Here is a 144,179-nt window from a genome sequence, read left to right on the forward strand (position 1 = left end):
GGGAAGCAGGTCCGTGGAAGGGAAATCAAGAGTTTGTTTTGGACACATTAAGTTTAGACATCCAAGTGGAGATGTCACTCAGTATTGGATATAAAAGTCAGGAGTGCAGAAGCAAGATCGGGGTTATAGCTATAGATTTGGGAGTCACTGGCACATTGGTGGTCCTGGATGAGAGCACCTAGTGGAAGAGCAGGATGGAGGAGAAGAGAGGAGAGTCATGTCCTGGCCTGTATTCTGGGGAGCTGGAAGAGGAGACCCCTGCAGGGAAGCCTGAGAAAGCCATGGGGGTCAGGAGGAAAACTGGAAGAGAAGATGATGTTCAAGTAGGAGGGAGTAGTTGTATCAAGTGCTGCTGAGGGCTGAACAAGATAAGAGCAGAGACCTAATGAATGGATTGGGCAAAGTGGGGGAAGTTTCACTGGGCTGGTTGGACAGAAAGCCCAAATGGAGTGAGAAGGGGAGGTGAGAAGGTGGAGACAGGAAATAGAGACAACTTTGGAGGGATTTTGCAGAAAAAGAAGCAGAAAAAAAAAAAGTAGAGTCTGGAAGGGGCTATGGGCTCTAGGAAGCATGTTTATTTTTTTAAGCTGTGCCAGGTCTTAGTTGCGGCATGCAAGCTTCTTAGTTGCGGCATGAGGACTTCTTAGTTGCGGCATGTGGACTCTTAGCTGTGAACTCTTAGTTGCAGCATGCATGTGAGATCTAGTTCTCTGACAAGGGAACAAACCTGGGCCCTCTGCATTGGCAGCACAGAGTCTTACCCACTGGACCACCAGGGAAGTCCCCAGCATATTATTTTTAAGAACTGCAACATTAAGTCTTGTTTGTATGCAGATGGGTATGATCCAGTATGGAGAAGAAACTGACAAAGCAAGAGAATGAGAGGATCATTTCAGTAGCCAAGTTTTTAAGTACTTGAAGGGATTGAAAAACTCAGTACGAAGTGGAGGGATAGTCTGCAGCCGCAAGCAGGGCCACTCCTTCCATTACAATAAAAGGAGGAGCTCTGGATACAAATGCAATAGGTCAATGGATCTAGGGCTGGGAAGGCAAGGGAGGACTCACCTTCAAGCATCTGTTTCCTTAATGAATACGCAGTGAGGTGAAGAGGTGAAATTGCTGTCTTGAAAGAGAGATTTACTAGGGAAGTGCGCTAGGATTAGCTGGTAGCATTGGCTGCTCATTTAAGATTTGAGGTCTTCGATTTACACTAAGACTGATCAGCACAATGGGATTTTCTCCATCCATGCTTAGCTGCTCAGGTGCAAGCACAGAGCAGATGGATTATTGGGTGTAATTAGGGCTGCAGTTCTGCCACCTGAGTGTGATGGAGGGAGGGGGGCAGGCACGAGTAAGGGTGTTTGCAGGGAAATGTTTGAAGTCCTGAACCTTGGCCCGTATTTGAGTGCTAAACACTATCCAATAGGCCCTCATCTCATCTAACGGCCTTAGTTAGTATCATGGCTCAAATCTTAAATCTCAAACCTTAAACAAAAACATAATGAAAAATCTGTGTATGTATATATGGCTCCTCCCACCCTCCCTCCTTCGGAAGCTTTGCTGTTTAATGTGGAGAAAGAGACAAGAGAGTGTTAGCCTGTAACATTTTAAAATTATGTTAAAGAGATAGTCACAATAGAGGCCAGAAGACATTGGAAAGTCATCTTTAAAATGCTGAAAGAAAAAACCTATCAACCCAGAATGCCATATCCAGCATAAATATCTTTTTTTTTTTCCTGTTGTGTTTACTTTTTTAAAAGAATTTATTTTATTTATTTTTGACTGTGTTGGGTCTTTGTTGCTGTGCGTGGGCTTTCTCTAGTTGCAGCGAGCGGGGGCTACTCTTCCTTGTGATGTGCAGGCATCTCATTGCGGTGGCTTCTCTTGTTGTGGAGCACGGGCTCTAGGCGAGCAGGCTTCAGTAGTTGTGGCATGCAGGCTCAGTAGTTGTGGCTCGCGGGCTGTAGAGCACAGGCTCAGTAGTTGTGGTACACGGGCTTAGTTGCTCTGCGGCATGTGGGATCTTCCTGGACCAGGGCTCGAACCCGTGTCCCCTGCATTGGCAGGCGGATTATTAACCACTGTACCACCAGGGAGGCCTTTTTGTTTTTGTTTTTTGATGGAACAATGCTTTACTTCAGATGAATATCTTTTAAGGCTAAAGACAAAAATGAGAATGTGGGAATTCCCTGGATGTCCAGTTGTTAGGACTTGACGATTTCACTGCCGGGCTTGGGTTTGATCCTTGGTCGGAGAATTAAGATCCCGCAAGCCATGCGTCGGGGCCAAAAAACAAACAAAACAAAAACAAAAACAAAAACCTAAGAGAGTTTATTGTCAGCCAACTGCACCGCAAGGGAATTCTTCAGGCTGAAGGGCAGTACTACCAGACAGAAAGTCAAGTCTTTAGGTGAATGGAGAACACTGGGGATGGTGACTGTGAATAAGTATAAAAGGCTATCCTTTTCCCTCAGTTTATTTAAAACACATTTAACTGTTTAAAGCAAAGGAATTTTGCAATTGTATCATTTTTTTAAATTGCTCCTGTCCTTTATGTTATGTAATATATATGACTAAGAATTATACAGTTGCAAAGTTCTTATATTTTACATGAGGTGGTATAATATTTACTCTAGGTAGATTCTGGAAAGTTAAGGATATATGTCATAATGCCTAGAGTAGTGGTTCTTAAAGTGTGGTACAAAGACTTTGGGGGTCCCCAAAACACATTCAGGAGGTTGTCAAGGTCCTCCTTTTCCCAACTACGTATGTTTGTAAGGTGTATTTTCTTCATATATGCCAACCCAAACAACATATCCCAGCAGATTGAATACAGAAGTAGATTTGAGCATTCGTCTTTTATTAAGCCAGATGATAAAGAGTTGCAAAAATGTAAAACATTGCTTCTCTTCTCAATATATTTTTGAAAATAAATTTTTCATAAAAATATGTTGTTTGGGCTTCCCTGGTGGTGCAGTGGTTGAGAGTCCGCCAGCCGATGCAGGGGAAGTGGGTTCGTGCCCCGGTCCGGGAGGATCCCACATGCAGCGGAGCAGCTAGGCCTGTGAGCCATGGCCACTGAGCCTGCGCGTCCGGAGCCTGTGCTCTGCAACGGGAGAGGCCACAACAGTGAGAGGCCTGCGTACCGGGAAAAAAAAAAAAAAAAAGTTGTTTATGCAAACATGTAATGGTTTTCATGTTAATTTTAATTAAAAATAAATACAATTTTTAGTTTAATTTTATCTATCTATTTCTCCCACATAAAAGGCCCCTCTTTGGGGGGGTCTTCAATATTTTTTAGGAGTGTAAAGGGGTCCTAAAACCAAAACACTTGAAAATAGCTGCTGTAGAGCAAACACTCAAAAATAATGCAGTGAGAAGCACTATTCACAATAGCCCAAAAGTGAAAACAACCCAAATGTCCATCAACAGAAGAATGGATAAAGAAAATGTGGTCTATACATCCAATGGAATATTACTCAGGCTTAAAAATGAATGAAGTACTGATACATGCTACAATGTGGATGAACCTCGAAAACATTCTGTTAACCGAAAGAAGCTAAACCAAAAGGCCACATGTTGTATGATTCCATTTACATACAATGTCCAGAATAGGTAAATCCATAGAGGTAGTGTAGATTGGCAGTAGCAAGGCACTGAGGGAAGGGAGAATAGGTCGTGACTGCTTAATGAGTCTGGAGTTTTATTTTGGGCTGATGGAAATGTTTTAGAAGTAGACAGAGATGATGATTGCACAACATTGTGAATGTACTAAATGCCACCAAGTTGAACATTTTAAAACAGTTAATTTTGTTGTGCAAATTTTACCTCAAAACAAAAGGGGACAAAGTATAGTTAAAAAGCCAATAGAGAAGTTAAAATGGGAAAAGAAGATAAGAAAAGAGGAATAGAGGAACAAAAAACATATGAGACAGAGAGAAGACAAATAGCAGAATGGTAGACCTAAATCCAACCTTATCAAGAGTTACATCATCGGGACTTCTCTGGTGGCACAGTGGTTAAGACTCCACGCTCCCAATGCAGGGGGCCCGGTTTTGATCCCTGGTCAGGGAACTAGATCCCACATGCATGCTGCAACTTCGTGTTCACTTGCCACAACTAATGAGCCTGCCTGCCGCAACTAAGACCCAGTGCAACCAAATAAATAAATAAATATTTTTAAAGAAATCACATCATCCCATGACCTAGCAATTCCTCTTCTAGATATTTAACCAAAAGAAATGAAAACATGTATTTTCAAAAAGACTTGTACATAGATGTTCATAACAACTTTACTTGGATTAGCCAAGAACTTGAAACCGTTTGGGTGTCCATCAACAGGAGAATTGTGGTATGGTCACGTGATGAAATACAACTTAGCACAGTAAAAGAACAAACTACTGATACATGCAACATGGATAAATCTCAAAAACATGCTGAATGAAAGAAGCCTCCCACAGGGCTTCCCTGGTGGCGCGGTGGTTAAGAATCCGCTTGTCAAGGCAGGGGACACGGGTTCGAGCCCTGGTCCGGGAAGATCCCACATGCTGCAGAGCAACTAAGCCCGTGCGCCACAACTCCTGAGCCTGTGCTCTAGAGCCCGTGAGCCACAACTACCGAAGCCTGCGTGCCTAGAGCCCGTGCTCCTCAACAAGAGAAGCCACCACAATGAGAAGCCCACGCACCGCAACGAAGAGCAGCCCCTGCTCACTGCAACTAGAGAAAGCCTGCACGCAGCAACGAAGACCCAAAGCAGCCAAAAATAAATAAATAAAATAAATAAAAATGAAAAATAAAATAAATTAGATCAAGATATTTTTAAAAAAGAAAAAAAAGACAACTTCCACAGAATATATACTTCGTGATTCCATTTCTACAAAGTTTTAGAACAGGGAAAATAATTTTTTAACCTGATTTTTTTTTTTTTTTTTTGGTGGTGCTATGAGGCTTGTGGGACCTTAGTTCCCTGACCAGGGATGGAACCCGGCCCCTGGCATTGAAAGCACCGAGTCCTGACCACTGGACCACCAGGTAATTCCCTAATCTGATTTTTTTAATCTGATTATTAAAAAAGTGGTTGCCTCTGAGGGTAGGGGCAGACATAGACTTAGGAAGGACTTGAGGGAACTTTCTGGCATGATGGAAATGTTCTTTCCTTATAGGAGTTGGGTTATGCTATTATATGCATTTGTCAAAATTCATGTCAAAACATTTCCCAGTATGTAATTTTTCCAGTTTTTTTTTTTTTTTTTTTTTTTTTGGTACGCGGGCCTCTCACTGTTGTGGCCTCTCCCGTTGTGGAGCACAGGCTCCGGACGCGCAGGTCAGTGGCCATGGCTCACGGGCCCAGCCGCTCCGCGGCATGTGGGATCCTCCCAGACCGGGGCATGAACCGGTGTCCCCTGCATCAGCAGGCGGACTCTCAACCACTGCGCCACCAGGGAAGCCCTCCAGTTTTTTTTAATGTGGTTAAACAATACGTAAAAATTACCATCTTAACCATTTTTACATGTACGGTTCAGTGGTATTAAGTACATTCATGTTGTGCAACCATCACCACCATCCATATTCAAAACTCTTCCTCTTACAAAACTGAAACTCTGTACCTGTTAAGCAATAATTCCCCGTTCCCCCATTCCCTCCAGCCCCTGGCAACCACCATTCTATTTTCCATCTCTATGAGTCTGGCTTCTCTAAGTAGCACATATAAGTAGAATCATACAGTATTTGTCTTTTTGTGATTGGTTGATTTCATTTAGCATAATGTCCTCAAGGTTCATCCACGTTGTAGCATATGTCAGGATTTCCTTCCTTTTAAGGGGTGAATAATGTTACATTGTACGTAGAGACCACATTTTGCTTCTCCATTCATTTGTTGATGGATGCTTGGGTTGCTTCCATGTTTTAATTATTGTGAATAATGCTGCTATGAACATGGGCATACAAATATCTCTTTGTGACCCTGTTTTCACTTCTTTTGGGTATATACCCAGAAGTGGAATTGCTGGGTCATATGGTAGTTCTATTTTTAATTTTTTGAGGAATAACCATACTGTTCTCCACAGTATGGCTGTACCATTTTACATACCCACCAGAGTCCCAATATCCTTGTCAATACCTGTTATTTTCCGTTTTTCTGATAGTAGCCATCCTAGTGGGTGTGAGGTGTTATCACAGTATTTTTTTTTTTAACATGGAGCATTTCACAGAATTTGCATGTTGTCCTAGTGCAGTGGCTATGCTAATTTTCTGTTTCATCCCAGTTTTAGTATATGTGCTGCCAAAGATATATTTTACAAACAACAACAACAACTAAACATGCAAGGCGAGTTGAACTATTTTTGTTAACAAGAGTAAGGGTGGAAAATGCTAGGAAAAAAAAAACCCTAAACAAATACAGTCTAGTTGATGATATGCATACTGAAATATTTAGGGGTGAAGTGTCCTGATATTTGTACCTTACTTTGAAATGCACCAAAAATTGGATGGATTGGATTGATGGATGGGATAGATATGTGATAAGGTGATAAGGCAAATATAGGAAAATGTTAACAATTGTAGAATCTAAGTGATGTGTTTATGAGTGCTTACTGTAAAATTCTTTCAACTTTTCTTTATGTTTGAAATTTTTGTAATAAATCTTTTTGGGGGGATGAAATTTTCTTTGTCTTAGAGAAGTTTTGTTCTGAAGGACTGAGATTCCTTTAGTGAATGTGGGACGCAGAAGGGCTGAAAGGACTCCCTTCAGTAATGCTGAGGCCTCAAGGGGAAACTGTAGAACCAACTGGCCTGGAATTCAGACCCTGGAGGTATATATGTGTTTTGGGGTGGGAGGGGGAGAGAGTAAAAGGATCAAGGGTACCAGGTATGGAGAGTGGGAAAGAGGGAGGGCAATTAGAATCCACCTTTGAATTTCCATCTGGACAAGGAGATTACATATATTACTGGTTTTCCTATTGTTTTAGGCACTTAAAGCTATAGAGAGTCAAGATAGCAATGTGAGCTAGCGGAAGTCAGCTGGCCGATTGGGCAGGATTTCCAAAGGACATGATAGTACCAGGGCTTACAGTTTGGTTCTCAGGATTGCAAATGCAGAAACTAAAATATCTGGGTAGTTCCCTGGTGGCCTAGTGGTTAGGATTCCAGGCTTCCACTGTGGAGGCCCGGGTTCAGTCCCTGGTTGGGGAACTCAGATTCTGCAAGGCATGTGGCACGGCCAAAAAAATAAAAATAAAACTGAGTGCCCCAGTGTGCCCGGATCATGCTAGCCCACTTCACAGGCAATTACTACACGAGCCAGAATGAGGAGACATGGAACTGCCAAGTGGATCAGACACTTGAGGCAGATGGCCATTGCATTCTGTCTCCCATGGGCATGAGAACAAATGTCTTAGAAGCATCCTTGGTGAGCAAAACAAGGTAGCAAGGGTATTGAGTAGGATGATGGCTTAGTGGCTGACATCACTGACCTAGGGTGGCCAGATGCATGCCTGCAAATCCAACTGGAATGTTCACCTGGGCCAAACTTAGCATATACTATCCCCTGGACAGGGCTGGAGACACACTCTTGCATTCTTTTTTCATTAGGTTTTTTTTTTTTTTTTTTTTAATGTGGACCATATTTAAAGTCTTTATTGAATTTGTTACAATACTGCTTCTGTTTTATGTTTTTGGTTTCTTGGCTGCGAGGCATGTGGGATCTTAGCTCCCTGACCAGAGATCAAACCCACACTCCCTGCAGTGGAACGTGAAATCTTAACTACTGGACCACCAGGGAAGTCCCAACTCTTGCGTTCTTGACCCTTGGTCTTCTCCTTTCTAGACCCTATGCCTCTAGACTCCGTGTATCTTCTATTAACAGATCTTCATATGACACAATGGACTAGGTTGTGACATCTCAAGTCAATTATCCCATGGCTATTTTCCATGACTTTTTTTAAAATTTAAATTTATTTGTTTATTTTATTTTTGGCTGCGTTGGGTCTTTGTTGCTGCATGCAGGCTATCTCTAGTTGCAGCGAGCTGGGACTACTCTTCGTTGCGGTGCGCGGGCTTCTCATTGTGGTGGCTTCTCTTGTTGTGGAGCACAGGCTTTAGGCACGTGGGCTTCAGTAGTTGTGACGCACAGGCTTAGTTGCTCCGTGGCATGTGGGATCTTCTTGGACCAGGGCTCGAACCCGTGTCCCCTGCATTGGCAGATGGATGCTTAACCACTGCGCCACCAGGGAAGTCCTTCCATGACTTCTTAACCACACCTGTGCATGCCACCTGTAGCAAGAGTCAGAGGTACATAAAATAACCTGTGGTTGGGGGGCAGGAGGTGCTAAGAAAGTAGAAAAGGTGATGGTAGAGATAAATAACCTGTTAAGTACCCCAGCATATTTAAGTCAGACCCTTTTCAGGGTTCCTGAGCTCTATGGGTTCTGTTTGGATTTTAATCCTATGAGTTTTTCATGCCTCTCACTTACCCTTCCCATCTGGTACATGGAACCTTTTTTTTTTTTAAAAGAACGCTTCCTCCTCCTTCCCCTTCATTTTATTTTTTAATTTTTAAAATAAATTTATTTATTTATTTGGCTGCATTGGGTCTTTGTTGCTGGCTTTTCTCTAGTTGCGTTAAGTGGGGGCTACTCTGTTGCGGTGCGCAGGCTTCTCATTGCTGTGGCTTCTCTTGTCGCAGAGCATGGGCTCTAGGCACGTGGGCTTCAGGAGTTGTGGCATGTGGGCTCAGCAGTTGTGACTCTCGAGCTCTAGAGCGCAGGCTCAGTAGTTGTGGTGCACGGGCTTAGTTGCTCCGCAGCATGTGGGATCTTCCCGGACCAGGGCTCGAACCCGTGTCTCCTGCATTGGCAGGTGGATTCTTAACCACTGTGCCACCAGGGAAGTCCTGGAACCATTTTTGATACCTTGGAGAGTGGCATTTTTCTGTGCACTCTGTTCCTGCAAATGCATTTTTGGTTTCAGCTAAAGCAAGACTCTACTTACCATTAATGTTGAATCTGATGGGATCTTCTCTCATCATCTCGGCTGCAGCCTCTAGCAGAGCATTCTTTACCTGATTGGCAGATAGAAAAGTGTACAACATCACTACCTTGGCTAACCGAGGTATTGTAGGTGTTTGTCAAAACTCATGTCAAAACATTTCATGGTGAACAGAAACAGACGCACAGACATAGAAAACAGACTTGTGGTTGCCAAGGGGGAGGGGAGTGATAGATTGGGAGTTTGGGATTAGCAGATGCAAACTAGTATATGTAGAATGGATAAACAACAAGGTCCTACTATATAGTACAGGGAACTATATTCAATATCCTGTAATAAATAATACAACATTGTAAATCAACTATACTTCAATTAAAAACATTTTATGGTGTATAATTTTATTTTATTTTATTTTATTATTTTTTATTTTTTTGTGGTACGCAGACCTCTCACTGTTGTGGCCTCTCCCATTGCAGAGCACAGGCTCCGGACACGCAGGCTCAGTGGCCATGGCTCACGGGCCTAGCCGCTCTGCGGCATGTGGGATCTTCCTGGACCGGGGCACGAACCCGTGTTCCCTGCATCGGCAGGCGGACTCTCAACCACTGCGCCACCAGGAAAGCCCGTATGGTGTATAATTTTAAAAAACTAAGTCAATATTGAATCTAGTTGATGATATGCATGCTGAACTGTTTAGGGGTAAAGCGTTCTGATATTTGCAACTCGCTGTGAAATGCATCAGAAATAGGATGAATTTAGAGGTATTCATTTTAGACAGTGGGGAAAAGGACTCAAAACTTGCAGGCCATGTATAACAGAGCACCATCATTTAGATACTGATTTTTTTAAAAAGTAGTATTTATTACATATTTTCGAATTTCAGAAGAAGAGCATGTGTATTGTAGAAAAGCTGAAGATTAAGTAGTTTCATTTAAGCGCGGTTGTGAGTGATGGGGTTGTGTCGTGGGCCTGAGATGATTTGGTGCCGTGAGGGGAGGGAAGGGCAGGTAAGACATATGGAGAGTGTGTCAAAGAGCCCAGCCCTGTGGCTCGGCAGTGCGCTTGACTAGCCAACAGTGCTCACTGGGGGAAGTGTCTGGGTAGCTTTCCCAGGGGCTGCACAATTAAGAATCCATTCTCAAGCCAATCATCTGTTGATGGGCACTTGGGTTGCTTCCGTGTCTTGGCTATTGTAAATACTGCTGCTATGAACGTTGGGGTGCATGTATCTTTTTGAATTAGAGTTTTTGTCTTTTAGAAGATGTGGTATGTAGACAATGGAATATTACTCAGCCATAAAAAAGAATGAAACATTGCCATTTGCAGCAACATGGATGGACCTAGAGAATACTATACTTGGTGAAGTAAGTCAGACAGAGAAAGACAAGTATTATATGATACCACTTATATGTGGAATCCAAAAAATAATACAAATTAGTCTATATACAAAACAGAAACAAGACTCACAGATACAGAAAACAAACTTATGGTACCAAAGGGTGGCGGGAGGGATAAATTAGGAGTATGGGATTAACAAACTGTTATACCTAAAATAGATAAGCAACAAGGATTTATTGTATAGCACAGGGAACTCTATTCAATATCTTGTAATAATCTATAATGGAAAATAATCTGAAAAAATATATGTATAACTGAAGCACTTTGCTGTATACCTGAAACTAACACAGTATAGTAGGTCAACTATACTTCAATTAAAAAGAAAAAGAATCCATTCTCCTATCAGAGTTGACCAAGGGCAGTGGTTCCTGTGGTGTTTTTTCCTTCCTTGAGAGAGTCTGGACTAAAGAAATTCTGTATGTAATGCTATGAAGACATCTCCAAAAGTGAAAAGAATAGTGTGATTGTATGCTACTACTGTGTACAAAGGATGGAAAAAACCCACACATCCATATTTGCTTGTAGTGCACTGGAAGGGATATATGTAAGGAAGAACAGTGGTTTCTGCCAGGAGTGGCTGGAGGTGGGGTCTGTCCCAACCAGGGATGCAGTGGGAGGGAGGCTTTCCTTGTATACTTTTTTAGAGTTTTTGATTTTGCAAGCTATGTAAATGCATTTCCTATTGAAAAATGAATAAATAAAATGTAAAAAGAGAGGATATAGGGTAACATGAGACAATGCTCTCTAGTGCCTTAGAACACATCAAAATGGGAAATGTTAATTTGGCATTCCCTGATTAATCAGAATTTCAGTTACAAAGACCAGCACTACACTGTGAGAATCAGGGACTCTGTGTCTTACTAAGTATTGTGCACATGGCTCTGCCATCAAGGTGCATTATTTTGATATTGGTTTTACTTCTCTTTGCTTTTTAATTTATTTTTATTTTTTCATTTTGGCCACGCCACGTGGCTTGCAGCATCTCAGTTCCCCGACCAGGGATTGAGCAGAGGCCTCGGCAGTGAAAGCACTGAGTCCTAGACACTAGATCACCAGGAAACTCCCCTCTTTGCTTTGTTTTGTATTTTGTGCATGTATTCTACATGTAAGTTTGTCATCACCCCCTTTCCCTTCTGCAGAGGTATATGGGCAGACCCCTGCCTATATGTGCGATTTGGAGATGCAGAAGTGTGTTGGCTTCTAGAACACATGCTGCAAAGGCCGGCATCCTGTGATGGCTGTGCCTCCTGGGAATCAAATCAGCTTACTCATGAGAGCATCAGAATTCCCTGCGGCTTCCTTCTTTCTTGTCGTTTGGGCTTTTAGGGATGGAGATAGTCACTTTGGCTTTGGTCTAGAGACATGATGAGAAGCCCTTTCCGGAATAAGTATTTAATAAATTAACACAGATTCCCATTATCCCTTCCTGAAATGGAGCCACTGTCTGTCTGTAAGGATGTCTGGAGAGTGGAAAAGTAAACACAGAATTAGGAATCCCAACATTAATGCAGTTTGCACTTGCTATCAGCTTACTGCCCTCGTCTTTGAGATGCCATTAAAAATGCATGCAGGGGACTTCCCTGGTGGCACAGTGGTTAAGAATCTGCCTGCGAATGCAGGGGACACGGGTTCGAGCCCTGGTCCAGGAAGATCCCACATGCCACGAAGCAACTAAGCCCGTGCGCCACAACTACTGAGCCTGCACTCAAGAACCTGTGAGCCACAACTACTGAGCCCATGGGCGCAACTACTGAAGCCTGTGCGCCTAGAGCCCGTGCTCCACAACAAGAGAAGCCCCCGCACTGCAACGAAGAGTAGCCCCCGCTCGCCGCAACTAGAGAAAGCCTGCGCACAGCAACGAAGACCCAGAGCAGTCAAAAATAAATAAATAAAATAAATAAATTTATTTTAAAAAATGCATGCAGGATGTGAGTGAGATAAAACATATCAAAAGTCAAGCTGATTCCAATTCACACTGACACTCCATTTCTCTGGTCCTCTGGCTTCAAGTGGCTTTAGCCATCTGGACACAGGCTGGAGCCTGGGAGTGAGGGAAGAGAGCCTCTGGGCAGTAAAGGTGCTGCCATAAAGCTCAAAAGGCTCAATTCAAAGGAGGGTCTTTGCCACACTCACCTGGTTTGTGGAATCAGTAACTTATTTTATATTAATAATGGTAGCTCTCCCTTACTGGGCATTTACTGTATGCCAGGTAACATGCTTTCTATGTAGTAACTTATTTAATCCTCATAACAACCCAGCAAAATAAGTAACTATTAGTATTCCCATTTTACAGATGAAGAAACTGAGAGAAGTTAAGTGACTTGGTTAAGGTCACACAGACAGTGAGTGGTAGAGCAGGAATTTGAACCCACTCAACCAGGCTCCAGGGCTTAGCTTATTAACCACCTCTACTCACCTCCCATCTGAGTGTGTGTGTGTGTTTAGCACATATAATTCTAAAAAGCTCTGATATTTGATTTTCTAATTCTCTGCAGATTAGGGAGTGGGGCCACTAGAAGCAAGCACATGCATAACCTCAGGAGGCAGACTGGTGGGCTGGTGGTGACTGATGAACAGAACCAGTAACCTCAAGAGGTCTGGTCCTTACTAGGAGTCAGTCCTGCACATTTCAGCTATCCTTGCAGGAACCACCAAACACAGTAGAGTAGCATGATTCAATTTATAAAGATGACTGTGGCAGACACTGTAAGCTGATCCTGCTATTCAATTTCCCCTTCTCTATCTTAGTAACAGAACCCTCAGCTTTTCCATGGACCATGCTGCTGGGTCTTATACTGCTAGGTGTGGCCGTGTAGCCCTTGGACCAGGAGCAGAAGTGAGATGTACCAGGTCATACAAGCTCTGCCCTTCTTCCTTTCCTCTCCATGGGCTGGGATGCGGTCTCAGGGGACAGGGAAACACCCAGGGATTATAGCAAAAGATGTAAAGAGCTTGGGTCTCCAACTCTGTGGAGTCGCCACGGGTGCCCTGGACCGTTCATTCCTGCATTGTTACATGCGAGAGAAACTAGCTCTCTTGTTGAAGCTGTTTTAAATCTCTCTTAGAGCAGCCAAACTCAAAAGCCGATGGTTACACCCAGGGCATCAAGGAAAGGTTACGTTACGTTTGCTGTAGTTTGTTAACAAGTCAAGGAATTATTCAAAGCATTTTAGAAAGTGTTACGATAATGTTTTGAGGCCTAATGGGAGCAACTTTAATTATTTGGAAACATCCCCAGAAACTTTCGAATGCTGGCAAAAAAAGAGCGTACTCTACTTGGTTGATGTGATAAGGAGAATATGTAAATTCAGTTCAGTTCCACAGATATTTATGGAACAGCTACTTCATGCCAGGCAAGGCCAATAGAGTCCTTGTCCTCAGGGAGCTGACAGTCGGGGTTGGGGGTTGGGGGGTGCAGGAACACAGACAGATGATCACATGGATATAAAAAGTGATCAGCGCTGCTGGGCACACACCCTGCCCTGAGGTGGGACATCAAGGAAGACTCTTCATTCGGAAGCTTTGCTGGCCGCTGCTCCACCTCTTGGTAGGGTTAGGTTTTCCTGAAAGAGACAAGTACTTGCGTTTTATGGAAGTTAGGGCCGAAAAGCTCATCCAGAGGCCTTGAGAAATGTGACCCATGAAACTGACACCTTGAGTTTCGCCCTTTCTTCTTTCCTTCTTCCACGCTCCCCCCATCCGTAGGACAGATTCCAGCAAACTTTTTAATTCTACTTTATTATTTATTAAAGTATAGTTGATTTACAATGTTTCAGGTGTGCAACAAAATGATTCAGTTATATATGTACATATATCTATCCTTTTTCAGATTCTTTTCCATTATAGGTTATCACAAGATATTGAATATAAAAAAATAAAAATTTTAAAAAAAAAGATATTGAATATAGTTCCCTGTGCTAGACGGTAGGTCCTTGTTTACTTTATATATAGTAGTGTGTATCTGTTAATCCCAAATTTCTAATTTATCCCTCCCAGATTCTAGCAAACTTTAGGGTGTTATAGTGCCCTCTTGGGATGTGGGTTAAAAGATACTCCCTAGAATATACCTTCCAGGAATCAGAAGGGTCTTCAGCTGAGTATCTTTTCTTTCATCTTTAAATAGTGGTAAAAGTGGAAGGAGCAGCCAGGAGCCTGAGGAATTAAAACAGTGTCCATAGAAGCATGGTCCGTGCGCTCACTCGCTCTCTCTCTCTCTCTCTCTCTCTCTCTCTCTCTCTCTCCCTGTCTCTCCTTCTTGTCCTCAATGACAGGCTGATAGACGATGGACCAATCAGTCTGGCTGTCAGTTCTGTGGATGATGATGTTACCCTTCCCCGAGCAGGGGACTTTGGGGATGATAATTTAAAGGTATTGGAAGGCACTTGGCAGACTGAAAGAAAGACAGTAATTAATGACTTCAGAGCAGTCTTGTAGAAATATCGATGCCTGAGAGACACTTGATGTTTTCTTTTCCCCAGACAGTATTAACTCCGGAAAAGAGTCCAGATTATGATAGTTAGGGCAGAGGGGTGAGTTGTAGAACACAGAGGAGAAGCAAGGAAACTTGGAGTAGGGTGGTCATGAGAACTGTCTTTCCCTGTGTGGTGGTTCAAGGCTGCCTTCCTTTGGGTCTCACTCCAAACTTTTTGCTGACCTTACCAGTCCCCAAAGTTAAGACCTGGGCCTGATTTTAGCTGAGCCCTAAGTCAAAGCCAAAATCCAGCAGTTTATGCTCATGAACTAAAAAAAAATTGCCTATAATTTTATTTTAAGGGAAATTGTTTTCTTTCACACACACACACGTACATACACATACATAGACATGTATAAATGTATATATACACATCTGTAGACACATATATATATATCAACATTTTATTTAACTTTTAACAAAGATTGATCACATTTGTTTTTCATGCAAAACTTTGTGACCAGATTTTTTAGGGAATTCCCTCCCTGGCAGACCAGTAGTTAGGACTCAGCACTTTCACTGCCAAGGGCCTGGGGGGAACTAGGATCCTGCGAGCCAAGTGGTGTGGCCAAACTGTCCCCTGCAAAAAACAGACAAACAAAAAACCCCAGATTTTTAAAAAAGATACTAATAATGGAATAAATAAAATACCTAAGCAAAAAGCCCGTGAATTTTTCTGAAATGGAATTTCAATTATAAATGAGAAGGCTTTGATTTATCCTGGATGAGTTAATATTGTCCTCTTTGATATAATAGATAAATATATTGAGCGGTAACTGTTTGGCATGCTGCACTAAGTACTTGAATTTTAATCTAATTTCTCCCAGAAAAAAAAAAAAAGTATAAAATTGCTTCCTGATGTTCTTAGGAGAGAGAATGAAATCCATTGCATAGCCTTAGCAAGCCCTGTGTCCTGAGCCCTGCCTCTCTCTCCTTCATTCCCTGTTGTTTTACCTCATTTCATGGTCTTCACTGCGCTTATTTCTATCTCTCGTTCTCGTATTTCTCTGCTGTTTAAAAAAGTCATTGAAGGGAATTCCCTGGTGGTCCGGTGGTTAGGACTTGGTGTTTTCACTGCCGTGGCTCGGGTTCGATCCCGGGTCAGGGAACTAAGATCCCACAAGCCGGGCGGTGCGGCCAAAATTAAAAAATAAATAAATAAATAAATATATATATATATACACACATATACACACACACACAAACACATATACATATATATAAAAGTCATTGAAGATATAGAGCATAAACTAGTGGTTAGCAGTGGGGAGGTGGGGGAGCAATATAGGGGTGGGGCAGTGGAAGGTACAAACTATTGGGTATAAGATAGGCTCAAGGATGCACTGTACAACACGGAGAACATAGCCAATATTTTGTGGTAACTATAAAGTAACCTTTAAAAATTGTGTGGGCTTCCCTGGTGGCGCAGTGGTTGAGAATCTGCCTGCCGATGCAGGGGACACGGGTTCGTGCCCCGGTCCGGGAAGATCCCACGTGCCGCGGAGCGGGTGGGCCCGTGAGCCATGGCCGCTGAGCCTGCGCGTCGGGAGCCTGTGCTCCGCAACGGGAGAGGCCACAGCAGTGAGGCCCACGTACCACACACACAAAAATAAATAAATAAAATAAAATAAAAAAATAAAAATTGTGTAAAAAATTTAAAAAAATTTAAAAGTCACTGAAGTATAACATAGGTGCAGAAAGGTGCACTTAGGTGAACTGCCAGATGGATTTTCCAGTGGTCATGGGCTTTAAAAACATTTATTTTTATTGTAAAATATACATTACATAACATCTACCATTTTAACCATTCTCAAGTACAGTTACATTGTTGTGCAACCATCACCACCATCTGTCTCCAGAACTTTTTCACCATCCCACGCTGAAACTCTATACCCATTAAAGAACAGCACCCCATCCCCCGACCCCCAGCCCCCATTACCACCATTCTACTTTCTGTCTCTATAAATTTGACCACTCCAGGGACCTCCTATATGTCCGTGGACTTTCAATATGAAGTGGACTGGCTGTGGCCCTGAGACCAGACACCATGTGTCTCCCATTTCTTTTCATTTGGTGTAAGTTTATTAATGTCCACCTGTGTGATGACAGTCCCCAGCCAGCAATGGTGCCTCGAAGACTGTTCTCATGGATTTTTCTCTGATTTTCTGTTGTCACCGTGAGAAACTGCTATGTAGCTGATGTCTCAGTGTCAGATCACGGCCTCCAGTATAACAGGAGCTGCCAACTTCACGGTTAATTTCCCTTGCCCGCCTCAGTAATAAGTGGATTTGGTTACGTGCTCATCGGTGATATGAACGCCAACATCTTTTAGAATCAATCTAAGTCATGTTTGAAGGTTGCTGCCTTCCAATAATGATGATTTCTGAATGTTTCTCCCTCTGCTCTGAAAGACTTGCTTTCTGAATCTGAGGGCATTGTATGCAAGAGTAGTGTCTGTTTAAAAGAAAAATGTGTTAAGTATGCAGCTCTACCTCTTTCCTGCCCTGACCCCTTCCCTAAATCTGAATCCTGTTTAGCCGAGGAAGGAACATCTGGAACTCTTCAAGGCTTGTTTCATCCGGGAGAAAGGCACATCTGGTTTAGAATGTTTCTGGAAAACAAAAAAGCAGAATAGGAATTTGAAAAGATGGAAGTGTGATGAGAGGACATGTCCATTCCTTACTTCAGACATGAGCATCACGAGCACGCTGGTTTGGAGGAAGGGGGCAGTCCTGCAGCCAAGGACTTACTCTTTCCAAAGCCCCATAGAGTGAACCAGTGAGCAGTACAGGTGTCAGAAAAGTGGACCACAGTTTGTTACAGGCGTTGGAGATGACTGGAGAGGAAGATGTTTTTCCCTTCACTTGTACGGTAACAAGGACCAACAGCCTCCTAACCCCATGGCTGTTTTGGTGGAACTCTTGAGGATGGATGTGAAATTCACTGGATGAAATGATCATTCTCAATTCATCAGACCCTCCCTGTACTTGAATTATACATCCACACCCTGTACCATGGGACTTTGCATTATCCCCCCACTGGTGTGGTTGGAGTACATGTTCCCCACTTCAATGGTTTTGAGTTTTCCCATGTATTATAGTTTGCTTTGGCCAACAGAATATGGGTGGAAGGGACGGTGTGCCAATTCACTCAACCCCTCTGGTGCTTATGCCATTTGACATGAGAAGAACATGCTTTGGGGATGTTCAGCAGGATGCCTCCTGCTGATTTCAGGAGAATGAGACAAATCCTGTGGAGTGAAGCTGAATCTAAGGGACACCTTGGAGCCAGGCTGACCTGAACCTGAAGTAGATTGATCTTAGCTGACTTCTAGACCCATGAGTGATAAGAATATAGGCTTATTGTAGGTTACTGAGTTTGGGGGAAGTTTGTTACAGAGCATTATTGTGGCAATAGCTGACTCATACAAAGACCAAAATGCAGAAGCAGAGAGAAAAAAGGTAAGTGAAGTAGGTGGCTGACATATGAGTAAGGAAGGAAGTGGTGGTGGGATCTGAGGATAGAGCAAGTAGAGAAAAGGCCTCCAAGAAGAAGAATGAGGTGGACGAGAGGAAAGGAATATTGCAGCTGCAGCTCCCTTAGACAGGTGGTGGGAAAGGAGCAGTACGCACACGCGTGCTCACACACGCACTCACACACACACACACACACACACACACACACACATATCCCCTATGCCTCTGGTGAGCACTGGGCCTTTCTGCTGTCTTTGTTCAGTGTTGCCCATGTCTGAGAGATTTCCAGCGAGTATAAGTTTGATCCTAACAGGGTCTAGATGTCCAGTTTTGGGGTCTACCTGGGCTTATGGTCACATTGTGTCAATGGAGCAATAAAATAATCTAAAAAATATGACAATAGTGAATACAACAAAAAAGAAGCAGACTCACAGATACAGAGAACAAACTAGTGGTTGTCAGTGTGCGGGGGCAATATAGGGATAGGGGAGTGAGAGGTACAAACTATTGGGTGGTAAGACAGGTTACAAGGACATATTGTACAACATGGGGAATATAGCCAATATTTTGTAATAACTGTAAATGGAGTGTAACCTTTAAAAATTGTACAAAAAATAAAAATAAAACCAGCAAAAAAAAAATGAGTAAGAAAAAAATGAATGCTCTAAGGACAGAACTCTGCTGAGTGCGTCTTGGCTCCATTAGCTGGGATGCTCCCTAACTCTAACCAGTTATTAACACAGGGAACCAGCCCTCCAAAACGCAGATGCCTGGTGTGAGCTGGGTTCTGTAAGGTCTTATGACCTTGAGGAAGTTAATTAACTTCTCTGGGCTGAGATTTGGAGATAATGGAAAGAAGAATCTTACCCATCCCACAGGACTGTCATGTGGGTAAGCGAGATTGAACATCTGACACAATGCCTGGCCCAGAGTAAGCCCTCCATAAATCAATGCCAATAACCGTACTGCCATTTTGAAAGGAGAATGGATATCAGGTGTTGAGTAAGAAATGGACATATCTTGTTTTCCTTGAGCCCAGATATTTAGTAAAGGTAGGAGTCCCACCAAATGGACTATGATAGCTGACCAAGCCCTGGATTCTCCCTGACAATCCTCTAAGCAGAAAGCAACCCTCCCACCTTTGGTTACCTTCATCCTCAGACCACGTCAGCCCATCTCCCAGCTTTTGTTTTCATTTTTTTTCTTTTTCTCGGGGAAGTCTGTGTATTCTTACGCTTGTAGGGGGAAAAAAGCATGGAGGTGGACCTGAAGGAGCAGAGGGCAGAGCTGAGCAGGACACCCCATCTCACCACCAGCTTGGGCTGTGGCTGTACTGTTTTCTAGATGGCTTTTCCACCATGAGCTAGGTGACCTCTCTGTCACACCTATGTTTTATAAAATGGATCACATGACCTTTATCACAACATCAGCTGGGGTATTTTTCCTCACACTGGTCTCTGAACACTAACTTTTTAAAAAAAGATTTTTCTCTTCTAAATTCTTTTTAAAAATATTTATTTTCTTTATGTTTATTTTGTTTTTGGCTGTGTCGGGTCTTAGTTGTGGCACGCGGTCTCTTTGTTGCCGCGCGCGGGCTTCTCTCTAATTGTGGCGTGCAGGTTTTCTCTCTCTAGTTGTGGCGCGTGGGCTCTGTAGTTTGCGGCACGCGGGCTCTCATTGAGGTGCGCAAGCTCAGTAGTTGTGGTACGCAGGCTTGGTTGCCCCGCAGCATGTGGGATCATAGTTCCCCAACCAGGGATTGAATCTGCGTCCCCTGCATTGGAAGGTGGATTCTTTTTTTTTTTTTAAACCCCACATTTGTTTATTTGTTTTATTTTTGGCTGTGTTGGGTCTTCATTTCTGTGTGAGGGCTTTCTTTAGTTGTGGCAAGCGGGGGCCACTCTTCATCGTGGTGCGCAGGCCTCTCACTGTTGCGGCCTCTCTTGCTGCGGAGCACAGGCTCCAGACGCGCAGGCTCAGTAGTTGTGGCTCACGGGCCAGGTTGCTCCGCAGCATGTGGGATCCTCCCAGACCAGTGCTCGAACCCGTGTCCTCTGAATTAGCAGGCAGATTCTCAACCACTGCTCCACCAGGGAAGCCCTGGAAGGTGGATTCTTTACCACTGGACCACCAGGGAAGTCCCTCTGAACACTAACTTGAATTTATTTTCCGACTTTACTGTGTACATTTGCTCCAGTTCTGTCTTGCACCCTCCTTCTCCTCGGGAGAATTTCCTAGATTTGCCTGGATTCCCTAACCCAGCTATTTTTACATTTTTCTTTGAGTTTGTGTGGCGGATCCCATCCACCCCAGGAGGAAGTCTTCCCCATTTGCTTCCTAAAGCTGGTCCTTCAGAAGGCTCTTTGTCCCTGGTCCTGGTTCAATACCTGAGTGGGGGTGGGGCATGAGGGGGTTTAGCAGCCCCCCTCACAGAGTGAAGGGTGAGTAGGGTAGGGGGATAACCTGACCCCTTCCCAAAGGCCTCTGGCTCTTCAACAACTTGCAGAAGTGAACATTGCATCTACTGTTTTCTCTCCTCACCCCTTCCCCAACAGAACAGGCCAGATGCTGTTCAGCTCCTCTTGCATCAGAGCTGAGCTGGTACTTTATAGTTAGAGAAAACAGTTATAGAAGGAAATGCTCTTAACAAAAGTGCATACCTACTGGCTTCTTAACATGTGCACGTCATGCTAAGCGCTTTACATGTGTTTATTCATTAATCCTCTCAATAACCTTGTAAGAGCACATACTAAGAAGGCTCACAGTAGTGAGGGCCCTGGCTCTGAATCTAGAGAGAGCTGGTTTAAACTCCATCTTTGCCAGTTACTAATGGGACTAGTACTTTACCCCTCTGAGTCTGTTTTTCATCATCTGTAAAATGGGGATGATTCTTAACAACACTTTACCATTGTAAGAGTTAAATGGGATAATGAATGTAAGGAGACTGCCACATCATAGGTGCTCACTGGGGAAGGGACTGGGTTTTACTCACCTTTGAATCCCTGCCCCTAGCACAGCTCCTGGCACATAGGAGGTGCTTGGTAACTGTTTCCTGACCTGAACTGATGGTGCGGCCCTTTGAGCATTTGGGAACTGGTGGGGGTAACAGGTTCTGAGGTACTAATGCTCCCTCTCGTCCATCTTTGCCAGGCCCGCTCCGTCTACCACTGAAGGCTTTCAAAGACGATGGTGCATCAGTAATCCACTCAACACCCATTTCCCCAGCGCCCGCTTTGTAGGAGGCTTGTGATGCCTCTGCCTGAAGGCATCAGCAGAGAATCTCCCATCACATTTTATTTCCCATGTCCTGGATTACACTGCCCTCTGGTGTGTGCTTATGGGACAGCATGTCAAATGAGGGTTTGTGGTGACTCTTGACTTTGGGGAAGAGAGGCTCCCATACTTGAGCTGTTTGCAGTGCAGCTGGGGGGAGAGGTAATGTTTAAGACCCTCCCCCCCCAATTTAGGTTGAAACTCTTGAGGTTTACCAGACACAAGAGGCTTTTTACCGGTGTCCCTGACTGCCGGCTATCAAACAATGCCATCCTTCTAGGCTCAAAGTTTCTCGCCGCTGTTCCGCTAAGACCCGAAAGGAACAGGAGCGGAGTTTATTTGATATCACTCTCCCTCTGCTGCCTGGTTTCCTCTAATCCCCGGACACATAGTTCTTACAGCTGCCTCACCCTGTGCTCTAAAGGGTCTGGGATCGCAGCAGGCCAAGCAAGAACGAGAACGGACCCTCCTGATTCGGTGCCTGCAACACCCGCGGGGTCCAACTGCTTCCACCACCTGCCTCTCTCTGCTGTCCCTCCTCAGAGCTGAGCCCCCAATCAGTAAACGCGAAGGGGGGGTTCCGCAGGGCAGAGGGGTCGGTGGGGCTAAGGTCCAGCTCACCTTCCTCGCACCTCGCCATGGAACCTGCTAGAAGCGTTTGCCTCTTACGATTAGGTTGGATCCTGAAACTGCCGATATGCAACCACTTGTGACCCTCAAAAACAGCAATTTCAAAACAAAAACAAAAACAACAGAAAAACATCATACTTAGACACGTAAACCCTACTTGTGCTAGTGGTGGCCGCGGAGGCCCAAGTTCCCCCGGCTCATTCAGACCCAGCTCATGGCACGGAAGGATCCCAGATTGCAGAGCAGCAAGAAGGACCCTACAGCCCGAAAGAAGGTCGAGTTGATTTCGGGGGCCCGGGGTCGGCCCCACTTCCTGCGTCAACCTTCTGTTCCCACGCGGGTCCCACGGTGACCTCCACGCCGTGCTTGGTTTGGGGGGTGCAGCCAGAAGAGGAGACGCCAGTGGGAGACCCTGGAGAAGCCCGTCTTGCCGGATGGTGCTCGCCCTCCAGGCTGTACCAGCAGGCTTTTCCGGGAGCTTCAGGAGGTCTCGAGCTTCTGGACGCATCGAGCACCCCAAACCCTCACCTCTGCTGCCGAACCGGAGCAGCCCAGCTGCGCACGTGGGAGGCTTCCGGGGCTCCGCCGCCCGGAGAACCCCTTAGGTGACTCCCGTGCCCTGCCAGACCTCGGCCAGGCGCAGGAAGCATCTAAAACTTGCCCAAGGGATGAATGCCTAGTGGCCCGGGAGGCTTTAAATCTGCAGAGTAACGGAAGGTTTACGAGCCCGCAGTACGCAGGACACCTAGGATGAGAGAGAGTTTCGGCTCTGCGATCTACCCGCCTGCCCCACAATCCCTGGACCAACAGGTCTTGATGTTTAGAAACCTGGCGATGCAGGTTAGAGGCGTAGTCTCTTTCCAAGAGGATGCAAAAGGAGAGGGGCTCAGCTCAGGCCATTTAAATCAACAATCCATCCACCTATTTATACATTCTTTAAACAAATGGTTATTGAGTGTCTATATGTGCTAGGCACTGTGCTAGGAGCTTGGTATGTAGCAGTGAACAAAACAGACAAAAATCTCTGCCTTCTTGGCATTACAGCATTTTAATAACTACGCTGTTGCCCAGCTAACACTTCTATTAGAAATGTTACCTCTTCTACCATGGGATAATTAAACATAAAATGTGGTTTTTAAAAAAACTTTAATAAGAGGAAATGATCAGGATATAATGTGAAATTTTAAAAAGTATTTTAGAAAGTTGTATATGTAGTTAAATTCCACTTATGTTAACATATATGTTGGGAATTCCCTGGCAGTCCGGTAGGACTCTGAGCTTTCACTGCCCCAGCCCGGGTTCCCACGCAGGTCGGGGAATTAAGATCCTGCAAGCCACACGTCGTAGCCAAAAACAAACAAAAAACCCCAATGAAAACAGAAACAAAAACAGGAACACTTATGTGCATAAGAAAAAGGACAGGGAGAAAATAACTCCTAAATTTTCGTAGTGGTGTGGCAGGTTGTATTTTCTAAGATGGTTACAACAAGGTCCCCCACCCCCTAGGCTCTTCATACAATGTGACCTGGATTCTTCCAGTGAGAGTTGTAGTCAAAGTTCCCTCTCCTTACATCCATGGCTATGGATGCTTCTGCCTGATTCTCCTGGGATGCTCCTATTTGGAACCCAGACGCCATGCTGTGAAGAAGTACATGGAAAAGCCATGCGTAGGTGGTATGGCTAAAGCTCCAGCTGAGGTCCCAGTTTATGGTCAACACAAGTCACCAGACATATGAGTGAGAAAGGTCCAGCCACCTTCTGACTGCAGCCACATGACCCCAAATGGAAATAGCCTAGCTTAGCCTAGCCAACCCCCAGAATCAGGAGATAATAATGATTGTTGTTGTCTAAAGCAATTTGGGGGCAATTTTTTATACAGAAATAGATATCCAGAAAAAAGTGTTTTATCTAGATTGTGGGATTATGAGTATTAACAATATTTTAAAATATTTTTCAAGATTTCTACAATGACCACTTTTTTGTAATAATCCGTAAAAAAAAATTTCTTATAGTCACTAAAAAGATTATTAAAAATAAAAACACAGTCTAATTTTTTTTTTTTTTCACTTCACCAAGGGAGAAATTAGGCCAGAATTTGAATTGAGGGACTTAAACCAGACTTGGAGAAAAGCTTTGCCTGCACGATTGATTACATGCTGTTAAGTATTAGTAAGGTAAGTTTAAATTGGTAACATGGAGAGAGTGGTAGATTTGGAATAAGAAAACTTGGAAATGAATCTCAGTTTTCTGGGTGACCTTGAGCAAGCCCTTGCTCAAATTCAGCTTTCTATTTTGAAAAATGCAGCTGGCTGCTTAAGGAAGATAACATCCACCAGGGAGCCTGGCCCAGAAAAGGCGCTCTGAAGTGGCAGGTGATCTTGTCTAATCCATGCCAATTATAAGCGGGCATCTGCAAGCTCTGTGGAGGGCTTATCCTTTACTGCCACCAGGGGCTACAGTCCCGATAATGAAAATTGCCTGGAGAAGAACCACAACTCTTGAAAAGAAAAGAAAAAAAATCCAGAAACATTAAGACACTTTTCCAGCGGTCCTTGCTCACGACGCCCCACCAAGGCTGGAGACTCTAGTTCTGCCCCTTCAAATGACTCCATCACGTGCGGAGGCCCGAAGAGCCCCGGGATACAGAGGGAGGAGGACCGGGAAGCCCAGCCTGGCCGGAGGCGGCGGCCTCGCGTTGCTGAGCAGGTGTCCTGGCAACCCCAGAACGCGCCGCCGCTGGATGAGTAGGTGGTGGCGGCGTCCCTCTTGTCCTTGGCTCTTGGTTCCTCGGCCTGGCGTTCGACAGTTCGGCTGCCGGTTGGGGTTGGTGCGTTGATGTCGGCTGCATCGTCCTTGGAGGTCTCTGAGCGTACAGCCAGGCCTCCCCTGGGGAAAGGGGTGGAAGGCCCATCTCGGTGGGCGGGGCGAGAGCCCAGGGAAGCTCGGCGGGCATCCAACCCGGGAAACGCCCAATCAGGGGGAAGGAGAGAAGCTCTTATTAAGAGGCCAACCCTGCCCTCTTGACTTTCAATGGCCCGTGGAGTTTCTGTTTGTTTTGACTGATGCCTTTCTTACAAAGGTCTTTTCTTTGTCTCCAGGTTGCTTTTAATATTTAAAACCGACACATGCATAGGTGCGTCCATGGACACTGGAAACTGTCCATGGGGCTGTCAACTCCCCCGCATCTACACAGCGATCTGCAGCAGTGAGCTGGAGAAGGTTCAAGAGAAAGGAGACTCTGGCATGACCACAGGAGAGAGGAGATACAGTTGAGTTTAAGAGATCAGGAGGGTTGGGTGGGATTTCGTTGCCCTATCCAAGTACACTAGAGTGAGAAGGCATTTTTAAAGAATTAATTAATTTATTTTACTTATTGAGTTTTGGTTGTGTTGGGTCTTCGTTGCTGCGTGGGCTTTCTCTAGTTGTGGTGAGCGGGGCCTCCTCTTCATTAAGGTGCGCGGGCTTCTCATTGCGGTGGCTTCTCTTGTTGCGGAGCACAGGCTCTAGGCCCGTGGCTAGAGTAGTTGTGGCTCGCGGGCTCTAGAGGCTCAGTAGTTGTGGCGCACAGGTTTAGTTGCTCTGCGGCATGTGGGATCTTCCTGGACCAGGGCTTGAACCCATGTCCCCTGCATTGGCAGGTGGATTCTTAACCACTGCGCCACCGGGGAAGCCCAAGAAGGCATTGTTGAAGTTTAAAAGGAGGCTAGTTTGGGAGCATGTAAAAAGAACTACTTGTATTAATACTGTCTGTATTAACCCAAGATCTGATAAGGCAGAGAGCAGCATCAAAGCAGAGCTTTCATAAGTGACCTCCCCGGATCTCCTAACAGCCAAGAGGTATATTACAAAGTGTGACGGGGGCCAGAGGTTTGACCTGCCCGGTGCTTCAGTCAATAAACGATGAAACGGGGATTTGACATGAGTCTTGCGGTCTACAAAGCCCGGGCCCTTTCTTCTTCTTCTTCTTCTTTTTTTTTTTTTGTTTGCTCATATATTAGATTAGTGGCATTGTTTATTGGATGGGACAACTCAGGTGGAAATTATGAACACTTTAACGAAAGGTTTAAATTAAATAATGGATGGCATGACTGGTTCTTAAGGCTGAGGAGGATGTTTGGGAGCACATTTGCCTTCAGAGAACAGTGCCATGGAGCAGAACAGCCACAGTCTCTCAGAAAACCTCTGAGTGAGTACATACAGGTGGGTGGCCTTCATGCTGCAAAAAGGGATTGTAGAATGCTCTGTCTCTGCCCCATCAGATCTGAGCTTGGTCTCTGGTCTCCTGTATTCCAGGTCTGTACTCTCTTAATTTGTAAGTTCTGGGGAGAGGATGGAGGTATGATTTACTACCCACCTGCAAGCGGGCGCCAGTAGACCAGTAGGAGTTTGAGCCATTCATTGCCCGACGTGGCTAGTTCAGCAAGGAGAAAAAGGTTCTGGGATTCTAGCTTTAATCTCCAGACCTTTCTGCAGTTTTCAGGTTGACCAGGGGTAAAGGAGGGACCTGCTGTTTTAAGGGTGGGTGGAGGGGCTTCAGGTTTCTGAGTTAGGGGTACTGGAAGAGCACCAGCATCTGAGATCTCCAGACCACATTAAGCAAAGATCCATGGCTTCTTTTTCTGCTGGGTAGGTGTGTCTACTCAGGAGACCACATCTGAACTCAGCTTCACATGGAGCCCATGGGTTTCAGGAAGGAAAGGGGCTCCATGAACCAGCTGAGAATGAATGCGTAACTGTGGGGATATATGCATTTTTCCAGCGGAGAGGGCCCACTGCTTTCATTAATTCTTGGGGGAGTCTGTGATCCAAAAAAGGGTTAAAAACCACCATCCTAGATCTTTAGTTTGTTTGTTGAGCAGGTAAGCAGGGATGGGAAACTGAGTGTTTGGTTAAAGAGTATCCTATCCACATTAAGCTAACTTGGCTTGCTGTATTATTTTCTCCCCACCAGACAGTGCTATGGGATAAATCTGCTGAGATGACAATTGTGTGAAAGAGCCTTGGTTATGTAAGGTGTTATTCCTGCCTAAGGAAATGGAAATAATCATTGTGAATACCACAGATGTTACCGAAGAAACAGACTTTCTATCTTTTTTAAAAAAATTAATTAATTTTTGGCTGTGTTGGGTCTTCGTTGCTGCGCGCGGGCTTTCTCTAGTTGCAGTGAGCGGGGGCTACTCTTCGTTGCGGTGCGCGGGCTTGTCATTGCAGTGGCTTCTCTTGTTGCGGAGCACGGGCTCTAGGCACGCGGGCTTCAGTAGATGTGGCACACAGGCTTAGTTGCTCCACGGCATGTGGGATCTTCCCAGAGCAGGGCTCGAACCTGTGTCCCCTGCATTGGCAGGCAGATTCTTAACCACTTCACCACCAGGGAAGTCCCAGAAACAGGCTCTCTTCTAAGCTTCTTCTTTTTCTTTTCTGATTCCTTCCTAGTCATCAGAACCTTCTCTTGGTCCTTAGGGTTGGACCATCTTTTTGTATTTCATAGAGTTTTAGCGACTTGTTAGGATTTTCTATCTTATGGCTCACTGGATTTTTATTGCATTTGAGTAACAATTATCAAGATGAACGGTGACCCTTTCAAGAAGGATGTTCCTTAGCTTACAGTGCCTCACCCCAGCCTACAGTGCTAGATAGAGAGGTGGGATACACACTGGCAGCTGGGCACGACAGGTCACTGACTTGCTGAAAGTAACTCAATGTTACTCTACACAGTGGGAACATCAGTATCAGAATGGTTGGGTTCAGACTTGCATTTCCAGTCCTCTTCTCCTACCTGAGGAGATGTGGAGGGGCAGCCTGAGGTCATGCTTAAGTGTCTCTAGGTCATGTTTGAGGCTGAATCACTACTAGGAAGACCCGGAAGTCAGCTGGGTCTGGAGAATGTATCATTTGAGCAGAGAGACTGCTCTTCCTGCCCTGGCAGGTCAGACAAGCCTGCTCTTATAGCAACCACAGGCCACTTTCTAGAGTGTTGCCAGCACAAAACTTCTTAAGCAAACAAAGAAATAGGCTACATTTGTGATGTGATTTCACTGCGTGCTACTCAAGGTTGCATAATACATTTACATCTTGCCCCTCAAATTAAAAAAAAAACAACCAAAAACCTTGTGAGGGGCCCTCTCTGATACCATCCCTAGCAGCCAATCCCTGCTTTGATGAGCTCTCCTGTCCTCTAGGGTCCGATACAATATACAATGTAAAATATTTCCAGGCTATGAAAAGGCAGCCCCTGTTAAAACCTCTGGGCATATACTATCATAAGTAAATGCTATGATAAGTAACTCAGGACTGACATACGGGTCTCAACCTAGAAGACATCTCTGCCCTTGATCTTATTTTTTCTCTACATGTGTGGGTCCCTTCTGCATCCTTATACATACGTTTCACACCTTTTTCATAGATGTGTTTCTAGAAGTAGAACCTTGAATGAAAAGGGCACTTCTCATAGGCTTTGGAGGACATAAATGGCCAAATTGCTCTTCAGTGAGATGGAGATATTTTCAGCAGCAATGTACAAGAATGCCATTTCTCCAAGCTGTGCCAGCTGTGGGTATTTGCAAAGTGATAGTGAATAATGGTATCTCATTTTAAGTTCAGCTCTTTTAGTAATGTAAGGATGAACTTCTTTTCCAAGTGTACATAGGCTATTTGGGTGTGTGTGTTTAATGAATTACCTAATAATTAATGTCTTTTGCCCATTTTTTTCTCTTGGGTATTTATTTTCATCTTACAAATTTTAAAAAACTCATATACTTTGTCATGATTATTAACTCTTTTTCTTATCATGTGTGTTATAAATTTCCTCCCAGTTTAGAGTTTGCTATGGAAGTTTTAAATGTATATGTATTTAAATCTATGCATCTTTCTTTTATTTTGCCTGTATTTGATATCTTTCTTAGGAACAGCTTCCCTGGGCTTCCCTGGTGGCGCAGTGGTTGAGAGCCCGCCTGCCAATGCAGGGGACACGGGTTCGTGCCCTGGTCTGGCAAGATCCCACATGCCGCGGAGCAGCTAGGCCCGTGAGCCATGGCCACTGAGCCTGCACGTCCGGAGCCTGTGCTCCACAACAGGAGAGGCCTGCGTACTGCAAAAAAAAAAAAAAAAAAACAAACCAAACTAACTTCCCCACTCTGACATTATGTAAACATTCACTTATCATTTTTCAGGTATATCTTTTAATTTTTACATTCAAATTTATAATTCATTTGGAATTTATTTTGGGATAAGAGAGATTTAATTTTATTTTCATGCCAAATGATTAATTAGTTGTTCCAGCAATCTTTTTTTTTTTTTTTTAAAGAAGATGTTGGGGGTAGGAGTTTATTAATTAATTTATTTATTTTTGCTGTGTTGGGTCTTCGTTTCTGTGTGAGGGCTTTCTCTAGTTGTGGCAAGTAGGGGCCACTCTTCATTGCGGTGCGCGGGCCTCTCACTATCGCAGCCTATCTTGCTGCAGAGCACAGGCTCCAGACGCGCAGGCTCAGTAGTTGTGGCTCACGTGCCAGGTTGCTCCGCAGCATGTGGGATCCTCCCAGACCAGTGCTCGAACCCGTGTCCCCTGCATTAGCAGGCAGATTCTCAACCGCTGCGCCACCAGAGAAGCCCAGCAATCTTTTTTGAATCATCTATCCTTTCTTCACTGAGATAAGATGCCACTGTTATCACATAAAATTTTATTCTATCTACATTTGCTATTTGTTCTATTGATTTATCTGTCAGGATTTGTGTCAGTAACATTAAACTACATTTTATAAATTATACTCCATTGCTCTGTAACCTTGAGCAAGTTATTTGATATTTCTGGTACTCAATTTCTTTATGGGTAAAGTTATTTCTATTTGATTTGTAATTATGGCTTCTCTTTCATTTCTTATACTGTTTACTTGTATTAAGATTTTTTTCTTGAACTTTATCTACATTATTAGTTTTTCCATGAAGCCATAATTCTGATAATCTTCTTTATTTCATTCATTTCTGTTTTTATTTTATGATTTCTTTCCTTATCATTTTGAGATGTTTGCCTTTTCCCCCCTTTATTCCTTGAATTGAAAGCTTAGGTCATTAATTTTGGAATCTTTGTTTTTTAACACTATAACCGGTTACTTGTAAGATGGATATTTTTCAGAGTTTGTGTCTCTGAAATTGGATTGGTCTTACCAGTGCTGTGGGCCCAGTAGCCCATGTGAAGTAGTTGTCATAAACTTTGCTGGATGAGCACTGAATGATGCAAGTGTGCGGTCAATTTAGGTGGAAAATGTGACCATTAGGGGTTGAGTTGAAATCAGTAATCAGGCTTTTGAATGTAAGGTTTAAGAATGCCTCAACCAATTTATTTTGCATATATTTTCCTTCTTTAAATATGCACATGAGTGATATGTGATTAAAATCCATATCTAAGTAAGTCTGAAATGGTGTTTCAATAAGTATTAAATAAAAGTCCTCAGTGATAAAGCATGTGTCATAAATTAATTGGCAGCCTCTGTTCTTTGTGGCAGATAGAATAGTAATATTATTACAATGTCTTACATTCAGTAAAATACAGTTTATGCACTTAAGGCTCTAGGTTCTGATTAGTGCTTTAGTTGAATCCCACAGTTTTGATATATTGTACATATGTCATTGATCATTAAGTACCTCATGAGTTCCATTATGTTTTCTTCTACATGTGAATATTTAGAGGTGTGGTTTGAGTTTCCAAGCTTATGGATGTTTTTTGGCTGTCTTTTTTGTTTGTTTGTTTTTGTTTTTGCGTTACATGGGCCTCTCACTGTTGTGGCCTCTCTGGTTGCAGAGCACAGGCTCCGGACGCGCAGGCTCAGTGGCCATGGCTCACGGGCCTAGCGGCTCCGCGGCATGTGGGATCTTCCCGGACCGGGGCACGAACCTGTGTCCCCTGCATCGGCAGGCAGACTCCCAACCACTGCGCCACCAGGGAAGCCCCATGGCTGTCTTTTTATTATGGATTTCTAACAGTATTGCATTGTGGTCAGAGAGTGTGGTCTGTGTTATATTCGTTGACACCACATTTTTGGTTCCGTGTCCGGGGCTGCTGCGGACTTGTGCTCTCTCTTCACAGCTTTGCCCTCCACTGGGCTCCACTGCATCCCAGCTACTCACCCCTCAAGCAACCAGTTGGCCCTCATGTACCAAGGGCTGCTCTAGGCTGTGTGCCATGTTCCAGAGCAGCTCTTCCCACCCTTGGCTGGCTCTGAGAATCACCTGAAGTGCTTCTTTTTATTTTTTAAATATTTATTTATTTATTTGGTTGCACTGGGTCTTGGTTGGGCCATGCAGTCTCCTTAGTTGTGGCATGCGAACTCTTAGTTGTGGGACGCATGTGGGATCTAGTTCCCTGACCAGGGATTGAACCTGGACCCCCTGCATTGGGAGTGCAGAGTCTTATCCACTGTGCCACCAAGGAAGTCCCCTGAGGTGCTTCTTAAACATACTGATTCTCGGGTTGTCCCATGTAGATCTGGGTCAGAGCCCTGGAATCTGCATGTTGAACAAGTGCCTCAAGGTGATTTTCATGACTGGACACATATAGGGAGTCAGGAAGATGGACAGGATAGAATGCAGGGCAGTGATGGAACTGGGCTTGAAGAGGAGGAAGTTCACTGCCAAGCATGAGCCTAAGAGGTAGAGGGAGACTTATTAAAAATGTGGGTTCCCAGGCTTCACCACGCGAGATTCCAGTTTGATGGATCTGTAATGGGATTTGGGAATCTGTATTTAAAAATTATTTATTATATTTTTTGTTATTTTGTTTTTGTTTTTATCTTCCTTCCCCCACCCCCCTCTTTTTTTTTTTTTTGTTAACTCTGTATGCAACAGTCCTTACCCTGAGAAACCCCAGGATGGGGGTATTGTGAGGGGAGGAAGTAGCTCAGCTGGCCTTTAAACTTTGTAGAGTCACAGGCAAATCATCTTAAGAGTAAAGAGTTTGGTGGTAGTGTTGGGACTTGACAAAGGTGGAAAAAATATGATTCACTTGATAGATGAATTTGAGAGGGCGTTGAAAGGTAGAATAAAGAATTGGCTAAGGGTCAGTTCCTCTGACAGATGGTGGGAATCTGCCCAGGTGCCTGGCATATGCCACATACATGTGAATCATGATACTGTGTAGGTGGAACAGCAGTCAGTCTAAAAATGTACTCCAGAGTCAGAGAAGTCTGACTCTTGTTTCTTAAAATTTTCCTATAACCGAGAGCTTACATTTTATCTATGGAGCATCTGTGCTCCCTGAAGGTGTGCATAAAGAAATGCAATATCCAGTCATCTAATTTTTGTTTAAGTGACTGGACAACGCACATACCTATATAAAATGATGAGAGAACAGATTGACTTTTGCATAGGAGTCATTGTACAGCAGAGTGAAGACAGTGGGTGTGCTTCTCTATCTGACTGTCCTTGGGTTTCAGGACTTGTAATCGTGGGTGGTTGGGGAGTTATAATGCTTTGCCATTTATTCACTCAAACATTTATTGAATATCTATTTGTGCCAAGCACTGCTCCGAGTGCTTCTAAGATGAATAAGACACAGTCTGGTGGGGAAGATGTGATATAAAAGAATGATGACACTGCAGTGGGAGGGGAACCCATAGAAGTTCTGAAGACAGTTCTTTGGATTGTGATCACCAGCTATACTTGCTAGTCTTTCTATGAATAAATCCTTTGGGGAATTTTCTTGAGATGCTCAATGCAATGTACAGTGATATATAGCTCAATTCAGACCTTCTTTCTTCCAGTTAGTTTAGAGTAGGTGAACTATGTGGCCAGGGGGCAAGAAATCTAACACAGAAGTTAGCATTTTTAGACTTTAGTGTTACAGGAGCTGTGATCCAACCTGGGCCAACATGTTTATTTTCTATGTGGTCTTGGTTGCTCAACATTCTGAGCCTCAGTTTTCTTATCTGTAAAATGGAAGGATAAGTAATACTGCTGTCTGTGCGTGGTTATGAGAATTAAATGAGATAATGTGTGAAGATGTTAACACAATCTCAAGTATATAGTAAATGCTCAAACTTTTTTTTTTTTTTTGGCTACGCCATGCAGCCTGTGGGATCTTAGTTCCCTGACCAGGGATTGACCCCAGGCCATGGTGGTAAAAGTGCTGAGTCCTAACCACTGGACTGCCAGGGAACTCCCTCAAATGTTATTTTTTTAAAAAGAAATTATTTATCATCTAGGGAACAAGATAAAGTGGGAGGTATTTTCATGAATGTAATCAAGTGGTGATATCTATGTGTTGCAGGTACTAAACTCAATGATTTTGTGGAATCTAAGGGATGCTTTTTCAACATAATGTCCTCTGGCAGAAGTGTCAGCCCCTCATCTTCTATTGAAACAGGTCTAAGCGTCAGTGGGCCTTTCAGCCCCGGCAGAGGGTTTGTTCACCCAGAGTAAGTAAGGGTCCAGGGAAGAGCTGTAAACGTTGGGGTCAATTCTGACCAGGGGGCCAACAGTCTGAGAGGTAGTGTGACATAGTTGGCAAGAGCATGGATTCTGGAGCCAGACTGGGTTCAAATCTTACTCTGTCACTTGGCATCTGAGGGGATTTGGGCAAATTACTTCACCTCTCTGGTGAAGCTTTCTTATTTGCAAAATGGGGGTAATACTTCACAGATGTGAGGATTAAATGAGGTAATACATATATTGTAAAGAGATTAGAAGACTCCCTGGCATACAATACAGGCTGTGCAAGTGCTGGCTATTATGAAGGTGAAATTAAACTACATATTTTTTGGGAATACATACATACATACACAGGTGGTAAATCTTAAAGAAAATCAAAAAATGATTACCATAACAGTCAGAGTCAGGATAGTGGTTACCTCTCTGGGAAAGGAACACACAGATGGTTTTGGGGGAGTGGGAGGAAAGGGCTGGCCATGCTTTATTTCTTCTCCTGGATGTTGGCCTTAAAATTATTTGTAAAACAGTATTTAGAAAAAAAGTATTCTGTACTTTGCTCTGTTTATATTTCTTTTTTGGTCAAATGTTTTGAAAAACTTTTTATAACAATTTTTGTTATAAAGAAAGTAATTTAAGTTCATTGTAGAAATTTTGAAAATATAAAAAACAGTATTAAAAATAATCACAATAATCTTATCTCTTAGAGAATCAATGTTAACATTTTATTTTTTATATGCATGAGAAAAAATCTATTTCTTTCTTGTGCATAGAAATATGTATTTATTTTTCATAATTTATATCATATTATACTACTTTTTTGCAAAACCTGCTTTCTCCAACTCTGCATTTACCCACTCTTCCACAATCGTCTGTTTATCTGTCCATGTCCTCTTCCCCTTGATCCTAAGCTCCTGAGAGTAGGGACTGTTTGTATCCCCAGTGTCTAGAGCAATGCCTGCCACAAAATGTACTCAGATAAATGTTTGTTGAGTAAAACAAAGTAGGTGGACATTTCTAAAGTTCTTTTGGAAAGTTTCCTTTATCCTTGAAATCTTTTCTACACAGTTTGTTCGGCAAACACAAATATATAAAAAATATTTAGAAGAGACATATTTCACCCCAGTGTCAAAATTATCATACGTTTTGAACTGGGAGGGGGATTCTGAGTTGTTGCATTTTTGCTCTATCTGCACACTACAGCAGTTCAAAGTTATTAGTGTAGATATGTTTATTAAAAACTAGAGATCGAGGACTTCCCTGGTGGCGCAGTGGTTAAGAATCCGCCTGCAGGGACTTAAATATACTACCAAATGTAAAATAGATAGCTAGTGGAAAGCAGCCACATAGCACAGGGAGATCAGCTCGGGGCTTTGTGACCACCTAGAGGGGTGGGATAGGGAGGGTGGGAGGGAGATGCAAGAGGGAAGAGATATGGGGATATACGTATATGTATTGCTGATTCACTTTGTTATACAGCAGAAACTAACACACCATTGTAAAGCAATTATACTCCAATAAAGATGTTAAAAAAAAAAAGAATCCGCCTGCCAGTACAGGAGACACGGGTTCAAGTCCTGATCCGGGAAGATCCCACATGCCGCGGAGCAGCTAAGCCCGTGTGCCACAACTACTGAGCCTGCACTCTAGAGCCGGGGAGCTGCAACTACTGAGCCCGCGTGCCACAACTACTGAAGCCGGTGTGCCTAGAGCCCATGCTTTGCAACAAGAGAAGCTACCGCAATGAGAAGCCTGTGCACCACAACTAAGAGTAGCCCCCGCTCGCTGCAACTACAGAAAGCCTATGTGCAGCAATGAAGACCCAATGCAGCCAAAAATAAATTAAAAATAATAATGATAATAATATAATAAATAAATTTTTTTAAAAAACTAGAGATCGAGCTATACAAGACTTGTGAGTTATGGAACTCGGGTTCTTTATGACTTTTAGGCAACATAGTCTAGAGTTAACCTGGAGATCCAGCTCTGCCTCTGTCTAGTGCGTGTTTTATGTTAGCTGCCTTGAGGGCCCATTTCCCTTGCAAATGGAAATGATTCTATTGGCCCCACCTATATCACAGGATGTTTGTAGGGAGCAAACAAAACTATCAGTATGAAGTTGGTTTGAAATGATTTAAATATCAGGGTGATGTAATATTATGAAAAAAAATCCTATGATTGATAACTACATCTGAAAGCATTGTCCAAGGCCATCTATCAAATGCAAGGCCACTTAGACCAGAATGATTGCTTTTTCTGTTGACACTCACAATAGTTTGCTGTAGGCCTTTTTTTTTGGGGGGGGGGTGGTACGCGGGCCTCTCACTGTTGTGGCCTCTCTGGTTACAGAGCACAGGCTCAGCAGCCTTGGCTCACGGGCCTAGCCACTCCACTGCATATGGGATCTTCCCGGACCGGGGCATGAACCCATGTCTCATGCATCAGCAGGCGGATTCTCAACCACTGCGCCACCAGGGAAGCCCAGCTGTAGGCCTTTTTAACTGCCAAGAAGTTAGGCACTAAACATGCTCTGTTATTACAGCCATTTCAGTCTAGGTTTGTTTTTGATTATTCCTGCCTCTTCTCTTTATACTGACTGATTTTTTTTCTTTCCAGTCAATGGCTTAATTGAACATGTATTTTCTTTGGTAACAGTTTTATTTGAAGCATAATTCACATACCATATAATTTACCGGTTTAAAGTGTACAAGTCGATGGTTTTTAGTGTATTCACAGAGTTGTGCAATCGTTACCACAGTCAATTTTAGAACATTTTTGTCACCCCCAAAAGAATCCTGTACCCTTTAGCAGTCACCTCCGTGTCCTCTATCCCCCCAGCCCTGGAAACCACTAATCTATATTTTATCTCTATGGATTTACCTGTTCTGGATGTTTCATATAAATGGAATCACCAGTATCTGTTCTTTGGTGTCTGGCTTCTTTTATTCAGCCTAATGTTTTCAAGGTTCATTCATGTTGTAACATGTATCAGTATATCACACATTTTTAATTTTAATTTTTTTTTTTTTTTTTTTTTTTTTGTGGTACACGGGCCTCTCACTGTTGTGGCCTCTCCCACTGTGGAGCACAGGCTCTGAACACGGAGGCTCAGCGGCCATGGCTCACGGGCCCGGCTGCTCCGCGGCATGTGGGATCTTCCCGGACCAGGGCAAGAACCTGTGTCCCCTGCATCGGCAGGCAGATTCTCAACCACTGCACCACCAGGGAAGCCCTTAATTTTAATTTTTGTATTTATTTATTTGGCCACACCGCATGGCTTGTGGGATCTTAGTTCCCTGACCAGAGATCGAACCTGGGCCCTCGGCAGTGAGAGCACAGAGTCCGAACCACTGGACTGCCAGGGAATTCGCATCATTCATTTTTTAAAAAATTGTGGTAAAAAATATGTAACAGAACGTTTGCCACTTTGTCCACTTTAAGTGTACAATTCAGTGGCATTAAGTTATAGTGACACTGTTGTGCAGCTATCACTACTAACTATTTTCAAAACATTTTCATTACCGCAAACAGAAAACTCTGTGCCCATTAAGCAATGATTCTCCATTCTCCCCTCTCCCCATTTCCTGGTACTCTACTCTAGTAATCTAATCTAATCTACTTTCTGTCTCTATGAATTTACCTATTCTAGATATTTCATGTAAGTGGAATAATACAATATTTGTCCTTTTGTGTTTGGCTTATTTCACTTAGCATAATGTTTTCAAGATTCTTCCATGTCATAGAATATATCAGAACTTCATTCCTTTTTAGGTCTGAATAATATTCCATTGCATGTATATGCTACATTTTATTTATCCATTCATCTATCAATGGACATTTGGGTTATTTCCACCTTTTGGCTATTATGAGTAATGGTGAGGTGGACATTCTTTTATAAGTATCTGTTTGAGGGTCTGTTTTCAGTTCTTTTGGGTATATGCCAGGAGTGGAATTGCTGGGTTATGATAATTTTTAAAAAATATTTATTTATTTGGCTGCATTGGGTCTTAGTTGCAGCACGTGGGATCTTTGTTGCAGCATGCAGGATCTTTTTTTTCGTTGCAGTGCACGGGCTCTTTGTTGTGGCGCATGCGCTTCCCTAGTTGCGTCGTGGGGGCTTAGTTGCCCCACAGCATGTGGGATCTTAGTTCCCTCATCAGGGATTGAACCCACGTCCTCTGCATTGGAAGGTGGATTTTAAACCACTGGACCACCAGGGAAGTTCCCCAATAATTCTATATTTAACTTTTGGACACTAAACTTTTTAAGCATGCACCTTTTGAATATATTTCAGTCCCCTCAAATTGTGAATATATAAATTATATGCTCATGGACTTTTATCGAGGAGTAGTCTTAGTTCTCGTACACGAGGGGAATTGTAGTGTAAGATCAGCTTCTAACTTCCAATTTAAGCACATTGAAGAATCTAAGCCTTCTGCTTCCTTTCCAGCCCTGCTGCAGATTTGGATCTGAAATCCTCCTCCTCACATTCTGATCACTCCTCTGAAACCTCACCGCCTGAAGCCCGAAAGGATAAATATCCCCAGGAATTCAGCCTGCTTAAGTTGCAGACAAGTGAGTAAGTCATAGGTCCTCCTCCACTCCCAGGGTCTTCGCAGAAGGCTGCCATACTGTTGGGTGCCATTCACTGAAGGCCCGTTAGGTGCCAGGCATTCAACACACTTCATCTCTAATACTCACAACAACTCTGCTGAGCAACTATTTTTATGTGTTTTGCAAAAATAAAATGCTTTTGGGGGCTTCCCCGGTGGCGCAGTGGTTGAGAGTCTGCCTGCCGATGCAGGGGACACGGGTTCCTGCCCCGGTCCGGGAGGATCCCACATGCCGCGGAGCGGCTGGGCCCGTGAGCCATGGCCGCTGCGCCTGCGTGTCCAGAGACTGTGCTCCGCAGCGGGAGAGGCCACAACAGTGAGAGGCCCGCATAACGCAAAAAAAAAAAAAAAAAAAAAAAAAGCTTTTATGTAAAAACCATAAATGTACTGCAGCAAAATACTAAAACAATAAATAAGTATGTAGAGTATAAAAACCCATACCCCAATATTCTCCAATAATCTTCCCATTCTGCCCCATAGCAGTGAAGAGTTTGATATATATTCTTCGAGAATTTTGAAATGTATATGTATGTATACGTTTATATATATGTATGTTTGTATATATATATTTATTGCTTGTAATATACCACCATATTTTCACTAGTAGAAAATAGTACACAAATTATTTTCACTCAAAGTAAATACATCATGGACCTCTTTCTTTGTCAATACCTATAGACCTATGTGGCTAATACAGACCTACCCATTTTACACAGAAGGAAACTGAGGCTTGGAGAGATTCAGTCACCCATATGAGTACACGAACCTAGGAAATGGAGGGATGGGATTAGAACCCAGACTTGCTTGCCTCCAAAACCTGTGTTCCTTCTTGGCCACCAAAGAGCACAAGAGTTTCTTAAGCAACCCTAGAGCTGTCAGGAGATCTTTCACTGTTTGAAATCACTTTAGCCATTTTACAGCAAAAGGGTCAAATGAGGAAACAGAGACACTGAGAGGTCCAGTAACTAGCCTAAGGTCTCACAGCAGCCTTTCTCCTTGGTCATAATCGTATGTACACATTTCCCTGTGTCACTGTAGTGCATGCATGTGCCACCGTTGCTGCCAACACCATGTATCATCCAGTTAAGATACCATGGGTGTTCCAGCCCTTCCCTGGTTGATGGGCCTTCTGTTCTTCCTACACACTTATTAGAGAAAAGTTGGATTGTAGGTGGTTGTAAAGCTTTCTCTGAGCTTCCTAACCCATACATCACTTCCAACCATAAAACTGGCTTTATTTTTGAAGGGGAGGGTGAAAAGGGAAAAAAAGAGAGCCCTCTTAGATAGCTTTCTTCCTACTTCCCTGCCTTTTGTGCCTAGTTCCACAGAGTCTGACACTGCCCTCGATGTAGAAGCCAGGAATTATACACGTAAATAAAGGCTGTATAGCCAGATAGTGCCTGGGGGGGTTTTCACAGTGTTTTGTCATCCAACTACATTGTGACGCTGGGAGCAGTGCTGATGGAAGGATTTCTGATGTCTTGCAGAAGATGGGCAGCGTCCTGAGTGGACATTTTACCCAAGGCTTAGCAGCAACATCCACACCTACCATGTTGGAAAGCAGTGTTTCTTTAACGGGGTCTTCCTCGGCAACAGGAGGTCTCTATCAGAGAGGACGACGGACAAGTGCTTTCGGAGGAAGAAATATGGTAACGTTTTCCTCCTGGACCTTAACTGTGCAATGTTCAAAAATACTCCTGAGTCATGATTCTGCGGGCCCAGCATCACGTGGCTGGGGGCAGCCCTGCGGGGTCACCAGGTCACCCAAATGCAGCCAGGAAGATAGGAAAGTGAAGGGGATGGTTGGCAGACTGCACTTTTTGGCATAGAACTCACAACATATGCTGATCTACATTTTTGTTTTTCTCTGGATTTCATAAAATGCTAATGTGACATTTAAGTCATCAGATAAGTTCTCTCAGATACTTATTAATAGAAACCTCCACTGAAGTCCGAGGAAAATAATTCATGTTTTAATTAAATGCTGCCTGTCATATGCATTTAAATCGTACTTTAGATTCTCTTTTTTTTTAAAGTGCATTCTTTTTCAAAAAAATTAGTTAGTTAATTTATATTTCGGCTGCGTTGGGTCTTCGTTGCGGTGCGTGGGCTTCTCATTGCGGTGGTATCTCTTGTTGCCGAGCATGAGTGCCAGGCGCCCAGGCTTCAGTAGTTGCGGCACGTGGGCTCAGTAGTTGTGGCATGTGGGCTCAGTAGTTGTAGCTTGCAGGCTTTAGAGTGCAGGCTCAGTAGTTGTGGCACACGGGCTTAGTTGCTCCGTGGCATGTGGGATCTTCCCGGACCAGGGCTTGAACCCGTGTCCCTTGCATTGGCAGGCGGATTCTTCACCACTGTGCCACCAGGGAAGTCCCTGTACTTTAGATTCTTTACAAGGAAAACATCCTGTAAACCTTAGCCTGAAGTGCATGTTGTTATTTTGCAGCTGATTTAATAAAAGGTAGTTGAGATGAGGAGTTATATACATCTCTCCTCAGCTGTAACTTGGTGAGTCCTCTGTCCCAACCTAGCCATCATGGATTTACTGAAAGACCCTAAAGAGTTTCTGAATACTAAGGGACCATTTATGGCACACGCTTCTACAGAAATACCCCTACAGGATTCAGCCATTGCTTCAGGGAAGAATAAGATTGCTGTAGTAGGAATACAAAGAGAAAGAAATGGAAAGCTCTCATTTTTGAGTTTTAAAGTAGACTTTTAAACTCGTAGCAGAGACAAAAGACCAAGGCTTCTGTTTGGATAGAGAATACACCAAAAGCCAGACTAAAGTAGTCACTGATATGGGGACTTCGAGGAGTTCTGTGTCCTACCCAACTCCTGAGATCAAAAGCTAGTGGGTGATCGGATGTGAATCTAGCTGGGGCTTCTGCCTCACGGGGTGGCTACGGGAAGACCTCGAGCTTCAAGGTGAAGTGGCATCTGGCCTGACTCTCAGCAGGAGAGTGGAGATAGCTGTGGGCAATGTTTGGGTGGAAAGCCAGCCTCAGGATCTTATCCAGCCAGGAGATGTGGAAGAATAGCGGCATTTCTGTGCCGTGTAAATAAAGACTGTGGAGGTTAGGACAGAGACAGAGAGAGAGAGAGAGAGAGCGAGAGAGAGAGAGAGAGCGAGTGAGCAAGCCAGGAGAGCTGGTCTTATAGCTGGAATGCCGGGAGGCCGCTGCACGGTGCACTTTCGACCATCAAGCCAGGGGTCATCTGAGAATAAATGTGTGCCTCACCTGATGCATTGTGGAGGGGGATGGCTTCTGAAGGATCAGACTAGGTGATCCATTATAGCAGACAACAGAAATAGATGCCAACTCTCAGAGAGTAGCAGATACCCATGTGGTTTGCAGACAGTGACCCAGGACCCAAAGCCTTCCACGAAAGCCTTGATGTCATGTAAGCCTGTTGTGCACACCCCGACTTCCCACTCCTAATTGAGATGCAGCCATAGGGTAGAACAGGAAGTATTTATTTTTAAATTTAAATTTAAATTTATTTATTTATTTTGGCCATGCTGCGCGGCTTGTGGGATCTTAGTTCCCCAGCTAGGGATTGAACCCGGGCCACAGCAGTGAAAGCGCAGAGTCCTAACTACCGGACCACTAGGGAATTCCCAGGAAGGATTTATTTAACTGGTTTATGTCTGAAAACAACTGAGAAAAATCAAGAAGGGATTAAGTTTAGCTTTCTATTGCTTAGGCATGCTCTTGGCCACAAGTAAGAGAAAAATCAAATTATCAGAGACTTAAATCATAAGGTATTTATTATGTAATTAACAAGAAGCTTTGACATCTAGGTGACCTATATAGTCTGGTTGCCCAGTGATGTCATCAAAGATGTAGGCTCGTTTCGGTTTTTTTTTTGTGTGTGTTACCATTCTTCGTAGTGTTGGATTTTCTTGTCTTGATGCTTGTCACCTTATGGTCACAAGATAACTGTTGCAGTTCCAAGAATCATTTTTATATTCAAGACATGAAAAAGAGGAAAATCTCTTGTTGCCTTCCCCTTTTGGAAGGAAGGAAAAGTTTTCCCATATGGTCCTTGGGAGACTTCCTTCCACTCGTGTCTCACTGGCCAGAACTGGTCCAACTGCAAGTACGTATCAAAAGTAAATGAGATTATCATGATGATCCAAATCCTAACCCTAACCCATCACTTCCCTCCTAACTCAAAAGTAAACATTGTCCTGAATTTTGTGTTTATTATTCCTTTTCCTTCCTCCCTCCCTCCCTCCCTCTCTTCCTTCCCTTTACTGTTTTTATTGTCTTGTCTCCCCAACTAGATAAGATTCCCTATTCTCTAGCCTTGAATTTTCCAGATTAAAAAAAAAATTGGGATGTGGGTGGTATTAGCCTAGTCCTGATTTCAAATTATAATAACAACTGCTACCATTTCTTTTTTTATTTTGGCCACGCCGTGTGGCATGTGGGATCTTAGTTACCTGACCAGGGATCAAACCCGAGCCCCCTGCAGTGGAAACGCAGAGTCTTAACTAACCACTGGACCGCCAGGGGAGTCCCCATTTCTTTTTTTAAAGCATTATTTGGGTATACTATTTTTATTTATTGACGTTTAAATTTCACCATTAAACATGGAACAGAAGTATATGCGGGCCCTATGTTCAGACTTTTGAAATAAAGATAAATGGACAGATAGCTTTAAGGGTGCAACATACTAAACATTGCACAATATATATTAAACAACTTAGATTATACCTTTATACATTTAGTAGCACAAGTATAGGGATAAGCCATGCAATTGAAGGAAAAACCTGTTCAGGACTGAACAGAGAGGTCTTTTGTTGCTGACAGAATCTCCCCTTGACTTCAGACTTGAGACAAACCAAGGAGTCTGTCAATATACAAAAACCACTGAATTCAGGACAAACAGTAGCAACTGGGTAGATATTAAGGAATTGGCTCTTGCTAATTCGGATTGTGGGGACCAGTCTGAAGGGTTGGCTGGATGCTGGAAATGCTGCAGCTCAAGTCCAGTATCTGTAGATTAGAAGAGCAGTCTAGAGACAGAATGGTTAGTGCATTCTTCAAAAAGCCCCGGTTTTCCAAACAAGTTCCTAGGAAACTTTCCCCAAACAGGGTGCTACCATTTCTTGAGTGCTGATTATGTGTCCAGATTATCCTCATTCAGTGCTCATGATAGCTATGCAAAGTAGACATTTGAAATAAACAGTTTATAAATGAGGATTCTAAGGCTTAGGGAAGTCAAACTGCTTAAAGGCACAGAACTAGAAATTGCAGAACTTAATTTGGACTCAGGCGTGACTGATTTCACAGTTCAAGCCCTTGTCACCACTTCTTGCTGTCACTTGACCTTTACTTGTCAGTACCCTGGTTTAGGTTTCAAAAGATAGGGTCACTCCACTCCCCTTGCTTTGAATCCTCAACATTTCATCCTCAGGAAGCACTCAATGCACAGATGTAGTTGATGTTATTTCCCTGCACTTAAGAGCTAATAAAAAGTTTAGCTGAAGAGTCTTAGCTATTGAAAAGGGTTTTGAAAGAATAAAAAATAGAAAATTAAAAAATCAAGTACTCCAGTAACTCAAGTACTTCCACCAATTGTGCAGATGGCTTTTCTGAGTTAGCTAGAGAAATTTGGGCAGGTAGGAAACAGCTTATTAAAAATCTTCCTAGGGCTTCCCTGGTGGCACAGTGGTTGAGAGTCCGCCTGCCGATGCATGGGACACGGGTTCGTGCCCCGGTCTGGGAAGATCCCACATGCCGCGGAGCGGCTGGGCCCATGAGCCATGGCCGCTGAGCCTGCACGTCCGGAGCCTGTGCTCCGCAGTGGGAGAGGCCACAGCAGTGAGAGGCCTGCGTACCGCAAAAAAAAAAAAAATCTTCCTCAGCTCTCCCTTTGGCTTGCATCTTGTGGGTACAGGTGAATGGAGCAATATCAAAACAAGCATTTAAAAATTAAAAAGAGGGTCCTGTTCATTGGGTGTGTGAGCAAAGAAGGAGGTTGTGCTTCCAGCCATGTATCCTTGCTTCTGATCCCAAGATGGTTAGTCTTGCAGTCCAGGATTATTCCCTTAGGAGATGCATCTGGTGTAAGAGGTGCAGTTTTAAATGACCATCCTGTACCAGGCTGACTCCATGTGGTTAGTTACTTATTCCTGGGGCGTTAGAAGCAGCTGGGTTGGGTGTCAGAGCATGGGCTGAGGAAGCAGCGTTTGCTCAGCATCAGTAGACTTTTTCGTGACTCCTCTTCACCAGGAAGGCCACCTCCTACTGCTACACTACCCTAGTCTTTGAGTCAGAAGGAGTAGCGGAACCCTTATTAGTTGATTTCCTCCTGAGACCCAGTCGGAGAGGCAGAGCCCCAATTAGAGCTGCCTCTAATCCCGGAGGGATTCAGGGATTCAAAGTGCACTAATGTTCAGGAATGAAAAGATTTCAAGTCAGAGATCATGCTAATCATTTCAGATACTTTTGATCCACCATTCATTTTAAACCAAAACATCCCATCCAAACCTAAGCTATTCTTCCTTCCCAGGGTAAGGTAATCATAACAACACCTTTTTAAAAATGTCTCAAACATAAGCTCCCACTTTATTTGTTTATTTTAATCTATTTTATTAAAATTTATTTTTATTTTTAATTTTATTTTAGGCTCAACACTTTTCATCTCCTCAAGGCGAGACAATCACAGACAGAACATTAAGATACCTATATGTACCTCATAATACAACACTAAATTATCCTGTTTCCATTGTCATGTCAATTCTTACAGCAAATCTGTGGATAATTTTCAGCCCTTTTTATGATTTTGTTTTCAAACACCACTCACAGTTATTGACCCCAGGAATGGAATCCCAATGGTAACTCCAGGAGATAATCCATATATGCATCCAGAACAGAGTAAAGGCTTCCACAAAGCAGGATCAACTCTCCCACCAGGGAATTTTTCAATGTAAGTGTCTGTTAATACTAGGGTTATTTAGTTAACTTTAAAGGAATTGTATTTCTTTCTACTACATATAAATTATATTTTACAAGGGGTGAATCTCAGCAAGACATATTTGGTGAGAATTTCTAAAAAAATCTGTACCTAGTTCCTTAGTGTATGCACATGTACCTGTGTGTAATTGAAATCATACACAGAATCTTGATTACAAAAAGGTGGTTGTTAATTTTGTTCTTGTTATTATCAACAAATATGAAGACTTCAATTTTCATACTGAATCAGATTGTTGGTTAGTGACTACTATTTGGATTGACTTGTACTTGCAACTAAGATTGAGGAGAAAGGGAAGGTCATTAAATTAAAAGAAAAAACAGTTGGTATAGTACATTAAAAATATTTTAAAAAATCAATCATGTTCCAAAGGAAACAAAACCACTAATTTGAAAAGATATGTGCACCCCAATGTTCATAGCAGCATTATTTACAATAGCCAAGATATGGAAGCAACCTAAGTGCCCATCAGCAGATGAATGGATAAAGAAGATTTGGTGTATGTATACAAGGGAATATTACTCGGCCATAAAAAAGAACGAAATTTTTGCCATTTGCAACAACATGGATGAACTTAGAGGGTATTATGCTTAGTGAAATAAGTCAGACAGAGACAGACAAATACTGTATGATATCACTTATATGTGGAATATAAAAAGTAAAACAAACTAGTAAATATAACAAAACAGAAACAGACTCACAGATATAGAGAAAAAACTAGTAGTTACTAGTGGGAGGGGGAGGGGCAAGACAGAGGTGGGGGTTAAGAGGTACAAACTACTATGTATAAAATAAATAAGCTACAAGGACATATTGTACAGTACAGGGAATATAACTGATATTTAATAAGAACTACAAATGGAGTATAACCCTTAAAAATTGTGAATCACTATGTATATACCTTAAACATATTGTAAATCAACTATACCTCAATAAAAATTAATCATGTTTGTTTTAATGATGTTTACTAAAAATGGTAAAAAAAATAATAAGAATTATGGCCCTTAACAGTTTTGAAGCCCATATGTAACAATTAAAACCAGAAAATAAGACATTTTATGGAACACAATGATGTATTGATCTCTTTGCCGTAGGAACCCTACCAATCGTATGGTTGCCTTTTCTGTTTTTCAGAATGCCTTATGAAAAGAAATTTGATACATTTATTCCACTTGAGCCTCTTCCACAAATTCCCAAGTGAGTTCTCTCAGCATGTTTCATATTTTCCTATCTTTATGAAAATATCAATTGTTTATTTTCTCTTATGGAGGAGCTCATAGACACCTAACACATAGGGACCTTTTGAATCCCAGCAGGTGGGTGAGGCAGTTTGAATGGAGGGGTTTTGTTTTCGAAGGTCAAGTGTCTGTGGAGTCTGGCAGCTGGGCTGCTCACATCTTCAACGGATATGATTGACAAATACCAAATGCCATGTGTAGTCCTAGGTGTGCACTGTGAGGGGTCTGATGTGGAGCAAAACGTCAGGGTCCCTGCTTTCCAAAACATAAGAGTTTGTTAGAAAGGACAGGGCTTTCCCTGGTGGGGCAGTGGTTGAGAGTCCGCCTGCCCATGCAGGGGACACAGGTTCGAGTTCTGGTCCGGGAAGATCCCACATGCCACAGAGCAACTAAGCCCGTGAGCCACAACTACTGAAGCCCGCGCACCTACAGCCCGTGCTCTACAACAAGAGAAGCCTCCACAATGAGAAGCCCGGGCACCGTGATGAAGAGTAGCCCCTTCTCACTGCAATTAGAGAAAGCCCGCGCACAGCAATGAAGACCTAATGCAGCCAAAAATAAATAAATAAATAAATTTATTTTTAAAAAAAAGAAGAAAAGAAAGGCATATGCTTAAATGAGTGCAGTCAGGGAGGACGGTTAGAGTTTGAAGAGGCAGAGAGCAAGCTATTGGAGTATTTCTGTATTTGAGGGAAGTATCATTCCTCTGATCTTATATGTTAGCTCAGCTCCATTCTGAACCTTATACATTTTGATATGTAGGTTATCCTTATTTTTTGAAGACTTCTGCAGTTCGCATTGGTACTTTCCTTTTGACTAAAGAATTCCTTAATAGAGAGATTTTGAATTTCCAGAGAGGAGAGCTTTTTGGTTTTTACTTTGTAATTCATTTTTACTTTTATCACCTTGTGAGCAGAAAATATTGTTTTTATTATTTTTATTTTATGGAACTTATCAAAATTTTCCCTGTGATCTAATATATGTTCGATTTTGGGACTCTCTCCACATGCATTTGAAAGTACATTCTATTTCATCAGGATGCGAAGTTAGATACATACCCAGAAGATTTATCTTATTGATTATTCTGTTTAGTCCCTATATTTTCTTACTCATTTTTGTCCACTCATTTTGTCCACTCGGACCAAGAGTTGTTGTGTTATACTGTCCCAGTATTAGTGTGTTTCTATCTTTATTTTTTTAATAGATTAAAAAAAAATAAATTTATTTATTTATGGCTGCGCTGGGTCTTTGTTGCTGCATGCAGGCTTTAGTTGCAGAGAGCGGGGGCTAATCTTTGTTGCAGTGCGCAGGCTTCTTGTTGCGGTGGCTTCTCTTGTTGCGGAGCACGGGCTCTAGGCGCGCGGGCTTCAGTAGTTGTGGCTCACGGGCTCGAGAGCGCAGACTCACTAGTTGTGGTGCACCGGCTTAGCTGCTCCGCGGCATGTGGGATCTTCCCAGAACAGGGCTCGAACCTGTGTCCCCTGCATTGGCAGGTGGACTCCCAAACACTGTGCCACCAGGGAAGCCCCATCTTTATTGTTAATTGTAGCCATTAGCATTATAAAAAATCTTTCTTTTTCTCATTTAATGCATTTGTTCTATGTTATACCTAGCCAGATATTAAGATTACAACTCTTACTTTGTTTTGTTTGCATTTGACTAATATGCCTTTGCCCATTCTTAGACTTTTGAATCACTTTGTTTTAGGTCTTTCTCTCAGACAAAGAATTGGATTTTGCTTTGTGAGCCAATTTGAAAATATTTTTCTTTAAGAGGTGAATTAGGGCCATTTGCATTTATTGATTTGACAGATTTGATTTCAATTCTATCATAATAGTTTATGTTACATGTATTATGTGTATTATATTTACCCGGAGTCTTTCACTGTTTTCTTTGATTATTTCAACAAAAGTTAAAAAATTATTTCTTCTGATGTTTAGGAATGCTTGTGTTCTTATCCTGCTGGTTCTTTATGCTAATATCTTTCTATATTGCTCTTTGTCCTGCTTTTCTTTTTTTTCTTTTTGGCCACTGCCTCACGTCATGCGGGATCCTTAGTTCCCTGACCAGGGATTGAACCTGTGCCCACTGCAGTAAAAGCACAGTCTTAATCACTAGACCACCAGGGAAGTCTGTCGTCCTGCTTTTCTTACTTGGGCTTCTACTATTGGGTTGTCAGCTTTAAATGATAACTATTACTCCCACCTATTACTATGTGTGGTAATCCTCCTCTTCCTCCTTACAGGAAACTCCAGCAGGTTTATCAGGGTATTTTCTCAATCATGATGCATTTCTCCCTAAAAATATGAAAATTTTAGCTGCCAAAAGATGAAAACATTCTTTGTCTTCCTGCTCTGACTCATCCCAGGAACCTCACTTCCTGGTACCTCTCGGAACCCACACACTGCAGCCCAGCATATACCCTTTCAAATCTCAACAGACCTGGGAGGACACTGGGTGTCTGTATTAGCTGAGGTCCCAGCAGAAAGCAGAAGGCACACTCAGGTGGGATTCTGAAGACGGTTTAATGAAAGGACTGTTTACCAGTGTGTGGGCAGGTTGAGGAAACTCACATGGGAGGGTGAAGCACCCAGGGGCTCCCACCAGTGGGAAGCTCTTACTACTCCTAGGTCTGAACAGCAGGAAGAGGGCCCATGGTTCACAGAGCAGCAGGAGATGGAGAAGGGCTGTTGAAAGGACCTGCGGCAGAGGAGAATACAGCGGCTCCAGAACTGGGGTACCTCAGGAGATAGGGCAGGAGCCGAGGAGCTCAATAAGACATACCCCAACCTCTGTCTTTCCACCTTCTGATCTCCTGTTGGTGCCTCCCATTAGCCAAGCCCAGCTCAAAGGTGGGGGCAGGGAGGAGTCAAGGTGATGCAGGCTACTGGGGTCAACTTCTTGGGTAGAGAGGGACACAAAGGAGATCTGGGTTTGGAGCAGGGGCAAATGGTGAAGACTAACACGGTGTTTGATTTTGATACTTTGTCTCCAACATGGGAGGCCTTCTTACTTTTGCAGGATGTAGTGCCTTGTCTGCTGAAGGTGTTTGTAAATTTTGCATCAGACAAACTCAACTCAGGGTATTGTTTGCTTCCCACAGCTTGCCTTTCTGGGTGAAGGAGAAGGCCAACGAGCTGAAGAATGAGATAAGAGAAGTTGAAGAGCTTGACAGTTGGCAGCCAGCGGTCCCCTTGCTACAGAGTTTGCTACCTGTTGGTGGGTCAAAGAACCTTCAAAAAGTAGCATAAAAACTGGAGGCAAGCCCAGAAGAGCAGGCTTTTGAGAGGTTTCACAATGGAGACAAGAGAGAGGCAGAGAGCCACTCCCAGAGTGGATGGTGCCCTTTGTCCCGAGATGGCCCTTGGGCAGATGTCATGGCCATGTGTCACCGTGTGTGGTTGAGAACTGTTAGTCTTGTAATGGCGCACAGCCTTTAACTCCGTGCCTCTATCCACAGGTTCTTTGGACTTTCCAAGACGATCTTGAGCAGGAACAGGTCCAGGAAGCAGGCACTGACTGTCCTCTGGAGAGCCTTTTCCTGTTAATTGCTTCTGTCAGTGCGACTGTTCTAAATCAAATGTTTGACTTGGATGCAGAATCACTGTGTTTTGCCTCTTTTAACTTTTTGTTTTGGCTGCGCTGCACGGCTTGTGGGACCTTAGTTCCCCGACCATGGATTGAACCCGGGCCCTCCGCAGTGAAAGTGCAGAGTCCTAACCACTGGACCGCCAGGGAATTCCCTTAAGTTTATATTTTGAAAACTTTCAAACTGATAGAAAAGTTGCGAGAATCGTACAACAAACAGACACCTACGTAGTCTTCACCTAGAGTCTACAATTAACATTTGTCCAGAGTTGTACACATTCTCTTTTTCTCATATTATTACTATTGTTATTTTGCTCAATTATTACTATCATTTTTGATAAATATATATATTTATTTATTTTTGGCTGCGTTGGGTCTTCGTTGCTGCACGCGGGCTTTCTCTAGTTGTGTGGAGCGGGGGCTACTCTTCATCGTGGCGCCCGGGCTTCTCATCGCGGTGGCTTCTCTTGTTGAGGAGCGTGGGCTCTAGGCGCACGGGCTTCAGTAGTTGTGGCACGTGGGCTCAGTAATTGTGGCTCATGGGCTCTAGAGTGCAGGCTCAGTAGTTGTGGTGCACGGGCTTAGTTGCTGTGCGGCATGTGGGATCTTCCCAGACCAGGGCTCAAACCCATGTCCCCTGCATTGGCAGGCAGATTCTTAACCACTGCGCCACCAGGAAAGTCCCTTCTCAATTATTTGAGAGTGAGTGGCAGACATCGTAACCCTTTACTCCTACATACCTATATACTTCAGTAGGTATCTCCTAAGGTCAAGGGTAATCTTGTGGTTCACTGAGAACCTGATAGATATGCGGGGCTGACATTTGGGACATCTAGGAGTGCCCATCTGAGTGCAGGGCACCACTTGGTCCTGCCCAGCCCCTGATGAGACCAGGGCTGCCGCCTCCACGGGGTCTTTGGACTCATTCCCTCTCCCTTGACCAACCTCTGGCTGGTTTGGCCACACATTGCCCCCTGCCTTGGCCCCTCTCATATCTTTATGCCCTGCGACTTTTCTTCCCATCTGGGCCTGAAATGCACTGAAGAGGCCCCATGCCTTGCAGTAAGGAGCTCTGACCCTGATTTAGCACATCTACTGGCCAAGTTCCCAGCGGACTCTGGGGAAGGACTGGGAGCCCATTTGAGATGCCTTCTGTCCTTCCAACGCTGGGGAACTCCAGGAGGGGTTGTGGCCTGAGCTTCCCTCGGGGGTGGGGCGGCAACTACTGACTTGAAGAGTCAACACTGAGGCTCCCAAACCTGGACTTTGTAAGAAATACATGCAAATTAAACATTTCTTGGTGCACATGGAGGGACCCTGCCTCATATCAAAAAAGAAGTCAAAAATCCCAATGGCTTGTTTTCCGAGGAAATGTGTATGTTTCTACCAAGTACGGAGAGCGTGTGAGGGCACCCTCCAGTGGTGATGGTGTGAGTACGGGAGTGATCATCTGGCTATAAATGTGTTCTATTGGCTGAGCGCAGAGTGGGCTGGAGGAAAATCCAGGGTTCTCTAGGAAAGGGAGGACAGAAGGAATGCATAAGTCACAATTATACTAAAATCCACTTGCTGTTTATTTGAAATTCAAATTTAACTGGGATTTAACTGGTATTTTAATTTGCTAGATCTGGAAACTTACAGCAGAGGTGGACAAAGGAGATGGATTGGAGGGCTGCCTAGGAGATAAAATTGGCAAGACTCTGGAATGACTTGGATGTGGGTGGGAGGAAGGTATGGGGGAAGGAAAAGTGGCAATAGGTGGATGGTGTTGCTGTTGCCAGGGCAACATGTAGTGTCTAGCCCATGTGGTGGCTTCATACACCTAGAGAAAGATGCTTTCTTGGTGGACATAGTCCCGTGGACGCATCGCATGGTGAGCAGTGTGCAAGCTAGATTTCAGCCCCCACTTTTCCCTTATGCAATGAACCCTTTACACAACCATACATGCCAGTCCTGTGCTATCCCTTGAAATAAGGAATGCTGGAGAAGTATAGGTTTTCTAGGGGGAGCTCTTTTGTTTTTTCTTTTTTTTTTTGGCAGCACTGCGAGGCTTGTGGAATCTTAGTTCCCCAACCAAGGACTGAACCCGGGCCCTGGGCAGTGAAAGCGTGGAGTCCTAACCACTGGACAGCCAGGGCATTCCTGGGGGCTCAACTTTTGGAAGATGAATTTGAGAAACCTGTGACACACCCAGGTGGAACTGTCCAGAATGCAACTGGGCTTATGAGTCTGGGGTCTGGTATATGAGTGTGGAAAAAAAAAGTCTCCCGTGAGAAATGTAAATCCCAAGCCTGTGCCCTGTGGATGCAGGGTTAGTTGTAAATTACCTGATTGGAATATTGATCCTAAACTGAGAAATGAGCTCACAAAGACTCTTGAATCTCTGGGGCCTGAGGATAAGCAGAGTCTCTTTGGGAACACTTCCCCACCCCAGGGCACAGGGGACTCCCCAGAAATAACAACCATGAAGATGATACCTGAGAAAAAAATTACAAGTTACAACTGGACTCACCACAAGGGAGTATCAGTAGGTGAAACTCAAGCCAATTTAGATGATTAACCATGGTTAGCATTACGTTATGAATTACCAGCACTTAGGGTGCATGGAATTCCATTTTGTAGTAACTGGACACCCTGATATAAGTTTTTTCCAACACTAGCTGAGGAGTTTCTAAATGGGAGAGGGCCTTAAGGGTGGCAATCTGGTGGATGAGGGCAGGGCTGGAGGACCTGTCTTGAAATTGTATTTGCAAAGCAGCGAAATATTTCTACTTAAATTCCATATCCTTATTTGGGGAGATGATGAAGATGATGAGGGTGGCTAGCCCCAGCTCCTCGCCATCCCTTGGTGTTGTCACAGGCTTTTGACCCTAATTTTAGCCCTTCCTTGCACAGTTTCTTTTTATTTATTTATTTATTTGGCCGTGTCAGGTCTTAGTTGCAGCACAAGGGCTTCTCTCTAGTTGTGGCACACGGGCTTTAGAGTGCGTGGGCTCAGTAGTTGTAGTGCATTCCCTGCATTGGAAGGCGGATTCTTAACCACTGGACCACCAGGGAAGTCCCCTGCACAGTTTCTTGACGGTAAAAAACTGGACAAGATGGAAACTAGAATTTCGATTAGACATGCAGTCTGCGTGTTCAAGGGTGCCTTGCGGGACTTTTGACAGGGCTGCTCTGTCCCAATGGGCAAGTTGTAAAACGCATGCCCCTAAGGGGGTGCAATTTGTATCATAGGCATGGGAGATCTAATTTTCTTGTAGTAAGTGTCTTGTTCTCAAAACATCAGTATTTTGTGACAATTTTCCAGCAGGTGTCAATAAAGTGTCTTGAGGAAGGGGCACTTTTTCTATTTGGTGAAAAGGTGACATGGAGGGGGTGTAAAGGTGGTGCTGAGTGGGAAGGAGAAGCCATCATCATGGGCTCTTGGAATGTTAGATCTGAAATGGCTCTTGAGAGAGGACCAGTTCAACTCTGGATGTGTTAGGAATCTGGCTTACAAATAACAGATACCCAATTCCAACTGACTAAAGCCAAAAGGGGAACTAATCATTGGAACTCAAGGACAGGGGGCTTCCCTGGTGGCACAGTGGTTAAGAATCCGCCTGCCAATGCAGGGAACACAGGTTCAAGCCCTGGTCCAGGAAGATCCCACATGCCACAGAGCAACTAAGCCCGTGCGCCACAACTACTGAGCCTGCACTCTAGAGCCCATGCTCTGCAACGAGAGAAGCCACCGCAATGAGAAGCCTGCGCACCGCGACGAAGAGTAGCCCCTGCTCCCCGCAACTAGAGAAAGCCCATGAGCAGCAATGAAGACCCAACGCAGCCAAAAAAAAAAAAAGTAGCTCCCACTCGTCATAACTAGAGAAAACCTGCGTGCATCAACAAAGACCCAATGCAGCCAAAAATAAATAAATTTTAAAAATTAAAAAAACAGTAGATTGTAAAATAATATTAAAAAAAAAAAACAACTCAAGGACAGGGATGCACCAAGGACAGAGGAACATATTGGATCCAGGGAAAGTGGTGCAGCCAAGACCTACCTCTGTCTTTCTGTACTCTCCTCTCTGCTCCTCTCAATGCACCTGGGACCTGCTTTCTTCCCTTCTTAGTCTACGTTGTACAAAACATGATGGCAGGCAACTCCTGGGTGTCACATATTAGAGATTCATTGGCCAGCAGAGACTGGCTTCTTCTAGGTTTCAGTGTCAGAATTCCTGGGGAGGAGACTTAACTGGTTCAACTTTGATCAGATCAATCAAATGGCCAGTGTGTGTGTGTGTGTGTGTGTGTGTGTGTGTGTGTGTGTGTGTGAGAGAGAGAGAGAGAGAGAGAGAGAGAGAGAGAGAGAGAGAGAGATACTTGTAACCACTGCAGCTGAGTGCATGTTGGGGGTGGGGTTGGCAGGAAGTAATGGTCACACATCCTACAGAGAAGCATTATCTCTGGACCTCCGTCCAGAGACAGAAAATGGCTTGTCACCAGAACACACACATCTGTGTGTTCTTCATAATCTAACACTGTCCTCTCAACAAACTAGTGATTTTATTGCTACAATTTCCCATTTCTGTAGCTCTCTCAGAAGAGGCAAATGGAGAAATGCAGAACTATAAAGAGAAAGGCATTATTTAAATTCTTAGGGTGTTTCCCAGTCCACTAAACATTTTCATGCCTTCCAGGGCTGGCTCCAAAGAGTATTTTTGAATGGTGAAGGAGACCAAGTGAGTAATGGGGAGGTGGAATGGCAGTTTGGCAATCCCTACCTCACTGGGTTTTAGGTATCTTTCAACTAATTTGTCCCGCAAATTTATGAGGTATGAATTGTTAACTTCACTTTTCAGATGAGGATACTGAGATTCAGCAAGGTTATTACCCAAGCTTATGAGAGAGCCAAGATTTCAACCCAGACCGAGTCTGTCTAATACCAGTACCTATGGATGGTAACCCTCTACTATTAATCCACACAGACTGAATAGCAATGAATGAAAAACTCTGACATGACATTTCTGTGGATTTCTGGGACAACCACTGATCACTTGGGGTTGCGCTTCTTGTAATAACAGTTGCCACTTTTGTGATCACCTTATTATGTATCAGATACTATGCTAGGTTTACGATCTCATTTAATCCTTAGGACGACTCTACGAAGTTGGTACTATTATTTCCTCCAGGTTAGGAAATTTAGGCTTAAATAAGCTATTGCCTTTTCCTGAGTATTCTGTGAATAAATTCCTATCAGTTAAATGCCTAATAAAGTGCTAAATTAATAAATTAACAAAGTTCTTTTTAGACCAGCTGGGCTTAAACTCTACACGCGTCACGTTCCGATTCTCTGCCACCAGTTGACGTCACAACCAACCCCCGCACTACATCCTTTGCCAAGAGCCACCGCCGATATCTCGCGAGAGCCATGGCTTCTTCCAATCTATTTTGGGCATGCGTGCGGCGTAGGGCGCTTTGGCTTAGAGTGGTTTGATGATTTTCTGTCAGTCTTCCTAGAGTAGAGCTTTAACAACAAAGCACTTATTTCCCTTCAGTCACTCGAGTTCTCGCGAGACTTGCTACTCATGCTTCTCTCCCCCACCCTCGCCCCGCCTTGCGCCTGCGCAGAGCTCTTCAAAGCAGAAGGTTGCGCTTGGAGGAAGTGACGGCCTTGGGTTCTGTGGCCGCAGCGCCGTTACTACTTCTCAGAAGCTCCACTCGGCCGCTTGCCGAGACACCCCGCCGCCAAGATGCCTCGAATTATGATCAAGGGGGGCGTGTGGAGGAATACTGAGGTAAGTCCCCTTTTCCCGCCGTCCGCTGCCCTCCGCCCCGCCGGCTGCTGGTGCGCAGGCGCGGGGAGGTCGGGGAGGCGGGGAGGTTACCTGCGGGGTCTGCGTCGGGGGCGGTGCGGGGCCGACCCTCGCGGTCTTTACCTTGTGCCGGGTCCTGTGTTATCTGAGCACCTCAAGGACGGGGACTGTGATTTAACCACTTGATTACCTGCCGGGCACTCGTTAGACCCTCAGTGAACATTTGTTGAATTGAGGACGCGCCCTCTGCCCTGGTGGAACTCACAGTGTGGAGGGAGAGCTAGGATAACCGCTAGAGTCGGTCTTTGGGGCACCCCCGTTCCTCAGCCCAGGCATCGTGCCTTTCTCTGATATTCAAAAATGAAGAAGTGCTATGGCGACAACTTTGTTTTTTTTCTTGACTTCCTTGCAGATGGGAAGCAGTTTGAGTGGCAGGTTCAAAGTGCCCGTTTATGCCCGCATCACTGCGGTTATCTGTTATCAAGGCATAACTTGTCCGCCCTCCCGTCAGAGCCCAAGGCCTGTGTCTTCCTGTCATTCCGCTTCAGCTTGGATAGAAGCCAGATAGGCCTACAGTAGTCTCTTTGCTTCCAGAAATGTAGCGGATCATGCCATTGGTGAGGCAGAGAACAGTAGAGAATGAGTAAAAAAGAAACGAGGTTTTAGTGGAGTTGGTGTTCATAGTGCACTGAATTTGTCAGTTTCCCGAGAATACCATATTTTTTCATGCTCTGTGTCTTTTTACATCTTATTCCTTCTTGGACTATCCTCCTACTGCTTGGCATCTTTCTGACCTCCCTTCAAAAACCAGTCCAGAAACTCTTCTGGAATTTTTGCCTATTCATCCTGTAAAAAGTAGTTGCACCTCCAGTGATCCCATGACAACTCTTTCATCCACTTGTTATAGTTTGCTTTGTCTTTTTGCAAGCATCCCATCCTTCTGTGTGATGCTGGGAGGGTTTCTTAACCTCTCAGAGCCTCAGTTTTCTAATGGGGATGATAATAATACCTACCTGTCTTGGGGACTAGATGAGTCACTACATTTGGAACATTTAGAACAGGGTCTGTCACATAGTAATCTTGCAGTAAGTGCTAGTTGCTATTTCTTTTCCCCAGTAGACAGCACTGCAAGAGGGCAGGACCAGATCTTGGTATCTTTAGAACCTAGGACAGTACCCAACAAAATTTGCTTGGGAAATTTTGCTGAATGGCTCTAGTAGGGTAGATAACTGTTGTATATATTTCCTTGAAGATGTGATTAAGTATAGCAGTACTGCAACAAAGTTACACATAAAGTCAGTGAGAACCTTGCCTCAGCTTGCACAGAGGGAACCAGGCTGTTTAAGTTGGAGAAGAGACGACTTCTGTGGGAGAGACAGATGTACAAAAATCAAGTAACAGCAGGATTCCTATGATATGGCCCAAGCCCTGCAGTCTTTGAGTCTCTGATGATAGGGGTGTGGAGGAGTGTGGAGTGGCTCATGTATGAGGCATGTAGCTCAAGTTCAATGTGGAAAAAAGCCTAAAAGTAAAATGCCCCAAGTGCATTCATCTATGGCTCTAATATCCCGGTGTCTGTGATTTAGCTTCCCGGGCTCTCCTGGGATTGGTGAATTCCATATTGGAATGGGTGCCCTGGTGAAATAGTGTCTAGAGACTGGGGGAGTCTGGAGACAGAGTTGACTGGTGAGTTAGGGGGAAATACTTAATTCTTAGATTAGACCTGAGATGTGGATTCTTGGGTCAGAGTTGGGGTTATGGGACTGAAGAGAAAATGCTATTCGTAAGCTGGAGGCAGGAAGCCTGGGTTAGAGATTCGATTCACCTGAGTCTTGACTTGCTTCTTGAGGGCTGGATGTGTCCTATTTGATTCTCTTTCCCTAAGTACACAAGACCTGGTACAAGGATGGTGTTCAGGGAATGTTTTTTGAATGAACGAATAAATGAATGAGCCATATTCTTTTGAAGAGAATAACAGCCACACACTGTACCCACTCCCAATTATTGGACGGGATAGGGAAGGGGTTGTGTGTAAGGGAGGGTAGACTGTCCTTCTAAGGGAGTTCTTTTTTTAAAAATTAATTAAATTCGTTTATTTATTTTGGCTACATTGGGTCTTTGTTGCTGCGCGCGGGCTTTCTCTAGCTGTGGCGAGTGGGGGCTACTCTTCATTGCATTGCGTGGGCTTCTCATTGCAGTGGCTTCTCTTGTTGTGGAGCACGGGCTCTAGGCACATGGGCTTCAGTAGTTGCGGCACATGGGCTCAGTAGTTGTGGCTCGCAGGCTCAGTAGTTGTGGTGCATGGGCTTAGTTGCTCCATGGCATGTGGGATCTTCCCAGACCAGGGCTCGAACCCGTGTCCCCTGCATTGGCAGGCGGATTCCTAACCGCTGCGCCCCTGGGGAAGTCCCTCTAAGGGAGTTCTTAATTTCTTGCATTTCACTGATTCTGGCTTGCTGTTTTTTTATTATTGTAATGAATTTTTATACTTTCTTTTTACATCTAGGATATATGTGTGTGTTGATATCTCTCTTTCTCCATAGCACAACTCTGTTAGAGTTAATTTTAATTTTATCTTTTCTCACTTGGAGTTTTGTGATTGAATGCACTGTTTCTCGTCAACAATTTTTAGGATGAAATTCTGAAGGCAGCGGTAATGAAATATGGGAAAAACCAGTGGTCTAGGATTGCCTCACTGCTGCATAGAAAATCAGCAAAGCAGTGCAAAGCGAGATGGTATGTACCAGTTAATGAGTGGAAAACACAAAACGACCTTAATTATGATGAGGAAAATGTCATTTCTTTGAATCTTACCAAAGAAAGCAGGCATTGTGATATAACAGAAAGTATGGAGTGGGAGATGGGAATTTAGATTTAAGAATTAGCTGTCATTTGCTTCCTATTGTGATCTTAGGCAAGCCATTTTCTAGCCCCTCTTTCCTGCCACTATTTTCTCCCAACTGGGGATAATACTTGGCCCTAACTGATGGAGATGTGAGGCTCAAATGAGTTAATGTTTGAGAGTGCTTTGTGAAGCATGAAATAAAACTACTTTTAGGTACAGATGGACCCTAGCTTATAAATGGATTGTATTCCAAAAGTTTATAAGTGGATTGTTTTAGAACTTACTTTCCCAAAGAAATAAATGATAAATAATGGTTAATTTTCTAGGCTAGCTTACAGTAGTTGAGTTTCCTCATGAATGGTTGAAACATTGTATATTTGCTTCCCCAGAATATAACATAACCCAACATTACATCTGTGGTGTCCCCTTTTAAGTCACAGGGTAGTGGACATATTAAGTTCTTTACATGTGTTTTTGGCATGAGTGATCTGGCCCTAGCCCTGACCCATGTGGTACTAGGATCATATTTTGGATTGTGTAAGAGTGACCTAATTTCCTGGGCACCTGGGGAGGGGAAAGGATCAGAATGTAGAGATTGGCCCACAAAGAGGAAGATGGTCCTCAGCCTGCATAAGTGGTTCTGATTTCTGCTTCTGTTAGTGGAGCTAAGCTCCTACCGCTGTGTTTGGTAAGGCTTATATATTGTTTGCAGGCCTCTCATCCAGCTAAGTAGACTGGATGGGAAAGGTGGGTCAGGTGGAGCATGAGCAAAGACAGAGATGACATAGTAGTTTTACTTAAATTAAAAAACTCACCAAACAAATACAGTTTTGAAAAGCATTTAGTGAGTGTAAGTCAAATGCTTAAAGAAGTAAGCCAAGGTGTTGTAAGAATCAAATCGAAGCACCAGAAAGTACTATGAAAATATGAGGTGTTTTTGTCTTATTTATAAATGCAAAACCTCTAATATAAAGTGTAAGATGAATGAAAACAATTGGTAGTTGAGAAGGAAGGCATATGATCATGTTTCAGTCATGTTACCTTTCTTAAGCATTACTAACCTTGCATAATTAAAATACAGTAGAATTTAGTGAGATAGGGTATTTGGAATGGATGGGGTAAGTTTAACCAAATAGGGAATATTCTGTTGTAGAAAAAAAAATCTTTTGTGATTGAAGGATGAGAGTTAGCTTGCATTATTCAGATACTAGAAGCCAGTATATCTAATACCTAAGGAGGATATTCATGCTGGGTGACTGATTAAGGTATAAAATGATGTCTTTTTAATAGGTATGAGTGGCTGGATCCCAGCATTAAGAAAACAGAATGGTCCAGAGAAGAAGAGGAAAAACTCTTGCACTTGGCCAAGTTGATGCCAACTCAGTGGAGGACCATTGCTCCAATCATTGGAAGAACAGCTGCCCAGTGTTTGGAACACTATGAATTTCTTCTGTAAGTGAATCTCCAAAAGCAGTATTAAAATGTGTGTATATCTTCTGAATGAGGCTGAATACACTTTTAGCATTTTCTGTCCTTAAACATTAGTTACAGATCTGAATAAAGGCAGAGGAGCTAAAGCTATTGGATTGTATATTCCAACTCTCGTGTAGTTGATCAAGATTATGTCTCCTGTTACATACTTTTTAAAGGAATAATTAAAAAATATACAGGGACTTCCCTGGTGGTCCAGTGGTTAAAACTCCACGCTCCCAGTGTAGGGGACCTGGGTTTGATCCCTGGTCAGTGAACTAGATCCCACATGTTGCAATTGAGAGCCCACATGCTGCAACTGAAAGATCCTGCATGTTGCAACGAAGATCCTGCATGCCCCAACTAAGACCCAGCGCAGTCAAATAAATAAATAAATATTTTTTAAAAAGTATACAAATCATACATGTTCATCATAGAAAATCTGGGAAAAATATAGTGAAAAAGCAAATAAAAGTCACCCATAGTCATACTGCTGAGAGTTAACCATTGGAACATCTTGGTTCTTCACTAAAAGCTTTCTTGTGTGACTCTTCTGCATTTGTGATTTAGGGAGCTGCTTGCATCCTGTTTCATGGTGAATGGAAACACTGAAATTAGAAATTTAAAACCATCTTTTTCAGGTGAAGCAATAGTAGAAATGCTTTATTTTTGTTAATGCCCATCAGTTGGGTTTTTCAAAGAAAATGGTGCCAGCACTAGGGAACCTGGTATTTCTAAGACTAAACGGGTGGTAGTGTGACTGATTACTCTGGGCTCATTCCTAGGGATAAAGCTGCCCAGAGAGACAATGAAGAGGAAACAACAGATGATCCACGAAAACTTAAACCTGGAGAAATAGATCCAAATCCAGAAACAAAACCAGCACGGCCTGATCCGATTGATATGGATGAGGGTAAGTGTATTTTTGTGAGGAATTTATTTCTTTGGTAACCATAGACTTCTCAGGCCTTCTTTTAACTCTCTTAGTTCTTTTCTAAACTCCTCTGACTTTTTTGAATTGCGGTTCTGCCTGTAGTTTTTACTCTTAAGTATCTTTCCAAGTGTGTCCAACCTTCTATCGTAGAGTAATTTCTCTTTTTGGGTAATGTCCCTTTATCTTTGATGTTTCAATTCATTTAGTACGTTAAGCAGTGTGATATTACTGGACATTTCCTCGTGGCTAGAGGTAAGCTCTTTAGGATTCTGTGTTCTCATTCCTATTTCGAGGAGAGAGGCAACAAGTCAGGATTTGGGGATCCAGTGCTCCTATTAACTACTTTTTTGACTTCAGGCAGGAAGTTTGATCTTCTTGAAAGGGCAACATTACAATACCATGAGGGAGACTACGATGCCTTTTTGAGACATTGAATCAGGAATCAGAGGAACTAGATTTTAATCTAGTTTAGTGCCATATCTGCCACTTATTAGCTATTTGACTTTAGGTGAGTCATATAATCTCTCTGAACTTTGGTTCTCTTTCCTGTCAGATGGAGAGTAATAATATCAATTGTACTTCACAGGGTTGTCGTGAAGCATTCAGTGAATATTTGTTGAGTTTTTAATTTAAAAGTTTGAAGGTAGTGGTTCCCAAAGGCAGACTGTGGCTAGGCTGGCTGCATCACTGTCACATGGCAAACTTTAAAAAATAAAGGTACCAGGGCTTCCCCAGGAGGTCTGCGTCAGTAAATTGGGGTTGGGGAATGGAGGGTAATCCTGGAATCTGAGGGTTTTTTTGTTTTTTAAAGTTCCCTTGTGATTTCATTGGACACCTTTGTGTAGGAATTGCTCTAAGGTATCAGTAATGAAATTTGTTCTACTCTGGGGAGCTATGCAAAATGTACTGGAGGAGAGAAATAGTTCTGAGGAAAAAAATGAAGGAGAAATGATAATGAAGATTGTCAGTCCCCTAATAATTAAACAGTAGTTTTTACAATATTTCACAATTTGTGCTGTGTCAGATAGTTGATGATAATGAAGGATATGATAATTATAGCCACTGTTTAATGAGTATTTGCTAGATGCTTTACCTATTTCTTTTTCCTTAGTTCTCCTCAGCATCCCTGTGAGGTAGGAATTGTTATTCCCATTTTATAAATGGTGAAACGTTATTATCCAGAGTCACATAACTATCCAGTGGTGGGCATGATTTTTTTTTTTTTTTTTTTTTTTGCGGTACGCGGGCCTCTCACAGTTGTGGCCTTTCCCGTTGCAGAGCACAGGCTCTGGACGTGCAGGCTCAGCGGCCATGGCTCACGGGCCTAGCCACTCTGCAGCATGTGGGATCTTCCCGGACCAGGGCACGAACCCATGTCCCCTGCATCGGCAGGCGGATTCTCAACCACTGCGCCACCAGGGAAGCCCGGGCATGATTTTTAACTTAGGTTTCTCTGACTTCAAAACCCAAGCTATTTCCTTTATGCTGCACCATATAATGATAATATTGATGGGTTTTCTCATCTTAAGCACTAGGGTATGTCTCTCACCTTGCTTCTGTTGGATAAGTTAGTTTTTGTTCTCTTTATTTTTGCAGATGAGTTGGAGATGCTTTCTGAAGCTAGAGCCCGCCTGGCTAATACTCAGGGAAAGAAAGCCAAGAGGAAAGCGAGGGAGAAACAGTTGGAAGAAGCACGGTATGGTTGTTTTCCATCTATAGTTGAACAAATTAGTCTATGCATCCTTAGGCCCAATAAAACTGTGTGATTTATCAACCCTGTTGAGTGAATGATAACTAGAGTTGTCTAATTCCAATTTTGCTAATAGTCCTTAGTTTCTTTATTACTTTGGAAAAGTCTTATATATCTCTTCCTAACCATTTCAGAGTATTTATAGGAAAAATACATATTTAAAAAAAGTTTTGTAAGACATGGCAGAAGTAATGCCCGGGTATAGACATACATGTATGTCTTGATGTGTTGGATTTGTTCTGTTAGCATGGGGGAGCTTCATTTGTTGTAGCCATCTTGGCGTCTGATGGCTGGAGGACACACGGGGCTCTGGGACTGTGGTGTGACTGCCAGTTAGTTACTCTCCTTGATTAGTGTTGGGCAGGCAACGGCTGTGAAACAGGAGACTCAGCTGAACATGGAGGGAGCTACTGAGCCTTGAACCACATTTTAGGCTGTCACAGACATTTGTATTTAAAAAGTGAGTGGAATTAAGTATTGCCCTCTACTCAAGGTTTTCTCCACTTTCCCCTCCCTTTTGGTTAGATCCATGGTTGACATCATTTCTAATGGCCTAGAAACCCAGATGAAGTGGATAAAGGGAAAACTTGAACTTTATAAGAGCTTATTAGCTTTTGGAATTGCCTCCCCAGCTTCCACAACTACCTTTTTTGGTCCCTAAGCTGGGAAGTATTGATACTTCCTGACCTAATAACTAGCATTGTGTTGATGGTTTCCCCAGTAGTGGCTGTGAAGTGCCAGATCCTGGGATGGAGGATTCTTTTATGCCAGAGGATGCTTTTTGGCATAGCTGGCCAACCACTAGCCCAGAATAGTTACTTATGATGGGAGTATGATTGGCCTGGGACAGTAAACAGAAGCTAAGAGGAGGTTCTAAATTTTCTGCTGGGTCTTAGTCACCTTTCTGTTCTGTATACTATATAGGGTTAAGTAATGTGAGTAAGGTAAAAAAAATTCACTTTTCCATTTTTGTCCATGGTTGTTTGGGGACCAAATTGTTTGAGCCTTTTAACCATGTGGATTGGCCCAGGGATACGACAGGTATATATATGAAAATCTCCAAGTATGGTTGGTATTGCTTGCTTTAACAAATACATTTTTCCAGATTTAAATTTACCCTACACTTTCTTGTAGATTTTCTTGTAGAACATCTTTATAACTTGTGCATATATCTTGTAATTAACTAGGTTGGTATGTATGCAGAATGTACTGCAGGATTATTTACTTTAAATGTTAAGTTACAGATCTGTTTTATAACTCAAAGCTTTTTATTGATTATAAAAGTAATAACACTTTTCCTACAAAATACTAGTATTGTACTATTTTCTTTTGGGGGCATGGTTGATACAGTGCTATATAATGTGGTTATATTCACTTAGCATTATATTGTAAAGGTTTTCTAATGTTTGAAGTCTTTATTTTCTTTATTTAAAGAATAAAATTACTTACGAAATGTACCCCCTTCAAACCTTTCTCTTCTCAATATAGACATACATTTATGTGTACTACACATACAGTAACATTTGTGTAAAATTAGATCATACTGTATAGACTGTTTCGATGAGAAGTTAGCTCTTAATCTTACTGGGGTTCCCTTGTAAGTGATGAATCGTTTTTCTCTCTCTGTTTTCAAGATTTTCTCCTTGTCTTTGGATTTCAGCATTTTTAATATAATGTTTGTTTGTGCATTTCTTAATATTTATCTTACTTGCAGTTCGTTGAGCTTCCTGGATGTGTAGGTTAATGGTTTTCAATAAATTTGGGAAAATTTCAGCCAATGTTGTATTCTCCTTTTTCTAATGTTTTATTCTCCTTTTTCTCTTTCCTTTTGATATTCCTACTGTGCATATGTTGGTGCACTTAATGGTGTTCCACCTTTCTGTGAGGCTCTGTTCGTGTTTCTTCATTCTTTTTTTTTCCCCTTTTCTTTGGATTGCATAATCTTTATCCATCTGTCTTCATCTTGGCTAATTCTTTACTTTGAATCTGTTCTAGTGAAGTTTTCGTTTCAGCTTTACACTTTTCAGTTCCAGAATTTCCATTTGGTTCTTTTTTTAATTTTTTCTTTTTGTGAATTTTCTCTATTTGATGAACATTTTCATCCTACCTTCTTTAATCGTGCTTACCTTTTGTTCTTTGAACATATTTGTAATGTCTCCTTTGAAGTCTGTCAAAGCTGACATCTGGTTGCTCTCACAGGCAGTTTCTGTTGCCTGCTTATTTTCTGGTGTGGGTCATGCTTTCCTCTTTCTTTGCATGTCTCACTTTTTTTTGTTAAGAACTGGACACTTTGGATGATATATTGTAGCAGTTCTGGGTACTGTGTTGCCCCCATTCACTCCTTGTTACTGTTACTTGCTTGCTTACTCCTTTAGTGACTAGCTGGATTATTTTAGTGAAATCTGTTCTCCCCATTCCTCGCCCAGAAATGTGAAGCTTCTGATGTTGCTCCTCATGGGGACACAGTCTTGGGTGTGCCCATTGTTGCTTTGTGATGAGGTGGTTTTGAGGGGACTTTCTTTGACATCTTCTTCCCTGGCTACACCCAGCTGTTAAACTCTACCAATTGCCTGCTTATTGCTCTATTGTTTTCAACCATGGCTTGAGGCATAAATTGCTCCACAAAGTGTTCCATTCCAACTTCGGCTCCTTTGAAGGGGTAGTTTCTGAGGTCAGTGTTTGGTAGTTGTTCTCATCCCAGGAGGGCTTCTCCCAGTTTTCGGAAAAGATTGATTCTCTCTGGCAAACTAGTGGGCCTGCAGTTTAGCTGCAACTCCAGAGAATCTGTCAGTTTCTTCACAGTTGCCTTTCCCCAGTACCTCCGGGTTTTTGAGAGTGCCCTGAGGCCTGAACGTCTCCATTTCTTGTTGCAAATGAAGTCAGTTTCTTTGGGGAAAGTTTGGAATTCTCTGTTCTATCCAGGAGCGCTGATGTACTTGTCTTTGAGTGACACACCCACTTTAGGAGTGTTCAGTGTCGGGGGTGGGGGTAGGCAGCAGCCCCAGGTCCCCTAACCCTGACCCTCACCCAGACCTTCATCCCACAGGCCCAGGCAAGGATTGCTGGGCTCCAGTATTCTCAGTAGCGCTGTGCCCAAGGTAGAGCCCCTGGGCAGAAGAAGGAAGCCCCTCCTTCTCAGTCACTCTTGTCTGAACTTAGCCTCTGCAGTGGCTTCCTGGAGGCAGGATGAGAAATGCTGCTGTCCTGCCCCTCCTGGAATGAAAGCCAGGGAGCTGGAGGGGAGAGAGAACCCTGTATTCTTGGCTGCACCAAGTGTGGAGTGGAGTTTCTGTCTCCCTGAGCTGGGGCGGGGGAAGAGAAGGAGTGGGTCTTGATTTGAATGCTACAGGCTCTCACTTTTCTTAACGAATTTTTGTAGATTTTCTTGAATAAACGTTTCTTCATTTTCTGTATCTCCTTTAGGATCCCTTCCAGAGACTTAACTTTTTTTAAAAATAATTTCTGTCAGTTTTGCTGGGGAGTGGGTTTGTGAAATTGCTCCTTTATACTGTTTTATAATTTGATTTTTCCCCTCTTTAATACTCTGAATAGCTTTTCTAATCGTTGAATCATTAACATTATAGCATCTTGGGAAAGTACAAAGGAAAAAGTAAAAAATGAAATTCCAACCTCCTCTGATTATCACTGTTACTCTTCAGGTGAACATCCTTCACATCTCCCCATGCACGTATTCACTGATAGAAATGCATATAATTTTACATGTTGCCCCATAACATGTAAACTTTGTAACATTGTTTTAAACAGCAGTGTGTCTTGAGCATCTTTCCATGTCAGAGTAGATTTACAGATTTCTTTCTAACTATTTATCCATCTATCTATAGATTTCTTTCTATTTATCTATCTATCTATCTATTTATTTATTATTTTTGGCTGCGTTGGGTCTTCGTTGCTGCACGTGGGCTTTCTGTAGTTGCAGCGAGCGGGGGCTACTCTTTGTTGCGGTGCGCGGGCTTCTCATTGCAGTGGCGTCTCTTGTTGCAGAGCACGGGCTGTAGGTGTGTGGGCTTCAGTAGTTGTGGCACGTGGGCTCAGTAGTTGTGGCTCGCGGGCTCTAGAGCGCAGGCTCAGTAGTTGTGCTTGGTTGCTCCGCAGCATGTGGGATCTTCCCGGGCCAGGGCTCTAACCCGTGTCCCCTGCATTGGCAGGCAGATTCTTAACCACTGTGCCACAAGGTAAGGCCCTACAGATTTCTTAAAGGTTATTTAGATGGCTGTATAATATCCTGTCTTATAGGTATGTTATAAATTATTTTAACTAATTTGTTATTGGATGTTTAGGTTGTGTCTATTTATCTGCTTTTCTGAATAGTGCTTGGTAACCAGTCTTGTAGCTAAGGCCTTGTACATGTCCCTATTTATTTCCTTAGGCTAAAGACTGAAGAGTGAAATTGCTGGGTTAAAAATGTAAAAAAGTTAGGGGTATTAATGTGTATTTCCAAATTCTCTTTGGGGAAAGCTATACCACTGTACTTTCTCATTACCATTGTGAGAGGCTGTCCACTTTTTGCATCCTTGCCATTAAAACAAAGGAAAAATTGAATGCTGTTGATTAGATATGTAAAGATGGTACTTGATTTAATTTGTGATTCTTTAATTATTAAAGTACACTCTGCCATTTTAGCTATTTGCATTTTTTTCCTTAGTGAACTGTTTATTTCCTTTTGTTCATCCTTTCCCTTGGTACATTTTTTAAAAACTTGCTTAGATTCTTTATATCTAACCATTCCTAATACTAAGTGCAAAATTTTTTCCTATTATTTGCCTTTTAATATTGTTTTATGATTTTTAAAAAATGGTGCTACAGGGATATAAATTTTAAAATTCAAAGCTGTTGATCATTTTTTTCACCTGTATTTAATTTATATTAAGTGAGTATATTCCCATCCGGAGATTGGATACATATTTACTTATAGTTCCTTGTGGCTTTTCTCTTTGCTCTAGTGTATGTGTGTACCTTTAAATCAAAACTGGAATTGATTTTGGTGAACGGTGTGAGGTGAGGATTTAAATAAATATTTCTTCTGCAAGTGACCGGGTAGTTTACTTAACTCTGATGGATGATCCATCCTTTCCCAATAGTGTATGATTTTGAAAGTGATTTGCATTCTCTTTCTTCAGGCGTCTTGCTGCCCTCCAAAAGAGAAGAGAACTTCGAGCAGCTGGCATAGAAATTCAGAAGAAAAGAAAAAAGAAGAGAGGAGTTGATTATAACGCTGAAATCCCATTTGAAAAAAAGCCTGCTCTTGGTTTCTATGATACTTCTGAGGAAAACTACCAGGCTCTTGATGCTGATTTCAGAAAGTTAAGACAACAGGATCTTGATGGGGAGCTGAGATCGTAAGTTGCCTGTCTGTTTTTATAAATTGAAAAGTATAGTAGTAATTTTATTGAGGGCCAAGTATTATCCTGTTTTTTAAAATTTAATTTTATTTTTTAACATCTTTATTGGAGTATAATTGCTTTACAGTGGTGTGTTAGTTTCTGCTTTATAACAAAGTGAATCAGTTATACATATACACAAGTATTATCCTTGTCAGAGCCAGATATTTCTTAGTTAGCACAATGTGGTTTACATAATGCTTTTACTTATTTAATGGATTCACCTTTCTGAGAAAACCAGTGACCCTGGCTGTAACGTTTTTAGCACAGAACACTGTTCGAAGCTCTTGAAATGTCAGCGCTTGGCTGTTAGTGAACTGTCTACTCAGAATCACAGTCTTAACATTTACATACCTTTGGGAAGAGGTTAGTTATTTTACTAATGGCCTGAAGGACTCTGTCAAAATCTGTTCTGCTTCTTCTTAGGTTTTTTTTTTTTTAGTTTTTTTTTTCTAGTGAAAAGTTTATCTTGTTTTTCTGGGTGTTTTTGGCCGTGCCATGAGGCTTTGCGGGATCTTAGTTCCCTGACCAGGGATCACACCTGGGCCCCGGCAGTGAAAGTGCCGAGTTCTAACCACTGGACTGCCAGGGAATTCCCTCTTGTTTTTCTTAAAATGAAATTAAAAGGAAAGACATTACCAATGCATTTTAAAATCTTTTCACTTAATGGCAATTAGTAGGTGTATTTATAAAATGTCTTAGAATACACAGGATTTTGTTTATTTCTAGGGATTTTTAGAGTTTTAATTTTATTTATTTATTTATTTTTTGTGGTGCGCGGGCCTCTCACTGTTGTGGCCTCTCCCGTTGCGGAGCACAGGCTCCGGACGCGCAGGCTCAGCAGCCATGGCTCACGGGCCCAGCTGCTCTGCTGCATGTGGGATCTTCCCAGACCGGGGCACAAACCCGTGTCCCCTGCATCGGCAGGCGGACTCTCAACCACTGCGCCACCAGGAAAGCCCTAGAGTTTTTAAATTGTTATATCTGAATGTTGTGGGGAGAACCTTTTAGGATTGTCAAAGCTTTTTAGTTTTCTACTTCCCCAGTGGCCTTCCATTTCTGTTGACATGAATTGTTAGTAAACAACAGATGTCAGTCACTGTGAAACAGGATTTTCTTGGATGTACTCCATTGTATTTATTTTTCAAATTAGGACCTTGCTTTAGGTAGCCACTACAAATAAAGAGATTGAAGAAAAAATAGTCGTTTGGAAGGAGTAGACTAGATGGAAGAAGCGGATGACATGCAGAGGGGAGAAGGCATTCCTGGTCCTTTAAAAGATGGCCTTAAGCCTGGCTTTAGACCCTAACAACTTTCTGGTGTCATTTGTCAGGACTTAAATATCCTTTGAAAAATTTTATGAATTAAAAAAAATCATAGCAAACAACTGAAGAATAGTTTTAAAGGAAAATTTTAAAATTCACGTTTTAATTCTGTTCCCTTCATTTAATTGTTTCTGTTTTTGTATACTTCATCATTTTCCTATGTGCACACATATTTTTACATGAACATAGTCACAATATAGGAGTAGTTTTATGTTTTTCTTTTCATGTTTTATGTAACATTTTGCTTATCATAGTCTTTATAGTTACATAGTTTTAATATTTAGTACTTAAATTACTTAGTATATCTTATTTTCTTGATAATCCTATTGATATTCTAAGTCTGCATTCCTCTTGAGTATAGTGGGTAGGTAATGGTGTAGGGAACAACTTAATGTATATTGTTTTGTCTTTTCATCATAATTTTATTAGGAATGGGATTATTTCGTTCAGGGCATATGACTTTATATGGCGTTTAATGTTGTTGCCTATATGTAACTTTAAAAAATCTGTTCTCCACCTTGATCCATGACAGTGAAAAAGAAGGACGAGATAGAAAAAAAGACAAGCAGCATTTGAAAAGGAAAAAAGAATCTGATTTACCGTCAGCAATTCTTCAAACTAGTGGTGTTTCTGAATTTACTAAAAAGAGAAGCAAACTAGTACTACCTGCCCCTCAGGTAATCTGATAAAAGCAGGTTTTTCATTGTATGAACTCATATGCTTACCATTTATCCAGCAAATTTTTTTTTTTTTTTTGCCGTATGCGGGCCTCTCACTGTTGCGGTCTCTCCCGTTGCAGAGCACAGGCTCCAGGCGCACAGCCTCAGCGGCCATGGCTCATGGGCCCAGCCGCTCCGCGGCATGTGGGATCTTCCCGCACCGGGGCACAAACCTGTGTCGCCTGCATTGGCAGGCGAACTCTCAACCACTGCGCCACCAGGGAAGCCCCTATCCAGCAAATGTTTGCGGGCCTACGTGCCATGCTTTTGCTGGGTGCTTGGTACCTTTAAGAAGTATCAGGCCTTGAACTGCTCATATGATGGTTTAGTAAGTAATTGTCAGCTCTTAGCAATTTTTCAGTAGGCTAGGGCTCGAGACCTCTTTTTTGTAGCTGATTAAGGTGGTATTTGGCCTTGTGGACTTCAGGCCACTTTCTTTTAGGGAATGTTTTGTTGTGTCACACCTTCTCTTTCTGACACAGTAGCTGTGAAAATCAACATGGGAATTGTGGAGAAGAGAAAATTCATTCAGCTCATCATAGGTTCTGTTCCTTTGAATTATAGTTGGTCAGAAACATGGAGATTTTGAATAAGCTCTTGTTTTGTTTTGACGAGTACAGCTCTGTAGAATTGGACAGTTAAATGGAGCAGAGGGATGGATTTAGGAAGCTTGAACAGCTTCTTTCTGCAAATGAGTGCCCTGGCTGCATCAATACAAAATTCTTGGGCATAAACATAAAATAATTTTGTTAGATGCTGTTATTTGTAGTAGTGATATTTCTTAAACTGAGATTTTGGCTGTAATTTTTCTTTAGTTCTTAGGATACTTAGTTTGGTAAAATTACAAGGATAACACCTTTTGATTTTCTTAGGGATCTTGTGGCTTTGTGGACTGTGTGTGATATTTTAATTGGTTTTTAGTACCCACCCTCCCCCCAATTGATAAATGGTTTTGTATAAACACTATTATTTTATGTTCTTGATTTATAAATATTTTGGTTTGAAGGAATTTCAGTATGGAAATACTGAAAAGGAATTTCAGTATTTGCAGCTTGATTCTATGTCACATATGGAGTTCCTCCCCACCCCCCACATTAAATAGGGAAGACTTTTAAAAACTTTATTATGGAAATTTTCAAACCCACAAAAAGTAAAGAGAGTGCTACAATGAGCCCCTGTGTACTCATCACACAGCTTCAGCAATTCATCTTCTGGAATGTGGAAGTTTTAAGCTGTGTTATTCTTGGTTAAAATATTGCTACTGTGATAACTGTGTCTTTAGATTTCAGATGCAGAACTCCAGGAAGTTGTAAAAGTAGGCCAAGCAAGTGAAATTGCACGTCAAACTGCTGAGGAATCTGGCATAACAAACTCGGCTTCCAGTACTCTCTTGTCTGAGTACAATGTCACCAACAACAGCATCGCTCTGAGAACACCACGAACACCAGCTTCCCAGGACAGAATTCTGCAGGTAGGCTGCCATATGGTAGAGTGAGCCTTTCACTTTGTTTATTGTCCTTAAAAGTATTATAAAGGAGAACACTAAATGGTTTGGTTTTGTGTGTTTTAGGGAAAGCAGTTTGAAACAGTCCTGAGTGCATAGCTGCTAGAGATTTCTGTAGTAGGGAAGCTAAATCCTGTCAGTAAAGCATAGCATTTAAAAATTTCACATTGCCTAGCAGTCCTGGAAGAAAAATCAAACACATGTAGTCAGTAATTTTTAAAACTTCCTTGTGATTCTGTACTTAGCTTGGCATAGACTGCCTTCAGTACTATTTCCCTCTCTCTTCTTGGCACATAGGGTGTACAGCTCTGTATGTTCTTTAGGGTGTCTGCATGCCAGAGAATAGACAAACCTAACAGAATACTACTGAGTCTTCTAGCACTCTTACATCTCAATTTTCTAATAGTCAAATATAATTTTAAGGTACTGATTCAGGAGTCAAATAGTCCTGCAAGACTTTATAAGAAAAACAGTGCCCCTCATTGCTTGCTTTCTAAAGGCACCAGTGATAGCTCTTTGTTTTTACCACCTTACTGCTAAGACACTTGTTACATTTTGGTTTTATTTTCAGTTTTAGGCATTTTTCCACCAAGGATTTGAACATCTGGCGCTCTCACACCTTCTGCCTCTACTGTGCATACACACTTTTTCCATTTTCCCATCTTCCATTATAGTTAGTCATAATTTTGGTTAGCTCCATATTTATGGTTACCTTATGACTACGTAAACTTGCATTCATTCACTACGTAAACTGTGGGTCAAACTGCACTTGACCCACAAAATGCCTTATAATTACTGTACAGTATTTTGTTTTTCTTTGAATTAATACTTGTTTTATTTAGTTGCTGAATTTTCTGATTACTTAGCACAAATTCAGTTCTGGACTTTATACTAACTGTAAATCTCCTGTAATCTGGTCACATTTTAGGTATTCTTACCTTTTTCAACACTTGAAGTTGTTCCCAGAACTTCTGAATGTTCTAGTCTGGACTGATTACTCTTTAGATCTTGTTACAGCTTGTTCTCTTGCTTTCCCTTCACTGACCCTAGAAAGTCCCTTGGGTCTCCTCTTTTTTGGCTCCCATGTCTCTGGCTTTTTTGGTTGACTCCCTTGTTGGTGAAGTGTATCTGTCAGTAGCTTTCTGAGGAAGTTTCATGGGAGGTGGAATTTTAAAGACCTTGAATATCTGTAAATTACTGTCCTACCTTCTTATCTGATTGATAGTACAACAGGGTATAAAATTCCAGATTGAAAGGTTTTTTGTTCACAGTTTTGAAGGCAGTGCTCCAGTGTCTTCTGGCTTTCATTGTTGCTATTGATATGTCCTGTGCCATTCAGGTTGTTAATAGGAAACCTGGTTTTTTCTTTCTCTGGAAGCTTATATGATCTTCTCTTTTTCACGTGTGTGTTTCTTGATGTGGGTCTATTTTTAACCACTGTGCTAGGTACTTGGTGGGTCTTTTAATTCTGTAGACTCATGGCCTTCAATTCTGGGAAGTTATTTTGAAAATTAAGAAATTTCCTCCCTTTCATTAGTTTATTTTGCTACTTATTACTCTCTGGTTTTCTGTCTTAATTGATTTTGATTTCATTGCTAGGAGATTTTCTGAATTTTATCTTTTTAAAAAATTTCTACTGTCATGTTTTTAATTGCTAAGAGCTCTTTTTAAAATGTGTTCAATTTTTAAACATCTTGTTTAATTAATATCTTTTTATTCCTCTGAGGCTATTAATGATGGTTTTGCATTTTTTAAATTTATTTTTTATTTATTTATTATTTTTTTTGCGGTATGCGGGCCTCTCACTGTTGTGGCCTCTCCCGTTGCGGAGCACAGGCTCCGGACACGCAGGCTCAGTGGCCATGGCTCACGGGCCCAGCCGCTCCACAGCATGTGGGATCTTCCCAGACCGGGGCATGAACCCGCGTCCCCTGCATCGGCAGGCGGACTCTCAAACCACTGCGCCACCAGGGAAGCCCTGCTTTGTTTTTATGTTTTCTTTTTCCTGCAGTCTTTAAGTTTTGTTTGTTTTGTTCTCTATCTTTCATATTGGATATTTCCTCAAATATCTTTTGGTCTTGTTCTTTGCCTATATCTAGGGAATAAGGGTAGGGTGGTTAAAAGCTGACTAGACACTCCTTGGGTGTGAGTAGGACCCCTTCACTCCAGACTTTCCTGTGGGCTGAACTGGCTGGGATGTTTTATTAGGGAGATTTCTTTTAAAATTGTTTTACTTTTAAAATGTATTTATTTATTTATTGAAGTATAGCTGACTTACAATATTGAATAAGTTTCAGGTGTAGAACATAGTGATTTGATATTTTTATAGATTATACTCCATATAAAGTTGCTGTAAAATATTGGCTGTATTCCCTGTGTTATACATTACATCCCTATAACTTACTTATTAGGGAATTATTTATTTATGTATTTATATATTTATTGATTGATTGATTGGCTGCGTTGGGTCTTTGTTGCTGCGCACGGGCTTTCTCTAGTTGCAGTGAGTGGGGGGCTACTCTTCATCGCGGTGCGCAGGCTTCTCATTGCGGTGGCTTCTCGTTGTGGAGCGTGGGCTCTCGGTGCGCAGGCTTCAGTAGTTGTGGCTCACGGGCTCAGCAGTTGTGGCGCATGGGCTTAGTTGCTCCGCGACATGTGGGATCTTCCCGGGCCAGGGCTCGAACCCATGTCCCCTGCATTGGCAGGCAGATTCTTAACCACTGCACTACCAGGGAAGCCCTATTCTAGAACTTCTGACATGCTAATGTTAGGTTGACAGAAGGAATGGAAGTATTGAATTCTGCCACAGCTCAGTATTCATTTTCTCTCTTGGTTTTCATTGAGAAAAATGTTAAGAATTCTTCCTGTTTCAAGATTTGTGTAGTAGGACCAGAAGAGAGGAATTTACTCTCCTGTCTAAATTGTTAAAACATGCTTCTTTACCTTCTTGTTGATCAGGAAGCCCAAAACCTCATGGCTCTGACCAACGTGGACACCCCATTAAAAGGTGGACTCAACACCCCTTTGCACGAGAGCGACTTCTCAGGTGTGACTCCACAGCGGCAGGTTGTACAGACTCCAAACACAGTTCTTTCTACCCCATTCAGGTATTGTAAATAAATAACTGTTTTCTTCTTTAGGAAAACTTGAATCTGAGGACTTGGACAACATGTTTGCTTTAGAAATGCTGGCAGAGAATGGAAATAAGTGTTTAACTTGCTTTTTGATTTCTCCTCACTCATAGTAGCAAATAACATTATAGTATCCAGGAAATAGTCAAATACCAGATGGAGCTTCCTTTTTTTTTCAGAGTTTCTGGCACTATCACCTCGTTTGTGAATACTTTTAATCTGATTTAAAAGAGCAGATCAATACATTGTTAATGATGATTTGGTGAATTTTATAAAAATTCTAAGCCTTTTTATGTATGTATTACTGTTGCTTTTCCCCCAACATTTTATTATGAAAATTTCTAACATTGAGAGAGGTTGAAAGAATGTAAAGCAAGCATCCATATACTCACCACCCAATTCTCCAGTTAATATTTTACAGTGTTTGCTTTAATCACATATCTGTCCATCAATCTATCTTATTTTTAATACATTTCCAAGTAAGTTGCAGGTATTAGTCCATTTCACCCTAAACACTTCCTCATTGTGTATATCATTGTGTATATCATTGCAGGTATTAGTCCATTTCACCCTAAACACTTCCTCATTGTGTATATCATTCAGAGTTCAGTATTTGTTTATACTTCTTTTGTTTCAAGCTACTTTTTTTAAAAAATAAATTTTTATTTATGTATTTATTTTTGGCTGCATTGGGTCTTCATTGCTGCTTGCAGGCTTCCTCTAGTTGTGGCGAGAGGGGACTACTCTTTGTTGCGGTGCATGGGCTTCTTATTGTGGTGGCTTCTCTTGTTGCAGAGCAAGGGCTCTAGGTCCGCAGGCTTCAGTAGTTGTGGCACACGGGTTTAGTTGCACATTCTGCAGGGATCAAATCCATGTCCCCTGCACTGGCAGGCGGATTCTTAACCACTGTGCCACCAGGGAGGTCCCACAACCCTTTCTTGACACATCAGGGTGGCTGAGGACACACAGTGGGCAGAGAGGTTGGCCACCACACTTAAGATCCCAAATGACTCCTTTTGAGTTCAGTATCTTATCATTTGTCTCCTTCCTGCCTGTAGCTGTTGGCTATCACATCATCATCATCATAGATGTGCATACTTGAAGTACTTCCTCCCTCTACATTTTGTTTGGAAACCAAACACCAGGCTTTTAGAATCACATCTAAATATGAATAGCTCTGAGTTAGGTCTAAGAAACTCTCTTACGAATAAAATCCATAGACTTTGCACCTTATAGTTTAATTGTTCAAAGCCTTTTTTTTTTTTTTTTTTTTTTTTTGGTTGATTACTTCCTGTATCTTGGCTGTGTTCCAGACAGGTAGTGCTGCCAGAGAGCTGTTCCCAGAGGTGAGGTGAGGTGTTACCATATAAGACATGGTCCCTGCCCACAATGAGCTTACAGTCTAGTTGAGAAATGAGACACCCATGGGGAAAGAGGGATTAAGCTCTCCTGCAAGCCTTGCAATTAAATATTATATAAGGTTTTGGGTGCCAATGTTTCTTGATCCTGCTGTCATGTGCAATTATAACAGTCTTCATATACTTAACAAGCAGTAGGAGGACATATTTTAAAATTAAAAGTAAACCCTAAATATTTCTAACCTTAAAAGCTCAAATTCTATTTTAATACAAATTGCTTCTATAATGTTTGTATCTTAAAAATTCTTCTTTAAAAACCGTAGCCTATGGGACTCCCCCGGTGGTGCATTGATTAAGAATCCGCCTGCCAATGCAGGGGACATGGGATCGAGCCCTGGTCCGGGAAGATCCCACAAGCCGCGGAGCAACTAGGCCTGTGCGGCACAACTACTGAGCCTGCACTCTAGAGCCCGCGAGCCACAACTACTGAGCCCATGTGCCAGAACTACTGAAGCCTGTGTGCCAGCAAGAGAAGCCACCTCAACTAGAGAAAGCTCGCGCACAGCAACGAAGACCCAATGCAACCAAAAATAAATAAATAAAAATAAATAAATTTATTTAAAAAAGGTTGAAAAATGTTTGGTGGACCTAGTTATTAATAAGGTAAGAAAATATCAGATGTAATGACTTTATTTGAAGTCATTAAAATAAATATACTGTGTGTAAATACTGAGTTAGATGAACCAAACCTTTATTTTAACCTAGCGGTCTAACTAAAAACCAGGTAGGGAGATGGAATTTCTGGAATCTTTATTTCTTTTCTATTTTCCTTGTAAAATAATTTATGTGAAAAACATTTGAAAGCATGATCTAAATAAAATTGGCACTTTAAATTAATTGGAATTTCTGTCTTTCTAGAACTCCTTCTCATGGATCTGAAGGGCTGACTCCCCGGAGTGGGACAACTCCCAAACCAGTTATTAACTCCACCCCGGGTAGAACGCCTCTTCGAGACAAGTTAAACATTAATCCCGAGGATGGAATGGCAGACTACAGTGATCCCTCTTATGTGAAGCAGATGGTACCTGTCAATTCCCTTTTAGTATTCTTTTTTTAAAAATATAAATCTGATTCTTTTTTTAAAAAAATTAATTAATTAATTAATTTATTTTTGGCTGTGTTGGGTCTTCGTTTCTGTGCGTGGGCTTTCTCTAGTAGCGGCGAGCGGGGACCACTCTTCATCGCGGTGCGCGGGCCTCTCACTGTCGTGGCCTCTCTTGTTGCAGAGCACAGGCTCCAGACGCGCAGGCTCAGTAGTTGTGGCTCACGGGCTTAGTTGCTCTGTGGCATGTGGGATCTTCCCAGACCAGGGCTCGAACCCGTGTCCCCTGCATTGGCAGGCAGACTCTCAACCACTGTGCCACCAGGGAAGCCCTCCTTTTAGTATTCTTTAAAAAAATTAAAAAAAAAATATGGGTACCAAATTAAAATTTTTCCCCTTATCAGTGCATATCACATATACCTTAAGATGCTGTACACCTGTGGACACCAGAAAAGGAACATGATTTGTAGGGTTTGAGAAGGGAAATCTTGTGGTCTTATTGCTTACTTTTTCTTACTCTTAATATATTTTTCAGTAATGATTATGCTGATAGTAATGCTCCTTATATCTTTTGTGATTTTTAATTTTTATCATTTACTAATTAATACTTTACCTTCTTGAATGGTACATTTAATTTTTTTTTCCTAGTTCTGTAAAATGTTTTGAGTTTCGAATGCCTCATAAATTAGATTTTGAACATTGATTCTTCTGTTTGTTACACTTTTAGAAGGACAGTCTAGATCTCAAAGCCACGTTAATTTGATGTTTGTTGCTAACCTTAGTGAAGTTTTCTTTTGTATGTTTTGCAAGGTGATGTAGAAAGCTAATTATATACAAGTTATAGTTTTGTTTCTGCTCGTTATTGCTTTTATTACGTCACTGTTGAGCCTTCTTATTTACGCCAGAGAAGATCATTGTGAGATTTCTTAAAAAAATGAGTTCCAATGATGGTCTGCTTCTGTTTTACAAATTAATTCTACCTTCATGTATAGATTTGGTTAGTTGAGAATTTTTTTTAGTGCTCAAATTGATATCAGGTAATGCCAACTCTGAGTGGCTACATAAGAATTAAACAAATGAAGAATCTACTGTGTGCCAAGCATGGATCTGGACACTTCAGGGAATCTAAAGTTGAGTAAAGGTGTCCTTTGTCTTCAAGAAGTTTATGCTCTGGAGAGATTGACAGTACTAAACCAAGTCCAGAAATGATTGTAATATGTGAATAAAATAAGCCCTTTGAGGAAAACCAACATGCTTAGGCTGGCCAAAGAAATAATCACGTTTGTTGGGTGGGTACTAGGAAAACCTTCATTGAGGAGGTATGCTCAGAGGAGGGTTGGGGGCTGCCCTAGATGAAGGCCGTAACATGAGTGAGCCTGGAGCATGTTTGCGTCATAGCAGCTCATCTGGTCCTTCCACCTAGCATACGTGTAATGGAGCAGTGGAGAATGAGAGAAGTGAGCTGAGGATGGACTGGGGAAAAGTTGGGTACCAGGCACTTTCTCTTGGGAAGTATGAACTGTTTTTCTTTGGCTTGCATATTATCTAGTATTTGCATGGAAAAGAAACACACACAAATTCAGGCATCTTTTCAGGTTAGGTTTTATTAGTCCAAGGACAAATTTACCTTTCAACTTGTTCTTTTCATTTGCTGTTAAATTTCAGAAATCCTAAAGGACTTTTTTTTTTTTTTTTTTTTTTTTTTTTCCCCTTCAGAGATAATTCTCAAACCTTCTGTTAGATTATGCCAGAGTAAATTAGTTGACCACAAATCAAAGTTGGTGAGTGGTCTTTTTGTTTGTTTTAAAGGTTTCATTTTTTTCATAAATTTATTTATTTAATTAATTTATTTATTTTTGTTGCGTTGGGTCTTCGTTACTGCACGCGAGCTTTTCTCTAGTTGCGGTTAGCAGGGGTACCCTTCATTTTGGTGCGCGGGCTTCTCATTGCAGTGGCTTCTCTTGTTGCAGAGCATAGGCTCTAGGCGCACAGGTTTCAGTAGCTGTGGCTTGTGGGCTCTAGAGCGCAGACTCAGTAGTTGCGGCACACGGGCTTAGTTGCTCTGTGGCATGTGGGATCTTCCCAGACCAGGGCTTGAACCCGTGTCCCCTGCATTGGCAGGTGGATTCTTAACCACTGTGCCACCAGGGAAGCCCTGTGGTTGGTCTTAAGGTAGGGAAGAAATGGAGATAGAAATTAAACTAAATCTTGTTTCAACTCTGAAGTTAGGGGTCATTTTTCTAGAATTAAAATTAGGCTAATTACTTTTTAGAAACTCTTACACAATATTAGTTGCATATTTTAATGTGTATGAATTGAGAAGGACCAATTTTTTTCTACAGGAAAGAGAATCTCGTGAACACCTCCGTTTAGGGTTGTTGGGCCTTCCTGCCCCTAAGAATGACTTTGAAATTGTTCTACCAGAAAATGCCGAGAAGGAACTGGAAGACCGTGAAATAGATGATACTTACATTGAAGATGCTGCTGATGTGGATGCACGGAAGCAGGTGGGTGATGACTGTTACATGTCTCAAGATCTCTCCTTAAAAGTTTTTTGAGTATTAAAAAAAATAACACTGAAGAAAATTACTTACATCATTAATACTATTCACTCACGTAATTCATAATATACTTAGAATATCTTGATAGGTATTCTTAAAATGTATAATTATATGGATACCCATTTAAATATCCTCTGTCAAATTCATTAAGCTTCTTTAAAATACATATAAGTAGTCCTTTAGACATTGCTTTCACTCTAGCCAAGAAAAGATATTATTATCAGTCTTAAAAACAAGTACATCTTGGATTGGTTGAGTAAGTGGTTTTTTGTCAGTGTAAACTAGTAAAAAATGTGGCTTTGGATATGTAGCGCGAGGCAGAATAAAATTAGTAACACCTTGTACTACTGTATCTTCTAGTTAATTACTTTCTCATTTGCCCGTAACAACCAGGTGGTGTAAGTAGGATAGGTGTCAGCTTCGTTTTAGAAATGAGGAAACAGGCTCAGGTGAATTAAGTTAACTTTCTCAGGTCTTGTGGCTGGAAACTGGTGAAACTTGAACTAAAACTGAGATCATGTGAGCCACTTCAGGCATTCTTGCTGCAGTCCATTTCAGGATGGTTTTAGAAATTGAATAATTTCCCGGGGTTGGAGTGAGAATGGCATCAATGGAAATCGTTTTAGAGGGAAACCACATGAATGCTTTTGGGTGGGGAATAGATGATAATACTTTATGTGTTTAGTTCTCTTAGCTATTTTGAGTTACATTTACTCTCAGAACTGGTTTGAAGTTCTAATGTGTTAACCCACATTATTCATAATTTAAGAATCAGGAAACAACACATTCATTGGCTGGCTTTTTAAATTAAAAATCAGTAGCTTTTGAGGTGGAAGGGAAAGGTTGTGTTGCAGGAGGGATAATTGGAAGCATCCCCTCTACATTTAGGATTGATTTAGACAAGAAAAGAATGATTATCTGATGGAAGGAGCCATGTATATCTGGAGAATGCTCCTGGTAGACGTTGGAAGTTCTTAGTTTCTACTGTAACAGGAGAATGAATAGGCTGATTAATTTTAGTGGCCTTATATTGCCTTTCTACAAACTTAACACAGATTCCTACAGCCTTAGTTCTTGAACATACACATTCTTATAGACTAAAGTGTTTTCAGCTTTACTGAAATGTGTCAAATACTGTATAGCTGCAAAAATGGTTTTTAAAATAATTTTTTAGGCCATACGAGATGCCGAGCGTGTAAAGGAAATGAAACGAATGCACAAAGCTGTCCAGAAAGATCTGCCAAGACCATCAGAAGTAAGTATTAGAATTTCTGGCTTAGGAAGTTTTAAGTTTCTTTTTATGTGATTGATGTTTTTTATATTATAAAGTCTATAAAACGACATTTTATCTACTTTCTGGACTATAGTAAAACAGTTCCCAGATCCAATCTTTGAAATGCTTCACTGGTACAAATACGAATTTTAAAAATAAATTGATTGATTGATTGATTGACTGATTAGCTGCATTGGGTCTTCGCTGCTGCATGCGGGCTTTCTCTAGCTGCAGCTAGCAGGGGCTACTCTTCGTTGTGGTATGCCGGCTTCTCATTGTGGTGGCTTCTCTTGTTGTAGAGCACGGGCTCTATGAGAGCAGGCTTCAGTAGTTGTGGCTTGCAGGCTCTGGAGCACAGGTTTAGGAGTTGTGGTGCATGGGCTTAGTTGCTCTGTGGCCTGTGGGATCTCCCTGCACCAGGGCTTGAACCTGTGTCCCCTACATTGGCAGGCAGATTCTTAACCACTGAGCCACCAGGGAAGTCCCCAAATAAGAATTTTGAAGAAAAAAAGAAAATAATTTCTTTTGAAAATGTAGAACTGCTTTAGGCATACATCGGAGATATTGCAGGTTTGGTTCCAGGCCACTGTAGTAAAGAGAATGTCATGCAATAAAGTGAGTCACATGAATTGTTTGGTTTCCTTGTGCATGTAAAAGTTACGTTTACACTAAACTGTAGTCTTTTAAGTGTGTAGTAGTAGTATGTCTAAAAACAAGTACATAACTTAATTGAAAACTAAGCTTGATAGCTAAAAAATGCTAATTATCACCTAAGTTTCTGAGCCTGAGTTGTAATCTTTTTCTAGTAGTAACATTAAAGATCACAGCTCGCCATAACAAATAGAATAGTAATGAAAAAGTTTGAAATACTGCAAGAATTACCAAAATGTGACACAGACACAAAATGAGCAAATGCTGTTGGAAAAATGCTGCCAATAGACTTGCTCAACGCAGGGTTGCCACAGACTTCCAGTCTGTAAAAAAAAAACACACTACCTGCAAATCACAGTAAAGTGAAGCCCAGTAAAATAAGGTGTGCCTGTATTTTTTTTTTTTTTTTTTTTTTTTTTTTTTTTTTTTTGCGGTATGCGGGCCTCTCACTGTTGTGGCCTCTCCCGTTGCGGAGCACAGGCTCTGGACACGCAGGCCTAGCGGCCATGGCTCACGGGCTTAGTTGCTCCGCGGCATGTGGGATCTTCCCGGACCAGGGCACGAACCCGTGTCTCCTGCATCGGCAGGCGGATTCTCAACCACTGCGCCACCAGGGAAGCCCTATGTGTGCCTGTATTTAATTCATGCTAGTAGAACTAATAACATCAGTATGTTGCAGTGACATGTTTAATAATTGTACTTGTTTCAAAATTTTAGGTAAATGAAACTATTCTAAGACCCTTAAATGTAGAACCACCTCTGACAGATTTACAGAAAAGTGAAGAACTAATCAAAAAAGAAATGATCACAATGCTTCATTATGACCTTCTACATCACCCTTATGAACCATCTGGAAATAAAAAAGGAAAAACTGTAGGATTTGGTACCAATAATGCAGAGCACATTGCCTATCTGGAACATAACACTTATGAAAAGTTTTCCAAAGAAGAGCTGAAAAAGGTATCATTGAATATTTTTGTCTCAAGATTTAAGTATTTGTTAGATACCATGTATCATGGACAAACTCAACATATTTTCCCTTTTTGATGTTCATAAGCAACTGAAATATATGGTTAAGAGATAAATATTCATATTAAGTGTTATGCGAAGGACATACCACCCCCCCTTCCCATGTTCAGTAGCAGGCCTTTATCAGATAAACACTGGCTTTGATGTCAGGCTGTTCTTGTCTCATGGGTGTATGCCTGATTGATAGTTGCTACAGTTGGTATTTTCTGTGTTTAATTCTGCTGTCTCTGAATAGAGTGGAATGCCTTTAATACTTAAACCTCACTTATTTAGAATACTATGAAAAAACAAGAATATATTAAAAATCTTTACAGATTAAATCTTTCACCTATTCACAGAAAGGAAATATTCACTGAATTCATTCCCCTGACATGATTTCCCCCTACCCTTTTGGATAAGGAAATAAATGTTTTCTTGTCTAAAGTCTGTCCTGCCTCTTCCTCCCATATGCATTTTATTCTTTCTGCTTTGACAGAGCAAACAGCTGTGATTTTGACTAGAAATCTGTACAGTGGCATAAGATAATAGAGTTAGTTTCATGGTTGAAAGCAGAGTGGTCATTAGCTTAAAAGTCTTTTTTCTTTAGTCTTTTGCCGTGATGGGCAATGATGGACCCATCCATTAGAATGGGCTAACTTGGGAGAAAACCAGTAAGGTTCCTTTGTCTGTCTTCTCTCCTGCACTTTTCCTCTCTCCTCTCTTTTTCTTACTGCATACGTGATACCTGTTTATTATAGGACTTTTAAAAAGAAAATAGAGAAAGGAAGGAGGGTTTAGATTTGTGTTTGTTTGCCCCTGATTCATGAGTAATTTTGACTTGCTGCCTTTTAGTAAGTGCCGTGGAAGCTGTCCTCTGTTGAGTGCCTGTGCTTTGGCAGGCACATTCAGTCACCGAACTGGTGAGAATTAGACAATGAACTTGATGCTTGAACAGTTTCCTCTTTTTAGAGTGAAAATATGAAGGGAAGATGGAATTTAGGAAATAAATTTTCCTAAATTTATTGTATATATGGAAACGTGAAATAAAAATCACATTGTTGCTAATAGAGATTCTGTAAGGGACAAATTCTTATAACTTTTTTGATAATAATGTAAGTAGTGCTTTGGAATTATTTGAAACGATTACACAATAGTTTAAATATCCTCCCATATTTTATTTATCTATCTATAGTCCCCTTTGTTCTAAGAATTTGAAGCAGCTGTTTACTTAGCAGATTCTTTAGGGATGGTTTAAATAGAACTTAGCTGTACTCTCTCCTAATTATTATAAGAGCTGAATTTGTAAATTTTTACTGTGTACAGTTTCAGAGTGAAATACCATTTCTCTGATGATACAGTGCCCGATTTTCATTAAGTGTGTTAAAATTGGTTTGTTTCCATTATTTCCCCTAAGAGGTATTGTTTAAAAGTATCCATTCTTTATCTTCTAGAGCCTTGATTTTCCATTTTTTTGTTTAAATTTTTTCATATGCTGGTTATTTATCTTGACACTATGTATTTTGGCCTGTGTTTATTTTCTGATGTTCCTGGAGTGATTGAAAGCTTTCTATAAAGCACAAAAAGTAATTGTCGGCTTTTCATGAGCCATGAAGCAAAGGGCTGGAAAAAGTTCATGTGGTATGTTCATGGAGTCTGTGTGTCTGGTATTGGGCTGGCTCTTTGTGTATACTGTGTCACTTAATTTTCATAACAAACATGTTAGGTATCATCTCCAGTCTACAGATGAGAAATGGGCTCACAGAAGTCCAGCAAATTCAGATAGCTACTTAAATGCTAAATCTGTGATTGGAGCCCAGGCTTGTTCCACTCCATCCTCATTCTGTCATCTTAAACCGTGTCTTCTCTAGTGAACAGAAGCTGGTCTATGATCCATCATTATTTGATTTGTGCCTCTAGTCTTATTCTCTGGCAATGGCAGGGGCATTGTTTCAGATGAGAAAAAAGGCAGCTGTCAAAAAAACGCCTACTTCCTCTTCACCAAACTGGGAAGTCCAGAGTATAGCGGGGGATGGTAGAGTGGGAGGAGTACCCACACGCGTTGGTGCCCAAGCATTGGCTTGGGTGTGACCTTGCCTTGTCCACTTACTAGTGTTGTATTTTTGAACAAGTGGTTTAACCTCGCCAAGCCTTAGTTTCATCATCTTTAAAGTGAGGTTAACGTTGACTGCTTTGTAAGGGTGGTGTGCTGTTTGGAGATAAAGTAGGTAAAACTTTTCAATTCAGTTCCTGGCGCATAGTAGGTATCTGAGAAATGGTAGCTGCTATTACAATGAGTGAAGGCAAAGGACGTTTACATTATCAGGGATGATACATGGATGCTTGGCTTTTCAGATCAACCTGCATTGACTTCTAGGCTTCTTAATTCATTTTGCTTAGGTATTATAACCCCCTTCCAAAAAACAGTTAACCCAGAGCTCATTGTCTTTACCCAGAGGAGTAAAAACTAGTCTTTTAAAGCTTTCTGTTGATGGCAAGTATCTCTAGTACTCAAGCTTATTGTTATTATTATTGTGAACAGGCCCAGGATGTTCTGGTACAGGAGATGGAAGTGGTAAAACAAGGTATGAGCCACGGAGAACTCTCAAGTGAAGCTTATAACCAGGTGTGGGAAGAATGCTACAGTCAAGTTTTATATCTTCCTGGGCAGAGCCGCTACACACGGGCCAACCTAGCTAGCAAAAAGGACAGAATTGAGTCACTGGAAAAGAGGCTTGAGGTTGGTATCCTTTTAAGATTCTAATTTAAATGTACTTTGATTGAAATAATGAACCAGATAATACCACAGGAGACAACCTCAGAAAAATAGATCTAAGGTAATTGTTTTCGAATTTCTTGAGGAAAAATGACACTGAAGTGTTTGATCTTCCTTGGCCTTCTTCATTGGTATTTCAGAACTGCTGGCCTTCGTGATGAAGAGTGCCCTCCAAGTTGACCACAGGTCAATCAGAACCTTTTAGATGTGGGGACAAAGAGCCAAGAAGTGAACACTGGTCACTCAGAAGAGTGTAGAGCAGTGCTAGAAGAGCAATGCAGTTTTCTCTAGGGGGGCTCTCAGTGTGCCAGGGAGCTTTCTTTCTGTAGCCAGAAGGGCACACTTACACTTACAGAACTTTGGTACCTTTCTGCTCATCTTCGGATTCCTGTCAGTTTGTTACAGAGAGAGCACTGAGCTGGATTATCCAGATAATGGGTTCCGTGATTTTTCATGTCTATGAAAATATTGAAACATACTAGATGGGAGCTTCATGGCATGTGGTTTCTTAATATAGTCTGCATGTTTTGAATTCCAGACTCTGTGTATGCATTTTGCCAGTGGTATGTAAATTGTGGTTCACAGACCGCTAGGCTGCCTTGTGAATTCTTAATGGTGGTCTTCAGGGATGTTTCTGAGGCCAGGATATCTTGGGCTGGGAAGGAGAAAGGGGTGCTTCAGGCAATCAAAGTGGCCTCAAATTCCGCTTATGTGATTACCAATTTCTCTGCAGAAAGTAGATTTGGAAATGGTTTTATTTGGGGTTAAAATGAAAAAATAGTAAAATCACTTAGGGGTGTTTGGGTCTATGTGGGGCTAGGGAAATGAACTGGAAAAAGTGATATCCTATTAAAATTAACATTTTTGATTTTACCTTTAAGGTCACATGTATAGACACTAATGGTAATGCCTGTGCATATCTTTTATCATTTAGTGGGAAGTCAGACTTTCTGAAGTAATTCTCAATCTTGGGTGAAATTTTCGCAATCCAGTGCTGCTGGTGACTCTAGCTGTGTTACTAACTTCCAGCAGGGTGTGCTGTTGCTCTGTGTTTTAATGCACAAAGTCAGGGAAAGTAAAAGGAACATCAGTGGTTAAATTTAAGTTATATTTTCTGTTATGTAGGCTTCATTTCTTATAAGTGGTAGTTAGCAGTGTAATTCTGATCTAAGGTCAGCATCATAATTGATTGGAAAGCTATTTGGAAAGCTTCCTGTAACACTTATACATAAATACTTAGGTCTCTCACTTAGTTTGAAAATCTCATTTGAGGTGGGTAAACTCTTTCTTCCTCAAGTGGTAAGGACATTTTATGCTGTTTAAAATATAAAAAAAAAAGTTTTTCCCTAAATCTCATTTACTTTGTTAAGGCACTAACTTTCATGACAGCAAATAAATGTGTCACAAAGTGAGTAGTGCCATAAAGTACAGTAATTTTTATTTCTATGTTGAATTGGTCTTGTGAGTTTTGAAGGGAAAAATACAGAGAGAACCACTGCTGTTCTTTTGGAGATTTATTTGGGTCGTTTATGAGCAACCATTAAAAACATGTGGTTCTCTTTGTTCAGTTCAGTACCAGGAACTGAAATCTTCTGTTGAACTATTTTTGCTGAAGGATTGGTGATTTTGGAAGAATATTCATAAAACAGTCTGAAGTAATTTTTCTTTTCTTGACTCCTGGATAACTTGCTTTAATGTTTACCCAACTAGTTACTTTTGAAGAACACATAATCAAATCCTTTAATTTAGTAAACTATGCTTATTTCAAATGAAAGTTCATTAAATCTTTAAAAAGAAGAAAAGAGACTCAAAAACCCAAATAAACAAATCCCCCATTTTATATGTATTCATTCCCCAATTCAGAACTGGGTTTGTCTTAGCTTATTTTAGTTTTTGAAGACACAATTCTCCTGGTTTGAAATACATAAATATTTTATTTCAATTGTGGTAATTCTTTCATCATTTCAGTTGATTGCTAAATTATAAACATTATTCAAAGTTTGTTGTGGAGAAGGAACTCCAGTTGTATTATATAAACTAAAGGCTGTACTTAAATTATCCTTCCGCTCTTCGGTTCAGGGAGATATGCCTTGCTGTGCAAACACAGTACATACACCATGGCTGCCAGTGTGTTTGAGTTTTGCTGCCATGAACTCTGGAACAGTGAATCTAAATTATGGCCCTATCGTAGCGTATCAAGCAAGATGAAATCCAGCTTTGTCGTGGTTGGTGTCTCCTAAATGGATTAAAAAAATATGCCCCGAGGTTTATATTGGAGCTAGTCTTCGAGCCATTACTCCTGATTAATATTTGAAACTTAGAACTTAACTGAAAATCCTTAAGATACTTATTTAAAACTAGTAGAACCATCTCAGATTTTATGTAGAATGTTGTGGGTTGTACAAGGAGTCTGTTAAATAAATAGAATCAGTGTAGTTGCAGGTCAGAAATAAGTGGGAAAGACTTCTGAATTGTAACCAAGTCCATGTATTTTATTCTGCTTAGGAGGTAGAATTAATTTCAGGACCTTACCAGACATTTGTGTGTAAAATAAGGCAGCAGCTGCAAACAGAAATGACACCTAATATCAGAAAAGGAAAAGTTATAAAAACATAGCATGTTGAGGCCATTTAAATATGGCGGCAAAAAGCCCTGTTATTTGAATAGCTTTGAGGGTGTTATGGGTATATGGTAGGGGCGTAGAGTGATTGCTCTTTATAGTGCTACTGCAGTTAATAAGAAAGCTTAATTTCTGTTCAGTATTATGTTTTTAAAAAACAGAAAAAGAGGGATGGCTATAACTGTAGAAAAATTTTCATCAAGTGGTTAAAAGTAAAAAGCTTTAGTACTTTATCTAATCACACATTCAGTGAATGTTACTGAGCATCTGCTCGGTGCCAGTCCCTGTACTAGGCCCTGGGGATATAGCAGGGAACGAGGCAGATGAGCTCTATGCTCTTGTGGACTTCACGTTAAGCGTTTTCCAGATAAATGGAGAAGAACCTCGTTTTCCGATGCCAGATAAATGAGTCATTACTGTATTTGGGAAGTGCAAATAGAATTTGAAGTGTTCTAATTTGTTTCCACTTTAAGTGGAAATGGGAAATCGTCTGAAGACATAATTATTTTGAGTGAAATAATTTCCAGTAGGTGCAAAAGTGAAATGAGAAGTCTGAATTTAGGTCTGCCATTAAATTTAATAGTATTTGAAATAGTATCTAAACTGCTGTGTTGAGGAAGTTTGGCTGAAAAGTAGATTTTGTCATGTTAGCTATAAAAATGGAAAGGCTTTCCTTAGAGGTGGAAACTAGGTCCAGAGGTAATACTTCTCCCTGTATTTTACTGGCACAGTCAATTTAGTCAAGAAATACTATGTAACATTGACTTCTTGGAAATAAAGTAACTTAAAGAACACAGATAACACATTCAAAATCCTTCTCAGTGTATTTGTAGAATTCTTTTGGGGACCCCTGACTTTACTGAATGGTTATATTTCAGCAAAATTGGCTGCACAATGGGTTTCATTTTCTCAGTGATTTTCATTATAAAGTTAGATATTTTTACACAGGAAAAAAATTCCCTTAATACTTATTTTTATTTTTTACTGGTACGCGGGTCTCTCACTGTCGTGACCTCTCCTGTTGCGGAGCACAGGCTCCGGACGCGCAGGCTCATTGGCCATGGCTCACGGGCCCAGCCGCTCTGCGGCATGTGGGATCTTCCCAGACGGGGGCATGAACCTGTGTCCCCTGCATTGGCAGGCGGACTCTCAGCCACTGCGCCACCAGGGAAGCCCCCCCCTTAATACTTTAAAGAGTGAAAACTTAGGGTAAGGATTAAGTTGGGGGGGCAGTTCAGGGTGGAGGGATTATATGTTGTATCGCAGCAGGTTTGCGCTTAATGTTCCCTTGTGGGTGAGTGGGTGTGTGTGGGGTGGCATGCCGTGGCAGGAGACAAGTCCCCAGTACTCTGGAATGCTCTCATTCTTAAGTTCTGCTCTCTGCCATGACCCTTAAAGGCATTAACAGATTTCTTGGTTGTTTCTAGCAAGAACTCTGGGAGCTGGACCAGAGATCTCCTATGATACAACCGTGTTGCTTTTGTTATGCCTCAACGTTGAGTTGAATTTGCTTTGTGCAGTTTATGAGTTTCATTTCGTAACTTATGCAAATGTAAAATGCTCTTGGCATTGCTTTATTGGTACATTACTGTTCTTGGAGATGTGTTTAGTAAGGTTTTGCCTTATTGCTTAGCTTGCTTTGCAGGGATGCAATCGGATGGTTGCTAACTGATAGATGCTGACAATAATCACTAAATTGTACCTGCATCTCATCAATACAGAGACGGTTCACTGCTAAAACTTAATGCTAGTGAACAGTATAGAGATTAAAGGAGAGTCACTCATGGTCTCTTTGTTTGCAAACATTTCAGTGGCTGAACCACATCTTTACTGCTATAGGATCATATTGTGGAATGATGGACAAGGAAGTGGAGCTGCCATTAACTATATTTATTTTAGGTATCCTGAAACCTGTTTTTCTAGTGGTATAAGGTTATATTCTGGGTCCCCAAGAAAGAATTTCAGTAAGGGATGCTCTTAATGTTTCTGAACCTCAGTGTAACAGACTTTAACTGAAGACAGTATTGGAGACCCAAGGATAATGTGTTTACTTTGGAATTACTTAAGCTTAGTAACCTTAACAAACTTAGTGAGTTTGAAAGTAACAATTACACTTTTATAAGTCCCATACAGCCCCCTTTTGTAATGACCGAGGAAACACTTATGGTTCCACTGATTCATCTCCTGGGGACCATCAGTTTTCCATTGGTCTCTGGCCAGTCTTTTTTAGACAGTTTCTCTTCTATGCATTTAAAAAATAACATTTGTAGGCTTTTTTTTTTTTTCTAAAAATAATACCTGTACTTTGTAGAAAATTTTAAATAAAAAAAAATAAAGAGAAAAGCCTACCATTCAAATGTAATCACCTTCAACATCTTGCGGTGTGTGTATGTATAAGATTAAATATGATAGAAAAAGATGAATATATGAACATCTACACATATCTATGTGTGGGTGAAAGGAGGAAGGCCTTTAAAACTAAATTGAGATCATTTAATAGTATAATATTGTAAGTATCATTCAAAAAAAAATCACTTGCTCTCTTTTAAAGTCTGTTGCAAAGGATTAGCTTTGGTGAAATCTGTAAATAATTACTCTAGTTATATTCTTCCCAACTTCTTAAAAAGTTGTTAAATAACCTTTTTTGTCCATAAAAATTTCTGAGGTGTTTGTTTTCCTATAGTTTTATAGTTTGTTAAGAGTAAAAGAATTAGGAATTAAAAAATATAAGCAGGGGAAATGCTTTTCTCCAGTGTCAAACAAACTTCTTATAAGTGGCCTACGTACAGGTTAATGTCAAAATCAGGGAAGTAATGATGGGCAAATTCATTAATTGAGATCTTGTTTATGTGTGTCTAGAATAATTTGTTATTCAGTGAACTGTCTGGTGACATTAAACCGTTTAGCCCCACAGCTTGACTTTCTTCAGGCATGTTTTATTTCAGGGGCTGAGGCAGGGAGGACATCTGGTTTATTAGCTGTGGTGTAGCCTAATGTGTTGGACTTTCAAGTGGGACACAACAGCATAGCTTCATCTCTTAGTGACTCTGTGGCCTAGAGCAAGTTACTTAACCTCTCTGGGTCTCAAATTTTCTCACCTGTAAAATTTGGTTGTGTAATAGTTGTTTAGTCTCATGGAAGTGAGAGTTTGAGATAATGTAAGATTAAATGAGATACTGTGTGCCTCACGGTTGGCAAGTTTTAGTGATTAGGAGTTGTCTCCCATGTTTCTTTTTTTTTTTTTTTCTTTTTTTTTTTTTTTTTTTTTTTTTTGCGGTATGCGGGCCTCTCACTGTTGTGGCCTCTCCCGTTGCGGAGCACAGGCTCCGGACGCACAGGCCCAGCGGCCATGGCTCACGGGCCCAGCTGCGCCGCGGCATGTGGGATCCTCCCGGACCAGGGCACGAACCCGTGTCTCCTGCATCGGCAGGCGGACTCCCAACCACTGCGCCACCAGGGAAGCCCTCCCATGTTTCTTAGGTTCATATCATTCTTAGTGTTAGCTAAATTAGATTAAATTGATATTTATCAAGTTATTCACCTTGAATAACAGGCTGGGTAAGTTTTTTGTTCTCTGAGTTTTGGTGAATGTGTGAAATATGAGACATGGGTCAATTTTAGGAGACAGGTTTGAGTAATACTTAAAGGCTCAGATTTTGTTTAATATAAATAAAATTCACATAATTGTGGATTTTAACATTTCATATGTACATTTTGGTATGTTGAAGTAGTTGACATACTTATAAATTTTAATGTCTCCATTATGTTTCATTGTACTGATGTTTCATGGTTTGTGGTGTATGGTCTTAACAAAATAGTTGTCCTTTAGAGTAGATATTGAATTTGAATTTTAAAAAACCTTTTATTATGGGAATTGTCAAATACATGCCAAAGTCGACTAGTGTAATGAATCCTCATGTGTTATCACCCAGCTATGACAGCCACTTTTATTTCATGTTATTCTCCCTCTCCCACTATTTGAAACAAATTCCAGACATCATATTGTAAAACAGAATTATGATGCATGAAATTCGTCAGCTTGGTCCCCCTACACATTTGTATTAGATATATTCTCATTCATCTCCTCTTGAACTTTATGCTTTCATTTTGGATGTAGTCAGCTTTAATTATATCAAGTGTTGTCCTGCTTTAAAATTCTAATAGTTGTAGTGAACTTCATTTAAGATTATTAGAAATTTTGTTCTGATACATATTTAAGCACAAACTTCCATTATAATTATATTTGGGAGGCTTGTCTGGTGACACGTGAACAAAGTATTTAATCCTAATTCCATTACTAACTTTGTTAGATGTTTTAAGAAGACTTTAAAGTGTATCTCTAAGTGCAGTTAAGGATTTGAAAAAAATGGTTTCGACAACTTTTGGTAAATCAGCTGTAAGAGGCAGTGCAAGCTCCTTAAGCCAATACTGTTTTGTTCAAAATAAGTTGTCCCGCAGGGCAGTTGCTAATGCTTAATTGTAGTTTTTAAAAGGGCTTAGAAGTAATAATCTGGTTAAACCCGAGTCTGGTTCTTCTCAATTCTGCATCTTTTAAACAATAAGTTTTTATACTCTGTTGGACTTCAATGTTGTTTCTGTGTATGAATGTGGGGCGGGGAGTTGGGGCTGATTTAAGGTAGTTCTGTTCCATACATGCATGTGCGTTTCATGCTTGAGATTTATTGGCTAGGAAAAGGCCAGACGTTATAGGTTAGTTTTTTTTCCTCCTAAAATGTGTCAAGCAGTCATAGGTTGAGCATTTTACAAAGTACTGTGTGCAGATATCTTCCTTTACGTTTTAACGATCAGATGGCAGATGTAAGATAAGTAAGCTAAAATTGAATATTAAAAGCTGTATTCCATTTCTTCTTTATATTTTTATACTAACTTATATAGCTATTTGACTGATTTTTTTTCTGTACATTAATTTTTTGGTATAATTTATTTCCATATTTGCTTGGAATCTTAGCACAATATTTGAGCCAGAAGACGTTAATAAAGCTTGAGCTAAATTAAATGAAATTGTTGTCATTAATAAATTTGTTGGCATTAGCAACTTTGCAGTTTTAAAATCTTTGGTGTTTTGGGAATAATAAATGACTCAACTCTGTGAGGTGAGGTAACTCCCAGATACAAGGTACCAGTCATACTAAATGTGCCTTGATGACTAATTAAACACTTTCTGAGCGTATTATGCTGTTATACCAAATTGGAAATTGGATTTCCATGGAGTGCAGTGTATAGCTAACTGAATTATCTTAACCAATAAAAATGATAATTTGTATGACTAATTTAAAAAAGTATGTATTAATTTGAAATTCTGTGCTGTTAAGGTTTTTGGAATGTGTATTCGAATCCACGTGTGATTAGAATATCTAATGTTGGTATTTTTGGAACATGCTGAATTATAGTATAAGGAACTTGATGCAACTAACTTATGGATTTAGTTGTTCACTTTTTATTGGGAATGAGGACTTGTTGGTAGGTCTAGTTAAAAGAAAACAGCGGACACCTAGCTTCTGTAATGACAGTGGCTGAAACAGGATTCTCCATCCTTATTGCCTATTAGAATCATCTGGGGGCTTTAAAAATACAGTAGTCTGAGACAATTGAAATAAGGGTCTCTGGGTTTATAGCACCGGTAGACTTTAAAAGCTGTACGGGTAATTCTAAAGTTTAGCTGGGGTTGAACAGCATTGGCTTAAAAAGATGTGCTCCAGTACCGGTTACTTGGTGTGGTGGTCCTCAAGAGGCAAACTGCTCACTTACAAGAAGGAACAGCTGTTTTTCCTTGCTTTAGTCCCAGGAAGGGGATCTCCATCATTTTAAAAATTAAAGTCGGAATTTAAAGGAGGGTTTTAAAGTGTCATCCATAGTCCCTTGGTCCGTTAGAGAGGAGAGCAAAATGGTTAAACTCGTAGTACCTATAATAATTGTAATCAGAGCTAACATTTGTTGACTGCTTACTTTATGTCACTTACTGGGCGGCTAAGGGCTTTTCTGTACATTATCTTAAGGTTCATAGTAACTTTTAGCAATGACTGCCATTTTACTGATGGAGAAAAGGAAATGCAGAGGTTAAATAACCTACATCAACTCAAAACAGCTGGGTGGCCGTGCTGGGTAGAAAGAGTGACTCACTTCTCCACTCCACTGTGCTGCTGACTTGGCCCAGTATTTCCTGACTCTTGAAGACAGATCATTGCTGTGGAACTCACTTTGATTTGTTATCTGTTAGAGGAAAATGGCTCTTTTATAAAGGACATTATTTATTCATGGATTTAGTCTTCAAGTGCTTTGCAGAGGAATAAAAGCTTATTAACTTTTATAAAATGCTGAAGATAGGAATTGTTTTAAAAGAGCTTTATGTAAATTAATTTTAGATCTGTCTCATGTTCTTAAGGCGCACATGCAACGTGTCCCTTCCCTGCCATCCTCTCTGCCCTAGACTTATTTGACTTTGACTTCAATAAAGTAAGCTGGAGATGGATAGGTATGAAGTACTACTTTTCTAGTAGAAGGGTACTTTATATTTTGGGGAACACTGTGTTTCTTGGTGTTCTTACATATTTCTAAAAAAAAAAAAATGCATTGAGATTGACATGTTTGTTTTTAAATCAGACGTAATGCATTGAAGTGCATGTTTCAGAGTTGTTATCTTGGAAAGCTGTATATTTCTTTTGGTGATTATGTTGTTCCTGAATATTTAAAAAAATATCCTATGAACAGCTTTCTTACCAGTATTTTGTATTTGACCATATTTTCCCATGGGACCATGTCTGCTTATCTCTCCTCCACCGCCACATTTTGTATTTCAGAAAAAAAATTGTCACACTGTCTCCCTTGTTACAGGGTGCTCTCAGTTACATTATTATGAATTACAGAGTGTCATTGGGGTATATATTATCCTGAAACTACTTAGTTTTGATTGCTTATAGAAGTCACTTGATGGAATCAGTTTGGAGGGGGGTGGGGGAGGAACAGATGGATACAAAGAAATTAACGCAAATTTAATAATTATCCCTAAGGCTTTGACCTCACAATTTTAAGTGTTGTATGTTGGAAACAAGCATTTGCAGATCATGATGAAGTGATAATAACACTGTGAGACGTAGAATGTACACCTAGAGAAGGCGTTATGCTAATGGGATTCTGCATCCCACATCTCCTCCCTTCTCATCCATCTCTCCTTGGACCCTCTAAGCTGGGGCTTTCTCTGCCCTTCTGCATCAGCTCTAGAGTTTTGTTGAAATCTTCTGCTAATTGTCCCTCTCCAATTCTCTTTTAAGTTTATACAATTTAAATTCTTTTCACCTAATTTTAGACTCATCAGGAGGCAGCCCACTTGTGCTCAGTATACATATTTAATAGGAAAACTGTCATTTCTCTTAATTTTATGGTGTCTTTTTGCTCCTCAAAAATTACAAAGTTTTTTTTGTTGCCAAATGTGATATTCTCTTTCCCTTATTTGGTTTTATGCCAAATTTAGGATTATAACCTTATAAAAATAATCTAGTAATTTTGTACTTTGAAGGGGTTATGTTTTGATCACAGCTTTGGTACATTGATTGGATATTATTCAGTTATTAAAAATGTGCTCGATGTATAATATATAGAAGTGCATTTTTGAGATATAGATGGTGAAGATGCATTGCTGTCAGTCCCAAAGTTGTTGCAGATTAATGATGGCAAACGTTAGTTTTGGAGGTAAAGGTTAGTTTTCCCCATACTGTGAAATTCAAGCCTTCTTTGAGATTGAATCATGGGTGACGTTATTATGAATAATTTATTTGGAACTAACCTGTAAAAACTGTTCAAGTGCAGGAGAAGCCCCTTTTAAGCCTAATTTTGTTTTGTTTTTTTTACTCTTTATTTATTTATTTATTTATTTTTGGCTGTGTTGGGTCTTTGTTGCTGCGGGTGGGCTTTCTGTAGTTGCGGCGAGCAGGGGCTACTCTTCCTTGCGGTGTGCAGGCTTCTCATTGTGGTGGCTTCTCTTGTTGCAGAACTCTAGGCACGCGGGCTTCAGTAATTGTGGCACACGGGCTTCAGTAGTTGTGGCACATGGGCTTCAGTAGTTGTGGCTCCCGTGCTCTAGAGCGCAGGCTCAGTAATTGTAGCACATGGGCTTAGTTGTTCCGCGGCATGTGGGATATTCCCCGGCCCGCGCTCGAACCCACGTCCCCTGCATTGAAAGGCAGACTCTTAACCACTGTACCACCAGGGAAGCCCTTAAGCCTAATTTTGTATTAAGGTAGTTGAAGTATAAGAAACTCTAATGTATTTTTTTTCTTTCACATTATGATTTATCATAGGATACTGAATATAGTTCTTTGTGATATACAGTAGGACATTGTTGTTTATCCATTCTATAGATAATAGTTTGCATCTGCTAATCCCAAACTTGCAGTCCATCCCTCCCTCCCCCGCCGCCCACCCTTGGCAACCACAAGTCTGTTCTTTATGTCTGTGAGTCTGTTTCGTAGGTAAGTTCACTTGTGTCATATTTTAGATTCCATATATATGTACGTGATCTCATATGGTGTCTTTCTCTTTCTGACTTACTTCACTTAATGTGATAATCTCTAGGTCCATCCATGTTGCTGCAGATGGCATTATTTCACTCTTTTTTATGGCTGAGTAGTATTCCATTGTATATATGTACCACATCTTCTTTATCCATTCATCTGTCAGTGGACATTTAGGTCATTTGCATGTCTTAGCTATTGTGTATTGTGCTGCTGTGAACATAGGGATGCATGCATCTTTTTGAATTGTAGTTTTGTCCGGATATATGCCCATGAGTGGGATTGCTGGATCATATGGAAACTATTTTTAGATTTTTGAAGAATCTCCATACTGTTTTCCATAGTGCCTGCACCAGTTTATATTCCTGCCAACAGTGTAGGAGGGTTCTGTTTTCTCTACACCCTCTTCAGCATTTGTTATTTGTAGACTTTTTTTTTTTTTTTTTTTTTTTTTTTTGCGGTACGCGGGCCTCTCACTGTTGTGGTCTCTCCAGTTCTGGAGCACAGGCTCAGCGACCATGGCTCACGGGCCTAGCCGCTCTGCGGCATGTGGGATCTTCCCGGACCGGGGCACGAACCGATGTCCCTTGCATCTGCAGGCGGACTCTCAACCACTGTGCCACCAGGGAAGCCCCTGTAGACTTTTTAATGATGGCCATTTTGACCGGTATGAGGTGTAGTTTTGATTTGCATTTCTCTGATAATTAGTGATGATGAGCATCTTTTCATGTGCCTGTTGGCCATCTCTGTGTCTTCTTTGGAGAAATGTCTATTTAGATCTTCTGCCCACTTTTTTTTTTTTTTTTTTTTTTTTTTGCGGTACACAGGCCTCTCACTGCTGTGGCCTCTCCTGTTGCGGAGCACAGGCTCCAGACGCGCAGGCTCAGCGGCCATGGCTCACGGGCCCAGCCGCTCCGTGGCACATGGGATCTCCCCGGACCGGGGCACGAACTCACGTCCCCTGCATTGGCAGGCGGACTCTCAACCACTGCCCCACCAGGGAAGCCCATCTGCCCACTTTTTGATTGGGTTGTTTGTTTTTTTGTTATTGAGTTATATGAGCTGTTTGTATATTTTGGAAATTAAGCCCTTGTCAGTCGCATCATTTGAAAGTAGGTTGTCTTTTCGTTTTGTTTATGGTTTCCTTTGCTGAGCAAAAGCTTGTAAGTTTGATTTGGTCCCATTTGTTTATTTTTGCTTTTGTTTCTATTGCCTTGGAAGACTGACCTAAGAAAACATTGGTATAATTTATGTCAGAGAATGTTTTGCCTATGTTCTCTTCTATGAGTTTTATGGTGTCATGTGTCATGTCTTATATTTAAGTCTTTAAGCCATTTTGAGTTTATTATGGTGTGAGGGTGTGTTCTAACTTCATTCATTTACATGCGGCTGTCCAGCTTTCCCAACACCACTTGCTGAAGAGACTATCTTTTCCCCATTGTATGTTCTTGCCTCCTTTGTCAAAGAAATTGACCGTGAGTGTGTGGGTTTATTTCTGGGTTCTCTGTTCTGTCCCATGGATCCATATGTGTGTTTTTGTGCCAATACCATGCTGTTATTTATCTATTTATTTATTTAGTTAGTTAGTTATTTTTGCTTGCATTGGGTCTTCGTTGCTTCAAGCATGCTTTTCTCTAGTTGCTGCGAGTGGAGGCTGCTCTTCATTGTGGTGCACGGGCTTCTCCTTGCGGTGGCTTCTCTTGTTGTGGAGCATGGGCTCTAGGCACGTGGGCTTCAGTAGCTGTGACTTGTGGGCTATAGAGTGCAGGCTCAGTAGTTGTGGCACACAGGCTTAGTTGCTCTGCAGCATGTGGGAATCTTCCCAGATCAGGGCTTGAACCCATGTCCCCTTCATTGGCAGGTGGATTCTTAACCGCTGTGCCACCGGGGAAGCCCCCATGCTGTTTTGATTACTGTAGCTTTGTAGTATTGTCCAAAGTCTGAGAGGGTTATGCCTTCTGCTTTGTTCTTTTTCCTCAGGGTTGCTTTGGCAATTTTGGGTCTTTTATGGTTCCATATAAATTTTAGGATTATTTGTTCTAGTTCTGTGAAAAATGTCATGGGTAATTTGATAGAGATTGCATCTAATGTACTTTTGCTTTGAGGTAGTAGATGACCAGTTGTGCCTTTTTAGTCCTTTTATTTAGCCTGCTTTTCTCATGTGTGCTGATATGATCTTCCCCGACCCCCAGATAAACAGGGGTCACATGACGACAGAAGCCAAGAGAGCTGCAAAGATGGAAAAGAAGATGAAAATTTTGCTTGGGGGTTACCAGTCTCGTGCAATGGGGCTCATGAAACAGTTGAATGACTTATGGGACCAAATTGAGCAGGCTTACTTGGAGTTACGCACTTTTGAAGAACTCAAGAAACATGAAGATTCTGCTATTCCCCGGAGGCTAGAGGTAACGTTATTGGCTTGCAGCATTGCTTAGAAAGAGAGCGCCAAAGAATAATCAGGGCTTGCTTCTTTTCCTTTCCTGTGCAGGCTGTCTTTTGTAGTTGACATTGACTGGCTTTTTTTCAATGAGAGCCTAAAGTTTTTGACTTTCTAGTCTAGAATTGCCTGGGTGTAGGTGGATAAACCAGGCCAGTTTTGGATACACAGGCTTTTCCTGTACTAATTTTTTGTTTTGTATATAGATGCACTGTGAAATGGAATAAGTAACCCTTGTAATTTTTTTCCCCCCCGAAACTTAATTGCATCCCATTCATATAACTCTCTGAGGTACATTAAACCAGTGTCTTTTTGTTTTGTAATTTGGGATGCTGGGAATATATCAGTAGCTAGTCATCCCAGAGCATCAAGTTCCTTTGGCCAGATTTGGTTTAACTTTATTTGCCAAGTGTACATGGTAACCCCTGCCCAGATAAAGGGCAGCCAGGGCTTATTTAAGTGCATTTGTGGGTATTGATAGGACAATAATGGCTTGTTTATTTGAGATAGCAGCAGAGGTTTTATAACAAGATGGTAGTTGTATGACCAAATCAAAGAATGGCCACAGGACTGGTTTCATAGCAGAAATAGTTACTGTTTTTGTTTCTCTTTGGGGAATACTTCTTTTGAAAGTGTTGACTTAACTCAGCTGTTTGTAAGATGATAAAGTACCATAAGATATTTTTAATTTTCAGTGTGCTTACATATGAAAAAATTATTTAATGGTTTTGTTTCTTCAAGTGTCTAAAAGAAGATGTTCAGCGACAACAGGAAAGAGAAAAGGAGCTTCAGCATAGATATGCTGATTTGCTGCTGGAGAAAGAGACTTTAAAGGCCAAATTCTGAAGCATATTCTCTCACAAGATGAATTAATTGCTGGTGTTCATACCCTGGAAGGCTGATACTGATGTTTATCTTCATTGACAAATTTGCCCACCATCTGTGGTTTTTCAGTTGTTTATTTTAAATGATATCGATCTTACACATTTATGTATAAAGACTTTAGCTCCACAGGACATTTTAGGGTTTAAATTATTAAGACGATCATTCTTTTAGAAGTGTCATATTTGCAGATTCTTTTTAGTTTTGGCCTTTAATTTTAAAAGCCTGATTTTAAACTGCTGCCTGTGAGTAAACCCACGAATAAAAACAAAATATAAAAAATTGAGAATGTAGCCTTTTGTTTGAAGTAATTAGATACTTAGAGTAACCACAAACCAGCAAATATGTACTCTGTGTCATATTTAATGAGTAACTCTGGGGTGATCAGAATGGCGATCCAGTATCTTAATTTAAATCCTTAAGAGGCAATCCTTTTGTGGCTTTGTTAGTTTTGACCCTTTTTGCATAGGATGGTCATTTCTCTATACGTTGACAAGATAGATTAACTTTTTAATACCTCAGTGGTTTTTTCAGTGTAACTTTAGGGAGGTCTCTTCTCTGCCCAGCTACTTACACAGTTCATGGATTAGGACTCAAAAGATTTAATTTTTCTTGGCCTGTTATTTTCTTGTAAATATTTTTTTGACAAAGGCATTTTAAAGATTGATTTCAACAGTACTATCAAACTTTATTAAAGCTCCTTGTTTATCTAAACAAGTCAGTCACAGAAGTGTAGAATTTGGGGAATGCATAGAGGTGGGAAGATCTAACTTTATAACAATTCATATGGAATCGTTAGTTGGCTACAGTTCAATATAAGCCAGTAAATATGTTGGACTCACCAGAAAGTTTGCTTAATCTTTGACTGCTAGGAATTGCAGGGAGGGGATGGAGGGACTCATTCATTCATCAGATATTTATTGACTATATAGCCAGTGTCTGAGTCCCGGAGATAGAACAGTGACTAAAATAGGCAGGGTTCCTGTTTTGTGGAGTTTACAGTCTATTGAGAATGATAGACAATGAAAATTCAGGGAAGAAGAGTGACTCTTCTTATGCACCAGGCACTTATTTAAGTTTTGGAGATGAACAGTTATTAAGACAAAATTCTCGCTCCCATGTAGGTGACATTAGTGAGAGGAATACCAAACATACAGGGAAGAGTATCAGATCTTGAACTTTAGATTTAATGGAGGGAATTAAAATAGGGTGATGAGAGATAGTACCTGGGTGGCTGCTGTAGGTTGGATGATCAAAGAGCTCTCTGAGGAGATGTAGTTGGCATCTTAGAAGGAGCCATCCTTGTGAGGTTCAGGGAAGAGCAGTGCCGACAGAGTGAAGAACTAGCTCAAAGCCGCTTTGGTATATTTGAGGAGCAGAAAGGAAGACAGTGTGATTAGAGTGTCAACAATGGCATTTGTATGAGTCCTGGTTGGATAGGGCCATATAGGAAGCTGTCGTAAGGAATTTGGGTCTTATTCTAACTATGATGGGAAGCTGTGAGAAGATTTTAGCAAAAGAATGACACTATCAGATTTATCCTGTGGCTATACTGTTATGTCTTACCAGGCTGAAGGTAGGGAAGCCAGTTAATGTAGGAGCCTGATGCAGTAATCCAGGCAAACAACAATAGCGACTCAAACTAGGATAGAGCCAGTCCTGATGGAGACAGGTTGGAAGAATTTGAGCAGTTATAATTCTGTAGTCTGATCTGTAGTCTTTATAAATAAATTTATGTTTTCCAGGTATCTAGTCACTTAATTCTAGTACTTTTTTCAGTAATTTCATATGTATTTTTAGGAAATACTTTGATCTATGGTTAATGCTAATTTTCTTCTAATAGTTTTATTTTTATTGCATGTTTTGTTGGTGAAATGTTAAATAATGATGATGGTGATAGTGGACATTCTTGTTTTATTTCTCATTTTAATGGATGTGTCAGTAGTGTTTTACCTATAGGTTGGCTGTTTTTTGAGTCAGGTATTCTTTTCTTTATCTAGAAAGGAAATACCCTCTATTTTTAGATTTTAAAGAATTTGAATTAGAAATGACTCTGGAACTTTGTCAGATATACTTTTTGGGTATCCATTAAGATAATCGTATTTTTTTTTGTTTTTTTCTTCATTTGATTTGTTGATGATGCTTTAATAGATTTTCCAGCATCAAACCATCTTTGAACTCCTGGAATCAGGTCAGTTAGTTAAAAAAATTTTTTTTTTTTAAGATTTACAGTTTACTTGCTTCGTATGTAGACTTGAGTTATAAGGTTTAAGAATAGCCGCTCAAATAATATTAATAAAGGGTCACTTTGTTTTTGAAATTTGAAGTAATGCACATACCCATATCCTAAAAAATGACCAAGAATTTCATCGTTTTGAAACTGGCATTCTTTCTGCAATTGTAAACTGCTCATGATTTTGCCTTTTAGCAGTGCAGCTTTAACTGATAAACAGATGTGCCATCCTTTGTCAGTGTCCTGTAATGCCTCGGGGTTCTTTACCAACACCCTCTGAGAGCAATTTGGGTGGCTGTTTTAACATTCACCTTTATTGTATTGTCTTACAGGCGTTCATTCAGTGGTGGTATACAAACTAGTGTTGAAAAGCACGTTCAAGTTTCAGTAAATTTGGGGCAGAAATTAAATGTGATAAAGAGCCAAAAGAAACCACCACTATGAATGAGAGCTCTCTTTGAGATTATCAATATTAGAAATAATGGTGAGATAAGAAAAAGTAGCCTCAAAGAAAAAAATACACTACAGTGATTGTTGACTTACGCTCTCCAACCATGCATCCTCTATCTTTACATTTATTTTCCTGGGAAAATTAGTTTTGAAATATGGGATGTCCTTTGGAATCCATTTTGCCTATAATGTGACTGCGCTATTGCTACTATAGAATTTGATTTGCTAATATTTTATTTAGGAAAATTGCTTTTTTATATGAGTGAGTTTGGTCTTTTGGGCTATCGTCCACGTTTTGACATAGGGATTTTGCTAGCTCTATAAAGTGAATAGGATAACTGTGTATATTTTTCTGTAGTTATATATAACAGTTAATATAGCAGTTATAGCATGGGAGTGATTTGTTCCATGAAGAATTGAAGGACCATGCTTATAAAACTTTTGAGTTCAGACTCCTTTTAGGAAATAACTTTTTGATAACTACCAGTTTCTTTTGTGGCTATTAGTGTGTTATGGTTTTTTAAATTAACTTTAAAATTTTTTGTTTTAAAATGTATATCTCCTTTTGTGTTTATTATTTACTAAATTTATACTTTTCCAGAAAACTTCTCATTTTGTTGAAATTTAACATTGGATAATTTTGACAGAGAATACAGTCTCTTTTCTATTAAGCTTGCTACTTCTAAGTTGTAAGAAATTTATCTTAGTTCTACCATTTTTTTCCCCTTGATTAGACTTGCTAAAGGTATCATTTTTTCCCTTAAAAAAAAAAACTGTGGATTTATCAATTGTGATTTTGTTTTAAAATGTATTACTTTCTCATTTTATGTTTATTATTTCCTTTGTTTGCTCTAGATTTTTTTCCCCGTACCTTTTTGAGTCTGGTACTTTTTGTTTGCATACAGTTGAATACATTGAAGGTTTTTGGTTATCTCTAATTTCAAATATGTTCACATCCCAGCTATGTTAATGTGTCTTGTTTTAGTAGTTTATTTTTGTGTCTTAAGTTTTTGATTCAGTAGCTAAGAGTATTTAAGAATTCCTGTGTGGTTGGCCTTTTTTTTTCATTTTTTGCTACTTGTAGGATTTTTACCTTGAAAGAAAATATGGCTTATGTGGTTTCTGTTTTTAAGAATTTATTGTGGTTTGGGGGCCTAGCATTTTTTAAGAGTGTTCTGTGGGTGTTTTAAATGAAAGTTTACTCAATTTGTGTGGGATAGAGGTGAATGTGTATCTATTCAACCACTTTAATTCAATTTTTGTTTTCTTTTTTTAAAAATAAACTACCATAGAGTAATAGTATTGTCTTAGTGTCTCCTATTATAGTTATTTCAATTTCATCTTGTCCATCTAGCTTTTGCTTTGTATATTTTGATGCTGTTACTTAGTATATAAATACTTTTGTCTGTTAGGTACAATTCATAACAAAGACTTACTAGTCTAAAGTTATTCTTCATCTCCTATTTATGCTTTTTGCCTCGAATTTTACTGTTTTTGATATTAGAATATTTCTCCTCTTTTTTGTTTGTACTTGCTTGATAAATTATCTATCCTCTTATTTTTAACTTTCATATAATTTCTAGTTGTCTCTTAAACAGTGTGTCATGTTGGCTTTTATATTTCAACCCATTTGGAGGGTCTTTGCATTTTAATAGGGAGTCTAATCCATTTGCTTTTATGTTAATTACTGACTTTGGTCTTCTGTGATTATGTTTTATGCTTTCTCACTGATTTCTCTCATTTCCTAAATGGACTGTAATTTCCTGGTTTTAATTTTCTTAGTGATTTAGAAAATATCCTCAAAAAAATACATCCTATTGTAAATTTTACAAATGATTCGTGTTATCATTTAAGGTTCAGGATCCATTCAAGAGTAAGAAATACCAGTAATTTGAACAGGGGAGGTTCAGTATGAAGAATTATTATCTAGGTAGCAGGGGATTAACCACTAAGAGGGGCAGACATCTCTAAAGAATACCTGAATAGCAGATGTAGGGAGCAGCCACTACTTGTAGACTGAGAGAGTCCCCAAGGAAGGAACAAACTCGAAAGAGCCCTTTCTCTCCTCCCCCTAGGCTGATATTCAGGTCTCATTGAAGACAGTGTGGTGTGGCCCACTGGATGGAGAAGTTTGCTGGGGTGCCAACAGTTTAAGGTGGCAGGCAGGGTGTCAGGGAAACTCGCTAGGAAGTCACTTGCTGGGGTGCCTGTGACCCTTGGAGGAAAGGTGCTTCATGAGGTGCCAGCAAAATTCCAGAGAATGTGTGCTGCTGGCAGAGAACCTCCTGCTGGCAAGAAAGCCACCTTCTGACAAGGATGCATTAGGAGCAAGACAGAAAAGCACCAGAACCGGGAGTGAAGCCCCTTCCAGTTGTAGTGCCCCTCCAGTGCCCTTCTGCTGAGAGTGCCTAATAATGTGTCACTGGTAAAGGAGGAATGTTTATAGGTCACAACTCTAGTATCACACAGCAGTATCGTTTCTTTGTGTCCCCTTTATTCCACATTTGGAGTCAGAAACAAAGATATGAATAACAAAGCAGTGAATAAAGCATGAAAATCTAAAGAAAACAAAACAAACAAAAAAAAAGCCAAGGAGGGGAGTGCAGATGATATTCTCTCTTTAAAATTTTTAGTTTTATCAGTCATACATGCATATGTTTAGAAAATCAGATTCTGGAATGATGGTGATGGCTAGAATATCTTTTAGATTTTTAAATTTTCTCACACCCTACATAAAAATATAGCAACTAAAAACCCCTGGACAACACTTAAAAGAACTAGATGACAAGCTGTCCCCATAGGACTCCAAAATATGAGGGGGTGGGGATAAACCACCAGCAAGCACAGGACCTGTGTGCTTCCGTGTCTGTGCAAGAAAAGTAAAAGGGAGGCAATGGGGCATCTGACAGACATAAGAACAGGAGAACCCCAAAGTAGCCAACAGGTATTCATGGAATGAGTGGTAGCTAAATTTGAGAATGATGGATAAAATTGGGAAGTGTTTTGCCCACTGGGATAGTGGGTGAGTGAAAAAAGGGAGTAAAATTCTGAAGACAAATTGGTAACCTCGATGATTGATGTGTTAGCATTTTTTGAGATAGGTCTAAATATTTCAGAAGTCTGTCTCAAGGCAAGATTTTTTCCTTTCAGGGGGAAAAATGCAATAACTTATTATAGATGGGTGTTAAAATTACCAGCTCTAACATATTTGTTAAACTACTATGTAGAGTTGCACTTGTCTAGTAGCCACTAGCCACATGTGACTGTTGAGTACTTGAGATGTGCCTGGTTTAAATCGAGTTGTGCTCTAAATAACTTTCTGGATTTTGAAGACTTAGTATGGAAAAAATGTAAAATATCTCAATTTTTAAATATTGCTTACATGTTGAAATGAATATTTTTGATATAGTGGGTTAAATAAAACATTATTAGAATTAAGTTCACCTGTTTTTGCTTTTTAAAATGTGGCTAGTAGAAAATTTAAAATTACGTGTGTGGCTTGCATTATATTTCTACTGCCAAACACTTCTAATTTTTTTGTTACTGATTTATAATTTAATTCCATTGTGGTTTGAGAATATACTCTGGATGATTTCAGTCCTTTTAGATTTATTGAAATTTGTTTTATGGTCTACCATATGGTCTGTTTGGGTGAATGCTCCTTGTTCACTTGAAAATAAAGTGTATTCTGCAGGCTGTAATGTTCTATAAATGCCAGTTAGGTCACATTGATTGTTAGAGCTCAAGTTTCCTATATACTTAGTTGCTTTTTTTCTCTCCACTTGTTCTGTAAGTTGCTGAGAGAGATCCAGTGAAATCACCAACTAGAGATGTGGATTTGCATATATGTCTCCTTTAGTTCTGTCAGTTTTTGCTTTTTCCGTTTAGGAGTTTTGTTATTGTTTGCACTCACATTTGTCTTCTTGTTGAATTGTCCCTTTTGTCATTGTGAAATGTCCTTTATATCTGGCAACATTTTTTGTCCTGAAGCCCACTTTATCTGGTACTGTATGTCAATATGCATCTTTTTCTGTCCTTTTACTTTTGACCTCTCTATCCTTACAGTTACGGTGGATTTTATTATGTTGTGGTAGGCATGTCTCTTGATATTCCACAGGTCACTGAGGCTCTGTTCTTTTAAAAACTTATTATTTCCTTTTCTCCTCTGTTCCACATCTTGTATAAATCCTACTGCAGTCTTTCAAGTTCACTGATCTTTTTTTTCTGCAGTATCTATTTTTTATTATTCCTTTCCAGTGAAATTTTCATTTCAGATATTTCATTTGTCTTTAGCAGTTCCAGTGTCTTCTTTTTTACATCATTTCTCTAACAGTATTTGTATTTTCCTTTACATTCTTGAGCATAAAGAGCATGTTTACAATAGCTCTTTATTTTTTAAATATATATAATTCTTATTGAAGTATAGTTGATTTATAATATTAGTTTCAGGTGTACAGAATAGTGATTCAATATTATTGTAGTTTATACTCCATTTAAAGTTTATAATAGCTCTTTTTTTGGATCGGAAAATGCATTATTTTTTATTTATTTTTTTATTGGAGTATAGTGATTTACAATGTTATGTTGATTTCTGCTGTACAGCAGAGTGACTCAGTTATACATGTACATATATATACACACACATACTTTTTTAAAAAAATTCTTTTCCATTATGGTTTATCCGAAGACATTGAATATAGTTCCCTGTGCCATACAGTAGGACCTTGTTGTCCATCCATTTTATATGTAATAGTTTGCTATAATAGCTTTTTAAATGTCCTTATCTGCTAATTCCATCATTTGTCATTTCTGGGTCTATTTCTATTGACTGATTTTTCTCTCCGAAGGTCATTTTCCAGTTCTTTGTAGGTCTAGTAGGTACAGAGGATGGTATACATTGTTAATGTTACATTGCTGGCTTTTGTTTTCTTTGTATTGGGCTTTATTCTAGCAGGTAGTTAATTTACTTGCAGATCAGTTTAATCCTTTGAGGCTTGTTTTAAAGCAGACTATGGCCCATGCCTGTTTTTGTAAATACAATTTTATTGGAACACATGAATCCACCTTTTTGATTCATGAATAATTATGGAGGTTCTTTCTACATCTTGGGAGTATATCTTGTACTGATAACCTTTGAAACTGAATTCATGGAAAAGCAATTGTCATCCTTTTCCACCAAACATCACTTGATGTTCTGCCCCTGCCCCTCTCTTCCACTGAGAACATTTGGCTGAATGTACTCAAAGATTGTCCTGCTGTAATGAAGTGGCTAAAAAACAGAAGTTGGACCAGATTTTAAAAATGATGCATGTGGCTTGCCTCTAGGAGGTGTATGATGGGTTAATTGGAAGATTAAACGTATAATTTACTCTCTGCTTCCAGAGTAACCCTTGCAAAGAAACCTAATATCTGACTGAGAGCAGAACTGTTCAAAATATGTGGGTGATGGTTATTTGATTACTCCAAGAAGAACTTCCTGTTCACCGATAAAAAAGGTCAGGTTTGCCAACTGTAGTTTTGTGTTTACAACTCTTTACCTGAGGGAATTCCCTGGCGGTCCAGTGGTTAGTACTCGTTGCTTTCACTGCTGGGCCCCGGGTTTGATCCCTGGTTGGGGAACTAAGATCCCGAAAGCTGCGCAGCCGAATTAAAAAACAAAACAAAAAACAAAAAAACCTCTTTACCTGAGGAAGGAGAGGTCAAGAAAACCTGTTCAGATTTAGGATTTGAGTGCTTTCTTGAGAAATCTAGAGGTTTTTAATCTCCGTAGACGTGTCTAGTGTCTGCCGCCAGAGTTCAGACTTGGTTCATAAGGTCTTGTGGAAGGGGAATGACAGCCATGTTTAATTTGGCATTGGGGTGGCAGGAGCAAGCTGCTTCTCTGCTTGGTGAGTTAGGAGGAGCCCATGTGAATGAACTGCCTTTGAGTACTTACAGGATTGCACTTCGGAGAATTGAGCTCAGAGGGCAGGTGGGGATCTTAGCAGTGATGAGGCTGCAGAGGGGAGTAGGCACTAAACTAGAGGGATTTGGGGGCGTTTACCCTGCAAAAAATCTGTCATTTTCAGGAGGGGGAATGGAACTAGAGGGTGGGACTAGGGAGCATCATGACTTAAAGACTTGTGTGGAATTGATTTCCCAGTCACCTGCCTGGTTTTATTTTCCACTCTTGCTTTGATGGTAATGAAGTATTTTGTTCTTGCCTTTAATAAGAGTTAGTTCTGAAGTGACAAGCCTGTTATGATTGGTTAAGGGAGTCATGGCCTACCTCTTCCAAATTCCCGCTGACTCCTCTGTCACCAGGGCTCAAATGCCATCTAGTGGTTGGATGGAGGAGTTGCTTTTAACTGAGGGACCAACAACTGGCCCTTCAAATTTGAAAAAGAGAGCATGTTCATTCTCAGATGTCATCACTATCTTCAAGTGAACTTGCTCTTTCGGAAATACTTATTTTGAACTAGATGAATACCAAAATAATACTAGGTCCTAAAATCCCTAGCAGTTAATGAGGAAATAATAGCAATGATTTTGCTTGCTGACAAAACCACAGCAGATATGTAAAGGGAAAAACCCAAACAAAACCAGTGCTCTCTGAGAAACAGCTTCATCCAACCTGAGACTTAAGTCTCACTCAACAGACTGAGCTACTATAGGGAACTCCCTGAGTACGGGCGCGGCAGTGAAGATCTGTGTCTCTCTAACTGTACCTGCGACGTGGCTGTAAGGTACCACAGTGATTTGTGGAGCAATTTCATAAGCATCACGATACATGTGTGTGGCCCTTTCCCAAGTAGTCCCCTAGGAAGTCAGGCACTTATTGCAACTATGCTTCCCTTGCTTTAAAAAAAAAAAAAAAAAAGTCTTTGGAACTACATATCGGGATTGTTTTGAAACCTCCAGTGTTGCTTGGGAAAGATTGACCTGGAGGCAGTTCCTGTAATGGGGCTGGAAAGGAGAGAGGCAAAGGCAGGAAGACTGGTGAGAAGGTATTGATTGCAGGTGTCCAAGAACAGGTGACAAGATGTGAGCAGTGGAGACAGAAGAGGGTGGATTCAAGAGGCTTTGTGAAGGCAGAACTGAGAAGTGTCGTACTTGGATATGGAGGCAGAAGATGGCTGTGGGTTAGTTGCCTCTGAGAGGGACAGTGATGGCACCTCTCACAGGATGGCGAGGGAGACTGATTTTTGGAGAAAAGATGAAACGTTTGCTTCTGGTGGAAATACCGAGCGGGCATTGGGTCTGGAGGTGAAGAGGGAGATTGTTATTGGAGACCGATCTGTCCTTTTTTTTTTTTTTTATAATTAAAAATATATTTATTTATTTATGGCTGTGTTGGGTCTTCATTGCTGCACACGTGCTTTTCTCTAGTTGCAACAAGCGGGGCCTACTCTGTTGTGCTGCGTGGGCTTCTCATTGTAGTGACTTCTTGTTGCGGAACACGGGCTCTAGGCGTGTGGACTTCAGTAGTTGCAGCATGTGGGCTCAGTAGTTGCAGCACGTGGACCCTAGGGGACGTGGGCTTCAGTAGTTGCGACACACGGGCTCAGTAGTTGTGGCTTGTGGGCTCTAGAGTGCAGGCTCAGTAGTTGTGGTGCATGGGCTTAGTTGCTCCGCGGCATGTGGGATCTTCTCAGACCAGGGCTCGAACCCGTGTTCCCTGCATTAGCAGGCGGATTCTTAACCACTGCGCCACCAGGGAAGTCCCCCAGTCTGTACTTAACTTATTCATGGAACAAACATCATAAAATACCTATAATAACACCTTGCATTTAGTAAGCATCTGTCATACTTGGACAGTGCTAAACCCCTCTGTGCACTAACTTAATCCTCACAAAATTGAGAGGTATAGGTGCCCTATTTTCCTCATTTTGTGGATGGAGATAAAATGGTTTGAAAGGGTAGATTATACCAATTTCATCCCGAATTAAGGCTGAATTAAATGAGCAGTAGTAGGGAACAAGAAGAAATAATTGAAAACACCAATGTTATTATCTGTGAAACTAGAATGGAGGATGGAGCTGAGATTTGTGCTAACAGGTACCCCCCTGACCCTCAGGCCTCAGAGCAGACCCCCTGTGGGCTAGTCTGAATTTATGGAGCAGATGCATTCACTCAGACTGCTGCCTCCCGCTGGTCTCTCAGGGCTTTGGTCCTATATGTTTGGTCAACTTTGAAAAGGTCTGTTGATTTCTGCTTGCAGCAGGTGAGTTTATAAAGTGGGGCTGAATTCCTAGGAGACAGGCTCCAAGATGATCATTTCAAGAGAAACTAGCCCTCGGCAGGCAGGGGTGGGCTGGGAGTCAGGGCCCTGGCAGCCGCCTGCCAGATGTCCTGAGTGGACTTCAGGAGCATCGAGGCCTAGAGGCTCACTATGTAAAGTGTGGTCTCTGCACCCACATCTTTGGCACCACTCGGCCCAGCTGAATGCGAGTCTGCGTTCTAACACGACTCTCCGCGTGGCGTGCATGCACATTAAAGTGGGAAGCTCTGTTGGAACTGTCCCCAGGAGCTGCCTTGTACATGAAGGAGAAGCTTGTTTTTCTCCTGGTTGCCCCCGTGCTCGGGAAACCTTGATTAATATTCTTCTCCCTGCAGAGGCCTTCCTGCTCCAAAGGCTGCCAACTGGCCCTTCCTTCGATCACTCGTTATATCAACAATTTGTCCGTTATTTGGGAGCAGGGAGAAAAACCTTCTCAAAACATGCCCTGAAGCTCATGGGGCATATGTGATAACTTACTCAAACCAACCTGATACTTATTTCATTTCCCTGCATAGTCCACTCCAAAGAGTTTTTAAAAAGTAATTTTCTGAAACCTTTGGATAGGCCGTTTGTTTCGCTATAAGACTTTCTCCCCGGAGGGATTTGTGATTATAACTGGAGTGAGAAAACTCTGTTATTAGAAATAATATTTGGTCCTGGAAACCTCTAGAGAGCTTGGGTGGAAGGGGGAATGGTAGAAAGGGCAGAGGGAGTTGGTGAGGATGGGGAGGACAAGGGCTCTTGCTGTATCCGTAGTTCCTATGTTTGTACTTTGACAAAGACACAGACAAATCCAAGGAAAAAATAAAGATTCAGAAAGGTGCTACTTCTTCTAGAACTGTGCTGTCCGATATGGACACTAGCTGCATACAGCTGTTACAATGAACATTTTAATTCATCAAATTTACATAAGTCTAAACAAATTTACATTCACTCACCCTAGCTGCATATCAAGTATTCAGTAGCCACATTTCCACCTTCAAGGAAGTTCTGTCGGGCAGTGCTATTCTAGAAAGTCATGTCGGGTGGTAAGGCATGTTGGCTGCTTAGATGTAATAGTTTATTTCTAATGCAAAATTGAACTGCACAAGAAGGGGCCTGAAAGTGCATGGTTTTCGCTAGGCCTGGGTGGGTAAGTGTGCCTTTTGACTGGTGCTTTGAAGGCAGGAAGTAAAACGGGCATCTGTGCCCATTTCCTCTTGGAGTGACAAGGAGCTGCGGGCCACATACGGAGCCCAGAGCCAGAAGACCGGTGTTGCTGTCTGCCTGTGTCACACTGGACAGTTGGTAACACTAGTGATCTCCTTATACAAGGACGGTGTCTGTCCCTGACTGGCCGTGTGCATGTGTGCTGGAGAGAGTGACTGTGCAATTCTGAATTGCACATGGGCTGAGAAGATGAAAACCTTCATGAATCCTCATTTAGTTAAAGAAAGCAGCAACAACAAAAACAACATCAACAACAAAAAAATACACTCCTGCCTCCCTGCACTTCCCATAATGTGCATATTATTCTCTCTAGAAGAAAACTCAGGGGTGAACATGGCATCAGTGAGCTTCTTAAACTGTATTAAAATATGACATTGTAGAAGTTTAGTGTTGCTTTTGTGATTCAGTTTTAACAGGTCTGAACCAAACCCTGATGCTGGCTGTTTTGCATAACAAAATCTTAGTTTGGCAGTTCAGCAAAATGATATTTTAAAACACAAAGGTATTTGCATTCTTATACAGCTCAGCGTTTTAGGTAGAGTTTGTTCATGTAAAATGTGTCTATACATTTCCTGCCTAAAATTCAGGGCACCTTGTCCTGCATTTTTTTCTCTGTCAGTAAGCTTTTTTTCTTTCCTCCCTGTGTATAAGTAAAACAGCGTCCAAGAAATAATCCTATGTCTGTGTTCTGGTCTTTTTTTTTTTTTTTGTAATACACATAACACAAAATTTATCATTTCAACCATTTCAAGTGTATAGTTCAGTAGTGTTTAGTATATTCACATGTTGTGCAGTATGCAAGATGAACTTTTTCATTTTGCAAAATTGAAACTCTAAACCCATTAAACAACTCCCCATCCCCTACTCCTCCCAGCCCCTGGAAACAATGATTCCACATTCTGTCTCTATTAATCTGACCACTTAGATGCCTCATGCAAGTGGAATCATATAGTATTTGCCTTTTTGTGACTTGCTTATTTCACCTTGCATAATGTCTTTAAGGTACGTGCATGTCATAGCATGTGTCAGAACTTCCTTCGTTTTTCAAAGCTGAATAATATTTCATCCAGGTATAGTTTTTTGTTTCTTTTTGTTTAATTTTGAACTTTGTATTGCTTTTCAGTTTCCCGTTTCTTCTGTTACTTTCTAGTTTTGTGCATTGTGATTAGAGAGTTATCTGTACTCATCTTGCTTTTCTTTTTGCGGTACACGGGCCTCTCACTGTTGTGGCCTCTCCCGTTGTGGAGCACAGGCTCTGGACGCGCAGGCTCAGCGGCCACGGCTCACGGGACCAGCCGCTCCGCAGCATGTGGGATCTTCCTGGACCGGGGCACGAACCCGTGTCCCCTGCATCAGCAGGTGGACTCTCAACCACGGCGCCACCAGGGAAGCCCCATCCTGCTTTTTGAAATGTATTTTTTTTGTTTGTTTTTGTGGCCTTACATCTGGTCATTTTTAAAATTAATGTACATTGGTCTTTCATAGCATATCTCAACATATTTCAAACTCACCTGAGATCACATCTTGTAGATGCTGTGAAAACAGGTACACACTTCTAAGTGACACTGAAGTGGATGAGAGAAGGGATGTCCAAGTCAGGATCCATAGTGAAAGACAAGGTTAGGATTGTGACACAGTCTAAGAGGCCAACACGGTCCAGCCCTGATCTGTGACCACCCAGTTCCCAGTCTTGCACCTGCTTCACCATCTTGTTCCTGGGGTTGTGGAGGTCACTGCGAGAGGACAATGTCCTCCCCACACCCTTTTAAACAAGCCCTGCAAATACCGATCCATCTGAAAACGTGGACATTTTCCCAAAGCACATAAAAGACAGAGTGATTGTCCACTATATTTGAGTCAATGTGGAGTTTACAGACCTGGTACATTTGAAAAGGTTAGAATATGTTTGTAAACCTTAATTTCCCTACATTTCCTCAAATATGTGATCAGGGCACAAATTACCATGTCCCTGAGCTGGGAAGAAGCAGAAGAGCAGCCCTGGGGCTGTCTTCCTACAGGAAAATCCCTGTCTTCCTGGGGGATTTATCTTACAGCATAAGGGAAATCCATTACACATTGTGTAAGTGAAAAGCTGGGAACACCTAGATGTCCATCAGGTGATTCCATGCATCCTGACAACACCCATACTGAGGAGTGCTGTGCAGCCCTGCACCCTCGGGCAGAGGGGCCTCCCCCGCTCCCCCTGCTCCGGGCTGGTCTTCCCTCCATCCTCCTACTGGGCTCTGTCCAAACCCAGCCAGGCCAGTTCCAGCCCACCCTCCTCTACTCAGCCCTCCGTCACCCATGGTGCCAACGTGTGCTTGGTCTCTTGTATTTTAGTCCTCCTTCCTGTGTTGTGTCTTTGCTCCTTAGCTAGATCATAAGCTTCTTAAACCGTGTCTTCTGCCCAGAATGAAGACTGCTCCCTCAATCTGTCTCTCTGTCTCTGCTTCTCTCTCTCTGTGTCTCTGTGTGTTTCTCTCTTCCTCTTCTTGTCTCTAGGTGCCTCTGGTCCACAAATACCAGATCCCCACCTCTGGCACCCGTACCAGCAGGATGAGCCTTCACTCTGGAAATTACCAGTTGACAACAGGGAGTGGGAAAAGGGGAAGCACTGAGGAGGAACTTCCTGGGAACAGGATCAAGCTCTGTTCTCAGAGTCAGAAGTCCTGGGTTTGAGTCCCGCCTCTGTTATTTTTAGGTTGTGTGACTTAGGGCAAGTTACTTGATGTCTCTGAACTTCTCTGTGTGAAATGTGGCTGTGCCTGCTCTCCTGAAGGACCGTTTCGAGAGTCAGGTTGGTGTGGTTGGTGAAACGCCGAGTGCCCACACCTGCAAGGCTTCCCTACCTCCTGGGCTCTTCATGACCTCTTGACTGGAACTCACAGAGAAAGAACCTAGAGAGAGCCTCACACCAGATTCGGAGCCGCAGTGTGGTCTGTGGAGGAGAAGGGGGCTGGCTGGGGAGGCTGGGAGCGCCTGCAGGCTCACCATCCCTGGTGTCTTGACCCGCCATGTCCTTGGCATTGGTTTCTGTCTGAATGAGTGGATGTGCTGATTAGTTGTACTTGGTGAACCAGAGGCACAACCAAAATATGTTGTTCTGTGGGATTTAAAAAAATGAACAGAGCAGTGTGGTAATGAGTGTGGAAACACATTTCAGTTTTAGTTTTCAACCATTAACACATATGTTCTAAAAGCCAGTCTGGGAAAATGCGCTTTTGTCAACTGCATGGAAGCTGGGTGTCGTCCCTCCCTCCTTAGCGCTAATGGGGGAGACGTGAGGGTGGCACCTGTTGTCCCCTGAGTCGAAAGAGCTCTGGATTCATGAAGGCTCGACCACAAAGGAGCTGTGTGACCTTGGGCAAGTTACCTACCTTCTCTGAGCTTCAGTCTCTCACCTGTAAAGTGGGGTGCTCCTTTATAGGGTCTTGTGAAGATTAAATGTAAAGCATCTGGGACCTCGCCCTGTACACAGTGGGCCTCCAGTCAAGGGAGGTTTAACTATCACTTTCATACAATCAGGAACGGGATACAGAACCAAACCACTGTTACTTTGGGGTTTTCTGTTACAGCTGAACTTAATCCTGGCTAATGCACTTGCTTTACGAATAAATTCTCCACGTCTCTTAGGAAAGGAATCCAAAGTTACAAGCCCCAAACTTCCTACACGTGGCCTAGCCTCTAAACCTGTTTTGTATTTTTCCAAAATAACTACCGCTCTCAGCGAACATTCTCAGCACTCTTTTAACAGCCAGTTTTCCAAGCCCATATAAAAAAAGTTGTGCGTCTCAGTTCTGGCCAGAGGGGCGGAAGCAGAAATGTCAGAGATGTGTTCTTAAAATGAGAGGGGGTGTCCTTCCCTCTTTCTGCACTGTTTTCACTTACATTTCTGGCACCAAATGTGTAGTTTGCCCCCTGACACTAGTCTGTTCTCCAATTCTCCAGACACCCACTGGGTGTCCTACAGTCCATCTCATTCTGGCACTGTGACCACTTGGAATTTTTATTTGTATTCAAAAATTAAACAGTCAAACAGTGCAAATGGTGAGTTGTAATATTTTTGTTTGATAAGTGCAAATTCTAGATCAATCAATGTTTTAATATGTAAAAAGTGAGATGTGTTAAAATATGATGACTGTGGGTATCAAATATGCTGAGTGAGGAGGGGTGCTTGTAATAGTTGAGAAATCAGGGGAAACTTGACTGTCCCAGGCAAACTGGCTATCCCATTATTCAGAAGGTCAAAGGATGATTCTTAGGGGAGCAGTCCTTCTTTTCGTAGAGACTAGAAAAGACCAATCCTGGGAGAAGGTTGCAGGAGAGGAAACACTGATGGGAGATGAGGACCACCAGGAGGGAGGATGAGTCTAAGGATGACCTGATGTATCCTTCAAAAATATGCGTATAGTTTAATAAAAGTGCAGTAATAATCTACATGCAGTTTTGTAATTGGCTTAAAAAATGTATAATATGGTAAATCTTTTCATGTCATTACTTTTTTTTTTCTGTACTATTATTTTTTTGTGGCTGCCATCTTGTCTCCAAAATTCCCTTCTGGGTCTCCTTGCCTTATCTCCCTACCCCATCCCATACACAAAAATAAATTCAAGATGCCATAAGAAATTAACATGAAAAATAAGTTCTGAAACTGTTAGAAAAAAATAGAAAACTATCTTTAAGAACTTAGGAAGGGAAGGTGCTGTTAAATAAGATTACCACCCCACTCTCCAACCACGAAGGGAAAGAACAAATTTGATGTCATTTTCAGAATGGCCAGAGATATCACATGAAAATGAAAAGACAAGGAACAAATTTGTAATCTACAATATATAGAAGGCAAAGGATGGGTAACCAGACTTCATAAAGAACTCCTCCAATTAAATTAAAGAAAAAGACAAATGACTCAATGGGAAAAAATACGAACGGGCAATTTATAGAAGAGGACATCTCAATGGCTAATACACAGGAAAGGTGCCCAACCAGTAATCAGGGAAATTAAAATTAAAACAACATTGGGATACCATTTTCACTCATCAGACTGAAAAAGTTAAAGTCTAACAATATCAAGTATTGATGAGGATGAAAAGAAAAATGGTAATTTCCAGACACTGAAGGTGGGAGAGAGTGAGTCCACAGAACCTGGTAAAATAGAAAACGTGTGTATCTTGTGGCCCAGCAATTCTATGTCAGCATTTATACCCAAGAGAAGCTCTTCAGCTTGTGCACAGGGAGACGTATACAGGGTTGGAAGCAACCTGAACATCCATGAGTGGGGAAAGGATACATGGGATGTGGAAATGTCTCAAGAGGAATTGCTGTGCAGCAGTTGAAAGAAGTTACCGAGAAAAATGGGATGCAGAGTCATACACTTAGCAAGACAGCATTTGTGAAAATCTAACCCACGTGTTCATTGGTAGGACTAGGAGCTGATACACAAATATTTAACTGGAATGATAATGTAAACCAGGCATACATATATACACACACACATCAAACGTTAAAAATATATCCTCTTTTATTCTCTAAGTGGTAGCACAAATGGTGATTCATCAAATAAATCAGATAATTTCTAAATGATTTGTTCATGTATAGGAATTGTTGGTGTGAGCTTTTGTTTGGTGTGGTTGACGTACTGAAATGATGCAAGTGTCTGGGCCATGATTTGATACAGGAAATGGCATCAAACTCTTCCAATAATTTCCCTCTTAAATTATAGTCATTAGGTAACTTGTAGCCTCAGTAAGTGGAAAATCTTTCCGAATGTCAACGATATTATAAATGGCGTTGATCTCTTCTCAGATTCTGCTAAACTAACAGCAATTAAATTAAACATCTTCTAGGCCTTATAAAACTATCCGAGCTTTCCACACATTCCGTATCTCTGTTGTTAACTAAATCACTGAAAGTCGGTCCTTGAAATGTCATGTCTAGTTAGGTCAAGTCTAATCTCTCAGGTGGCCGAGAGGGGGTGCATGCTCGCCTTGTGCATGGGCTCTGTTGCTAGATTGCCTGGTTTTGATTCCTGGGCTCTGCTACTTATCTCTGTCATAAGATTCCTCATCTGTAAAAATGGGATGATGATAACGATGATGTGGATTGTTCTCAGTAAAGTGCAATGCATTTAATATGGTGCCTGTCAGTGAAATAGTACTATGTAAGTGTCAGCTCTCATTTTAATTAATTAAATTAAGATTGTTAATGCCAGTGGATGAACAGGTGTCCCATTAAAAAGAGGTGAAGGGCTTCCCTGGTGGCGCAGTGGTTGAGAGACCACCTGCCAATGCAGGGGACACGGGTTCGTGCCCCGGTCAGGGAAGATCCCACATGGCATGGAGCGGCTGGGCCCATGAGCCATGGCCGCTGAGCCTGCGCATCTGGAGCCTGCGCTCCGCAACGGGAGAGGCCACTGCAGTGAGAGGCCCGCGTACCGCAAAAAAAAAAAAAATAATAAAAAATAAAATAAAATAAAAAGAGGTGAAATTCAGCAGGGATTACAGAAAGTGGGACCTATACTCCAGGTGGCTTCTGGCCCTGAACTGCCTCTACAGGTCTGGGCCATCCTGTATCCCTTCCTCCTGTCACATAGGTGACCCATCTCGGAAATGGCAGCCTTTGACCAATGATCCCTGTTGCTGGCTGCCCACCTGTTTTCCTGACTTTTGAGTGTCAGTCCTGCAGAGGCTGCAGTGCCTACATGTGGCCATGTGAGGGCGACTCCAGGGGAGCGGCAGCGGGCAGGGGCCTCTACAGCCTTTGGGAGTTGGGGTGGGAGGATGGTCTTTTCCATGCAGGATGTCAACATCACTGCTAAGGAGTCCAGGCTGCTGTGGCCAAGGAGGTATGCAGGGACGGAATCTTACACTCAGGAGCTTCAGAGGGCCAGTGGGACAGTAACCTAGGTCCTGGGGCCCTGGGCTGTGCCAGGTGCTAACTCTTTAGGTGCTGGGTTGTAGACAGGTGCAGGAGTTTTAGGGAAGGGCCCAGGGCGAGGGCTATTCACCAACTGGTATGTAAGAACTTCCAACTTTTTTCCAAGCAGTATAGCTGGGCACTATTAAATACAGCTCCCCTGTCATGGATCCATAATAAAAGCAGAGTAGGCATAATCATACCTCATGTTTATTTTCCCTGTGAAAATGAACAACTCTTAATTCAGGGTGGTGTGAATTTGAGTGATTGTTATTATTCTTTATACGTACTTGTTTGTATTGAGTTAAAAAATTCCTAGAAAGAGAAAACTTGGGTCATCCAAACCATTTTTGAAAGCCTCAATTGTGCAACATCTTTAAACAAAAATCACCATAAACAAATAAATCTACTAAGGTGTCATTTGGCACCAGCAGCATTCTTAACCAATTTGCTAAAATTGCAGATTAGGTAATTTTATCTTCAAAATTCCTCACTCCAGTCTGTTTCCTGTGTCCCCCAGCTCCCTTGTTACCACTATCTCTGTGGCCGCTTCTGGTCCCCATTGTCTGAACTTGACTGTGCTTGACTTTCTGTACAACAAGACAGGTGATTGACGGGTGTGCGATGTTCTTCCTTTTTCATTCAGCCCCCAGCTGTTTTATTTTCTCTTTGGGGCTCAGAATTGTTCCTTCCTTGAAGATGTCCGAAGGACATGAATATCCAAAGTTTTGCTTTGTAATAGCAAAAATTTCTGCTTTTATTCCAATTTTAACTTGCTTTTCAGAAACTGACAAAAGTCCAGATGCTGGATTTATAAAGGTTAGCAGTTTACAGCCTGGTTTCACACACGCACACACACACACACACACACAGAATAAAAAATGCAGTTCAGTTAGTAAATCTGTTATTTTCTGGCCAAATTGTACTTTTAAAAACAGAAACAGATTCATGAATACAGAAAACAAACTAGTGGTTGCCAGAGGGGAGACGGGTAGGGAGTTGGGTGAAATAGGTGAAGGGATTAAGAGGTACAAACTTCCAGTTATAAAATAAATAAGTTGCAGGGATGTAATATACAGCATAGGGAATATAGTCAATAATATTATAATAACTTTGTATGGTGCCAGATGGTAACTAGACTCATCATGGTGATCATTTTGTAATGTATATAAATATAGAATCACTATTATGTGTACCTGAAACAGACAAATGGATAAAGAAGTTGTGGTATATATACACAATGGAATATTACTCAGCCATAAAGAAGAATGAAATTCTGCCATTTGTAGCAACATGGATGAACCTAGAGAATATTATGCTTAGTGAAATAAGTCAGAGAAAGACAAATACTATATGATATCACTTATATGTGGAATCTAAAAAATAATACAAATGAATGTATATAGCAATACAGAAACAGACTCACAGATACAGAAAATAAACTAGTGGTTACCAGTGGGGAGAGGGCAGTGGGGAGGCGCAAGGTAGGATAGGGGATTAAGAGGTACAACCTGCTATGTACAAAAATAAATAAGCAACAAGGATGTATTTTACAGCACAGGGAATTATAGTCATTACCTGGTAATAACTTTTAATGGAGTATAATCTGTAAAAATACTGAATTACTATGCTGTATACCTGAGACTAATATAATACTGTAAATCAACTATCCTTCAAAAAAATTGTGTATTTCCTGCTTAAGGAAGTAAACAGATAGTGCTGTCATTTCAGGTACAGACATTGCAGTTAGATCACTTGGGCAGGGCTCCTCACTGGACTGGTCAGGCTGCACTGGGTGGACAAGGGCTGGCCTTGTGGAAGTGAGAGGCCTGGAGCCCATAACCCAGCGTCAGGGCTGCTGCAGACCAGTAGAGGGGACAGTCTGGGAGGGAGGCAGTGGGCAGGTGTTGGGGTCCTGGAAGGAGGTGCCAGGCAGGTGTGAAGTTGAAGGGAAATGACCTCCACACCAGCTCCCCTTCTGGACCTCATTGCTGGTAGGACTCTGATGGCACATGCAGACACCTGGGCCAAAGGACAAGGAGGCTCCTGCAGCCCTTGCACCAGAGAGAGCATTTTGTAGGTGTCCAGAGGGCTCAGGTGCCCCAAAACTTGCCCGGGGGACCTCTCCACCACTGGCCCTAATGCAGGAGACAGGCTGCTTTGCAGCTTGGTTCTCTGACACGTCGCCTTTGGCTCCCCTGACTGGCACCACCACCTCCTTTACTCTTCCTGATAGGCTGCTGGAAACCCTCCAAGGTTATCCCTTCCTGGAGCATTTGTATTTTCAAAGGAGACAGTAGGGCAGCAGGAGAGGGCAATGCTCTAACCCAGAGAATGCAATAAAAACTAGGGTGTAATGAGCACCTACAGCGTGTCAGCAACTTGCAAAGCGCCACCTCATTTAATCTCCACAACAGCCCCACTTAACTAACATGGAGAAGTGGAGGTTTGGGGGCTTAGAAGTTGCAGTTACTTGGTGAAGGTCACAGAGCTGGTAGCTCTCTGGTGGGGCTGCACTTGAATGCACACTGGGTTGAGTCTCAACCCTCGGCCTTTTCTCAAGACAGCGCCCCTTCCCCGTCCCTCCCAGGTGACTCCAGAGCCCACCCGGGAGCCAGGCCCCTCGCCCCTTGCCCAGGCGCCTGGGCTGCAGCTGCCCTTCTGTGGCTTGAACAGGAAAGAGACAAAGGTCCCATTTTAGGGCCGCTGTCTGTTTCCATGTCTCTAGTTGCTCAACCACCAGGAGGAAAAGCATTTGAGGTATTTCCATGGGAAATGGTAGCCAACAAAAGCGCCGTTGGGTGGTATTCTAGTTAATTGCAGGAAGGCGGGCAGCCCTCCAGGATATTACCTTTCTTGGGCTGGAAAGTGTTTCTTTGAAAAACGTTTCGGTTCAGCCGAGGCCTCCTAAGTTTTCGCAGATTTGCTTGTTCATAACTACGAAGTCACCAAGTCGTCCTTCGGGGGCTGGGAGGGGGTAAGGTGGGAGGGCGGGGAAGGCAGGAGGGAACCACTCCGATGACAACTATTTGCTAAATGATGGCTGGAAAACACTGGATTATATTTCCCAGCCGGTATAAATTCCTAAAGGGGGTCATTCCCCGGAGGCCTGCCTCCCCCAGACGGAAACAGAATCTGCAACCCTGAATGAAACGTCTCTGCCCCTGTGAAGGGGAGAGGGCAGGAAATGAGGAGAGGTGATCACTCTTCTTAAACACACTTTAAAAAAAATAATGAAAAGAAAAGCATTCGCAAAGGTGCATGAATCCAAGAGTGTTACTCCTGACACGTTGGGTTTACATGTGCTTTTGCCTTTACAGAATGTTTCCAATTCACGGCAGCCCCAGGAGGTGAGCAAGGCCTCCATCAATCTTTGCACCTGAGAGAGGAGGGCTCCAAAGTTAATGACACACAGCCCAGGTCACTCCTACGGTGACAGAGAGCTGGCACGTTCCGTCTGTCATGACTACGTATTTACCAGGCACCCCTTTGTGCCCAGTGCTGGGCTGTTGTCAAGGACATTGTGGTGGCTGCTCTCTGGCCGTGGATACACGTGCCTGGTTGAAGTGGGACCGTTCAGAACAGCCCAACGTGAGCTCCAGTCCTCCTTGCTCAGAGCAGGGAGGAATGAGGGTGGTTGGAGTGGGAAAACAGGTGGGACCTCCACCCTCCTCCCTCCTTCTACCCTCTCTCTATATGCTGTTTCCCAAATGCAATATTTTTTTTTTTTTTTGCGGTACGCGGGCCTCTCACTGTTGTGGCCTCTCCCGTTGCGCAGCACAGGCTCCGGGCGCGCAGGCTCAGCGGCCATGGCTCACGGGCCCAGCCGCTCCGCGGCACGTGGGATCTTCCCGGACCGGGGCACGAACCCGCGTCCCCTGCATCGGCAGGCGGACTCTCAACCACTGTGCCTATAAATTCAAATACAGCGACATAGGAAGTGAAAGGTCAAAATGTCACTTCCCCTACTTCTTGCAATTCCGCCCCTCCCCCCACGATGAACACTCTTAACACTTTATCTTGTTGGTGGGTATCCTTTTGGTCATTTTCACATGTATCCAACCTGTGTGGGTCTTTTCCTGGGCACTCCTCCAGGCCCACCCGCCCTGCCCCTCTGCTCTGCCTCTGCAGGGGATGGGCATGGTGGCCGGGATATTTATTCCCTGGCCGGCCCCCTCTCTCTCTGCCAGGTCAGCTGCTCTGTGGGGCAGAACTCCTGCCAGGCAGCTTCCCCTCCCGGATTCCCATAACCGCTTCCTCCCTCACCCTTCATTCATCCTTAGGGATGGCTGCTGGCCCCTTTGTGCTTCCTCATCCCTTAACCCCCACAAAGAAACCCTTTTATTAAACTCTCCTCAAATCACCCCCCTCCTTTCGCAGGACCTTGACTGATAATATATTGTTTTGTAATCTGCATATATATGTGTATGTGTGTGTGTGTGTGTGTGTGTGTGTGTGTGTGTGTGTGTAGAAAGTAGCATAAATGTATATATAAATCTACTTGTGGGATCTTAGTTCCCCAACCAGGGATTGAACCCCAACCAGGGATTGAACCCCAGCCACAGCAGTGAAAGTGCCGAGTCCTAACCACTGGTCCGCCGGGGAATTCCCTAGATCTGTTTTTTAAGACGAGCATAGTGTTCTACGGTATCCCAGTGAGTGGATACACATTATTTATGTAACCAATTCCCCTACTGATAAACATTTAAGATTGTGTTCAGTTTTTCTTTTTGTTATCATGGCACTCCCAGACATGTCTATGACTTCTTCCAGGAGCCTGAAGCCTGTCATAGAGCAGTGGAAGTGAGCTGTGAGATGCTGGGCCAGGCACTTCACTGCTCCAAGCCTCAGTTTCCCCATCTGTCCAATGGGAACAGCATACTGTATCGATCATTCACCCCGGAGACACAGGATGGCCTGTGATTTTGCTGAGGCCTCATCTTTGAACAGCTGCTGTCGGGGGGCTGGAGTGTGGGCAGTGGTCACCTAGCCACCCGGGAGGCAGTGGATGGTGGGTGTCCCCACCTCCACATGGTTTCGTGGTTGCACCCGGGGAGACGCCCTCCCAGCGTGCTCATGATCAGCCAAAATATTAATTTCTGGAGGAAGCCCTGAAGAGAAAACCAGCTATGAGTGCTAGAACTGAGACAAAGAGAAAATGAAGATTCAGAGACAGTGCAGATTCTTCATCACAACGAAGTGTCTTGGGAGAAATGGTGTGCTCTAGGGGCACTGGGTGAGCTTTGAAGAGGAAATGGGTGAGCTGGGGGGAGGGTGTTTGTGGCTGCAAGGCTGGCAGGTGGGTCCGCTGCTTCAGCCTCTCTTCAAGGCTGTGGGAGGCCCCGGCCCCTAGAGCTAGACCTCTCTCGGCCACTGGTCCTTCCCTCCCCAAGGCAGCGAGGCCATGGCACCGCGAGCATCTCCAGCCCAGTTGCCTGGCTGGGGCACCCTCACCCCAGGGCCTGCGGCCCCGCTTCTGCCACAGGGCTGGAGGTCAGGCAGGCCCGGCCTCCCATCTGTGACCAGCGAGGGTCCAGGGGAGGCTCACTGGGGCAGTGAACGGTGGCCCCCGGGAATTGCCGAGCGGCTGCATTAGGCCAACGGAGCCCGCAGCCACCGCGGCCCCGGCCAGCAGGTGTCACTGCCGCCCCAGCGGAGGGCCGGGCACGCAGGATCAAGCTGCTCTGTCCAGCCTCGCAGGGTTTGCTTCTAAAATGACAGAGCTAGAAACCTGTCCCCACCATTCCCAATCCCACTCCCCACAATTTCTGCCTAAGAAAAAGAGTGAAACGCTCTCTCCTCCTTCCCCCAAAAGGCTGGGAAGGTGCAGGTGAAGGAGGACTTCACTCAGGCTGGCCAGCGCGTGTGGCATCAGCCCTCAGGAATTGGCTCACCAGGGCACCACTGCCTGCTCTGCCCTGGGGAGCCATTGGGGTGCACGGATGAAGGGCCGTGGGGGACGACACTCTTTGGACTTGATGATCCAGCAGGCAGGATGGGATAACTTGATAATCCAGCAGGCAAGATGGGATAACTTGAAGGGGAGTTAGCAAGTGTAACAAAGAGGGGGCCCAGCCTACGCCTAGTGAGCTGAGTCCATCTCCTCCACAGCCTGGTTTTCTTTACTCCAGAGGCTGTACCAAGGGTCTTGCTCAGGTTTTCAGCCATTCCTCTGAATATTAGGAGAAAAGGAAGCAGCTCACCTGAATAGGGTTATAGGGTGACCACTTGTCCCATTTTCCCAGCACTTTAGGGGTTCCTAGGATGCAGCACTTTGGTGCTAAACCCCAGAAACCCCAGGGCAGCAGGAAAAACTTGGTCATCCTAACTGGGTACCAGCCGCTTTTCAGGCATTATTTCTTTTACTCCACATCGGTGGTCGTATTATCATCCCCACTGTACAGAAGAAGAAACTGAGTGTCAAAGGGGCCAGACAAGCTGCCCAAAGCCTCAGATGGGGAGGGAGGAACTGACATTTGAACGCAGGTCCACTTGATGTGTGTTTGTCTGCTGCACTGCCCGCCCCCGTGCCGCTGTCTCCTGATGCCTCTGAGGTTGGGAGCTGAGCAGCGGCTTTCACAGGCCAATCCGCGAGGCCCAGACGGTAGGCAGCTGTGGGTCGTGGGCACAGATAATTACAACGCGTGCAGTGGTGGTTGCCTGAGTGGGGAAAGCAGCCCAGGAGCTCCTCAAGGGTTTGGAGGTCTGGGGGAAGCAGCCCGTTGGCAGCTGGCGGGAGATGGGACTTGGGTAGATCTGGCAGTCAGGGCACAGGCAGCAGAAAAGCACACAGGAGGCCAGGCCAAGGGAGCACGTTTGGGCTGACAGGCTTGATACCATCAGTTGGAGAGAGGCCAGACCACACCACCAAGAAGGCCCTGGTGACTTCATCTACCTTCCCCAGAGCCCAGACATTTATCTAGAGTACCGAACAGTACAAGAATAAAAGCCCCAAGCCCAGTGAGCTCAGGCCCCGGGTATGGGAGCACAGGGAAGAGGGTTTGTCTGGCTGAGCTGGGTGGGGTTGGAGTGGGCAGGAAGGAGCGGATCCTGATGGAAGCTCACTGTGGTCTCCCTTGCGGGCAGGCAGGGGCAGCATCGGCCACCTTCACAGCTTGTCATGAAATGGTATCAGGTTCTGACAGAGAAGCTGGGAAAACACTCGACCTGAGTATGAAAACCCAAATGAAGTGATTCACACGGCCCTGGATTCATGCCGAGAACCAACTCTTGTCAGCCGGCAGTTGCCCAGGCTGGGTGCAGTGCTCAGGACTAGTGTTACAGAGATAAGCCCCAGCTCTCCCGTCCCCTCAGCAAGTCACGGCACCCAGGATGAGTGACAAGCTTATCAAGGCAGCTGGCCAAGGTGTCAGCCCTCTGCTCCTGGAATCTGCATGTGTCTGCTGAGCAGGGCTGCTACTTACTGCCTTTGCAGGCGAGAATTAGAGAAGAGGGTCCCCCCTGGGTGGGCACAGCTCTCAGCAGCACAGTTTGCAAGTGGAGTTCAGTCCCCACTAGCCCCCGCCTCTGGATGCCTTTGTGCAGTGCACAAACTGCACAACTGTACATGGTGGTCTTGCTGACAGAAGCCAGTTTGTGTCAGGGACTGAAAAGCCCTTTGGGAGAGAGTTCATCAGAAAGGAGGAGAGTGCTGGGCATAGGAGTGAAGCTGGAGTTGTCTGAGACCTGGGCGATGCTCCCTCTACCTGTCTCCCCTGTGTGCACAAAGTGGTCAACTCCGCCTGGGAAGCACTCAGGAGAAGTTATTCGGGAAGATGAGGAGGAAGGGTCTCCTGGACAAAGGAATACCACACGGAGGCCTGAAATCTCCAGGCTGCCTGGAGAGTAGGGAGCAAGGTGGAGACAGTGGGGGACGAGGTGGGCAGGGGCCTGGACTTCTGGGCATTGTTCTGTGGTTGAGACGTGGATGGGATGAGCCAGGCTGGAGAGAAGGGGGCAGCAAGAGAGGCCAGGTGGGGAGGTAGCCCTTTGTAGGCTCCCCTGATATTTATTCCCATGCCACATACAGGGCATCCCGAGAGACCTCTGTCAATGTCCTGAGCTCTATCTTCTGCCCATCGTGTCTGTTCCTGCTGGGAGTCTTGGAAATAGATGTTGGGAGCCTTCCTCTCAAGCAGAAATGTCAAGTCTGAAGAAGAAGCTCCTGACCCCGCATGTGTGCCTGCTGGGACTTAGAGGGGACAGAGGGTGCAATGGAGGTTTGGAAGGAGCCGGTCCCTGTGGTTGGGGTGATCTGGACAGACTTCTCATGCCTGCCCACTGCTTGTGTAGACCTGCCTAGGGCACTGCAGAGTCACACACCCCTCCCCCGGGTTCTTCTGCCACCTGCAAAGAGGCACAGTAGCTCCCCCCCAGCGAGTGGCCAGGGCATAAACTTCCCGGATGTACTGACTACTTTTTCTTTTTCCTGGTGGGTGGCAGCATTTCAGGGGCCAGGTTCCGCCTCTTGCCCATGTGTGCATGTGCGCCAGAGTGTGGACCAAGTTTGATTTTACATAGCCAAGAAATTTAGCTATTTTCTTTTTCTCTTCAGTTCTGGTTTCACTTTTTGGAAGACTTGGGGAGGAGACTGGAAAGGACTCACTTGACTGATGCTGATCTGGAAAGGCTGAAATTGTGCGGACAATGGCTAGGGGGCCAGGCTGGCCGTGTCCCAGGGGCCGAGCCCCATGCTGGGCTGTTCTAACAAGAACTTGAACTGAACCGAACCATGACCCCCAAATTGGAAAAACACTGCCCTGATTCACCGAACCCAAAACCGAATCCAAATATTATTATTTTTCGACTGAACTCTGAATTGAGCTAATGTTTTTTCCTTAAATACCAACCAAGCCAGTTGGAACTAGACACAAACACATGTGTTTTCTGAAACTATTGAACCTGAACTTCAAAATAATCTCCTATCCGAGGGCGAAGTGAGACTTTATTTGCTTGAGATTGTCCTATTCACAGCAGGCCAATAGAGCTTCCTTTATGGTAGCTTTCGTGTGTTCAATTTTCCTTCTCATCTTCAAAAATTGGGGTATGATTTACATGTAGTGGGATGCACAGATCTTAAATGTACACTTTGACCAATTTTAACAAATGCATGTACTCAAGGAACTCCCCTCCACCCGTTAAGATACAGGACATTTGTCTCAGCCCCTCGAGTTCTCTTTGTCCCACCCCAGCCCTTCCCCTCCTCCCCCGCCCCGCCCCCAGACAACCACTGTTCTCATTTCTATCCCCTTTTGCTTCTTGTTTGAGGCTATGAACAACTCTCCTCCCTGACCCTGGAAGAAGGAGGACAAATATGATAATACCCATCTTATGGATGAGAGAACTGAGGATCAGAGAAATGCAAATGACTTCCTTGAACTCAGGTAGTCGCAGGGTTAGAACGAGCCAGCTTTCTGGTCTTCCAGACTAGTGCTCCCTCTTTCCACCTCCAGCCATCTGTTCAACGATGGATTTAATGCCTCCACGGGCTTTCATAGGGAATGTACCCACCTCTGGCTTCCAGGGCCCGATGGGATTTGCTCACCCCACAAGCATGGTGGTTGCACCTATTTTTAAAGACCTCTTGGTAAAGAGGGTGTGTCTGGGTCTTGGGCTGGGCCGCCCCTGCAGGGGGGACCGTCTCCTGGGGCCTCTGTGCACCCTGTGGTGGCAGGCTGCACTGGGGCGCCTGTCTCCAGCCCGCCTGTGTGTGGCTGTCTGTCGGTGTCTCTGGCCGCCTACGTGTAGACAAACTGCGTCTGACCCCCAAGGAGCAGTGTCTGTCTCCCCAAACAGCCCAGCTAGAGAACATTGACCAGGTTCCCAAGCTGGTTTTCCTGGGGAAACATTTTCCAGAGCCTACAACAATGTTGCATTTGATTTGATTTTTCCCCCCTTTGCAGGCGATTGTGTGGTTTGGGGTGTTTTGCTCCTAGTTATAATCCAATAAAGAGCAGCTGCTGAGATTTTTCCAAGAGTGCAGCTTTCAACCGCCCTCGTTGAAAACGCTCTAATTTATTTCAGTCGCTTGTGGGAAAACCAGCCTCCGCTCAAAACAAAGGCGTCCTGTGCTGATGTAATTGCCCCATGAGTCTCTCCTCAGGGCTCCAGGTCTGCTGATGCCCACAGAGGCGGCCAGGGAAGAGGCATCCTTTCTAGATGGCGGAAGTTATCCTGAAGAACCTTGCTCTCTTCCCAACCTCTCGGTGGGGGGGACACAGCCGTCCCCGAGGGTCGGAAGCCAAGCCTCTCTCTATGGCTTGTCCATTTCCTGTGGCTCACAGGGGTCAGTCCATTGGTCTTTCACCTTCAAGTGAATTGATCTGATCATTTTCTTTCTGTTCAGTAGGTAGTTGAGTCCTGCCTATTGAGGGGCTAGAAGTTTGGATGACAAGATTGATTAAGGAAGAGGGAATTGGGGGGAATTCCCTGGGGGTCTAGTGGTTAGGACTCTGCGTTTTCACTGCTGAGGGCCTGGGTTCAATCCCTTGTCAGGGAACTAAGATCCTGCAAGCCTCGCAGCATGGCCAAAAAGGGAGAAAAAAAAGAGGGAATTTTGGCTAAACAGACGTTCAGTGGGGCCCAGGTGTGGTGGAACCGGCAGGAGAGGGTTCTGGGCACTTTGGGGCAGGGGAGGGGGAAGAGATGCCAAGGTGGGAGGAGACCTCTGAAGTCAACCTGCTCTCAGCCATCCAAGCTGGCCTGTTCCGCCTCCCGTTCTGTCCAGGTGCCGCTAGACCCCTGGCTCAAGTGATTCCAGGCCATCTAATCGTTGACTCACTTTGAAGGTGTGCAAATGCCTTTCGTCTTTTGAAGCACAAGGGCCTCCTGGACTGAAAATCCAGAATGGCGGCCCCGTGGCAGAGCGATGTGTGAATCTAGAGAAGACTGAGTTACACGGGGTGATGCCACCTGTTTGGCTCTAACTGTGTTTCCAAGTGAGGGACTCTAGGGGTGTGCTGTGCGGGCCCGGCAGTCTCCAAGGCCCTGTTTTCCATTTCATTTGCAGAGTGATTTCCATAGGGCCAGAGAGCTCTGTTTTCTTTCAAGACAGAGGAAGTCACCTGCTGGTGAGCATTTGCTTGGGAGGTGACCTTCCCTGCCCATGGGCTCCCCTCTCCACCCAGCTATTCCTTCCTTGGAACCACCTGGAGGGGCAGCATGAGGCGGGTGGCCTGAATCTTGCACAAGCAGGAGCTGAACCTCTTCTGGCCTTTGATTGTTAGTGACAAGTTAAAGCACTGGCGTGGAGGCACGGAGGACACCCAAGTGATTTAAAAGTCCAGATTTCTAGGATTCACAGCCTTCAGCGATTCTGGTTTAGTCTATCTGAGGTGGGACTCAAGTATCTTTATTTTTATTTCAAAAAATCTTGAAGGCCCTATGTTCATTCAGAACATTTAGAGAATTAAGAAAATATCACCGTAGTGGTTCCTTCCTCCAAAAATCACATTGAACATTTCTGCAAACTTCCAGTCTTTAGCATTATACATACATTTCTCTCTGGAGTACCATGCACTCACTTCGGTGTCCTTTTCCTTTTGAACATCATGAGTATTTTCCCGTGACATTCAATATTTTTTGAAAGCGTGGTTTGTACAGGCTGTGCATAAAGGAATCTTTGTCTGCATGTCTGATTGCTTCCTTGAGCTGAGTTCCCGGGTGTGTGAGAAAGCTCCAGAGGAGACTTTGAAATATTTAGCTCATTCCCTTGTGCTGGGTTCCATTCCCCCAACGCACCCACCTCCCTGCCCCTGACCAATATGGAGCTCATTTGCTCATTTTTTCCCTTCGTTTTAAGAATCACAAAAGCAGCGCATGCCCAAGGAGAACCAATCTCCTATGAAGGTGTGTGAGACAAAAGCACAGCCTTCCTGTTTCCCTTCAAGGACCCACCATCAGTTTTGGGTGCATCTCTTTCTCTTCTGTCTCATTCTTACTTTTAGTAAGTTCTGTGCAGGGGCAGATGGGGAGCTATCGGTGTGGGGAAAGGACAGGCTGGAATCTGAAACCTGAGGTCCCATCCCAGCCCCACAACTCACCAGCTGTGGGAATGTGAGCACAGTGGACAGTGCTGCACCTCTCTTTCCTCTCGGCAGTGTAGGGATAATGACATATTAAAGATTGTTCTGGGATTAGATCAGCCAGATTTAGCAAGGAGACAAACAAAACAACAAAATAACATAAAACCAAGCAGGATGCCTAGTTAAATTTGTATTTCTTTTCTTTTTTTTTTTTTTTCGACGTGCCACACGGCATGTTGGATGTCAGTTCCCTGACCAGGGACTGAACCCACGTCCCCTTCAGTGGAAGCGCAGAGTATTAACCCCTGGACACCGAGGAAGCCCCTAAATTTGTATTTCAGATAAACGTCCTCGTGGCCACCTCCTCCCGGGCTCAGAGAGGCTTAGAGCCCCGCTTTCTCTGTGTGTGCATGCCACGGGGATTGTGTTAAAATGGGGAGTCCGATCCAGTTGGTCTGGGGTGAGGGCCTGAGATTCTGCATTTCTAACGAGCTCCCAGGTGGTGCCCATGCTATGGTCTGGACCACACTTGAGCAGCAAGGCTTTGTTCAGTTAGCATCACAAGCGTCCAGAGGCTTTTTAAGGGGGAAAGGGGGAGTCGAGGGGACACAGTTGTGGTGTGTGGGCTGTCATCGACCTCCAGGCTGGTGGGCACTTTGACCATAATCACTGTTAGCACCAAAGACCAGACGTACCCATGGGACACCCGACGTCAGAGCTAGGAGGGACCCAAGAGGCCAGCTAGTTCAGAACACTGAGGCTTAGAGTGGGGAACCAGGGCTGAGCCAGATGCCACAGGTCTGCATCCCCTCTCCACGTGGGTGGGCCCAGGAGGCCGGTGGCTGCTGGACCCCGGTCCCCATCCCCTGTCCGAGTTCCTTCTTCCTGTATCTCACCATCGTGCCTGCAGAGCTTGATTCGAAGAGCTGAACCAGGGAAGATGGCTAGGGCCTCAGACAGCAAAGGTGCCCCTTCCTGTGCAAAGAGGCCTTTTAAAAAAAAGATTGATATGGATTTAATGGCAAGTATTCCATATTGGTTTCTGAACAGAATGCTATTCAAAGCTTTTAACTGGGCCCAACTGCCAGGCCTTGTCCCCAGGGGGCCTGACCACTCACTGGGTTTGGCAGTCAATGCTTCTTTGTCTTCTGCCTGCCAGCCTGCCTGCTGCAGCCTCCCAGCCATGGGACCACACATCCATCCATCCACCCATCCATCCACCCATCCATCCATCCATCCATCCATCCACCCACCCACCCACCCAGCCTTCCAGCCATCCAGCCAGCAAATGTCTTTTGCTCTCCTATCATGTGCCAGGAATGGCCCTAGAAGCTGTAGGGTATGCAGAGAGGGAGGAATCAGGGTCCTTGCCCTGAAGACGGGGAGGTAACTCAAGATGCCAGTCATGCTCACATCTAGTCTTCAAAATCAGAGATTGGACCCTTGGGAGAGATGGTGGTTGAACAAAGCCACCCACGTGCAGGTGACAGCTGTGCTCCCCGCCACCATTTCCTGGGAGCGGTCTGTGAGGGGAGATGCTGAAGGCACTGAGTGGATGGGGACCTCAGAGGGAGGAGGGACAAAGGGACCCTGGAAGCCACATCAGAGTTCCCGTGGGGGTTCACCGTCGGGGGAAGCTCATAGCCCAGCTGATTCAGGATGCGAGGAGTGAGGGGCTGGTGGGGGAGTGGCCTCTCAGTGACCTGCTAGTCCCTCCCTGGGGCAAGGAAAGGAACCCAAGGCTCACACTGGGGAGTGATTGGCTCAAAGTTATGCCGCCCGTGGGTGCAGGGCTGGGGCTGGGGCCCACTTCTCTCTGAGGGCTGTTTCCCTGCCCTGCTCTGAGCCTGAGTAGCGACCTCCAGCTGCGGACTTGGCGTCCCTGATGGACCCTGCCTGCTCCGCCCACCTTTCCCGCTGGCCTCCCACCGCACCTGCTCTCGATTTAGGGCTGAACTGCTTTTTTTTTTTTTTTTTTTTTTTGCGGTACTCGGGCCTCTCACTGTCGTGGCCTCTTCCGTTGCGGAGCACAGGCTCCGGACGCGCAGGCCCAGCGGCCATGGCTCACGGGCCCAGCCGCTCTGCGGCACGTGGGATCCTCCCGCACCGGGGCTCGAACCCGTGCCCCCTGCATCAGCAGGCGGACTCTCAACCACTGCGCCACCAGGGAAGCCCTGGGCTGCAGTTTTGAAGTGAGAGCACAGAAGGTGGGCTTCCTCAAACAAACAGCCTTGGGCCCAGAGGTCTCACACACACACACACACACACACACACACACACACACACACACACACACACACACACACACACACACACACACTCTCCACCAGGGGAGGCAGAGACAGAAAGACACACACACACACACACACACACACACACACACTCCCTCTCTCTCTCTCTCTCTCTCTCTCTCTCTCTCTCTCCACCAGGGGAGGCAGAGGCAGAAAGACACACACACCCTCCACCATGGGAAGCAGAGACAGAAAGAAAGACCAGAAAACAGACAGTGGGCACCATGTGGCCAGGAGTAGACATTGCAAGGGATGCTGTGGATAGGAAAAAGCCAGGAGGAGAGGCCTGGGAACAGTGAGGGAGGCAGGGAGACGGCTGGGGAGAGCGTGGGCAGGGGAGAGGAACAGCCGGGGCAAAGAGAGAAGGGGAGGGTCACAGCTCTGCTTCCATCGGGGCGGAGTTTGCAGATGGCAGCCCTGCCCCGGCATCCTGGTCCCCCAGGGGTGACGCTGCTTCCAGCTTTAATCAGGTCTGCTTCAAGCCCTGAGAGGTCCCATTATTTTATTTCTCATGTTTATATTTGAAAAAAGATCTCCCCTTCCCTCCCCTCTCCCCTCCCATCACTGGACTCTAGCCACCATCCCAGCCCCGAAGAGGAAAGACAGACACCCCTCCCCCAATTAATCAGAGCCGACCGCGTAATGGCAGTGAGCGAGGGGGCTGGAAGCTACTGTCTGATTGAACATTAGTCATGCTGCACGTTATATTCTCTAATGAGAAAATTATTCCAAATTGCCCCGAGGGATGGTCGTGATTAAACTATTTGCCTTGACTTCCTCTGCTAAATTGAATGTGTGTGCGTGTGTGCACGGACACACACACACACACACACACACTCACAGTCACCCCCACCAAGTCTGCTCACCCAAGGCCTTGGAACATACTCTCTGTTCCAAGGGTTTGGTTCAGCCTCAGGATTCCAGACGGTTTATTCCCAACCTGTGCACAGCTTGCCTTTTCCGGCTACGTTCTGAAGCCGTCTAGGCGCTGAGGAGGGAGAGGGAAACTGTCAGCCGGGCCATGGGAAGCCCTGTCAACCAACCCTCCCAAGCCTCCAAGGCCCTAACTGCCCACATTCTGAAGGGGGCTCAGCTTCTATGGATGAGTGTCTTGTGGGTGACAGATGTCTTTTTTTAAAAGGAGAATAGTTTTTCAGGCAACAATCTGGAGCTCTTTTCAGATCCCTCTTTATGTTCTCTGCTCTGAAACTCCACTTTTACTTGGACCTCCTTTCCCTGAGTGGCTGGGTCAAGCCATTCTTACGCAGCCCCTGTTTGCTGTGACAAGTTTTTGAAGCGTATTTCAACAGAGAACCAAAGCATGCTATAAAACAAGGAATCGTAGGAACTAGAAAATTTTTCTGCAGGAGTTACAACATTAAAAAAAACAAAAACCAGGCATCCGTGGTCTTGATTATTAGGACATTATCACACCACATCCCCCGTGCCTCTTCTTTAAATTCTGGCCAGACCTCAAGGTTTAGAACCAATGTTCCCTTCTCTGGGATCCCTCTCTGATCCTCACCTCAGTTCTACTTAAGTACCCCCAATTCTGGGCTCTCATCAATTTGTCTTGAGTTGACAGGATTCCATGAACATTTACTGAGTATCGTATCCGTCAGCTTTTGCTGGGTTATACTGTGTTAACAACCCCCCGCACCATCTTGGTGGTTCACAGTAATAGCCTCCATGTCAGCTGCAGGCTGGCTGTCACACTGCCTGTTCCTTCTGGGATCCAGGCTGAAGGAGCAGCCTCCATCTGGGACCTGCTGTTCTCAAGGTGGGGGGAGAAAGAGCAATGGGGGCACCCCGTGTGGTTTACACTTCTGCATAGATGTGGCACACATGACTATTTACATCCTATTGGCCAAAGCTGGTCATAAGCCTGATGTCAATAGGGTGGAGAAGAAGAATCGTATTACCAGAAGATTCTAGCTCAGCATCTCCACTTACGGGTGTGACGTGTCCTGGGTACTTATACAAAGAACAGTTCGGCGCCTTCAGACTCACCAGCCAGAGCAGTTTTGTGTCTGTTCTTCACACTCTGCCCAAAGTCTTTCAACATGATCATTAGGGTCTTTGCAATCACCATGTCTAATAATTCTTTTTTCTTTTTCTAAAGGCAAACTGCATGCAACTTAATATCTTGGTAGCATATGATTCTGTCAACAACTCTCTCCTCTCAGCTTCTAGGGCAGAGCTTTCCCATGGTTCTTTCTACTCCTCTGTCCATCTCGTGACGTCTCCTTGGGTCCATCTTTTCCATCTATCTTTTAAATTCCTTTAAGTGTTATGGTTCCCTTTGGGTTGGGAAATCTCTTCCTTTGAGTTAATTTTAACTTTCTCTTCTGTCCCTATGACCATGAACTTATTTTCTTTGCTAAACTTGGTCCTCCTCTTATATGGCAGATTAAATATGGCCACACCTTCCTTGCAGCTTCTCTCATCCAAAAGCGGAATCTAGCTCCCTTCCCCCTGACTCTGAGCTGGCTTTGTGACTTGCTTTGATGGATAGAATGTGATAGAAGTGGCATGCGAGAGTTCTGAAGCCTAGGCTTTAAGAGAATCCAGCTGCCATGCAAGGAAGCCAGTCTAGCCTGTTGGAGGATGAGAGGGGGATGAGAACTGAGGTGCCCTAACTGACAGCCAGTGCCAACTGCCAGGCTCACGAGTGAGGCCAGCTTGGACCTGCCAGCCTAGCTGACCCTCCAGCTGAATGCAGCCCGGTGAGTGAGCCCAGACCAAGCCAGCAAAGGAAGCATCCAGCTAACCCCCCAAATCCTGAGCAATAATAAATCTTTGTTGTTTTAAGTCACTAACTTTTGGGGTGGTTTATGAGCAATAGGTAACTGAAGTATCCTGTATCCCCAGAAGTGGTTAATGGCACCACCACTTCACCAGTCTTCTAACCCCCATATCTGGGAATCACCCCTCGCTCCTCCCTCCTCCTTATCCCCACATCCGGTAAGTCAACAAGTCCTATCAAAGTGATCTGAGGGAGGAATGGGGGAGTTGTTGTTCCCTGGGTATAGAGTTTTGGTTTTGCAAGATGAAAAGGTTCTAAAGATGGGTTGTACAACAATGTGAATATACCTAATACTACTGAACTGCACACTTGATAGTAAATTTTATATGCCTATGTTATCACAATTTAAACAAAGTGATTTAAGCATCTCCTGATCCTGCCCCTTCCTCGCAATCTTCGCCCACCACCCTGCTTTCTTTCTGAGGTGCGACTCCAACCCTGACACTTATTTTAAAACCCAGAGTCTTTCCCACTGCCTTCAGGGGAAATCCAATTCTGTACCAGTAAAGGTAGGGTTACCTGTCTACCGTCGTGCCCATCATCTGATGCTCTGACTAATGTTCTCCCTCTGTCTGTGTGTGTTCCAGGCCCTTCCTTGCCTCCTTATCTCCAAGCCTTTGTACAAGGAATTCTTTCCACTAGGATATCCTCACTGCTTCTAATTCAACATTAGCAACACCCACTGGCTTTTCAATGGTTCCTGTTTTTCTTAATACAATTTAAGTAGCCAATATATTCAAACCCTTAATTTTTCTTCATTCCTACTAATTGTCCAACTAATTTTAATTCTGAAAATCTAACCCTGAGAATAATACCAATGCCAAACAACCAACAGACACCTTGGGGTTAATAGTTGGGAGTGGATGAGAGGGTAGGGCAGTGGATGCCATGGTTTATTGTGACAATCCTGTCCTATCACAGGAGATCAACACCTGAACACCTTTTGTCACCTGTAGATTCACCAGGCACTGAGTGTCTACTACGTGATGGTATTGTGCCGGACACTTTCCATCTCTAATCCTCGCCACACCCCCATGAGGCAAGAGGTGTTCATGGCTATCTCTAGTTTACAGATGAGGAAATTGAGGAGCAGGTAATTGAAAAAAATAAACTTTTAATGGAAGTATACACATAGAGAACACATTCTATGGGGAAAGCTCTGTCCCGGAAGCTGGGAGAAGAGATTGGTTGACAGACCCACGTGCTGTCAAGATGTCAAGTAGCATGCGACTTGCCTAAAAAAACCATTAAAAGAGTCACTAGGTTTGATTGAAAATCTTGATGGATTAGCACAAAGTGAACATATCTGATGACCACCACCCAGAACAAGATGTAGAACATCACGCGTGCCCCAGGAACGCCCCCTTGTGTCCCTCCTGGGCACTACCCTCCTTCCCCAAGGTAACCATCATCCTGGCTTCTAACAAATAGGTGAGGCAGTTTGCCTGAAGTTACGCCCTGGGTAAAGGGACTGGTGCCTTCTCTACCAGCTGGAATGTGAGCCCCCTGAGTGGGCAGTGTTCCTGTGAGGGCAGTGACAGGAAAGGTGGGGCTGACTTCATAATCTGGCTCTGTCCCGGCCCTGACTTTACGAGGGGTAGGCTGGACATCTGTGTGTCTGGGGCGAAGGTCATGCATTCTCAGCAAATGGAGAAAGGCCTTTCAGGGGACTAATTCTCTTTTTATCTACCTCAGCCAGGCCTTAGTCTTTAAGGCATGTGGATACTTATCCACACACTCACATGCCTCTCCCCACGATCCGTCTACCGCTTCAAGTCTGGTTTTAACTGCAAACTTCTAATAAATCTCCGATCTCTCCCAGAAAGGTGTTGTGAACTCTGTGGAAGGAAAACTTTTAAAAGTGACCCTCCATTTAAGCCCTGTGTCAAAGCCTTGTGTGTTTTCTTTCCTTTTCTCAACTGGAAGGTTATGTATTTCTTAGCTACTGGTCAGACTGGATGAGACTGCCAAAAAGCTTTCAGGGAATTTCCTCACCATGTAACAAGTTTATGAGTCATATGAGAAACGGGGAAATGCTTCAGCCAGCAGCCTCTCATTGACTCAGAGCCATTTTTTTTAAAACACCTTGGTGCTGTGGCCTTGGATGGAGCCAGCAGAAGGGTCTATTATAGCTATAGTACAAAGTGACTGACATTGCCTGGGAGGAAGCAGTCTTGGTCTCCCTCCTCATCTCTGTCTCCTGTCCTCCCCAACAGAAAGCTATGAAAGTTCTCTGAAACTGCTCAGCCACTGAAAGGCCAACTACCGAGTCCTGGTTTTTCCCTAAAGGACTTGCAGATGGATGGGCCGGTGGATGGATAAAGGCAGGTTTGGGGAGGGCAGCAGGGGCTCCATCCATCCGTGCTGCCCTCCCCATCTTAGAAAATGCTAATGCCATCCGAGCCAGGTCGTATTTTCCAAAGATGGTCACAATAATATCTACCATCCCATGTGCTCTTCTGCAATGTGACCTTCATCAAGAAGTAGAGTTAACTTTTCACCCCCTTGAAATGGACCAGGCCTTGTGACCACTTTGAGTAATAGAATAGGGTGAGAGTGACACTGGGTCAGTTTGGGGTCTAGTTCACAGCTCTTGGAAGGCAGCTGCTATGTAGGAAGTGTGCCTCCCTAGGGACTATCATGCTCTATGTGTGTGTGTGTGTGTGTGTGTGTGTGTGTGTGTGTGTGTGTGTGTGTGAGAGAGAGAGAGAGAGAGAGAGAGAGAGAGAGAGAGAGAGAGGCAGATAGACAGACAGACAAACAGACCAAACAGCGGTCAGCATGAGTGAGGAAGCCATCTGAATGGTGGAGCTGCTTCCCCAGCCTCCCAGTGGACCTCATGGAGCAGAGACAAACTACCCAGCCAGCTTTTTCCTAACTCCTGACTCACAAAATCATGAGCAACACAAATGGTTGTTTCATGCCACTAAGGTTTGGGGTAGTTTGTTACATAGCAGTGGGTAGCTGAGGCACCACCCTCTTCCCAATTGCCGTACCAAAACCTCCTGAGACTCATTCTTGAGTTTTCTCTTTCTCTCACAGTTACATCCAGTCTGTATGCAAATCTTGTTGCATCTTTCTTCAAACTGCATCCAGCATCTGACCGCTTTTCATTACTTCCGCTGCCGTCACTCTAGCCCAAGCCAGCACCTTCATTTCTCCCCTGGGCTATCGCAGCAGCCTCCTGACTGCCCCCTTCAGTCTGCTGTCTACACAGCCACCCCAGGGATCCTGCAAGACCCAACCTAGACCTTGTTAGACCTTGTTGCTCCTCTGCTAGGGATCCTCCAATGGCACCCACTTCCCTCTGGCCCCTGTACCTCTGACATGGTTTCCTAGTTCCCTGCCTTGCTCGCTCGGGCTCAGATGCACTGGCCTCCCTGTTGCTCCTCCACCGGCCTCAGGCCCTGCATTTACAGCTCCTTTTTGCTGGGACACTCTTGCCCAGAGGACTGGTGGCTCACACGCTCACCTCCGTACAATCCAGATTCATTTGGCACCAAAGAAGCCCTTCTCTTGCTGTGCCCGCCCCCCATCACAGACACGCCACGCCCCTGCCCTGCCACTCCAAGTGCTTTCTCATGACACGTGTCAGCCGAAGGGCCACACGGTCCAGGTATTTAGCTCTTGTCCCTCTTTCACTGCAATGTGGGCTCCGTGGGGGTGGGACTTGGTCAGCTTTGTTCACAGACACATGGACCTGTGCTGGGCACATAGTAGGAGCTCAAAAACCATTTGCCCAGGGCCTGAGCCTCAGTCTCTGAACTCCAGAATGAGGGAGATTATTGTCACTTTCAGGGGGTTGTGAGGACTAAATGATAACATTTATGTACAGCACATGGCATTGAACCTGGTACAGAACAGTGCTCGGTAAACCTGAGGGCCTGTTCCCACACTCCCATTCACTTCCAACAACCAGCTCCTTGAAGAATCTATTCTGGAAAGGCGGAGGAGAAATTATATAGATTATATATGTAGTTATATACATTAATAGAATTATATTAATATACAAAACAATATTAAAATATTATATATATTTTTATTGTGTATATAAAAGGACATGGGTGAAATCCAAATCTGTTTCTAGTAAATGGTCCTGGATATATCTAACGTTTTGTCTTGCAATATGTTTTTTGTCTTTTTAAAAAATGTTATTTATTTATATTCTTAGTTTAAAAAATTTATTTTATTGAAGTATAATTGATGTACAATGTTGTGTTAATTTTTGATGTACAGCAAAGTGATTCAGTTATACATATATATATATATACATTCTTTTTCATATCATTTTCCATTATGGTTTACCACAGGATACTGAATATAGCTCCCTGTGCTATACAGTGGGTCCTTGTTGTTTACCCATTCTCTATATAATAGTTTGCATCTGCTCATCCCAATACTCCAAATCCATCCCTTCCTCTATGGTTTTGGTCTTTATCACCTTGTAGAGTGATCACTTTTATAAGTTTACAGGCCAGGTGATAGGGTATATCCTATCAGACCTGTCGGTTACTGCCTGACTCGGCAGCTGGGTCTGTAATTCCTAGTTTGAGATGGAGCAAATATGATTGGTCCCCTTGTGCCAGTCGTCTGTGCCTGGTCCAGGGGTGGCTGTGAGGTTGGGAGGGCTGGGTTGTACGGCCAGACGTGCCCCCTTAGGCCATCTGTAGCTGATGTTATGGGGAGGGGCCACTCTGAGGGAAGGGGGCTATCTGCATGCTACCTTCTCATATTTGTCACAGGACCGTGTTCTGCTGATGGGAGCCTTGCCCCTGATCTCATGGTCCAGGGTCTGGGGAGCAAGTCTGTGAGCCCCAGGATCAGCCCTTTCTAGCTCGGCAGACCCTCATGCTGTCTCCTCACCCCTTCCCGCTCCAGGCTGGCAGGCCCACTCTTTAGTACACCTGCATCATCAGTGACCTTTCCCTACATTCCCACAGGAAACCGGTGGCACGCTAAAAATAGGACATTGGAGGAGGGTTTCTGTGCAAAGGTGTGGGCGTAGAGGAGCCACAGGGATTGTGTTAGTACAGGCCAGCTGTTACCACTCTGAGGCCCAAGGGGGAGGGGGAGGAGTAGTTACTGGTACCGGGAAGGAGGAGAGCTGTCTGGAGAAGCAGCGTGACATCACCAGCCCAGGGCAATGGCCCAGGGAGCAAAACTGAACACGGACCAAGCCTCACTCTGTCTTGTCCTCTGAGCTCCTGCTGGGGCCTCGCACGGGCTGAACCCAGCCAGAGGCCAGAGGACACGTGGGCATGGATGTAGCCCACAGGGTGTTCCCTGGGTCCTGGAGCAGGGGGAAGGGCAGAGAGTGCACGGGTTGCAGTAAACGAAGGCACGGTGCCCTCCCCTGCACTCTCTCCAGCTCTCTCCATGCACAGTAAGCATTCCAGACCCGACTGCCCTGGGGCCTTGGGCTAGGAGAGGCTTCAGTTTCTGGCACCCCCTCAAATAACCTCTGCCTTTTTGGGGCAAAGAATATATTGGCCATTACCATTAGGAATTCTTGAATCATAACTGATGATTAATACAGAATCTGCAATACACAGAGTTTGGGTCATTTCCCCCCAGCGCAGATCCTTATACTTGCTCCTCTAAAAACCCAACTGCACACTCATGGACTCAAGTCCACCCCACGGCTTCTTCCTGGTCATGGATGGTTGTGAACCTTCAGAGCGTTAGGGCTTGTTTTCTGATGGTCTGGCTGTATCAGTCTACTGGTAAGAAAATGGAAGCCCAGGGAAGGGAAGTGACCTATTGTAAAGAAAAAGGCTTCTTCCCCTGCGGCCTGCTGCTGCCGTACTCACACGTCTGCTCACCACATGTGTGGATGTTTCTCCGCCCTCCAGTTCTCTGACACCAGCTGGGTGTCCCACCATTCAGTTCAGGTCTGATACCATCTACCTGAAGTTAGCATCCAATCCCACAAGCAAGGGCTCAGTCCCACAGGACTGCCCTCACTTCAGATGCCAATCAGGGGTCCAGGTGGCCGCCTGTACTTCTGACCAATCCACTATAAATCAGGGGTCCTACGGCCCCCTCCTTGGGTTCAGTCATTTGCTAGAACAGCTCACGGAACTCAGGGAAACACTTAGTTATGTTTCTCAGTTTATCATATAATAGAGGACATGATAAAGGCTCCAGATGAAGAGATACACAGGGCGAGGTATGGGAGGGGGCCCGGAGCGTCCATGCCCTCTCCAGGCAGGTGTACCACCCTCCCGCACCTTCATGTGTTCAGCAACCCGGAAGCTCTCTGAATCCTGTACTTTGGGGATTTTAATGGCGGCTTTATCACATTGGCATGATTGATTATTAACCCAATGTCCAGCCCCTCTCCCCACTCCAGACGATGAGGAGTGGGGCTGAAATTTCCAAGCTTCACACAGCTTGGTCTTTCTGGTTCAGCCTGCATCCAGGAGAGCGCTAAGAGTCACCTCATGAGAACAAAAGATGCTCCTGTCTCTCAGAAAATTACCAGGGTTTTAGGAGCTCTGTGCCAGGAACCAGGAGCAGAGACCAATATATATATTTTTATTATTTCACACCTGTCCAGAGCCACACAGCCAGGCTGATGGCAGAACTGGGACATCTCTGCAGCCCTCCTGACCCTGTGCTCAGTGCTCTCTCTAAAGGAGAGACTAATTTAGTCTCCAAGGGACTAAATGACATCAGAGACAGAGGAGAGTCAGGCCCATCCTTCCCTTGTCCTCTCAGTCCCTTTCTTATTTTGTCTCATTTGTTCATTCATTCACACATTCCAGCAGTGAGTGGGTGATTTCTGGTTCAGTCAATAGGACTCAGTCGTGTCTGGTTCTTCTCTCCTTCTGGGCTGATGAAACGCCCACTTCCCACTGGGGAGGGATGGCGAAGGGAGGGACAAGCTTATATGTGTGAAGGCCCTGGGATTCTGGGGCTACTTGGTACCACAGAATAAGCCCATGCTGACTAAGACATAGCTCATGTTTCAGAAGAAAAGATGTCGACAACAATGCAGCACAAGTGAGATAAGAGAAAAAATAATAAAAAGACCCAGAAGAGGAGTGCTAAACCCTGTCCGGTCCATGGAGACAGCCATGGGCAGCAGTGCCAGGTCGGATGTGTCCCTCACTGCAGGACAGAGCTTGGTCCAGACTCCAACCCGAGTTCAGTCGCCAAGCTGCTGTGTGACCCTGAGCTAGTCACTTTCCCTCTCTGTGTATAAAATGAGGGGGTTAGACGGGGTCGTCGCTAAGGTTCCTTCCAGCTCTGTGCTTCCCTCCCCCGGGGCCTCAGTGGAGTCCACATGGCCTTGTGGGGATGAGGACTGATCGAGCAGAAAGCAAAGGGAAAGGAAACAGTTGTTGTGCAGGCGTTCAACGTCCGAAACAATAGTTGTAAAAGCCATAACATGAGATTTGCTGGCAGGGTTTTGTGGAGAGAAGGAGAGGTCCCCACTGGGCATCCAGTGGGAGAACGGGCGAAGTGCCTGGCCCGGGTAGGCCACCCCGTGGATGTTCACAGGTGATGAGTCTTTGCCCCGCCGGGTCCCTGACCTTTCCCGGGTGGCCTCCCTGCTCCCGGCCTCAGCAGCCATCCCTATGTAGTAACCTGCCCGCTCAGCCTCCCCACTTCACCGGGCTGTGAGCAGTCTGGTTCCAGAGATCACCACCTCTCCCGGGCTCCAAATGCCCCCACTCAGCTCCGGCGACCATCCCTACAAGCTCTGGCCATCCATATACCATCGCCACCCAGAGCCAGGATGATGACACGCGCGCTATCAGGGCCTTGAAAAGGAGCTCCTCCGTAACGTTTCCCATCTCTCTTGATCGCCCTCCTCCTGGCCTCATGCTGATTTCAGTTACACAGGAAAACCTCTG

General features: G+C 43.0%; 2 protein-coding genes and 1 non-coding gene across 5 annotated transcripts; 2 read left to right on the top strand and 1 right to left on the bottom strand.

Moving 5' to 3' along the window:
• Positions 1 to 6,187: 6,187 nt before the first annotated feature.
• Positions 6,188 to 6,290, bottom strand: LOC131764688 (U6 spliceosomal RNA). Its single transcript, XR_009337897.1, has one exon. It is a non-coding gene; the product is annotated as a U6 spliceosomal RNA (small nuclear RNA).
• An 18,183-nt stretch (positions 6,291 to 24,473) lies between these two features.
• On the top strand, positions 24,474 to 50,081 carry SPATS1 (spermatogenesis associated serine rich 1). Of its 3 annotated transcripts, none has more exons than XM_067006324.1 (8): positions 24,474 to 24,936; positions 25,329 to 25,498; positions 33,488 to 33,635; positions 38,096 to 38,220; positions 39,746 to 39,907; positions 45,077 to 45,197; positions 46,377 to 46,439; positions 49,584 to 50,081. In XM_067006324.1, the coding sequence occupies exons 1-8, from the start codon at positions 24,833 to 24,835 to the stop codon at positions 49,729 to 49,731; spliced, it is 1,041 nt and encodes a 346-aa protein (XP_066862425.1). In that variant the 5' UTR covers positions 24,474 to 24,832; the 3' UTR covers positions 49,732 to 50,081. The 3 variants fall into 3 exon arrangements, with proteins under 3 accessions (XP_066862425.1, XP_066862426.1, XP_066862427.1); XM_067006325.1 differs by having other exon boundaries at positions 24,896 to 25,057; XM_067006326.1 differs by lacking the exon at positions 24,474 to 24,936 and adding an exon at positions 24,942 to 24,974.
• Positions 50,082 to 55,510: 5,429 nt separating this feature from the next.
• On the top strand, positions 55,511 to 106,252 carry CDC5L (cell division cycle 5 like). Its single transcript, XM_059077787.2, has 16 exons — positions 55,511 to 55,845; positions 58,496 to 58,599; positions 59,999 to 60,160; positions 60,964 to 61,091; positions 62,709 to 62,808; positions 68,001 to 68,219; positions 70,119 to 70,263; positions 71,588 to 71,776; positions 74,768 to 74,916; positions 77,217 to 77,379; positions 79,743 to 79,907; positions 81,136 to 81,216; positions 82,603 to 82,845; positions 85,433 to 85,630; positions 99,007 to 99,219; positions 99,993 to 106,252. Exons 1-16 carry the CDS (start codon positions 55,801 to 55,803, stop codon positions 100,095 to 100,097), a joined length of 2,409 nt encoding a protein of 802 aa, XP_058933770.1. The 5' UTR covers positions 55,511 to 55,800; the 3' UTR covers positions 100,098 to 106,252.
• The last annotated feature ends 37,927 nt before the right edge of the window (positions 106,253 to 144,179 follow it).

The sequence above is a fragment of the Kogia breviceps genome, chromosome 10 (genome assembly GCF_026419965.1).
Source record: "Kogia breviceps isolate mKogBre1 chromosome 10, mKogBre1 haplotype 1, whole genome shotgun sequence".
Taxonomy (NCBI): Eukaryota; Metazoa; Chordata; class Mammalia; order Artiodactyla; family Physeteridae; genus Kogia; species Kogia breviceps.

Coding starts and splice junctions, on each gene's coding strand:
- SPATS1 (XM_067006324.1), top strand. CDS start 24,833: ATGACTCCATCACGTGCGGAGGCCCGAAGAGCCCCGGGATACAGAGGG. Junction 24,937..25,328: donor GGCCTCGCGTTGCTGAGCAG/GTGTCCTGGCAA, acceptor CTTTGTCTCCAG/GTTGCTTTTAATATTTAAAA. Junction 45,198..46,376: donor CCACCAGGGAATTTTTCAAT/GTAAGTGTCTGT, acceptor TCTGTTTTTCAG/AATGCCTTATGAAAAGAAAT.
- CDC5L (XM_059077787.2), top strand. CDS start 55,801: ATGCCTCGAATTATGATCAAGGGGGGCGTGTGGAGGAATACTGAG. Junction 70,264..71,587: donor TAGTACTACCTGCCCCTCAG/GTAATCTGATAA, acceptor CTGTGTCTTTAG/ATTTCAGATGCAGAACTCCA. Junction 77,380..79,742: donor CCTCTTATGTGAAGCAGATG/GTACCTGTCAAT, acceptor TTTTTTCTACAG/GAAAGAGAATCTCGTGAACA.